This window comes from Vanessa cardui, chromosome 21 (genome assembly GCF_905220365.1).
Source record: "Vanessa cardui chromosome 21, ilVanCard2.1, whole genome shotgun sequence".
Lineage (NCBI taxonomy): Eukaryota > Metazoa > Arthropoda > Insecta > Lepidoptera > Nymphalidae > Vanessa > Vanessa cardui.
In genome coordinates, this window is record NC_061143.1 from 1,134,856 (window position 1) to 1,273,425 (window position 138,570).

At 33.0% G+C, this 138,570-nt stretch overlaps 5 protein-coding genes across 5 annotated transcripts; 2 read left to right on the plus strand and 3 right to left on the minus strand.

Moving 5' to 3' along the window:
* Positions 1-24,631: 24,631 nt before the first annotated feature.
* On the minus strand, positions 24,632-63,904 carry LOC124539077 (NGFI-A-binding protein homolog). The gene is made up of 8 exons (XM_047116400.1): positions 63,802-63,904; positions 32,296-32,397; positions 28,890-29,647; positions 27,521-27,648; positions 26,731-26,803; positions 25,875-25,936; positions 25,305-25,380; positions 24,632-24,832 (listed from the first exon to the last, which is right to left on the minus strand). Exons 1-8 carry the CDS (start codon positions 63,902-63,904, stop codon positions 24,722-24,724), a joined length of 1,413 nt encoding a protein of 470 aa, XP_046972356.1. The 3' UTR covers positions 24,632-24,721.
* A 15,857-nt stretch (positions 63,905-79,761) lies between these two features.
* LOC124538804 (small VCP/p97-interacting protein) lies at positions 79,762-85,319 on the minus strand. The gene is made up of 4 exons (XM_047116009.1): positions 85,182-85,319; positions 84,817-85,028; positions 80,704-80,868; positions 79,762-80,182 (listed from the first exon to the last, which is right to left on the minus strand). Exons 2-4 carry the CDS (start codon positions 84,874-84,876, stop codon positions 80,168-80,170), a joined length of 240 nt encoding a protein of 79 aa, XP_046971965.1. The 5' UTR covers positions 84,877-85,028; positions 85,182-85,319; the 3' UTR covers positions 79,762-80,167.
* A 204-nt stretch (positions 85,320-85,523) lies between these two features.
* LOC124538932 (ATP synthase subunit b, mitochondrial) lies at positions 85,524-90,132 on the plus strand. Its single transcript, XM_047116204.1, has 5 exons — positions 85,524-85,673; positions 86,273-86,417; positions 87,047-87,245; positions 88,681-88,869; positions 89,900-90,132. The coding sequence occupies exons 1-5, from the start codon at positions 85,646-85,648 to the stop codon at positions 90,071-90,073; spliced, it is 735 nt and encodes a 244-aa protein (XP_046972160.1). The 5' UTR covers positions 85,524-85,645; the 3' UTR covers positions 90,074-90,132.
* A 4,804-nt stretch (positions 90,133-94,936) lies between these two features.
* LOC124538897 (ras-like protein 2) lies at positions 94,937-100,885 on the minus strand. Its single transcript, XM_047116149.1, has 4 exons — positions 100,596-100,885; positions 97,938-98,025; positions 96,917-97,128; positions 94,937-95,590 (listed from the first exon to the last, which is right to left on the minus strand). The coding sequence occupies exons 1-4, from the start codon at positions 100,698-100,700 to the stop codon at positions 95,396-95,398; spliced, it is 600 nt and encodes a 199-aa protein (XP_046972105.1). The 5' UTR covers positions 100,701-100,885; the 3' UTR covers positions 94,937-95,395.
* Positions 100,886-101,132: 247 nt separating this feature from the next.
* Positions 101,133-102,294, plus strand: LOC124538973 (cyclin-H). The gene has a single exon (XM_047116265.1). It carries the CDS (start codon positions 101,254-101,256, stop codon positions 102,229-102,231), a length of 978 nt encoding a protein of 325 aa, XP_046972221.1. The 5' UTR covers positions 101,133-101,253; the 3' UTR covers positions 102,232-102,294.
* Positions 102,295-138,570: the final 36,276 nt, after the last annotated feature.

The following is a 138,570-nucleotide window of genomic DNA, read 5'->3' on the forward strand; positions in this document are numbered from 1 at the left end:
TGTTCATTTAAAATCTTACATTATTTTATTTCTCTGCAGACGGACCGCGTATTTGTATTCGCTTATTTTAATTTACATTTATACTTATAAAAAAGTTCGTCCTGATGTAATAAGATAACACCTCGTATATCTATATGTTTTATTCTACATAATAAAAGTATATAGTTCTTAAGAGTAACATATGGACTAAATAATAGTTATAGACTATACGAAAGAAAGAGGTCAAATATTACTAAATCTGACTTAATTTTATGGCATGTAATTAAAAAATATGTTTTAAATTTTGAGTTATTTTTTGTTACTACACTTTTTATCAGAACGTTTCGAAGTAACGTCATAAGTTAGTTAGGTTTTTGTATGTTTATAAGTCATTTTTAAAACGGTATATACTTGTTCCTGGAGTTTACCAGTACGTTTTTTGGCTATAGAAGGTACGTGAGTCACGTGAACAGTAATAGCTGTACATTTTACACCCGTTACACATTTTTTGTTATTTTTTAATTAAGGAACATGATATTTATCATGATCAAGTATGTGATCAAGGCCACATGAGTTCTCTAAAATTAATTATTACTAACCTTACGTAACCATAATTAATTTAACATATAATGTACTAGTTGTTACCCGCGGCTATTCTCGCGTAGAATATGATTATTACTAAACTAACCTAAAATATTACGTTGATGATTGGTAAACAAAGAGCCGAGATGGCACAGTGGTTAGAACGCGTGCATCTTAATCGATGATTTTGGGTTCAAACCCAGGCAAGCATCCCTATATATATATGTACCTCATCTCGTGCTCAGTGGAGAAGGAAAACATCGTAAGGGAAACTGCATGTATCTAATTTCGTCTACATTCTGCCACATGTGCATTCCACCAGCCCGCATTAGAAGAGCGTGGTGGAATATGTTACAAACCCTCTCTTTAATGGGAGAGGAGGCCTTAGGTCAGCAGTGGGAAATTTACAGGCTGTTACTTAACATTTTTTATACAAAGAGCTCTTACCTTTTTGCTTCCAAAAAAGTAGCCTATGTTTTACTCAGGATCTAGACTATTTGTGTACCTAATTTCATTTAAATCGGTCCTAAAGTTTTGGCGCGAAAGCAAGACAGACAGACAAAGTTACTTCCGCATATATAATATTTTTTGACGACCTCCGTGGTCGAGTGGTGCGTACACCGGTTTTCATGGGTACGCCACTCCGAGGTTCCGGGTTCGATTCCCGGTCGAGTCAATGTAGATTATCATTAGTTTTCTGTTGTCTTGGGTCTGGGTGTTTGTGGTACCGTCGTTACTTCTGATTATCCATAACACAAGTGCTTTAGCTCCTTACATTGGGATCAGAGTAATGTATGTGATAGTGTGTCTCAGATTTATATTTATTTATAATATTATACTACGGCTTTTTCCTTAAATTTACAAACAGGAACACATGTAATATCTCAGTCTCGCTTTGGCACGTGCAGCCTAGTGAAATTCGAGCATCTTCCCACAGATTACACATACATATCACACATATAAATATATTCATAAATGGAATAAAGATTATACACCAATATGGCCAGTTTTGTTTATATTTAATGATATTTCAATTGATTTTATTACTTAATATTATCTGAACTCAGGTCAGCTTGGATAAGTAATGTCGATATTATCAATCTAATAACTCAATAATGATAAATTACTTTAGAAAGTTTCAGTGATAAAGATGCCAATAATTTAGAGTAAAATTTAGATCACATTAAACGTTCTTGTGTCGTTAACCGAGCCCAGATGACTCAGTGGTTAGATCGCGTGCATCTTAACCGATTATTTCGGGTTCAAACCCAGACAAGCACCACTATATATATGTGCTTAATTTGTGTGTATAATTCATCTCGTGCTTAGCGATTAAGGAAAATATTGTGAGGAAATTTGTATGTGTCAAATTTCATAGAAATAATATGACTTCTATCCACCCGCATTAGAACAGTATGGTGGAATATGTTCCGAAACTTCTCCTCAAAGGTAGAGGAGGCTTTAGCCCAGCTGTGGGAAATTTACAGGCTATTTTTGTGTCGTCATCAATAATATTAACTGACCTTTAAGTAGCTCATTATACTTTAAGGCACATAACAGTTGAGTAAGTCAAAATAATTGTGTCTATTATAATTCTATTAGTAAGCGGCTCAATCAGATTACCCCAAAACCCATTGAGTTTTTTCCATGACATATCTTAAAGTGATCTCAATAATAATTAAAGCTTTTTAGGAAGCCTTAACATAAATAAAACGTGTACTTTAAAGTGTTTGCTGTACACTGAGGGGTTAAGGGCGCTTCGTAAAAGATATATCTGCAGCCATCAATGGATTACATCCAAAGTTTTGAATTGCGTGCTACCAAGACTGAATCTTTATGCTAGACTGATTGCCATGTACATAAATCCCGAAGAGGTCTTAATGTACAAGATTATTGGTCTCCACAGTATAACGTCCCACTGGTCTATGAGGGCGATATTACGCGCACTATGATACCGTTGCACAAATATATGGCACAAATGAAGCACCTACTTTTACGTCTTGGCTCCCATACAAATAAAAAATTAAAAAACATTATCTCTGGATTTCGTAAGCAACGCACTCTTCCAGGAACAATCATCCTTTAAAACATATCTATGGAAAATTAAATATTGACTTACGTGTTATTTTTTCTGATCTTCTTCTTCCCTTACTCTTCACAACCAATTTGTATCTGCGTCTGTGCACTTGTGTTGGAGCGTAATTCGTCTTATAAACATAACTCGTATTATTTAACCCGAATGATTTTTTCGAACCATAATTATAACCATGATTCTCATTCAACGGATACGGTATTTCGTATCCGTGGTGTGGATAGGATGCATAATTGTATCCGTCTGGGATGTGTCCGTAAACTGAGCTTGGATATTGAAAGTTATAGCACAGTTTTTTATGGCTAAGTTCATGAGGATATTTATGGCTGTATCCATGAGGTACGCCATATTGATAATCATGACAGCTGTCATGTAGCAATAGATTGAGGAGATTCTCGTAAGCTTCGTAATATTCAGGGGACTGGGTGGGGGTTGGGGGTTTGTAAATAAAAGGGGTATGAAGGCATTTGTTACTGTTTTGTACTAATATAAGTAATACCGGGAAAGCTTGGATGACGTTACAAATAGTTTTACCACTGACGGTCATTTTAATGTAAAATTAATTTAAGGTAATGTCATGAAAACGGTTAAAATGTTTTCAAACTATTAAATCGAATTAAAATGAAATTAATAATTTATGGCAATATTTTAATTTAATTATAAAAAAAGAATACGACGATCACTTATGCCTATCCAAATAAAACTACATATATTTACGTTTTTAGGTAATTGTGATGAAACTTTCTCTTTATTCCACTTATATTTGAAATCAGTAAAATCAGTAATGTATTTCATCAAATAATTTAATCCCATTGTTGTAGTGACGAAAGAATCATTATGTGATATTTAACCATTCATTGTGATTGCAATCAGAATAGTACGTTTTATAAATCAGTGGATATGCATTGTTCAATACATAATCAATTATAAGATTCTAGAAAGATGAACGATTTTTCAATAGGCCATTTGACTGGTTTTTAAAATCCATTTTGTAATAATTATTAGAGGTTAAAGAACCCAGTAAAAGTTGATTTCTTTTATTTCTAGTACATATTTGCTGAAGAATATCGTATTAAAAATTCCATATTTAAATAGCGCACAAAAACGCTACTAGGACAATATGGCGCTGCAATAGGGTCGGTGACGTCACTTTCCTGTATTTTAATCTGTGGTACATATAGCAGAAAAGCAAGGTTAATAAGTAAGTGACTTCATCATAAATTTTGTGTCACATGACAAACGTATGAAATTACATTTTTTGCAGTTTGAATTTGAAAATGAATTTTTATTTATGGATTTTTGAATAAATTAAGTATTATTTTCAATTTTCGTTACTAAATAACCATTTTTAAGCTCACAATTTACACTGTTTACAATAATTGACATTTTATTTTTCGAATTGTCAAATAGCCTATTGTAACGTAATCGGACGTACCGACATATAAGTATTAACAATATAGAAAAATAGGATTTGACGGCGCGTGGTGCGCCATCTTGTTTTTCGTCCTGGCTGGAAAAGAGTGTCAATGGAAGTCGAACGGCGCTCTCGTGAAGCGTCGCGGCGCTGGTAGCGAGGCAGCCATCTTGAATACAGTTACATTCAAATTTTCCCGCGCACCACGTGTGCGACGAATCGCTAATTTCCAATAGTTTCTGTATTATTTTGTAATAAACTCAGTGTTCTAAGTGTGTTTGTGTATGTGATATTTTAACGTAACGATATATATAACTACTGTGAAATTATCTGTGTCATTGATTTGCTTAATTAAAACTTTGTGAACAATACTTTGAATATACGCCCACTTATAATTAATTATTCTAATATTGGGTGGGCTGGGCTTTTGCAAGCACTTTTGAATCATCATTTAACAATTAAGTGAAGCTACCACCGGTTCGGAAAACAGATTATTCCGAGAAGAACCGGCAAGAAACTCATTAGTTAGTATTTTTCAACATTTAAAAAATACAATCATATTAGTAAAATACAATTATATATGTATGTAATGTACATAACATAGAAGGACTATAGATGTAGACTGAAAGCAGACGTAGAAGATAACATGACAATTAATGTGAACTCTTTCTCTTTTTCTCATATTAAAAGACGAGACACAGCAAATAACAACAACAACAGCAAACAACAACAGCCTGTAAATTCCCACTGCTGGGCTAAACGCCTCCTCTCCTTTTGAGGAGAAGATTTGGAACATATTCCACCACGCTGTTCCAATGCGGGTTGGTGGAATACACATGTGGCAGAATTTCTATGAAATTTGTCACATGCAGGTTTCCTCGCGATGTTTTCCTTCACCGCTGAGCACGAGATGAATTATAAAGACAAATTAAGCACGTCAATTAATATATTCCACCACGCTGTTCTATAGCGGATTGGTGGAATACACATGTAGCAGAATTTCCATGAAATTAGACACATACAGGTTTCCTCAGGATGTTTTCCTTCACCGCCGAGCACGAGATGAATTATAAACATAAATTAAGCACAAGAATATTCAGCGGTGCTTGCCTGGGTTTGAACCCGCAATCATCGGTTAAGATGCACACGTTCTAACCACTGAGCCATCTCGACTCTTCAGCAAATAAAAAAGTAAGAAATTGTGCCTAGTTACGCATTACTAAAATGCAAATCACAGGGTCACTAAAAGTCTGGACCTGCCTCGGTTTATTGTCGTATGTTTGTCAGTAATTTTAATACTTAGTAAGTAAGTCAGTAATTTTAATAATAAGACTTTTCCTCGGAACGATAAAATCAAAATATAGGTACTTTATTTGAGTAGGCTTTTACAATCACTTTTGCATTGTCATTGAACTAACTATATTTTAGAGTTTCGGAATGCTGATTCTACCTATAAGAACCGGCAAGAAACTCAGTAGTTACTCTTTTACATTAAAAATACAAAATTATGTTAGTAAATATAATTATATATATGAATCGGGCATGTTTGACTTTTAGGTACTCCAACCGGCGAATTTGATTTGATGTAACCACGAACACTGCAAAGTGCTCGAAACGTCGGGATGTTTAAAAATAATTAATATATGCGATTCATCCGTTATAATTAGTTTTATTTAAATATATATATGAATGTAATATATCCTGCCTGGAAGTCAACAGGTATTAGGTAGCTCCACGCTTTTTTATCCTTTGTGTAATCTTGTGTTGAATAATATGCCTTCTTTACCAATGATTGAAATTTTACAAATGATTTGAATTTATGAAACAAATACGCTAGAGATGTTCCAAATACCCTAAATTCTTTATGGAACGTTTTAATAATTAAGTTATAATTATTACTAATTTAATTTAACTAAACTCCGCTAGATGGCGTTACTTAGGTATGGTATTTTCGTCCGTCTTTCTTGAATTTCTTTGTTATTTAATTAGTATAGATCACATTTAATCATAATTTAGTTCACATCAAATTGTTTAGTAACCAGCAACCTTGGCTGATACATAAACTAATTCAGTGAACGCGTACCGGGATTCCCAAAGGACACCGAGCAGTTTGAACAAATTCCTCTGCATTTGTTTGATTTGTTTGTTTTAAATATTGTGAAAGTAATGAAGAATTTAGACTTAAGTTAAATTAATAATACGTTTTGAAACATATACGTATATACATAAACTTAAAAATGTTGTGTAGAGTGTGAATACTTAAAGGATTGTAAAAATAGACAACATTGGCTAGGTAAGATATGTTTATAACCCCTCACATCGTGAATGTAGGCTGGTTTCCTTGGCACGGAACTCTTTAAAAAATATTGATGATTCATCTTCACAGTGATTCAATTGCATAATGATTTCAAAAATAATCTAAGGTCATATGGTGCAATTATACTAACACTAATTACTAATGAAAGTAGTTAATATGATATACATTACCAATTAAAAAAAACCCTGCCTTGGATTTTATTAGCTAAGTTTTATTTCTCTTAATTGAAGGATTGAAGTCAACGACCATACAGTCCATAATGGTCATTGATTATTATAATTAGGTAAAATTTTAATGAAATAACAGTCATTCGGTTTTCCTACACCTTTATTAGTATAGTCAGAATGAAAATAACATATGCTACACTGTACTATGAAGATAACTTTTTATATGTAAAGTAAAGTAACAGCCTGTAAATTACCCACTGCTGGGCTAAGGCCTCCTCTTCCATTAAGGAGAGGGTTTGGAACATATTCCACCAGGCTGTTCCAATGGCGGCTGGTGGAATGCACAAGTGGCAGAATTTCGATGAAATTAGACGCATGCAGGTTTCCTAGCGATGTTTTCCTTCACCGCCGAGCACGAGATGAATTATAAACACAAATTAAGCACATATATAGCGGTGCTTCCCTGGGTTTGAACCCGAAATCATCGATTAAGATGCACGCGTTTTAACCACCCAGCTTATACAAATATTTGAAAAACACAATTTTGTCTATGTGTATGTATATTCCAATGGAACTTAAAAAAATATACATAAACCTCATATTTATGTATATCATGCGATTAGCTAATAACTCAACTATATTGTGTACTTCTAAGAGTTTATGAATAATATATTTTTCTTAATAATACTTTCATTTTACTTCTAAAATTCCGATACCAGTTCCGTCAAAGTTCGAAACAAAATGTGTTCTCGAATCCATAGTGAATATCAAAGATTAATAACTTCGCCAATAAAATCGCGTCAATTTGCTGTTCTATATTTGACTTTTCTCCTCTCCTCCTATATGTGATTTTAATCATAAGGATTAAAATCACAACCACTTTGTAGAACCAGCTTTCGCCGGCGGTTTTTCCGAACCGATACGACATGGGAACATTCAATAAAAGAGCGTACTCCTTCTTCAAAGGCCGGCAACGCACCTGCAAGCCCCCTGGTGTTGCAGATGTCCATGGGCGGTGGTAGTCACTTTCCATCAGGTGAGCCTCCTGATCGTTTGCCACCTATCACATAAAGAATTAAATAGAGTATAGAATTAAATAGGAAGTAACTTAATATTTCACATTTAAAATAATATCTTTAATATTGTTACATTAATAAACTATAATCTCACAAATACATAATAATTTACTATTAGAATATTACACCATACTTTACAACCAATCAGAGCAGAGCTTGCGTTGCGATGAGATGAGGCGCCATCTTAACATTTCGGCGGGAATCTCGTAGTCAAAGTCATTATGTAGTCTGTGGCGGGTATCGGGAATCGGGATACTACGAACGCTAAAATACTGGACCTAAGTGGAATAATTGACAGTTTTTAATTAAATAATAACTTTGTTAAGTCAGAGTGACACACAATTGTAATTAATTGACATTTAAATATGCTGTGTAGTGATTGGATATTGTAAAACTTAATTGTGAAAACAGTTAATACTTTGTTTTGTGCTTGTGTTCAATCCTGATGACGTCCGCAACTGTGTTTAGTCCATTTTGTTCTTTTCTATGTAAATATATTAAATGCAATAAAATTAAGTTGTAAATAGTCCAATTGAGTGTTATAACACTCAATTGGACTATTTACAACTTAATTAAAATATATTTAAGTATGTTATATAGTTTAGAGTACTAACAATTATTATTACTGTACCTTATTATGAACCCTTAATGTTTGTGTTGTTCTAGGTTAAGGATTAACAAGGAAATTACTACGACTATGCTAATCTTCAAAATTTAATTGAGTTTGTTTCCTCAACCGTACCAATCAATCTCTTTCGTGCCTTCTCCATCCTACGTGACATTGGCGAAATAATCTGTGCCCTGTCGGCACAACTAAAAGCCATTAAACCAAGATTTGAATTGACGTCCGCAACACCTGTCATGATATCAAGGAGGGTAATAGTTTTATTTCTCTGACATAATGAATACAAAATTGAAGATCGTATTTGAATGTTTATTGACATATAACTCAGCACAAATTTAACAGAATGCTAATTAGAAACAAACGCAACTAAAAATCCGTATTACACGGTAATTTAAAAGACACACACACAATATTAGTTAAGCCTGTTTTATATATGTATTATATAGATAGGAGGGTAAAACGCTTCGTTACGTAACGCGTTACAGCGCTAATCTGTTTGGATTCTCTTTCTCTTACTCATACGGCAGCGGTAGGCAGAATCGTTTTTCCTGTTAAACAATCACAATATTAAATATCTTAGATTAGTTTAAATTGTCACCTCTGTTGAGCGTCCCGAGATGCACATGTTTTTTTCAACTAAATGACATCCAAACCTAACTGCCGAATCGTCAGGTTACATAAATTCAAACACTACTGCTAGAATATACTCTGGAAAAAAAGCTTAGTAAATAGTGTTGGTAATCATGTATTAGGCAAAAGGTAGCCTATGTCCTTCCTTGGACTTTGAAATTTCATCAAAATCGCTTAATTAATTTGGTACTGAAATAGCAAGAGACAGACAGACAGAGCTACTTTCATATTTATAATATTAAATATAGATTAATGAGAAAAAATCTAACTATTAAGGTTCAGGATAAAGGCAATCTAAAAGTAGCGCCATCTATTGGCAGCGATCGGAACGATCCAAAAAATTAAAAAAACTTGTAGCTCAGGATTTTATGATAAGGGAGACATTTCATATTTTTGATTACATTTCATAACTCGGTATATTATTGTTTTAAATACATATAATATATATATTATAATTATAATAGCATATATATATATATATATATATATATATATATATATATACATAATAAAATTTGAGTGTCTATTTGTAATATTAAAATAGCCCGTTTTTACTAAATGCGTATGCATGCGCACACGGTACATATACCAAAATAAAAAATTTTAAATTTTTGTCTGTCTGTCTGTTTGTTCCGGCTAATCTCTGGAACGGCAGGGTCGATTTTGACGGGAGTTTCACTGGCAGAAAACTGATATAAAGTGTTACTTAGGCTACAATAATATTTTTTTTTATAAATTAATTATAATAATTATATTTTTTTATAAACTCATTTTAAATAAAAAATGTATTAATTTTGAGAGTGACTGTACAATACAATTAATTAATTTTGAAAAGTATCCACGTGTTACATCAGAGCGACCTCACGGCGACCTTGCTTAACGATTCTTGAAATTGCCTGCATTTTAATCGGAATACGTAGTGGACAGTATCCTACACATATTTTTCCTCAATGAATATAATTTTCTGTTGGTTTTAGTTATATGTTAGTATGACTAAATATACAGGAGTTAAGTCATTCAAGGCTTCTGCAGCTCTAATCGTATTTATATTATACTAGCGGCCTGTCCCAGCTTCGCACGGGTGGCTATAAGTTTCCTTCCGTTTTGTAAGGATTCCTTATCTTTTCTAGCAATAAATATAGCCTATTTTATTACTCTTAATTTAGTGTGACTTCAGTAGGGATGACCAATATAATATTATCGTTTTACAGCGATGCTCCAATCTCTCTATCTTTTGTTGCAATGCCACGCTATCGTCCAATTGTTTTTTAATGACAGCTCAATCATATTTAAAATAAGAAATAGTGTTACATGCCAGTATTAAATGCTATGCCATATAAAATAATATTAATTACAGTTTTACTAATTATTGATCAATTAATTACAATAACAATTGTATATAATAAAGTAAATTCAATAGGCCCTGCTTTATTCATAATATGCAATAATAATGTGATATAAATTATGATATAGAATCACATTGACGACCTCCGTGGTCGAGTGGTGTGTACACCGGTTTTCATGAGTACGCCACTCCCGAGGTCCCGGGTTCGATTACCGGCCGAGTCGATATAGATTATCATTAGTTATATATGTTGTCTGACATCTGGGTGTTTGTGGTACCGTCATTACTTTTGAATTTCCGGAACACAAATGCTTTAGCTACTTACACTGGGATGTTGATGATGTGATGATGTGATGTTGTCGCATATTTATAAAAAAAAAAAATATGTCATAACTCCGTATTGAAGGCTAAGGTTACTCTTGAAACAGTAGCTTTCGAATGATGATAGAAATTTTTAAATCGGTACATTTGTTTTTGAGCCCATTCATTACAAACAAACAAAATTTTCCTCTTTATAATATTAGTATCTATACTAAACCAAAGATATCTATATTTCTTTGTTTTTGTAGTTTGTGAATGACTGTGAATGACTGGGTTCTATAGAAATTGAGTTCTTCTGAAGATAAATTCGTAATAGCTGGGAGGCCAATATCATCTGTGCCTCGGAAAGCATTGAAGCCATGAGACACGTGTCCGATTTTCATTTCGGATTTAGAGTAATATTTTATCAACAAATGCCATATATTAATTCTTATATTCGTAGTCTAATTATTATTTAATTATAAAAAAAAAAAAACTTAAAAATACAATTAGCTACGGTCTATGTAGCATTATGCAAAAACAAAAATTAAAATAAATATATTTTTTTATCCATTTCGGCTACGGTCATGGTGCTCCATAATATCCCTGATATAAATGACAGAATCATAGTAAGCACACACACAAACACACACACACACACACATACACACACACACACCACAATGTTATATATACATATATTTAAATTTATTAAGGAATTATCATTCGTCTTTTAATATCATTGTAATAAATCTATCTATATTATATACAGCGAAGCGAGGCCGGATATCCGTACGTATTGGTTTTTTTAAACTTAATTTAGTATTTCCCACACTGCAGATTCACAAATGTAAATCTTATAATAATAAGTTGGGGAAAAAGTTTCTTCGTATTTTATATGAAAATTCAAAAAGTTTTTTTTATAGTTTATTTACATTTGACTAAAGTATGTAGGTGCCATTTTGTTCCATAACTTTTTGCCATCTTGTTGGTAGTGACATGATCCCATTGCTGTAAAAATTTTGGGGCTTCTGATCAAAAAACTGCGACAAGTGGTTTTGGCAGTCCTCTCGTGATGTTAACCTGACACTGCCTAAGGAATTCTGCAGAGACCGAAACAGATGAAAATCTGAAGGTGCAAGGTCAGGACTATACGGCGGATGCATTAATACCTCCCAGCCAAACTCTCGTAACTTTTTTTGAGTGGCTAAAGATGTTTGAGGTCTAGCGTTGTCATGGTGAAAAACCACACCCCTTCTGTTGATCAATTCTGGCCGCTTTCTCTCAATTTCTTGCTTCAATCTCATCAATTGTTCGCAATACAGTTCTGAATCGATGGTCCTGCCGGGCGGTAACAGCTCATAATGAATGATGCTCTTCCAATCCCACCATACACACAGCATTACCTTGTTGCGAGTTAATCCGGGTTTTGCCACAGTCTGTGAAGCTTGACCGGCCTTTGACCACGATCTTTTTCGCACGTTCTTGTCGTATGTGATCCACTTTTCATCACCAGTTATCAGCTTCTTCAAAAATGGTTCGGTTTCATTACGTCGTAATAAAGAATCACAAATGAGTACACGGTTCATTAGGTTCCTTTGAGTGAGTTCATGAGGCACCCATATATTGAGCTTTTTTGTGTACCCAGCTTTATTCAAATGAGTCAAAACCGTTTCGTGGTCAATTGCCAGTTCTTCAGCTACATCGTAACTACTAATATGCCGATCTTGCTCCACTTTTTCAAAAATGGCATCAATTTTGTCCGTAACAGGGCGACCAGAGCGAGATGCATCTTTGATATCAAAATTTCCGGCTTGAAAACGCTTAAACCAAACTTGCGCTACTCTCACAGATACTGCATTAGGTCCATAAACATCACAAATTTTTTTCGCGGCTTGAGTTGCATTTTTACCTTTTTTATAGTAAAATTTTAAAATGTATCGAATTTCTTCTTTAGATTCACTCATTTTAAAAACAAATGAAAATCACACAAATTCCTAATTTGAATTTGGAAGTGCCTTCTTTAAAATTAAAACTTTTTAATGATACCAAAACCAGCCAGATACAAATGGTATAGCCAAAGAGATTTTATTACAAGTTCATACATACTATATGCGAAAAGACTTTTTCCCCAACCTAATATTACGGTTTCGTTGATGTTGGTGAAGGTGGAATCATGAGGTCGAGGGCCTAAATTCCAGGTCGGAACAATAAAAACTATTTGGTTCTTCTGACGATAAATCAGTCTGGATGATAATTAATTGGCAATGTACTCCATACCTCTTTTTTATGGTATAGGTTGGCGGACGAGCATATAGCCAGCCTGATGGTAAGTGGTCACCATCATCCATAGACAATGACGCTGTGAGAAATATTACAATTCCTTACATCGTCAATGTGCCATAAACCTTTGGAACTAAGATGTTATGTCCCTTGTGCCTGTAGTTACACTGGCTCACTCACCCTTCAAACCGGAACACAACAATACTGAGTTATTTGGAGGGAGAATTACTGATGAGTAGGTGGTACTTCCCAGACGGGCTTGCACAAAGTCCTACCACCACGTGTAATATGTAACTATCGTATTCCTCTTTAAATATGTATCTATTATTTATTTAACCGTGTTTTTGTTTCAACACATCGTAAGGAAATTCGAGTGTATCAGCTGTAAATTTCCCACAGCTGGGCTAAGGCTGAGGAAAAGGTTAGGAACATATTTCCCAGCACTTCCCTAATACGGGTTGGATTTACGTGTGGCGGAATTTCGTTGAAATTAGAAACATGCAGGTTTCCTCACGTTGTTTTCTTTTGAGCTCGAGATGAATTATAAACACAAATTAAGCACGTGAGAATTCAAAGGCCGGCTTTGAACCAGTGATCATCGGTTACTTTGCGCTTTAACCACAGAACCATGTCGGCTCTAAATCTGCCTCATTTGATCCAACCCTTATGATAACAACGTGGAACTATCCATCAGGGGATCGAAGGCTAGTGTTTACATATTTTATGACATGATGGTTTTTACTTTTAGTTGATGTTGTTGCCTTTGAGTTTTGCATATTAAGCAAGCTTTATTCCTAAACTCAACAGCAGCGAAGCCTTACATGTGTGTACCTCCGTGGTCAAGTAGTATGTACACCGGTTATTATGGGTACGCCACTCCGAGGTCCCGACTATATTGAATAAAGTAATTTGAGTTTGATTTTGAGTGACCCATATTTATACTTCCTTCTTGTGTATCTTGTTGTGTTTAAATGGCTATTGTGAATAACTAATGCACATTGGTTGGTTATTCATTTTTACTATCAAGGACCCACGAATGCTGTGCCCAATAAGGATGTATTGATTATGCAAAGTCGGAAACTAGGTGTTTACCTTTTTGACGACCTCGGTGGTGGAGCAGTGTGTACACCGGTTTTCATGGGTACGCCACTACGAGTTCCGAGTTTGATCCCCGGCTGTGTCAATGTAGAAAAAGTTCATTAGTTTTCTATGTCGTCTTGGGTCTAGGTGATTGTGGTACCGTATTAGGTTTCATTTTCCATAACACAAGTGCTTTAGCTACTTACATTGGGACTAGAATAAATTATGTTATATTATCCAATATTCTTTTGATAATTGTCATGACTAGCGTCGTATCGATTAAGTGTAAGCTGCAATTAATATTATTAATTAATATGTACGCTTAACTCATGTAAGCCGATTTATAATTATTGTGTGGGAGACGGAAATGTACTGTGTGCCATTTGCAACAAATCTGATGTAAGTATCGCTTAACTCTGCGATTTATTTAATGTCTCAATTACATGTTTAAAAATAGGCTATTTGACAATGCGAAAAATAAATTGTGAATTATTGTAATCAGTGTATATTATGAGTTTAAAAATGGTTATTTAATAACGAATCTTGAAAATAATACTTAATTTATTTAAAAATTAATATGCATTTTTTCAAACGTTCTTTTCTAATATATGTACCACAGATTAAAATACAGCAAAGTGACGTCACCGACCCCATTACAGCGCCATATTGTCCAAGCTGCGTTTTCGCGCGTTATTTAAATATGGAATTTTTAATATGATATTTTTCGGCAAATATGTACTAGAAATAAAAAAAACAACTTTTAAAGGGTTCTAAATAATATAAAATGGATTTTAAAAACCAGTCAAATAGCCTATTGCCTTGACGAGATTCGACAATAGTTTTCTTAATCTATATTTCCATTTATTATTATTATACATAGTATAAAACAAAGTCGCTTACCGCTGTCTGTCCCTATGTATGCTTAGATCTTTAAAATTACGCAACGGATTTTGATGCGATCTTTTTTTAATACAGAGAATAATTCAAGAGGAAGGCTTTTTGATATAATACATGGACAATATATAAAGGAAACGCTGACAATTTTAGATGTTTCTAATGTGATTTCGACAAATCACAAATCCTGTTGTATATTTAGTATTAGTATTACACTAGTATGTATATAATTTGTTTAAGAAAGGTAAATATATAATGTTACCTAATCAGTTACCTTATCATTGTAAATGGTCATTGAGTGTGTAAGGCAATGAATGAATAATAACTAATATCCGTCAAACCGCGTCGACGATAAGTCAGATTTTGTATCCTTTATGCTGTAATTGCATTCATTCGTTCACCATTCAGACCGGAACAATGCGATCTCAAAAGTAAGAGATTTGAATAAAATAACAGAAGAGAACGCGTGCATCTTCCAGTGAGGCCACTGAACTTTCATGTTCAAGCTTAATTTGTGTTTATATTCATCTCGTACGAAAACGTCGTGAGGAAACCTGCATGTATTAAATTTCAACAAAACCACCAACCAGCATTGGAGCAGCGTTGTGCAATATGCTCCAAACCTTCTCCTTAAAGGGACAGGAGGTCTTAGCCCAGCAGTGGCAAATTCGCAGGCTGTTACTGTTGTTGATCGTATTCCAGAAATGGTATAGTACCAGGCCAGACTGCACAAGGTTTTACAACTTATTGACATTTACAAGAAATGAATATTCACGGGAGCTGGATGCGAGTGGCCGGAGAAGGACCACAGTGGCGTGCACATGGAGAGGCCTATGTCCAGCAGTGGACAAAATCAGGCTGATGATGATGGTGATGATGAATATTCACGTTGTACTACGCCTTTGGTATCACGTGTATATAGATTCATTAGCTACACCTGCGGCTTTACCCGCGCGTAATTTACAAACCTTTACCAATCACAAACCGTCACCCACCATTTTACCCTCTAGAAAGTAAATTGAAAAGTAGCCTTTGTTAGGAGATAACAGCTTTTTATTAACACATAAAATACATAAAACATTACTCTTTAGTAAGTTCGCAATTACATTGTTTGTATGTATCATTATCATTACATAGTATACCAAAGTCGCTTACCGCTGTCTGTCCCTATGTATGCTTAGATCTTTCAAATTACGCAACGGATTTTGATACGTTTTTTTAATAGATAGAGGGATTCGAGAGGATGGTATTTGTGTATACATATATATTTAAAATTAATTAGTAAATGTTATTTCTATATTTAAAATACAATTTAATGTTGCTAAAAATTATATTTTTACATTATTTTCTCATTGCTTTTTTCACAAAAACAAACTTTCTATATAAGTTATATGTATTCCTCGTTGTAAAGTGAACTATAAGGTTCTTTATGATTAATAAAGTTCCTTAACCTAATGTAATACATATATAGTAAAGAAACAAAGAAATTGTAGTATAACACTCATAGTGTTACACCCGTGCGAAGCTGGGCGGGTTAGTATACAACATACTATGATTAATAGCATTTCAAGTTATGGAATTGTGTTATAATTATAGGATGTGGGATTTGTTATTAATCAAAGCGGCGCCGTATGTAGGCGGTTTATTTATTACTGACTCAATTGGAACATTTCTATGAATTTGACCAATTGAGATCCTTCTAAAATGAGTCATGTCATTGAGGAATTTCAGGATCTAACCTCTGTTGACACACGAGTTTTCTGGTGGAATATTGTTTTACCGGAAATGTGTCACCGTTTCTTTCGCCGATTCTCCTCAGGGCGAGGTGTTTTCTTTTCCGAAACGGTGGTACTACGTAGTTTGAATTTGCATAGCCCATTTGGATATGTATACTGTGATATGTATACTGACATTGTGTGTTTATTTGTATAAATTTGTGTTTTTTTATTTCCTTTTAATTTTTTGTTTTTTTTTTTTTGTTTTCTTATAGTCATTAGTTAATGTTGTTAATTAGTTAGTTAATGTTAAATATTTCCTAGATTTTTTTTTGTGTTTTTATTTCTTTAATAATTATGTTTGCAATGTATGTTTGTCCTGAATTAACATTCTTATGTAAAAAACTAAAGCACAGGGCACATTATCATTATTCCAAGCATTGGTTGGTAATTAATTTTTACTATCAAGGACCCACGAATGCTGTGCCCAATAAGGATGTATTGATTATGTAAAGTCGGAAACTAGGTACCTTTGACAACTTCCGTGGTTGAGCAGTGTGTACACCGGTTTTCATGGGTACGCCACTCCGAGGTCCCGGGTTCGATCCGAGTCGATGTAGAAAAAGTTCATTAAATTTCTATGTTGTCTTGGGTCTGGGTGTTTGTGGTAGCGTCCTTACTTCTGATTTTCCATAACACAAGTGCTGTAGCTACTTACATTGGGATCAGAGTTATGTATGTGATTTTGTCCAATATTTATTTATTTATTTACTCCTTGTATCTTTACAATGATTGTAATCAATACTTTCCAAAAGATCTATATTATTTTAAATATATATAATACTCTTGTAAACGTTCCGTTAAACAACTATAAATACAAACTTTTTTAAACGAATCCTGAAGGGATTCTCAGTATAGTTTATTTCACACATGATAATGTAATCTAACGATGCCAAACAATGGTCGTTTTAAAACATACCCAACAACAACAGCAGCCTGTAAATTTCCCATTGATGGGCTAAGGCCTCGTCTCCCGTTGAGAAGGAGGTCTGGAACATTTTCCACCACGCTGTTCCAATGCGGGTTGGTGGAATACACGTGTGGCAGGATTTCAATGAAATTAGATACGTCCAGATTTCCTCGCCGCCCAGCACGAGATGAATTATAAACACAAATTAACTACATGAATATTCAATGGTGCTTGCCTGGGTTTGAACCCGCAATCACCGGATAAAAAGCACACGTTCTAACCACTGGCCCATCGCGACTTATACAACAACACACTCACGAACCCTGAAATCATGACACTCCTTTTTCGGGCGGTATACAATTCATATTTGCATTATTTATACAAAGTAACTTCTGAGTCAAACGCTTAACAAATTATATTTTAACCACTTACGACTTAGACCTTGAATTGTGTTGAGAATAATAAGAAAAACAATCGGAAGATTTATCATTATATCTCAACAACGTAAGCAACTACTTGCAATACTAATACTAATACTATAAAATGTATAGGTGAGGCTTCTAGAACGTATTATCAAAATCAAAATATACTTTATTCAAGTGGGCTTTTACAAGCACTTTTGAATCGTCATATAACAATTAAGTGAAGCTACCACCGGTTCGGAAAGTAGATTCTACCGAGAAGAACCGGTAAGAAACTCAGTAGTTACTCTTTTTCAACATTTAAAAAAAATACAGTCATGTTAGTAAATACAATTATTTAAATTAATATATCCTGCCTGGAGGTCAACAGGTATTCAATCTATGATATAAATTAGATGGATCTTAGGCTGTCTTGGAAGGAAGTGGCGGACAAACATCACCACCACCCACCACCGCCATAGACAATGGTGCAGTCAGAAACACTAACTTTTCCTTTCATCGCCAATGCGCCACCAACCTTGGGAACTAAGATGTTATGTCCCTTGTGCCTGTAGTTACACTGGCTCATTCAAACCGGAACACAACAATACCAAGTACTGTTGTTTGGCGGCAGAATATCAGATGAGTGGGTGGTCCCCAGACGAGCTTGCACAAAGCCCTAGAAAATATTCTTATTATGAAAAAAGCTTCTGCATTTCTTTTGTACATTAATAAAATTAAATTAAATTTTATTAAAAATTCTAAGAGAGAGGAAATGACAAGAAACTATTCATATTATTATTTATTCACACTTTTCTTCCATAATTACCATGTTAGTACCTGAGCCTAAATCGAGGCGTTTTATTTAAAAATGTACATATATTTTGTTATTATCTGTGCGATGGTAGAAACTGCATTTCTGGAATCTATCTCATCAATATTCCAACATGATCTGCACATTTTCAGGTCGCTGAAAGGTCATTTAAAATTTCTGTGGAAAATTTTAAAATTCCTTAACGCATTAGAATTATCTTATAGTTAAAGTTGTAAGGAAACAAAGTACAAAAAAATAGTTTATTTCGTACTGTTTAAAAGTAGATAACTGTTACATGTCTAGTGAACAAGACATTCGTAGACAATGTCAAAATATCGAGCTAATATCCCAAAATTAATAACTTTAATAAAAAAATAACCATGTTAATTTAAAATGTTATAACTGTTAACTGGCCAGTACATAATTTAATTTCCATTTACTTTTAAAAAAAAATTGCAACAGATAAAGACGCTCTTCGTTCGTATACTATGTTTACTATGGACATTCTACCTCTATACATACACAATGCATAATTCATTCAATTCATAGTTTTGTATACCCATAAATAAGGATAGGCGTGTTAGAGAAAATATCAGTAATTGCTCGAGGAAAATGCATCCTTCCTCAATGGATGGGCTATCTAACGCAAAAAAAATAATCAAAATATATTTTATATAAGAAGGCTTTTACAAGCACTTTTAAAATGTCATTTAACAACTATTTTAAGTGAAGCTACCACCGGTTTGGAAAGATTCTACCGAAAAGAAACGGCAAGAAGCTCAGTAGTTACTCTTTTTCAACATTTAAAAAATACAAAGTCAAGTTAGTTAATACAATTATTTACATTAATATATCCTGCCTGGAAGTCAACAGGTAATACCTGTTCATTGCACGCTTTTTTATCATCGACAAAATCTTGTATCCAATAATATGCCTTCTTTACCAATGAACTTACAATTTTATAACTGAAGTGTCTAGTTCCATGACATAACATCTACAAAAATAACAAAATGAGACATAAAACAGCAACATGAAAAGATGAACAAATGAAAAACGCCATTAGAAATAAGTAAACAACTTTAATATGTCTTTACACAATAGCACTTGACTCAGACACCATATAATGAGTCGTGTACTTAAAGATATTTACAAACAAACACATTTAAATACAACGTTTCTATGATTTCAAGACGTTATAAAATATTTAATATTGTACACTGTTATTTAAGTATAATCAGTGGCGGATTTACCAATAGGCTAAGTAGGCTCAGATTTAGAGGGGCGGCAAGTTTTACCCAAATTTGTTACTCTCTTACAGAAATAAAGAAAAATCATATCATTTCACGTAGTTTATCATCATACTAATAACGGGAAAAAACCGATGTAATGAGGACGATAGAACACAAATCATAAATGCAATTTCAGAATAAATGTAATCAATATGATTGTGAACTAACGTATCGAATTTCAAAAATCAGCAGGGACGGCAGAAATTGAATAGCCTATCCTAAATTAGTAAATCCACCACTGAGTATTATAATATAGACAAATTCAGATTCTTTAATGTACAACTTTGTCGCAATGCTATGGTTTTTTAAATAAATTATTAGTATTTATATTAGTGTGTTATTTATTTGGTGGTAGGGCTTTGTGCAAGCCCATCTGAGAATGTATCACTCAAGTATTCAACCGCTAAACTCCAATACTACTTTGAGCCAGTGTAACTAAAGGCACAAGATCCCAACATAGTTAAGAGATGCTTAATATTTTTTATAATTTATATTATATACCTTGTGGTAGTGAGTGGTAGTGACCACTTCATGAAATGGTACATTTGCCAATCCCTTACTGTGTGAAACAAATATAGCAATGCGATTTTCTAAAATTGTGTTATGAGTATAACTGATCAAGTTTAATTACACGATGAGTATGTTATAAATTATGCGCTATATGTATAACATATATGTGTACTACTTGTGTGTCTGCCATTACAGGAGGATCATTACTTGTGGGCAAGTACTCGGGAATACGAACTTCTTGGCAGAGCATATCTGAAGAGTGAATTGATGGAAACGGTAATTTTCAGTTTCACTTGTTGTTGTTTGGTGAAAAACTCAATCAATATTGACAAGGGATGCTACCAGCTCTTTCAGCGAGATAGGCTATTTTTTATGGCTATTTCATCTCATATTAAATTGTTTATTTATATAATACATGAGACAAACAAAAAAAAAACCCGCTGAGTTTCTTTCGCCGGTTCTTCTCAGGTCAGGGTATTTTCTTTTCCGAACCGGTGGTAGTGTCTCAATTGGCCATCAAAAAGAAAGTGTAATGCTTCTATATTGAATAAAGTTATTTGAGTTTGAGTTTGAGTTCAGTAAAATAGTTAGGTCTCCGTGAACGCCAATTCTTATGGCGATCGGTTACATAGTTCATAGTTAATGTACAACAACGCCATCTATTGACGAGTTGCAACAAAGTTTATAGTACAAAAACTTCCATGGAAAAATTGATAAATGTGCCAATATTTATGATTACTGGTGAAACCGCATTGAAGTACATTAATGTCAAACATATAACAATATAATCTTATTTCAGCAAATTAAAAACGCGAGTGTGCTTGCTGATAACAGCTAGTGACGAACGAATATAATTATCGTGTAAAATTAAAGTGTTTTAAAAAATAATCGTAATTAAAACGTTATTTGATTGCCTTGTCTAATCCGACACACGAACGATTCACCACAGTCAGACATTCAGCACACGTATTTTCACGGATACAGATCAGATGTTATCTGAGTCATCTCGATATAAATCTTTCAAGGCTTAACATATACATATATTTCAACGAAATGACTAAACTTTGCTGAGTATATTTATATTTCTAACTTATTGTACTCCATACTAATTCGGTTTCAAATAAACTAAGCCAAATATTGACTTTAAGGTAACACTACAAGCGATAACTGAGTTTAGTTGAATAGGCTATTTGACAATGCGAAAAATAAATTGTGAATTATTGATATCAGTGTGTTATGAGCTTAAAAATGGTTATCTACTAACGAAACTTGAAAATAATACTTAATTTATTCAAAAATCAATATGTTGTCTTGTGTCTAGGTGATTGTGGTACCTTCATTAGGTTTAATTTTCCATAACACAAGTACTTTAGCTACTAACATTGGGATCAGAGTAACGTATGTCATATTATCCAATATTCTTTTGATAATAGTCATGACTAGCGTTGTATCGATTAAGTGTAAGCTGCAATTAATATTATTAATTAATATGTACGTTTAACTCATGTAAGCCGGTTTATAATTATTGTGTGGGAGGCGGAAATGTACTGTGTGCCATTTGCGACAAATCTGATGTTAGTATCACTTAACTTAGCGATTTATTTAATGTCTCAATTACGTGTTTAAAAATAGGCTATTTGACAATGCGAAAAATAAATTGTGAATTATTGTAATCAGTGTATATTATGAGTTTAAAAAATGGTTATTTACTATCGAAACTTGAAAATAATACTTAATTTATTTAAAAATCAATAAGTAAAAATGCATTTTTTCAAAAGTTTGTCACGTGACACAAAACGCTCCTGATTGGCCGGGCTTATGATGAAGTCACTTTCTTGTTAACCTTGCTTTTCTACTATATGTACCACAGATTAAAATACAGCAAAGTGACGTCACCGACCCCATTGCAGCGCCATATTGTCCAAGTAGCGTTTTCGCGCGTTATTTAAATATGGAATTTTTAATATGATATTTTTCGGCAAATATGTACTAGAAATAAAAAAAACAACTTTTACTGGGTTCCTTAACCTCTACTAAATAATATAAAATGGATTTAAAAAACCAGTCAAATAGCCTATTATGTTTGAGTTGAGTTTGACATATAAAGGGCGAGTGTCAAGTGCTAGCTTAGGAAGTAACATATCAAATCCCCAGTAGTTACACTGGCTCACTTTTTAACCAAAACCCCAACATTTTTCAATAATTAATTTATTACAATTTGGCAGTGGAATATATGGATGTTGCCTACTCTGACCCACCAAGTAAATATACACCAAGATAAAAATGAATATGTTTAAAACAAACCGATATCCAAATAGTTTGATAGACTTTTATAACGGTCTAAAAATCATAAGTTGACTAAAGTTTATGCAAACCAGTTTGCGCAATTAAGCGCGATGTGCAAATATAACGCGCAAACCAAATCACGCAAGTTTGCGTATCGTTTCGATTCAAATATGTCATAATTTGCTGTCAAATTATTTTGACAAAACTATTATTATTTAACCAAGGATAAATTAATATTAATCTATAATTACATTTTTACGTATATTAAATTTTACATACAAATGAAATATAGGAGATTGTTAAGAATACCTTTATATTACCGAAGTTACATTTAAAACTATTTTTTAATTTTACATATATATTACAACTTACACTATATCTAATTATGACTTACATAAATAATGACTAAAAGGCATATATGGCTTTTTAAATAACTAAATTTATGTACATAATTAAATATTGCTTAATTATTTGGTGGAAAGATTTCCCTTGTTCAATTTTCTCGTATTATTTTAAACGTCAAATCATAATTATATTATGCAATGCCTAAAGTCGGTTCAGAAATAGTACTATGAGTATTCAAACCCGAACCCGCCATTGCTGTCTTAATTAGAGAGACGGTTAGGGAAAATAACTCAATAGTTATATGACTATGCAACGCAGTATCGGTGGACATGACGAAGGTGAAGTGAGAGTTGATGTACATTGCCTCTTTTACTTTACAATTTTGATAGTTTAATATAATAATATAATGAATTACAGCAATGAATATTGTTTTCATAATTATTTCGATGTTTCAATGTATAAAATAATCAAACACTGTTTACAATATGTTGAAGAGTTTAGCTACGCAAATGAATCAAAACTAAATTGGATCAGTCCGTTCGCATAGCAAAAAAAGAGTCTTCAGTATTGTTTGTGTATTTTTTAACACAAACAATACTGAAGACTACTTGTCAATAAACCGGGTGTACTAATCGTAGTTAGCAGTGTACCGAGAAGCTTCCCGATCAAAGTTTAGTGACATATAATATGTAGTGACCACTGCTTGTAATTGTCATTTCTTTTTCTTTTTAACATTACATACTTCCTACTTTGAGAAATAGATATACATAGTCAATTATGGAATTTAATAAAATAAAAAATATTTTTGCTCAGTTAAACGCAAATACATGTGCATACGTATCATGACATACCATAAAGTATATATACTTGAGTTTAGTCTTTTTTTAATAATATTTCATGAATTGGATAAATAAATGACGTTTTCTAATATATTTTGGTTTGAGTACATCAAAGAAACATAAATCATTTTTAATCACTTTTCCAAAAATATGTAAATTAACAGATTTTAATTGTAATTAAGAATTGATTGTAATGTATGTAGTCCAAGCTTGCCATTTTATCTTATATTTAATTCGACGATTATTATGTTTCCCTGGTCAGTACATTAAATGACAATTAGGTAGCGAAAGCATACTCGAGTGGGGACAGCTTCCTTTCACTATTGTGTCTCTTTTGCACCCTCGAGGATAAGTTAGTTTCTATTTGAAACTTATGAAATAGTCAAAGCTCCCTCGGTAGGATACAGGATCTAAGTACGCCGCCTAGTGCACTGTCTCAAACCATAAACATGCTATGATGTATTGGATACAAATACGATCCAGACGAGGACTACTGTTTCGACTGGAACATATCGTTTAAGCGGTTAAATATGCCCTAGAATCGTGTGTGCCTCGTACATGGTTCGCGATTATGTTATGCGAATGATTCAGTGGGCTTAGACTTATCCTTCTCAATATAAAGTTTTTTCTCCAGCCGGCATGAGTCGGTGTAGTGGACAGATCCCCTAAGTGGAACATTTATGTGCTGTACCATCATATATACGAGACAAGAATGTATGCCTGTTCCGCAAATCGAGCCTGAAAGCATTTGTGTGTCCGGGGCGGCGGTCAGTTGGAGTGGTTGCGCGCGGGGTGCGGCGGCTGCAGCGCGGGGTTGGCCACCGCGATGATGCTGTCGCCGCGCGCCGCCACCACGTGCGGCCGCGCCTCCTCGCCCTCCTGCGCAGCCCAGAGGGTAAGTAGTAGCAGTGGCTATAGGGCCAGGTGCTGTAGAGCACCAGGGCCCTCTAAACTAAACCTTAAGCTTCTGAAGCTAGAATATCACGATCCTGCGTACAAGATTTCTTATTTGGTATCTATAATTTTTAGAGAGATTGAAAAGAGGGGGTGAGGGCCCGATTCTTTGGGCACTGAGTAGTAGTATGCTTTTGGTGTCTCTTTTTATTTGTATCTATGTTATTTGAATGTGGCTGGAGGCTACAACCAACTTTGTCCAATATTGAAGCATTCTAATATACTGCTTTAGAGTATCTGAGTATTGCTCACTTATTAAGTCATTGTATGTGAGTTGTGGGATTAGTTCCATTAAGAATATAGCTCTTATAAGATTCTATCTGCATTATACTTTATAAAAATCGGTAGGATGGTATACGACGATAAGATTTTGTTTTTGGCAAATAGTATGACTTACAGGTGGTGGAGTGCTGGTGCTGGAGTATGAACACCGCGAGTCCGCGTCATCACTCTCAGTCTTCATCCCCCACCAGCTGGAATAATTGAACACGAATTAATTTATTATGATACTTATTGGATTTGGAATTTAGAAGTAGATTATTGTCGTTCTTATTGGAATCGTACAGAGCGAAGGCATTGTCATCCTCATTTCTAGTTGGATGGTCATATTATAGTACAACACAACATAGATTAGAGTACGCTATCCCAAATTATCAATATTTATTTCTTATGTGAATATGATCTTTATCCAAACGTAATAACTTGTAATATCATATGACCGTTAATTTGAAACGTTGATTTACATGCACTTGGATTATCGAGTTGAACTGACGCGGGAATCTATAGCGACGAATAGCGCGATAGGGAGCTGTTTCTATTGGTTGTGTGAATCGGCAGTAATAGGTTTTATTGAATTTACCAGCAGTAATAAGTTTTATTGCAACTTAGGCTACAATAATATTTTTTTGTTAAATTCAAACGCGTACACGCGGTCGCAGGCATAGTTTGTAATTAATAAAAAAATCACCTGTGATTCGAGCTCCGAGCGGTGTCTGGACTGGCCCTGACTCCATTTCCATCATCTCCTTCCTAATGATAGAAAAGTATTCATTCATTTAAAAGTATTCACTTGATAACTTCACATTTATTGTTAACGATTTGAGTGCTACTTCGAATGCATTATAAACACGAATACATATTATCATTCACTTGATACAAAGCAAGATAAGTTAAAAAGCAAAGTAAAAGTAAAAGATGCTAGTTACCATACAGTAAACAGTAATATAATTACATATATATGTGGAAGAGAAAGAATAGTATATATACTTACCGCAACTGAAAGAAATTAGTGAGTACCAATAAGTTATTAGTGAAATAAAAAAAAAGATTTTTCAGAAGCGTTCGACATAATCATGCTTACCTTTACCGAGAACAGATAAAAGCAAAATAATATAAAGTGTTTTTAATATGTTTTAAACTAATGATAGCTTAGTTATTTAATATTTTTTTATATGTAATAAAGAAATGGCTATATTAGTGCTGGAGTACCTCTAGGTGCGTTTATTGAGCCCGAATTATTTACGTAACTATCATTTTATTCTTCAACGTTTTATTATAATTAATTTAATAAAATTTATTTGAATTATTACTATGTATAGAATGCTAATAGGAAACTTTAATTATCGAATTCTTATTGAATTAGACACGACTATAAGATTATAAGATGACTTCGAAATTGACTTAGATGCTATATTTACATGCTAATCTTCCCCCTTATTATTAGTCCGATATAATTCTCCCAACTGTTAGTATTTATTATATTTGCTATATCTATTCTATGTTAGACTAGGTTATTTGGTGAGGTCAATCTTAGTGGTGACGACCTGCCGCGGTCGTTTACTGGGCGTCTCGTCCTCGTCGCGTTCCCGTTCCTCTGTCGCCGTGGTCGGTGGGAGACTGAAAGTTTAAAGATGTTAATTATTAAACTTATTTTTGTAAATATTTTCTTCTTAGGAAGAGCTTCATTATTAATGAATAATGAATTATTTCAACAACAACAACAACAGCCTGTAAATTCCCACTGCTGGGCTACAGAACTCCTCTTCCTTTGAGGAGAAGGTTTGGAACATATTCCACCACGCTGTTCCAATGCGGGTTGGTGGAATATACATGTGGCAGAATTTCTATGAAATTTGTCATACGCAGGTTTCCTCACGGTGTTTTCGTTCACCGCTGAGCACGAGATGAATTATAAAGGAAAAATTAAGCACATGAATCAGCGGTGCTTGCCTGGGTTCGAACCCGCAATGATCGGTTAAGATGCACGCGTTCTAACCACTGGGCCATCTCTACTCATGAAGTATTTATTATATTAATTTCACAAGACACTCTTAGTAATACGTATATATAGATGTAGAAAATAAAATAAATAAAAAAAACAATGATAATTTTAATAAAATAAAACCTAGGTAAACTAATTTGATTTTTTTTAAACTAAACTTTCTCTTCAGAGACCTCTTAACTATGTAAAAACTAATATAATACTACTACTCCTTACTATGTAAAAATTAATAAGTATAAGGATAAAATCTCTATTTCAATATAATCATCCACACTCTTGGCTTTATTTTCAATACTGTTGATTAATACATTTAAAAGACCTTATATCCTTACCCGTGCTTAGAGTAGTGCAGACCAGCTCGCCTCACCAGCTGCCTCGCCAGCGGGAACAATTCGTCGCGGCGCGTGAGCAGCGCGGGCACACATCTGCAGATCTGAGCTGCAGCCTCATTGACCATTACCTGGAAGATTCAGTTTGTAACATTAAATAAGCTTTAACGGTGACGGTATGGATTCACGGGATGATAAAACGAGTTAATTTAATTATTAATTGATTTGAAATCAATGAACACTACAATATATGATAAAGTTTTCACTACGAAGTTTTTCAGTCAATTATTCTGATGGAAAATGAGAGTTGGCAATTGACTAACTAATGTGAGATGGCTAAGTGTATTTGCATTTATTATAAAATAATAAACATTTTTTTTTAATTTAAGTTAAATTAGGTTTAGGTTTAAAGAAGTTTATTTCCAAAAAGAACAAAGTTCGCTTACAAAGGAAATTTTAAAATTATAACTACAATTAAGATATTACAAATAATAAACAATAGTGATATTAAACAAGATCAGTGGAATCATCTAATATATGGGTTCTTAATCGTTTTTAGGGTTCCGTACGTCTGAATACAAAAACGGAACCCTTATAGGATCACTCGTGTGTCTGTCCGTCCGTCGCTTACAGTCAATTATCTCCGAATTTATTAGACCGATTAAGTTGAAATTTGGTACACATATCAATTCCTGTAACCCAAATACAGAGGTGTGATGTGAGCAGATGAAATCTGTACATGGGGGGTCATTTTTGGGGGGGAAGGGGAAAATTAAAAAAAAAAATTCTGAAAACTGCATCGTGTGGCATATCAAATGAAAAGTCTTGTTGAGAAGATCTTAAATGTATTTTTTTGTAATTTTAAATTAAATAGTTTCCAAGTTATTCAAGAAAATAGACGAAAATTGACCATTCCCCCCCCCTTATCTCCGAAACTACTGAACCTAAAATTTTGAAAAAAATGCAGAAATTAGTTTTCTCCTTATAGATTATAGGAAAACCTATAAGAAGTCCATGATATTAAAATAACATGGTAAATCACTCAATATTGTGCGTACCAACTTACATTTGCAGGTCATTCCACCTGCAAATGTAAGTGGGATAACATATTTTTTAACTCCAATGTTAAGTTTTGTTGAATCGGTTTGTAGATGAATTATTTTTATTTAATGAAAAAAATTAGCCCATAATGACCACAAGGTCAGATTTAAAAAAACATGATAGGTAACATCGTACGGAACCCTCTTCACGCGAGTTCAACTCGCACTTATCCCCTTTTTTTTTAAATATATTTAGAGATTTAGAATTTACAACACTTTTTTTTAAATTACTTTTTTTACATGTAAATAAATACAACCTCAACTCCACTAACCTCATGAAGTGTAAGCGGTTTCTCTGGTTTCCGTTTGCAATCAAACCTCCCGTAAATCGCCGCGTACTTCCTTATTTCCTCCATCCTCCTCGGATCCGATTCCGGCATCATCATCACCAGCTCCAACTCCTTACACATCTTCTTCTTCGTATTCTGAGGCTTTGGTTCCAATTGGGGCAAATGTTTGCTCAATTTTTCCGCCGCAGCGGCCAACTTCTGTACATGAATATCTAAAAGTACTGGCGTTAGTTGCACGGGGGAAGTAACAGAGCTAGGACTAGAGCCAGATGACGCTGGCGGGCAGGCACTCTGAGGAGAGAATGATCTGGCAGTTGTGGTCACTGGCGCGGTGGGGGCTGGAGAGGGGGGAAGAACGATTTTCGTGAACGTTCCAGCATGACTATGTACAGGACTCGCGTTTGGGGCCGATGCATTGGATCCACAGCTGTTCTCTGGGGCACCTGGTGAGGGACTATACATCGGTCTGTTGTTATCGGGTGACGCAACAGTTCTAGGTAAATTAGGGATCGATGGCGGGATGTTTAAGAGTCTTTGGTTGCATTGCATAAAAGGGTTGTCGGTGGGGCATAGGTTCGGGACGATAGGTATCTGAAAAAGGGCCGGATTGTTGACCCATTCTTGTAGGGCTTTTTGGAGTCGTCTCACGTGGAGAGGCTTTGACGCCATCCCAACTAAAGCCATTATTTCTAAGAATTCCTCTTCACCAGCATCACACAGCTGCTGCACATCATCACCACCTGGAATAATACATATAATTGTTATAACTATCATATGTTAAAATTTAGGCGAATTTATTTTAATTTAATAGATACTGAAATATTTCAGTGGTACGTATATCATAAATATTGGACAACATCACATACATTACTCTAATCCCAATGTAAATAGCCATAGTACTTGTGTTATGGAAAATCAGAAGTAACGACGCTACCACAAAAACCCAGACCCAAGACAACATAGAAAACTAATAAATTTTCTACATTGACTCAGCCCCAGAACCAAGATATCATGAAAACTGGTGTACGCACTACGACCACAGAGGTCGTCATTATTTCCTAAAATATTTAATTTTAAATACAAACTCTTTAGTCGGAGCTGTTTTTTACTCAATAATGACTGGGAACGACAAACATCTTATCTGTTAAAAAAAAACGAAACGAGAACACATTAATTTGCATCTAGTAAGTCGAGTTCATTCCGCTATTATTGTTCGCCGCAAAAACGTGTGATTCTTAAAAAAAAGACCAGCACACAGTTTTAATTTAGGCGAATATGCAAATGCTTTACGTGACCATTTTGCGAAGGGGCTTCGAGGAAAAAAACAAAAGGGGCCAAGACACGGCCGAACCCTTCCTTGGAGTGTAATTGCCAGAATTAAAAAATAAAAATAGAAAAAAAAAATTAGCATAGGATGTCTGCGTTGCTTTTTTCGCGTATGGAAATATTGTTTTTTTGATGCCTCTCTGATCTGCGAGGATGAGAAAGGTTTTTTTTTTTTGAGTTCCTACCGATATTTTAAGTTGTATAGCAAGTTAATCGTTTACATTGATTTTCAGTTGAAGAACGTGTTCTATATTCAAATTTTTAACGGCTTAAAATTGAAATTGAAATCATTTTAAAATATTTTCTTATCTTTTACTTAAAACAAAAAGGATGATTTGTATCCGTTAACATGCTACTTCTTTTGATTGCCAATTAAACTACTTTTAATAAAATTAGCATTTTCAATTCCAACAATATTAACATTCTCCCAAAAGAAAATAGATAAGAATTTTAGGAATTAAGATTAGTAAAATTGCTGTTTTAACAAAGCAGATGGGGCGATACATCGAAATTCACATTATGAAATGACGCCTTTAACCTCTGTGTATATGTGCACAAATACAGTAATTAAAATTGTAATGGTTGTGTCTGTTACTGATGTTGTAAGATCGAAATAACTTAACGGATTAAAATTAAACTCAAGCAGGGTATTTGTTTTGAGAGAAGGTAAAATATCAACGTAGAGAAATAATGATAGATAATGACGATGTAAGAAATATTAACTATTCCTTACATCGTCAATGTGCCACCAACCTTAGGAACTAAGATGTTATGACCCTTGTGCCTGTAGTTACACTGGCTCACTCACCCTTCAAACCGGAACACAAGAATACAGAGTACTGTTATTTGGCGGTAGAATAACTGATGAGTGGGTGGTACCTACCCAGACGGTAGCCCGTCTGGGTAGGTACCACCCACGAAGCACGAAGCCCTACCACCAAGTGAATATAAATACTAAAACCTTCTTAATGAAAACAAAATTATGTTTACTATGGCAAACATAACATCCATTTAACCTTAATTAATTACATTAATTAAGCCACCCTTAAATCAACTTGCGTTAATTTGTACATTAATTTACATAAAACTTTGTACAACCAGTCGTTTATAAAAATCAAAAAATCAAAATCTATACATATAATATTGGAGTGTCAGTTTGTAATATTAAAATAAGCAGTTTTTAATAAAATAAGATTTTTTTAAATTTTAGACGGTTTGTCGGTCTGTCTGTCTGTTTGTTCCGCCTAATCTCTGGAACGGCTGATCCGATTTTGACGGAACGTTCACTAGCAGGTAACTGATGTAATAGGAAGTAACTTAGGCTACAATAATAATTTTTGATATATTCAAAGGCGTATGAGGTCGCGAGCACAGCTAGTGTTAATATGTTCAAGGAGGCTCGTAAAAGCACTTTTAAATCATAGTCAGGCTTGAATAACATATAAAGCTACCGATTTCGAACTTCAAGTAACTCAGTAGTTACTCATTATCCATCTTATATAAATATAATATAACTACCGGCCCGCCCAGGCTTCGCACGGCTTTAATACTGATACAAAATATACTACAGAATTTATTTATTTACGACATCAGATTATAAACATCTAAAATTATTTATCCGTGTTTCTTTACTATATTGTCAATGTATTATATACAAAAACCTTCCTCTCGAATTACTCTATCTATTAAAAACACCGCATCAAAATCTGTTGCATAGGTTTAAAGATTTAAGCGTACATAGCAATGGCGTAGTTATCGTAGGGCCAGGAGGTGCAAGGCACCAAGGCCCCGGTGTTCAGGGGGCCCTCTAAACTAAACCTTAAACTTCTGTAGCTAGAAAATCACAAACCTGCGCACAAGATTTCTTATTTGGTATGTATAATTTCAAAGGGTAATTATTAGTTAAAGAGGGATGGGGATGGGAAAGAGGGGATGAGGGTCCGATTCTTTTTCTACGCACCGGGGCCCTTCCTCATCTAGCTACGCCACTGATACATAAGGATATAGGGACAGAGAAAGCGACTTGGTTTTATACTGTATAGTACTGTATAGTGATAGTTACCCATTTCCAGTAGTGTGTCGTAGTATGCCAGGAGACTGGCACGCTGCATCACTCGGTAAAGCTGGAGTTCGGCTTCGTTGGCTGGTGCTGATGTTACCACCACTGGAAAAAAGAGGTTACATTTAAAAAAAAACACGTTTTTTTTATTTCAATAGTTTGATCAACAACATCAACAACAGCCTGTAAATTCCCACTGCTGGGCTAAAGGCCTCCTCTCCCTTTGAGAAGGCTTGGAACATATTCCACCACGCTGTTCCAATGCGGGTTGGTGGAATACACATGTGGCAGAATTTCTATGAAATTTGTCACATGCATGTTTCCTCACGATGTTTTTCTTCACCGCTGAGCACGAGATGAATTATAAAGACAAATTAAGCACATGAATCAGCGGTGCTTGCCTGGGTTTGAACCCGCAATCATCGGTTAAGATGCACGCGTTCTAACCACTGGGCCATCTCGACTCACTGGGCCATCTCGACTCAGTTTGATCATTTGTTATCATTTATATAATACTAGCGCCCCGCCCCGGTACTTCTATTATACTAACCGGTACTAATACTATATTTAGTAAAGAATATGTTTATTTACGACATCATATAAGAAACTTGTAAAATTAACAGAGTTTCCTTATTGTATAGTCCATGTAATATAGTGATTGTGTGACACATATAACAATATATTAATGTTGGTTCGCTTTGATTTTCAAAATAAATAAATCATGAAAATCAAAATATACTTTATTCAAGTAAGCTTTTACAAGCACTCTTGAATCATTTAACAAACTTTATACAATTATACCGAGAAGAAACAGCAGTAAAATCAGTATTTAATCTACATTTAAACATACAATGTTAGTTAAATATAATTGTATATGTATATATTACATATTAACTGTTTTGTAGTACGACACTCTAGATATAGTACATAAACTGTAATGTAAAGCAGGGCCCACTTCAAGTTGTTCTGAGCTACGTTAATGCCAAAATCTCCACGATACGGATTATTTCTGGTTTGGATTCAAAACCTAGTCATCATATCACTTCGTATTTTGAATTAAAAAAACTGACTCCAAAAATGTATCTATTTACAAACATTTTCGGAATCTGTGATTATATTTTAAAAATATTTACTTTGCCAGTCTCACCGACGCCCTAATACCTTAAAAAATATTAGTATTATAGTTTTAATATGGTAACTTTGTATTTAATAAACCTGATATAATGCAATGACTCCGTTAAAATGATTAAAAAATGCTTCTAAGAGCCTAATTAAATTAAATATTTATATATGATCATTTAAGTAACCAAACTATCAAATCATTATAAAACATTTTCTAAAACGAATAGAGTTATCAAATTGATCGGCAATCCAAAACATTTAGCAGTTCAACCAGACAGTGCGTGCTCTAAGTAATTTCGTTCCCAAATCGCGTGAGGAGACGTCCGCACAAAAAACAACCCTCTTTAAAACAACCCCTGCTATTACCAAAAGAATTGGTTCAACCGTCACCGGACGAAAAAATAGATGAATAAAATTTTTACATAAAGGACCCCTTTGTTGGGCAAACGGGTTGTGATCGACCCGCCAATGCTGTCGTTGCGCGGGAAAAATATCGATCCGTGTTGCCACATAGAAAAAAATTGTTGCCACCCTTAACGTGTTTGGCGTGCACTATTGGTTTTTGTAATAGAAAAAAAAACGTCGGGTCGATTTTAACTCCACCCCAGGCAGGTATAATGTTGAAAAAAATGACGACAATTCTGTCGGATTACATTATTTATTTACGACAGTTATATACTATATAAACCATTTTTGTGCGTAATGAAATAGTTTATATTAGTGATAATTATATTTTTTTTAAATAGGTTTTATATATTTATAAAAGTTTGTGACATGTTTAATCTGTATGCTTTACACAGGCATCTAAATGTGTATTTTAATTTTTAAGTAATATTAATGAATATATTGATATTGATTTCTTATTCTATATGCGATTTTGAAAAATAAACAATGAAATTTGGTCAAAAGCAAACCAAACTTGAATTTACCGCAAAGGCAATTGTGAAATTCCAGAAAGTAGTATGCGATATTACTATCATAATGATAAAATTTTAAGGACACACTAGAGGAAATAAGGCATGAGTTCTTATATATAATTTCTAAGTAAATATACGTTCTATTATAAATTAGTATGAATTTTATTACTAAAAAAAAATCTACATAAGTTAATCAAGTACTTATTATTAATAAAATTACATTAACCCTTTTCTTAAATACAGACGAAAGAAAAAGTAACTTAACATAAAGACAGAAAAAAAGCTAGCAGAAAGTTCACAGACCTAAAAAAAGTAATTGTTCATATTTTTTTACGTCGATACTCGTTCTTACAAACTTTCTTCGAAAAAAACGACACGGTGAGATCAGCGTAGTGTCCAAAAAACGCATTTGCATAATCTTTCTGCGCATAAAAAATCGCCACTATCGCGGTATGCAAATTTCAGACGGAGCCGATGGGGTTGGAACGGCCACATGGCTCACCTATTGTTTTTTTTTTAATCTTTTTTTTTTAATTTGGTCACGTAACACGTTCAGTAATGATAATTTAAATTATATTTATTAATTTTATTCAAGTCTCACGATGCTCTGGAGTTTTTTGGACGGTTTTTATCTTGAGAATATTTGTTTGAAGTAACTGTGTGATTATTCCATCTGGGAGTTTTTTTTTTATTAGATTTGAAGTTTTTTTTTCTATATTTGAATTTCTGAAAATTTTTAATTTTAGAACTATTGTCAAAAACATACGTAAAATATATTTGTTATTAAATTAAATTATAAATAGATATTAAAATAGAAGATGAACTTTTTTATGTATTGTAAATGTTTTATCTGATGTAATTGTTTATAATTTTCCCACAGTTGGGCAAAACCTCTTAAGGCTAAGCTTATTCTAACGTTCTTATCAATACTCCACGGTTAAGAGTTATGATTATGATATTAATCATGAACATAATAGGCTATCTGACTGTTTTTATAAATGCATTTTATATTATTTAGTACAAGTTAAGGAACCCAGTAAATGTTGTGTTTTCTATTTCTAGTACATATTTGCCGAAAAATATCATATTAAAAATCCCATATTTAAAAAGCGCTACTTGGACAATATGGCGCTGCAATGGGTCGGTGACGTCACATTCCTGTATTTTAATCTGTGGTACATATAGTAGAAAAGCAAAGTTTACAAGAAAGTGACTTCATCATAAGCCCGGCCAATCAAGAGCGTTTCGTATCACGTGACAAACGTTTGAAAAAATGCATTTTTATTTATGGATTTTTGAATAAATTAATTCTTGTTTAACTCTCGTTAGTAAATAACCATTTTTAAACTCATAATATACACTGATAACAAAAATTCACAATTTATTTTTCGCATTGTCAAATAGTCTATTGCTAAGATGATATTTGAACAAGTGAACCTCCCGATCCAAGTACACCACACAGCCACCGGCTTCATTACCAAATTGTAAACTTTACAAAAATTTTTATTGTATCATTGTTACTTGAAAATATTCATTAAGTTCATTTCGTAATGTAAATTAAAGTCAGGTGTGGTCATATTTTTCCACCATCTGTAAGTTTTTACCTCTGTACAGTTTTTACCGCTTAAATTATTTTCCATTGCAACGTTACACATAATAAATGAAGCGAATGCGTCTTGTTTTTGTTGCCAGTACAAAAAAATATATATGTAACTTTTATTTCTATAATTAAAAGATGCAGATTAAAGAACTCACTTCATGAATATTTATATTTTTTTAATTAAATATTCACAGACAGGGGAAACGCTACGTTTGACATTCGTCTGGTTATCCAGTCGTACTAGAAAAGTAATTTGTATATAGTATGTTTGTATATCGATCGTGTTAAAATATGTTTTGCTCAAAACATATGGAAATATAATGTCCATCGCGTAAGAAATTTTTGCATTTAATTATAAATAGTAATATTATAAATGCCATAATTCTTGGTAGTAGGGCTTTGTGCAAGCCTATCTGGGTAGGTACCATCCACTCATCAGTTATTCTACCGCCAAACAACAGTACTCAGTATTTTTGTGTTCCGGTTTGCAGGGTGAGTGAGCCAGTGTAACTACAGGCACAAGGGACATAACATCTTAGTTCCCAAGGTTGGTGGCACATTGACGATGTAAGGAATGGTTAATATTTCTTACAGCGTCATTGTCTATGGGTGATGGTGACCACTTACCAGCAGGTGGCCAATATGCTCGTCCGGCAACCTATACCATAAAAAAAATAACACATGACAATCAACATCCTAAAACACAACAAGAGCCGCGGGCGACTACATAAAATAAAACTTTATTTTAGTATTATATATGAAACTAGCCTTAGTTACTTTTTATTACATCAGCTATCTGTCAATAAAAGTCCAAATCGGTCCAGCCGTTCCAGAGATTAGCGGGAATAAACAGACGGACAAATAATTATTTTGGTATATGTACCGTGTATACATATGCATTTCGTAAAGAAACGGTTATTTTAATATAACAATCAGACACTCCAATGTTGTATGTATAATAATAATGTATAATAAAATTGAAGTGTCTGTTTGCAATATTATAGCCCTTTTTTACTCAATGCATATGTACGTATACACGGAACATATACAAAAAAAAAATTACAATTTTTGTCGGTCTGTCCGTCTGATTATTCCGGCTAATCTCTGGAACGGCTGGACCGATTTTGACGGGACTTTCACTGGCAGATAACTGATGTAATAGGGAATAACTTAGGCTACAATATTTTTTTTGTTAAATTTAAACGCGTGCAAGGTCGCGGGCACTGCCAGTTATTAAATATAGATAGAGGGTTCTCTCCGAGTTAAACAAAAAGCATCTGTTATATGAGATGTACTGACAGTCGGGGTAAGAAAAGGTTCGTCACCATAAGATCTATTTTTGCGTGCTCAGTATGAGCGATAATCTGCTTTACCGATCGAGAATGACATATTGCGTCGCAATGATTCGATGTTTAGGTACAAAAGGTATTAAGAGTTTAAGACTTGATAAAGGAATGAATTTGAAAACTGACGAAGGTTTTCTTACTCTGACCGTACTAATGATTCTGCAAGGAAATTACTTCCTGTAATTTAAATAACTATTTATTAAAAAGTTACACTTAACTGTTATTACATCAATGCTTGAATTTTATCTGCTATAAAACACTCTACATTTTTTCTCCAATTTGTAATCTTATATAAAAGCCCGCCAAAATTACTTTACCCAAATCTATCATACATTAATAAAAGTAAAGTAACAGTCTGTATACTGTCCACTACTTACTACAGTTTTTTTTAACGCGAAGTTTTTTTTTAATATTAATACATACATGTAAGTACTTTAGGATAAATTTTCTTTTATTATTTTTTACTATTTAAAGGTAGCTTATGTTTTTTGTGGCGGGGGTTTCTGAAATTTTTTAATTTAATTTTTTACTTAGTATTAAAACCCCTCGTATTAAAAAAAAGTAATTTCCTTTTTCGTACCGACATTTACTTATGAAGTAAAAAAATCAAAGAAATAATTACAAATGATGCATTAACACCAGTTTTATTAGCATATTACAAAGATATTAAAAGACATACTAAGCCATATAATTAGCTATCTCGTTACCACAGACCATAAACACGTGTAACATGATTTTAATCGTGCGAAATATACGCCTAATCCGAATACGTCTATAATTAGTACCCGAGACGACGTACAATACCCCTTACCTGCAATTTGAATAAATTCAACAGATAATAAAATTTCTCTGGAGGATAAACAAAAACAGACCATTGTCGCGTTCGAAATTTGAATAAGTTCGCTTACAGACAAAAAGAACGGTTCCCAGAGTAAAAAAGCGCTAATGACAGATAGACAAAGATGGCGGGATGTGCGCGCGCATCCGATTAGCTATTTTTTCGCGTTTGCGTTGTGATTGATATGCGCAATAGCATCTTTGGGTTTGAATATTAATAGAATGAATGTCACTAACGACTTTTTTTTTCTACTTTTATACTTGCCTTCCGTGCGAAAATCGTGTCTTGGAATTTTTGATGTTGATTTTTTTTTTCAGTAGGTCACAATACAAAGCATACATGTATTCGGTTGCAAAGAGTTTTATTAGTTATTAAATGTTGGTTTTTATCAGCCGAAATGAAAAAAAGCAAGTATCGATTTAATTTAATATTTTAAGAATTAGATTTGAATATTTTAGGTCTGGTCTAGACATTATAGTATTTTACCAGTGAGGCAGTTCAATTTTGCAATTGTGATATAGAACAAAGGTCCTTATTTTAATTATGATATAAAATCATTTAAAACCATACAAATATTCAGTAAGTGACTCGAAACTCACAGCAGAACACGAGTGTAATGCCAGAATGTCATATGCGACATTGATCATTATGGCGCTTATTACTATTCTACTATAAGTCGATAAATTGAATTATATATTGAATGTAGATCTGTCGCATAAATAAGAAGCTTTACTATATGATATCTTAGCCTCCTTATGATAACGAGCTAAAAAAACTGAAAATAAGGTCTGAGATATTTTTATTCTATTTTCAAATCATTCTTTTTAATTCTAAAATTAAAAAAAAAGTAGATTAATATAATCCGTCTATAAGTCGACTTCCGTCGTATTTTTTACCAAAGACAATGACTGGTCGATTTACATACGTAATTGGAAAAAAAACATCGGCGTTGTAGATAACAAAAAAAAAGAGTTTTTTTATCTATGGAAAGTGATCAGGCAGGTGAATACCTTTTCTAGTAATTAATCTGTGCTGCATCTGTTTTTAAATTACGAAACGTTCGTATTTGAAGGGTTAATCAAATATAATAAAGAAATTATAGCGTTTTGACGGCGTTTTGACGGACATATGCAGGGTTTTTATGCGCGCTGTAATTATAATTAAAAAACTTTCGTTCCGATTTCTTATTAACGACAATAATTATTAATTTACTTTAAGTAGTTTATTTGTTTGTTTCTAAATTTAAACTTTATTTATTATGCATATTCCAAGTCTCGGCAAAGAGTATTTCAATGCCTCAAACATTGAATCTATTGCCATAGTCGCATTTTATAATTAAAAAAAAAAATAACCTCGACGTTTATTATTATCTTTATCCAAGTATTCGCACCTAAACTCTGAACTAATTCACACATAGATTTACTATAACAGCTGAGCATTGATAGTAAAGTATTTTTAAATTAATGATATTTTTATACCATCAATCTACATATATTAATGTAATATACGTGAAAGTAACTCTATCTGTCTGTGCTCTGTCACGACCAAATTGACAAATCGTCAATTTGACAGATCGTCGTGACAATTAGTATTTAAACTTGCAGGAATAGATCTGCTAGGTTATTCTAGTTTTAATTATACCTTTAATAAATTACTTCATATATTAACTTTAATATTCAACAAATTGACTGCTAATGTCGGCGAATTCGGCAAAAACCGACGACCCATATTGGTACTTGCCCCCATTCACTTCCCGCTCCGGTCCTTAGGGCTGTCTCCTTTAGATTTATCATTTGGAATATTAAAAATTCATATTTATTTAAATTAATATATAGTTATTGCGTATTATAAGGTTTAAGTATACGTAACATATATCCACTTTAAAAATTTGTAGGTATATATATATTTTTATTTTTTTAATTATTAAAGGTTTTATATATAATATAATATTTTTTTAATCTGTATTATTGTGCTTGTTCTAACGGGTTCAAGTAATAATAAAATAATGAATATATTTTTTATTTTTGGATGATCACGTCAACCCTATATGAAAATCGTAAGTTCATCTCAAATCGCCGACAAAAAACCGGGGGTTTTTGTTAGCGGACCCTTTCGTGGGTCTCCTATTCTATCTATAATCAAACATCTCGATTAACATGACCTTACAGTGAATATTCCCTTGACCGAACGACAGACGATGTAATAGGCTATTTGACTGGTTTTTAAAATCCATTTTATATTATTTAGTAGAGGTTAAGGAACCCAGTAAAAGTAGATTTTTTATTTCTAGTACATATTTGCCGAAAAATATCATAATGTTGTCTTAAATTTTCGCGATTATTACACATTTAAATAAAACTAATTATAACGGATGAATCGCGTATATTAATTATTTTTAAACATCCCGACGTTTCGAGCACTTTGCAGTGTTCGTGGTCACGGGTAGACTGACCCTACCCGTGACCACGAACACTGCAAAGTAAATTAATATACGCGATTCATCCGTTATAATTAGTTTTATTTAAACGAAAAATATCATATTAAAAATTCCATATTTAAAAACGCGCGAAAACGCTACTTGGACAATATGGCGCTGCAATGGGTTCGGTAACGTCACTTTGCTGTATTTTAATCTGTGGTATATATCGTAGAAAGGCTAGGTTTACAACAAAGTGACTTTATCATAAGCCCGGACAATCAGGAGCGTTTTGTGTCACGTGACAAACGTCTGAAAAAAATGCATTTTTGAATAAATTAAGTATTATTTTCAAGTTTCGTTAGTAAATAACCATTTTTAAACTTATAATATACAATTACACTGATTACAATAATTCACAATTTTTTTTTCGCATTGTCAAATAGCCTATTGTAAGAAAGGTCTCTCAAATCAGAGACTCTTTTACTATATCTATGTTCTGGGTACAGATATGACTGCACTCCACCTGATGGTAAGTGTATACCAAACGGTCGGTGCAGCGGCACAGCAGGCCTGCAAGATACCTCTTCACATCTAGTTTGGAACCCAAGAAAGGAAGATTATAGAAAGGGGGACACGTGTGCTGGTAGGGATATTTTTTACGCGATAAAGATAAGATTAGCCAAATTTCTTCGTGGGAAATGGAATTTGTTACACAGTTGATCGGTCGTGAGCCAGTTCGCGTAGACTTGTGAATGAAAAGAAAAGCAGGAATAGGGAGAATTGTTTCTCAAAGCACTCACTATATATAACATCATCCTTGAGGCGTTTTCTGACAGGTTTGTTTGTCAGTACTTGAACCATTGCAGTATTGTCCATGTGCTGGCAAACAAAGCATGTCAGAAAGGTACTATAAAACTATAATTTTAAGTTATGTTGTTTTACTAACAATAAGTTAAGGAGTGCATTATACTAACAATTTTGTAAATATGATCAGACTGGTCGAAATAAAAGATTATACTATGTTACAGTCGATATTACGCGGTAAGCCGCCTTCTTATGTGGAACTTTGAATTATGTATTGGTGTTACACTACTGTCACAGAGAGCATTTAAAGCTGATCCTTTTTTACATACCTCTGATAGAGTTACATCGAGATTAATATGATAAAGAGTGTTATGTGTGCAATAGGGCTTTCGATTTTAGATGATTTTTAGTTTTAAGTTTAGTCCTACTTTATGGCACTTTAACGAACTCATTATAACGTATGCATATTAACTATCATGCTTTAAACATGATAGTTAATATGCATACTAACAGATACCAGCGATTCCATATAAGTTTTTTTTATTTATAACAGATAGGTGACGGGTAAATAGGCTGCCTGTTGTGTAGTAATAGGAACAGCTTGTCTGCACTGTTATTCAATGCCCTCCTTTTAAGATGAACTATTTGCTTTCGAGCTCATTCCATCACGCTGGATACCCAAGTATTTGACATATTTTGATCATCTATATTTTAATATTATAAATGTAAAACTCTGTTTGTCCGTCGCTCTTTCACAACCAAACCGCTAAATCGAATTTGTTGAAATTTGGTATGAAACAAATTTGAAATTTAAGAAAGGACATAGGCTACTTTTTTGCCTGACATACAATCAACACCCTAAAACGCGTGGGTGACTAGTTAATAATTATCAAAAGAATATTAGATAATATGACATACGTTACTCTGATCCCAATGTAAGTAGCTGAAGCACTTGTGTTATGGAAATCAGAAGTAACGACGGTACCACAAACACCCAGACGCAAGACAACATAGAAAACTAATGTTAATCTACATCGACTCGGCCGGGAATCGACCTCAGAGTGGCGGAACCCATAAAAACCGATGTACACACCACTTGACCACGGAGGTCGTCAAAGTTGTAATTGTAAATATTGCATATGGAATATTTTGATTACAAATACAAAGTAAGCGCTCTGAAGCTCAGCCTTATTTTAACCATTTCTATATTTTCTGCTAACATTTATCAAATTAGTCAATTTTTTTAAACGCACTAACAAAAAAGCTAAAATTCCAACATACATGCAACTATGGCTACCATTTATAAGTTATTTAACATTATATATATTTTTTACGGCATTCCGTGAGCGCGCTTTTAATTGCATTTAGTTAGACCGGTCAATTTCAATACACGTCTCTCCTTAAAACGAAATTCTATGTCTTTAGTTAGACCGACCGTGTTTTAGAAAAAAAAAGTGAATAATTTAAGAGTACTTTTTTACAAAACTGTGAAATTCTAGACGGATTACGCAGTTTTGTAAACAAAAACATAAATTATAAAAATTCTACATAACATGAGGTTATATTTAATGTTTTTTTCTTATGAAATTCTCTTTTTGTTAAAACTAGCGATCCGCTCCGGCTTCGCACGGCTGATACTACAGAATTTGTTTAATTACGACATCACATTAGAAACTTCTAAAATTATCAATGTTTCTTTACTATATTGTCTATACACATACAAAAACCTACCTCTCGTATCACTCTCTATTAAAACGGCATCAGACTGACAGTCTACCCGTGACCACGAACGCTGTAAAGTGCTCGAAACGTCGGGATGTTAAAAATAATTAATATACGCGATTCAAAACCGTTATAGCTAGTTTTATGTCAATGTGTAATCGCGAAAATTTAAGACAACATTTAAAGAGTACTTTTTAGAAAGAAACGCCTGGAGTTAGGCTCGAGTTTCATCATAGGACACTAAATACTGTAAATTGCACATTTGCATTGTAAATGTGTTTATTTAAAAAGAGCAACTATGCGAGTTTCTTGCCGTTTCTTCTCGCTAGAAGCTGCTTCCGAAACGGTGCTAGTATTTAATTGTTGACGATTCAAAAACGGTTAATTGTGAAGTTTACTTGAATAAAATTGATTTGATTTGATTTGATTAAAATTGTTATGAAGCAAATTTGAACTCCAAGAGTGTACCTTTTCTATCTAACTTCTAAAACTAAAATATATATTATTTTTGATAGTAATCGAATATTTAATTTCACTTTCTGTTACTAAATGTTTTTTTTTTTTTTCAAACGTAATTAATAACAAAGACCTTTTCCCCGAGGCGCCACTTCATTTTACACATGTTTCCATTTTAAAACCATTCTAATTGATACCCTGGAGCCGCAGGGCATCGTAGTTAGCACCTCACCTAACTAACACTTTTTTTTTTAAACTAGTGAAAAAAACACATCGATATTATTTATACGGAACCCTGACCACCCCTCAGCGGTGAGGTAATTGTGTCAAGATGACAGGGCTGTGGGTATCCCACTTTTTTTTAATTACTGGTATATTATTTTCATATGAATATTGTGATGCATTCGAATAACTTACTCGAATAAGTTATATTAATGAACTAAGCTCCAATTACGAATCCAAATTGATGTATTTCAAAGCTGATATTTATTAATTAAATAAAATAAACCTTGATAAAACATATCTTATTCTATTTAAAATATCAACATAATTTATTTTGGTTCAAATATATATTTTTACTTTTCATATGGCATATTTTAAATTTGACAGCAATGATACTAAAAATGATTACAATATAATTAAAAATACATTAACTGATAGAACATAGAAGAGTAAGAAATTATTAAAATCGATTATAAAATAAAATGAGAATCGGCAAAAAGTTGTTTATGATATGGCAACCCTAGCTACTATTACCCAGCCATCTGTCATAGGACGCAGGAGGAAGGGTTAGCGTCGTGAACTGTTTAACCAAATGTTTGCCTTCCATCCGCACTCGACACACTGACATTATAAACATGCCCTATTTAAAGTTTCCTTTTATATTTTCAATTATTCAACCTAATATTACGCGTCCAATTTACGTAGACTAAGTATTTGTGTAGTAAGCGTTACATAAATCCGTTGCATTTAAATTCGACCTTGAATTTTGATAGTAAAATCCTCACTTATAATATTCTGTGTTAGTAAGTTAGAAAAGTTAATGACCAATCATTTTTATTTATTTAAATACTTTATTGTACACCACAAATTAAACAGATTAGCCTTATAGTAAGAACACATAAAAAATTTATGGTACAACCGGCGGTCATATCGCTTTAAAGCGATTCCTTCCAGACAACCGAGGTGATATGAAGTAGTAGCCAACAGAGAAATGGTAGGTGGTGTAAAATAGACTACATACATAGATACAAATAATATAATACATAAATCATGAGTGTCTTTAGACCATAAATGTTCCATCAGTTATTTTACCACATATTTTTAAGAGTGAGTGAGTCATTTTCTACAAGACCAAAGGTTTTACATTTTAGTTTCCAAGTTCGATGGAGCATTGGCTATGTAAGGAATGCTTAATATGTCTTACTTGCTTTTGTCTAAGGGCGGTAGAGGCCTCTTCCGATCAGGTGCCCCATTTGCCCATCCACGTAATTATACATAAAAAAATATGCGCGGAAAAAAGTACACCCAGTACGGTTGCCATTTTGTGTTTATAATCAAATGTTTGAGTTAAATACATTTTAAATTAAAAAGTCGCAAATAAAACTTTAATAAATTCTATTCATTAATATTTAGCTTCTAACCATAGCGATTAATTGCTTTGCATACGTCAAATAAATGGCCAGTGTGTTCAAATATAATGGGTCTCATTAAATGAGCTGTAATCTGTATCTGAGCACAGTCCAGTCCATGTGGATACTTATCATCTGTCCACATCCTCTCATTAAAACCGCTTAAACATCTTCCCGGATGTTAAAAAATCATAAATAAACAGGGGTCACTTATTCCCACAGACTGCACCTTATAAACAAACTAATAATTTCACTACTGGCAACCCTTCCGCGTTTTTTATTCTTAAAGTCATGTGATAGTCCATTCAGCCCACATTCATCCTCCTCCGTGAGAACATTAAATATGACCATAGAGAAAAAGAGGAACATAGGGAGGTTGCGTAAAAAACATTAAAATGGGGTCGCGAGTGGACATTTGTCTTGATAAAAAGAGTTATTGCTTGAGGAATGAATAATAAATGGGGGCCGATAAAAAATATTATCTGATTCAAACGCTGAAGGTGCGTTGTGCTAACGACTCGATGGTATGTTTTAAATGTTTTTATGGAAATAAAAAGATTCGAGTCGGAGAATTTCGCAAGTAATTATTAACATTAATAAGAAATTGTAATTACGCGAAATGGTTAGTTTCCGTTTATATCTTAAAGTGCTCGTAATGTAAACTATCGTCGTGAATTAAGTATTAATAACATCCTTTTTAGTTCAGTGGTAAACGTGCATGGCTGCTGATCTCAAGGTTCTGAGTTCGTCTCTTGACGAACTTGACGCCCTAACTCTTGCACCTGATTGCAAAACCTGCCAGGATGTCGTTCCTTTGGACGATAGAACTGGGGTCACAAATTTCACTAGCTAACTGAGAGCATATCTTTGTCGTAAATGGTTAATTTGCCACCATGGCCAAAAATAGGGGAATTTGATCAAAATAGCATTTATTTTGTGAGGTGTATTCTGGATGCATCGATTGAAACCTTTTTTGTAATCCAGGTGTTTCAATGGCTGTATCAAATAATACTCATTACAAGTAATAACAAATGTTGCTTTTCCCAGCGCACACTATTAGCGCTTGAAGATATAAAAACTACTTAGCTCCACACCAACTTATTCCCACGTTTGGATCATTAGAACGCTTTTTTTTTTCTTTTTTTTCCATGAACCCTCACGGTGCCTCTTCCTCTGTTACAGGTGACGAATTAAAAAAAAAAATACGAAAAGGGTAAGGTCGACGTTTTGAAAAAACATTTCGAATTTGGAATAAATTCTAAAACTAAAAAAATTTCATACTTTATATTTAAAATAAAAAACGTTGGTAACTTACATTTTTTTATTATAACAATTGGACACCAGATTAAATAGTCACGTTCGTCTATAGACGATAGCGTTGAAAGAAACATTAACCATTCATTAAAACACCACTACGGGACCACAACGACTCTTATTAGTATTAAATATATTTACAGTAATATACACACATTGAAAAGTGATTTTATAAAAAAAAAAAAAACTTTAAAGTTAGTCATCGATAAAAATCAAATATGACCATATAGCTATCGGCTACTTTAAACTCTTCATCGGAAGATTGTATTACCAATTTAAAACGCATTACAAATCTATAAAAACCAACATTAAAACAAAACCCTTTTAAAAAAATCGGAAATAAAATAGTAAAAACAGATTATACAGCACAATAAAATCGGAATGATTGAACTTAGACACATGCTGTTTCCGATACGTTGCCCACTAAAATCAGTTAACGTTTGTAAAAACACTCGCATCCTGACCAAAAAATTTAGATGACAATTAAAAAGAAATAAAACAAACTTCTGTGGTCGTCAACGTCAAAAAAAGGCGGGAAGATGAACAACTGACGCTTAAAAGTATTTTTAGTCTGTCTATGAATTCGTTTTTTTTTAGTTACTTTTTTATTGTTTTTACAACGAAGGCGAGATGGCCTAATGGTTAGAATGCCTGCATCTTAACCGATGATTGCGGGTTCAAACTGCAAGCACCACTGAATATTCATGTACTTAATTTGTGTTAATAATTCATTTCGTGCTCGGGCGTGAAGGAAACCTGCATGTGTCAAATTTCATTGAAATTCTGACACATTTTTCACCAGCTCGCAATGGAACAGTGCTGTGCAGCTGTGAGAAATTTCCAGGCTGCTGCTGTTGTTGTTTACAACGACGCTTTAAATAACTTTAAAACTATTTTTTTAACGTACGTAAATTGTTTCTAAATTATTTATTTAATTATTAATTCTAACCTAACACATATGAATCGCCCGACCCATATTGGTGAAATACGCCACAAAATTTGGGGAAGGCATCCAAGGTTACATCACCAGATCGTCCCCGAGATTGCGTTTTTATTTATAATAATAATTCCAATTCCGACAAGCAAATACATTGAAAAACGTTTGTAGATATAATATACAAGTATAAATCTTGTATATTATATCTACAAACTCTATATATTCACATCGCAATTAATTATTGAAATGCGGTACTAAAATATTTTTTCAAGTTCAAGTTCAATTTCCCACAAATTTGATGCCTTCAGTCTTAATCCGGCCTTATCGACAACTATTACACTATACACTTATGAATCTTCAATTGTAAAATTTTTATCTTAAGAAATCAAACTTTATTATATATACAAATTTAAATATTTTCATGGTCTTGTAATATTATAATATGACTAGGCAAGTACATATTTCGTATTAACGTAAATGGATTCAACACTGAGATAGTTTTTTCAATCGACAGGTGGCAAAGGGTTGAGGAATACTTCTAATTTTAAAGTTCATTGGTTATAGAAAGCGTGACAAACAGACAGTCCAAACATGTGTTAAGATCGTTAATTAAAACAAGAAAATGAAAGTTTACCCTTTCTCTAGTTTTGACGGATTATTAATCACTTGTATTACTATGAAAAGAAAAGTAATAAAAAGTAAAATATCATATAAGTTTAACTCACTAAAATCTATATAAATAAATGTGAAAGTTTCTCTGTCTGTCTGCCTGTCGTTCTTTCATTTTCAAACAAATAAACCGAAATTGATGAAATTTTCTGGGAATCAAACTTGAACTCTTACTCTTTTTAAACAGCTACAGGGCGACAGCTACTATAATATATATTTATAATAAAAACATTGCTACCGTTAAAGTTTTAACTATATTCTTTTCATTTGCAAAAATGCGAGGCTATTAAAAAAATCACCAACAACCAGCTAATTACGCAACACAAAATAAGTCCAAAATTCGCAACCCATCAAACGAAACGTTTCCACCTGTCAGAAGTCAAGCAATCTGTCAATTTATCAATATTTACTCTGTGGTAGGGTCAACGACCTCGTCGCTCACATGTCAACGTGATTTGAATCTTTCACCAATTACGAAGAGTTCTTTTTTGTTTGTACCATTTCATTCGTAACAAAGGTACTATTATCTGTTTTTAAATATCGTAACAAGGTAAATTGGATTCTAAGTTATTGTAATAAAGTGTATATTTCATTGAGTGATCGTGTTTTTCATTCAGTCGTCCGTCAAAACGCGGGAACATCTGCCCGACAGCTGCCAAATTGAGATTAGATCGGACTTGGCCATTCCTTCAAATCAGGGTGGACGTTAGAAGGGGTTAATGGTTTTTTATGGCGTTTTGAATAAGTATTGGTTTTATTATAGAGCCGAGTTGGTCCAGTGGGTAAGATGTCTGCTGTGTCGTAAGACAAATGTTCAGATCCAAATGCAACTACTAGGAAATTACCATCAATTGTTTATTGAAAACTACGTCATTATAGTAATCAATCTATATTAATATTATAAATGCGAAAGTAACTCTGTCTGTTTGTAGTTCATTCACGACCAAACCGCTGAACTAAATTACATGAAATTTCATATGAAGCAAACATGCTCCAAGAAAGGACATAGGACTTTTTTGCCTAACACATGACAACCAACACTCTTAAACCCGAACGAAGCCGCGTGCAACTAATAGTAGTTTTATTATTTACAAGAAATGACAGATGACGACAGTCACTGTTAGTGTCAACCAATGATGTTCTAGTAAACAGATATGTCATTAACGCGCAAAAAGTGAAGACTAGAAAACGTCCTAATTGGGACGTTTGCCTTTAGTCGTTTTACGTAGTAATATGTTATAATACATCATAATTACGTAGTAATACGTTTTGCGTAATTAAAACATCTAGTTATCCCTTTCACTTATTGTTTTTATCAAGTTATCCTTTTTACTTGTAACGAAATTTAAAATAAACGGTCCCCGGCGCGGCACACTTTTTTCTGTTGTTTAGTATGGGTATAACATATCTGTTTATTAGAATATCATTAGTGTCAATACATTTATTAAAAAGAATAATTGTCAGAAATAAATTTAATATAAAAAAATTAATAATAATAAAAATAATACGTACTACCTTACACAATCTCCTGGTTTTTTATCGTCATTATCACAAGGTGACGCTGTAACGACAATGTAAGGGAGACATACGGCCTCATTAAATACATACTTAATATAATTTCATACATTTTATTGCCAGCCGTAAAAAAAATTAAGTGATTTTAAAATCGATATAATCGTTAACGCAAAAAATCGATGTTTCCGAACGAGCTTTACTGGTTTTGCAAAACTACATATGGGAGCTCAGTAAAAAGTTGAAGTTATATGATCATAATCTGTGTCCCCGTTAAAAGTTTACACCAAGCTCGATATATTTTATCCCAATCGTTTTGTTTTTAAACTGCAATAAACTTCATTAATGACATATAGTAAGAAACTCGATAAATCAAATTAAACTAAATAAAAGTCGGAGTAACGATCATTTTTTCCTAACATCATCCTCCTGCCCTTATCCCAATATTATTTGGGGTCGGCGCAGCATGTCTTCTCCTTCCATACTTCTCTGTCAGACGTCATCTCACAAGTAACATTATTTCTAACCATATCCTCTTTCACACAATCCATCCATCGTTTCCTTGGTCGTCCCCTCTATATCCGTCCACATCCATGCTCAAGGCTTTTCTCACAATATGTTCCTCACTTTTTTCTAACATAGGTAAGCAAATGAGCCACTTGATGGTGAGTGGTCACATTGGCACCGTCAGATATATTAATATCTAGCGATCCAACGCGGCTTCTCACGGGTGCAATACTGATACGACATCACATTAGAAACTTCTAAAATTATCAGTGTTTCTTTACATACACATCAGTCTCTCTATTAAAGAAAAGCATCACAATCCGTTGCATTATTTTAAAGATCTAAGCATACATAGGGACAGACAGCGGTAAGCGACTTTGTTTTATACTGTGTAATGATTAGTTAGCCAGTGCCCAACCAATGTTTTGTTAAATATGTTATGTCATATTTTATAAAGCACTCAAGTTGTATTTCAAGTTTAATGCGTCACCTATCTTACGAACTAAGGTGTTATGTTCCTGTATACCAGCTCCATCACCCTTCACACCGGGACACAACTATAGACATGATACCATAAATATTGACGATGGAACATCTGATGAGTGTGACTACCCAGACGGGCTTGCACAAACCTCCAATTGATTACATTTTTGAACTTCATTTACAAGTTTCTGTATTGGAATAATAAGAATAATATAGTATCCAATAAAACGTACAATCAGTTAACTAAATCACTGAACTAATTTAAGAATACTGAAATCCTTGCTCTTTCTAACGTTTCATTACATATAGTTAACATATTTCAAATTTTCAGACTCCAAGCTGCTACTGAGACTTTCGGCTGAAAAACCTGAACATTTTTCATCGGCCTGATCTGCTTTGACCTTGTAATCTACGTCATTATATCAAATACTTAGACTAACGAGGCAGACATAAACATTGTATGCAAATTTTAATGAATGTTTTATATAATTCTGACTTCTTGATTTTTACCTGTATGTACATAAAAAGTGTCTTAGAAAAAATCTTTATTACTGTCTCAGGATTTTATTCAAATCAATCGATTAGCTTCCGTATGATTCATTAATTTTATCTTAACAGATTAAATAAGCATACAAAACCTAATCCTTGTATTTTGTGTCATTTTAATAACGCTTTATTATAATAGAAGTTTAAATGATAGTTCGCTTCATAAGGATCAGTAGTTAGTTAGTTAAATTAATTGTGTACAATAATTATGTATATAATACACCAGTTTTAAACCTTTATTTTTTATCGATTGCATGCTGGCAACACCGTTTCATTTTAAACTATATCGTTTACCCTAAATTCATAATTTAAAATTATAACGTTACACACATTTACAATTTACTAAAACATGACTCAAACCGATATTATATAATGTTATTTATTATATTCTCATTATGATTGACGCGACCCAGTTTCAGAACGTTCACAAACTGGCTTTGACTGGCAAGAACTAAAAAGTAAACATTCTGTTCCTAGACGTAAAAAAAATTCTAAAATGACAGCGCGCGAAAATGTCGTCGGGGAAAAATTGGCGATGCGACCGACGAAATTAACATGACGTTCGCGATTCGGCGCTAGCCGCCTATTATAAATAATTAATGATTCCGCCCGCTCTTATGCACGATAAAATGCCATTACGGTTTTCATCGGGGTTTTGCAAAAAACATCGAAAACCGCCGTCGTCCGAACCCGTCCCGGCAAAAAACGCGCTTAAAAGACTGCGCGGGCATCGCTAAAATTCTCGCGATTTCTTATTGCCGCCCGGTCATTTGACTCCGACCATTATGTGTGGAATTAACAACGGTAAAAAAAAAATACCGATTCGATAAAGGTATATTTGTGCTGTCGGCGACAGTTTTTGTATTATTATCAATGAGGAGTATATGGCGAGGGCGCAAAGCCAGACATAATTGTGACTATAAATATTGCGCTCATGAAAATTCAGCCATGCATTATCGATGGCGAATATCTGAAAAACTTGAAATCGTTCCCTGATATAACATTACGCATTCACGATAGACCGTTTAAAACCTATCGTTGAATCTTCACTTGCTTTCATAAAAAGCCAGTCGCTTTGAATCATTTCTGTTTTTTTCGAACGCGTCAAATGGAACGTTTTAATATTTGAAATGACAGATGCGTCACTCAGACGAGCCTGATCCGAACGGACTGTGGAACAGACAATAAAAAGCGGCTACCGCAAGACAATTAAATACGATTTGCATATTCACACAACGGCAAACGGCATTGTTAAATAAGCAAACTCGAGAAGTACAAAAGACTTGAAAAAATATTCAACAAAAACTCGGACTACCTATGTTGCACTGTTTACTGATGCATCTTTGCTTATCCGTTCGCTTTTAAAATCTTATGGCGTTTCGAAAAAACTTTATTATCATTGAAATAAAGGAAATCATAACAATGGCGACTAGACAAACCTTATAATATAATGTTAAATTAATTGATTTAAGATTTATGTTCGCCTAATCACATATAGTAAAATAATATCTTAATTAAATATAATCACTGTAAATATTAGTTCCAAATTATATTCAGAATTTATGGTCGTAGTCAACATTGCATATTTTATCTTTAAACACGTAAACAAGCTTATCGTCGAGAATGGTGTATAGTTACTTCGTATTAGTCCACTATACATACTTTTTTGTATTTTAATTAAACTAATATACATATTTTACTATTACAATGTCGAGTGACGCCAGGGATTTTAAGTCTGTAGAACCAAGACATCATAGATCTCATTGTGTGACAGTATTTTTAAAATGATTATAATCTTTTATTACTTATTGTTAATTTACTAATCAATTTATTGTAAAGATAGTTTTGTAAGCAGTTTTCGCTACTTCTGAAGAACAGAGGTGGGATGCTGTTTATCAAGTCTATCTGTTTATCCAGACTTGACTTACACTAGCATCCCATCCCAGGTGATGTTCGCGTGTAATCCGCTGCAGATCAACTAACATATTATCAGTTCATCTCAATCGAATCGTACCGTAAACGCTGTTCAATCATAAACATATTCTACAAAAGCAACCATTGTCAAATCCTATGTTTTAATTATGAAAACTTAAATATGTAGTGTAGTTTACAGAGATCTGTAATAATATAATAATTATTATTGGACTTATATTGTATATGGATATATATATTATCTGTGTATTTATTTATCTGTCCCCTCGAGTGACACACATCGCGAAAAGCGCGGGAATATAAAATATATGATTTGGGAGCGGGTGCAGACGGTGTGTGTGTGTGTGTGTGATATTTATGTATAATATATATTTATATGTAACTTGTAAACCGATCTTACAATCATATATGTGAACATTACATGTAGTATTATAATTATTTGTGACCACTCTTTTGAATTTAGACAAGAGTTGAAAATATCCATTTTAAAATTATAAATGTGAATGTAATTCTCTCCGTCTGTCTGTCGCCCTTTCACGATCAAATCGCTAAACCGAATTTGATGAAATTTGGTATGAAGCAAACTTGAAATCCAAAAAAACAACATAGACTACTTATTTTAACATATGACAACCTCCACCCTTATATGTGTCCGAAGCCACGGGCTACTACTAGTTCGTATATAAATCGAATTGTTTTTTTTTTTATTTATAAAAATTAAAAGTAACAGCTTGTAACTTCCCACTGCTGGCATAAGACCTCCTCTTCCATTAAGGAGAGGATTTGTTCACGCTATTCCAATGCGGGTTGGTGGAATACACATGTGGCGGAATTTCTATGAAATAGACACATGCAAGTTTCCTCACGATTATTTCCTTCACCGCCGAGCACGAGATGAATTATAAACACAAATTAAGCACATATATAAAATGGTGCTTGCCTGGGTTCGAACATGCAATCATCGGTTAAGATGCACGCGTTCTAACCACTGGGGCATCTCGGCTCGTACCATAAAAATGATGAGATGACAATTACAGTAAGGCAACTATCGACAGACGTTAGGTCTGTAAAAAGAATTAATTACCATTCACGTTACCAATGCGCCTACAACCTTAGGAACTAAGGTTACAAAATAGTTATTATATTGATCTTTAAGACTTAAGAAAATAGCCTAAAAAATGAGTAAGACATATTTTTTAAGACTGTCGTGCGAAATGGCGTAAAATTTTAAAAGCAATCTACATAATATGCAGATTATTCCATCCTTCTATTAAGGGTGAGGTGAGTTTCGGATCGAATTAAAAACCATTTTTTTAGTTTAACTATTTTCCGCTCATTAGGGTATCTCTATAACAGATAAAACTAGCGACCCGCCCTGTCTTCGCAAGGGTCCAATGCTGATACTAAATATACTACAGAATTTTGTTATTTACGACATCACATTACAAACTTATCTATCAACTTATCTAAAATTATCAGAGCTTCTTAACTGTATCGTCCGTGTATTATATAGATAATCCTTCTTCATGAATCACTGTTACAAAAAACCGCATCAAAATCCGTTGAGTAATTTTTTTTTAGATCTTTATCTAGACATACATAGCGACAAACAGCGCTGCGTTAATCGACTTTGTTTAATGCTATGTAATGATAATTAAATTATAATTTTCTGTAATGTTTATCTATGATTTTTAACCAACACCAAAGATTATGTTAAATTTTCCAGGGATTGTAGTTTATAGAATGCAATATCAATTAAATACTGAAGAGTAACTAGTGAGTTTCTTGCCGGTTCTTCTCGGTAGAATTTACTTCCCGAACCGGTGGTTCACTTAATTGTAAAATGTCGATTCAAAAGTGCTTGTAAAAGCCTACTTTAATAAAATTTATTTTGATTTGATTTTTGATTTTAATATGTATAATATAGTCGATAAACATCGTACCGGAAAGTCCTTTGCCCAGCGCTGGGACATAACCCCACAATAAGTTGACCACACACATAAAATTGTCATGAATATTTCTATAAAAACAATCAATACAAAGTTACCGGCGACTCCTTAACCCATTCTTGAAGAGGCTCCGAGCCGTCTGTCCGCAAAAAACTTATACACGAGTAAAGCACTGGAGCTTAATAGAAGTCCGCACGCTTTTAAAATGGGTTCTTTTTTACTAATAAATAAATTTAAAACTTATTAAAACATTTGTTAATAATTAAACTATATCGTATAACATATATATAGGTACATGATTATGTGGTATCCGCAGTTTTGTTCACGTTTGGAGATCAAGCTTGATTCATACAAAATTTAATAAAAATCGATTTAGCATTTATAATATGTATTAATATTGATAAATGAGCTTGAAATTAATAGATTTTCATTATATATTATGTTTTTGTACATTATTATTTAATGTTTATGTGTGATATCTATACAATACGAGGTTTTATTGCCTTAATTTCAATCTTTTAAATAAATAGAACTAAATGACTTTCTATCCTTGTCTAAGTCACACAGAAGATAGAAATTTGTTTGATGGGGTTTCATTGTATGTACGTAAATAAAAATTTAGTACTTTTTGTTATTCAACTTAAAAATTATAATATAATGAATTTGCGTAATAAAAACAGTTACAGAAATAATTTGTTTCTTTAAATTTTGCATTATTTAAATACTTTTGACAGACGTAGCGAATATAATTACTAAAAATATCATAGATTATATTAAAAACAACATAGTATCAATACTTTTTTTTTTAATTTATTGCCGTCGTAATTATTCTGCCAGCACAAACAAAAACTTATTTGCTTATAAACATATACAATAGACTATCACTTATCGAAATATATATTTTTTAAATATTTCAAATATCATAAATAAATAAATTTAAATTAATTCCTTGCATCATGGTTTTATAAAACCAACATTGGTATAATGTTATGCAATTTATATTTATAAGGCAACACAGAGCAGACAATCGCATCGATGCGAACATTTTTTTGCAATAATACAGTATATTTTAAATTAATATCATTGATACTAAAATATCATTTTAATTAATTATACTTTATATATTTGCGTACTTATTTGCCATTTTTAAATGGCGAAAAAGAGTAACTACTAAGTTTCTTGTCGGTTCTTCTCGGTAGAACTTTCCGAACCGATAGTAGCATTATTAGAATAGTTGTTAAATGACGATTTAAAAGTGCTTGTAAAAGCCTACTTGAATAAAGTATAATTTAATTTGATTTGATTTGACGTTAATACGTACAAATTTTATAATTCAACTTGGCATTGAAATGTCATATTACTTTTTAAATTTTAACCACAGATAAATAATGAAATGCCAATATCAAAATTAAATCATACTTTTGTATCTATTTAACCTTTTAAACGAAATCCATTAAAATATCTCAAATAACATACGGAACACTGCGTAGACGCTTCGCTCTTTATGGTTTTTTTTATCGTCCGCCATTTTGTTTCGTGTTTTTCAGGCATAGGTTTATAAAGCGAGGCATGATTTGTTTTTGTCGGTTGCATTTTATAAAATATTTACATAACATTTCTTTTCCCCGTTCGTACGAAGTCGAGAAAAAAGTTACATTCGCCTTAAATAAATATTATTAAACGCAAAAAAATATAATTATCGTAACTAAATAGCGAGGTTATTATATAAAACTTGTTTTTTCTATGGTTATTGGAAAAAAATGACTATTAAATAACATAATTTATTTCTATGAAATCCAATCAAAATAAATGAATGTGAAAAACTTACACGAAATATAAGTCCAAAAAGTTATTTTTAATTGTTATTCTTTTAGTGTGTTTATGTCATAATTTTTGAGGTTTTCATACAAATAGCTGACTCCATATTTAAAATAAAAAAACTGTTTCCTATGCAAAGATAACACACTTTTATGCCAAAGTCAATTTACCGTGCTTGATCAGCAAACGGTTTAACACGCAAACTATTGCATTTTTTTAAATATAATTATAACTTAATAAAAAAATTATGAAGTCATTTCATTTGTAAATGTAAACAATGTGAATACGTTCTATGTAATGATGATATTATTATTTAAATATAAATATCAATTTTATTGAATCTTCTATAACTGAAAAAAAGATCCTTTTAAATAGGTTTTATATATTTAAAAAAAAATGAAATAAAGCCACGCGGCGGCCATTGTACAGAACCACCGCTACACTTGTGAGTGCATCTTTTTTGCTCTGCAGCATGTGAGCGTTGTTTTTCCCACATTTCCACGGTTTTTCCGATCTCCATACAGACTCCGGTTTTTGCGACGACTATTTGTACATCGACTAACCAGTTTTGATACTTTACGTTCAGCTCTAGGATACGCGAATCGCTCTATTACAGTGATCGAACTATGGTTGATATTTATTGATCAAAAGTCATACTGTGTATTAATAGAACTTTATTATCTAAAATATGTTTAATTTACTTTATTCCAATTCATTTGTACCAACTCTATACCCTAAATTTTTTTTGTGTAACAATATAAATGTATTTTAGTTTTTAATTATATAGATTAATAATATCTGTTCGAGATTAATAAACTTAAGCAAATAGACTGATTACAGTATGAATACTCTCACATTCACGAAATAAACTTTATTAAAGTAGGCTTTCACAAGCACTTTTGAATCGTAGTTTTACAATTAAGTGAAGCTACCACCGTGAAGTAAACAATATACTTAATAATCTTAAACTGAAAACAATTCCCAAGCTTTTAAATATGGGATATTTGTTTAATAAAACTACTAGCTTATTAAGTATTATAATTATAATGTACTACTATAGGAAATTTATATTAAAAAAATGTATGTTACATATTATTAATATGAACTCAATATATACTTAAGAAAAATAACACAATAAATAACTGCTGCTACAGATTATATCTTACTATCTTTGTAAATAAATCAATTAACGACAACAATCAAGTATCAAGACGGTCTGATCCAGGCGTAGAAACATTAAGAAGCAGAGTGCCATACAAAAAGTCATCCTAAGACAAAGCGGCGGCCCCGATGGCGCAGAAAAACACAAATTACCTCGCAACGGCTTCGAATCCCATCGCATGTGATGGGAATTCTCTTTGTAACGTACCACGGAACTGTACAGTTCCATGGAAATGGCATTAATCTACGGACATACATACAAACTACAGTTAATTATAACAACGGATTTAATTGACGTTTTATCATTGATTGATTACAAAAAAAATGTTGGAAGTCAGTTTTAGTCGAAATTTTGGTAGTGAAATTAATTTATATATAATTAGTTAAGTTGATTAGTGTTGTATAATAAATAAAGATATATTAATCAAGATATATAATTCAAGATATATAATTCATATTAATCACGAACTGTCTGTCGTGTAAGTACATAGAAGAACTATTAGAAAATCTCATGTTAATCTAAAGTGCGTTTATATGGGCTCGAGTGGAATAATGGTCTATATCTATCGGTCTACGCGATACAAACCAATAAAGCCCTTAAGGGGCATAATTTCGTCGTCAAGAATCATCATCACATTTTAGTCAGTTTACACCAAACCTAAATGAATTAGACAACTAAACCTTCCTCTTGAATCAGTCCATACATTAGTGAAAATCGTATAAAAATCCTTTTGTTAATTGTTAAGTGTGTCGCGTTCGAACAGACAGACGCAGCGTAGAATCGTTTCTATAGTGTGACAATTAGTTATCGCCCGCGGTTTTGCTCGCGTTTTTGAGTGTTGGTTGTTATTTTTTTGGGAAAAAAATAGTCTATATCCTTTTTTTGGTGTTTCGAAAATCTAAGATTTATATAAACTGTCATCCTCTTAAAATTCCACCCCTAATTGGATAAATCCCCTTCGGAGTCGAATTTATCAAAATCCTTTCTTAGTGGATTCCTACGTTATTACATCTACTGCTGCAAATTTGAGCCCTACCCGTCCAATTTAGGCTGTGATAGATTAGGTCAGTCAGTCACCTTTGAGTTTGTATATAGATGTATCGATGGTATCCAAGCGTCGTGGCACTTCCATCGATCACTGCTCCGTGGCTAGTTCTATGTTTTTGTTTAATGTTTATCATTCGGAATTATGTCTCGTAAAAAACAGCCTGATTGTTGTAGGAAATGCAATGCGAACAAAAACATGCCTTTTCATTGGTTGCAATCGAGACTGTGTTTGCTAACTGCAGAATGTGACTTCGTCTGTTATTTATGGTTAGATTTTTTTTTTTTAATTTCAGCTATGACAAGCAGTTTGCCTCATTAAGCCTATGGTATTTAGTCATATTTAATTTGTGTTAGTCGCGACTTTTAGATAGATAGCTAGGTGGTAGAAGCGATCTCGAAAGAGATTAAGTATAGGAGGTCGGTCGGACCCTCAAGGCGTCACGGTAGCGTGCGTAAGCGATCCTGTGGCGCCCGCCGAAAGACGGAGAAGGTACCGCTGGTTTTTTAGTGGATATTCCAGTGTACCGGGGCGCACTACAGGGCACCGAGGACTCCCACATATACCTCCCCCCCCCCCACACATACATCCATCACGTGGGGGAAGAGCGTAGCGCGTTTTTCCAGCCAGAAAAACAAATGGTGGTCGATTGGAAAAGTATGACAGATTTTTTTACAGTGAAACTTCAAACCCCAATAACCAATAAAAGCAGGGAATGATGAATGAAGTGTTTAACCAAATTGGCGTCGTTTGACCTAATTGACACTTAGTGTCAAAATGTTCATTCAAAATACAGGCATTACAGACGGCGACGCAAGTTGCGGTAGGCGGTTCGTAATTGCCTTTGCGTTTATAAGGCAGGCTACATACACGCGACAAACCGGACACATTGGCGTAGTACTAATTCCACTAATATTTAAAATTCGTTGATGAGGATGCGTGAGAATGTAGAAAAATACTGAGTAACTTTTAATGAAACTTTAGAATAATATAGCTCATACATCAGAATACCCTATACAATAAGTAGGTATTAAGTAAGTGTAATAAAGAAACTTATTTACAAGCTAGTTTGCTTTGCTCTAAGAAATCGTAAGAGTTACACGAATATGTACTAATATTATAAAGAGGTAATTTATTTGTTTGTGTACAGAAGGTAATCTCCTGAACTAATGATGCAATTATATTTTTTTCCACAGGTAATAATATACGTTATGCCCAAGTGATATAGGCTGTTAATTATATTTACTTTATTCATATATAAACGTGTGAAGTCAAAGTGTCTAAGTCGCTAGTACGACATATTTGAGTTTAGTTCATTAATTTACAATCTGAGTCGACCAACGAAATTTCCCACTGTTGGTCTAAGGCCTCCTCCACCGCCGCGCACAAGATGAATTATAAACACAAATTAAGCACATATATATAGTGGTGCTTGCCTGGGTTTGAACCCGCAATCATCGCCTTTTATAGCGTTGTGTGTAAACGGCCTTACGCTTAATTGATTGTCAAACATACGGATCGAAAATAAGAAAAGAAATAAGTTCTAAAAAGAAACGACACAAGAAAAAAGGCGGGATATGTCTCCGTAGACAAGATATTAATCTATGCTAATATTATTTTAAGTAACTCTGTTATCTATGCTCGTATAAACAGCTGAAGTCTGAACCGATTTAGATGTATTTTGTTATAGTGATAGTTTGAGTCTCAGGGAAGATATAGGATACGAGTCTTTATTTAATTAACTCCTCAAGGGAATAAAATACTATGTGATAATGGTTAATAAGTTTGACGCACGTAAAGCCGCAGGTTTAGATAGTTTTGTATAAAAAAATCTGGATCATTTCGTATTCACTTGATGGTTTAATAGTAACATCGCGATTAAACAAATGCTTTCAAAGTATGAAGTATATGCTTTCGGCAATTATTTTTACATACCAAAAATTTCCTGTTGAAAAGTAAACAATCTAAAACTGTTTTGAATTACATTACTTAAACAACTGTGAACAGCAGGAAATTAGTTCGCCTAATACCATAAGGGATAAAGTAACAGTCTGTAGATTTCCCACTGCTGAGATAAGGCCTCCTCTTCCATTAAGGAGAGGGTTTGGAACATATTCCAATGCGGTTTGGTGGAATGCACATGTGGCAGAATTTCGATGAAATTAGACACATGCAGGTTTCCTGACGTTTTCCTTCACCGCCGAGCAGGAGAAGAATTATAAACACAAATTAAGCACATATATATAATGGTGCTTGCCTGGTTTTGAACCCGAAGTCACCGGTTAAGATGCACGAGTTCTTACGGGCCATGAGCTCTTATACTAGGTATAATCAATTGTATTTTTTTTGCGTGCCAGCGGTATACGTCACAAGACAAATATTACTCACATATTTGATAAAAATATAATCAAAACGTAACAAATGAATTACATTGTAAATTAAAAAGAAACTGATTAAAATAGAATCGTGTATGAACATTTTAGAGGCTATATATATGCCCCATATCATTAAACCATATAAAATATGAATAAATTTAACAATGACCGCATCGCGTTCAAGATATTATAAACAAAAGTATATAAGTCAATGAAACAGAACGCAAATACTGTCATTGCCTTTTTTTCTACATATGAACAAAAGCTAGAGTCCACAGTTATTCTGCCAAACTGTATATCTATATTTATTCATTTTAATAAGTATAAATTATGATAGCTTGAGTAGGTTTGAACAAGTTTGAGCAAAAATGTTTTAATAGTTAAAAAATATGTATTTTCAATGTTGTTTTTTGTCTGATATGTTTAATGAAGTCATTATGAAATGATAACGTTATTGTTTAGTAATATTTAAAAACAATGTCAACAATAAAATTATAAACATTTTTAATAATTCTTACAGCGTTAATGTCTATGGGCGATGGTGACCACTTACCATCAGGTGGCCCATATGCTCGTCCGCCAACCTATACCATAAAAAAAAAAAAAAAAAAAATCTTCAAAATCAATAATACTACTTGTAAATTATTGTAAAATATTATGTCAACATCAAATATACACATAACACAAGATAAGAAATAAATCAGTTTAAATTTGGAATCTTTTAGTATTGGATTTGAAATGTTTGGATTATATTTGCAATAATAATGCTAAAAAACGTAACGATAACATTTTACTTTAACTTTTTTTTCTTAATTTGACATTATGCTTTTGACATTTGATAAATAAAAAACTATACAAATTTGAATTGTCATTTTTTTTCGTCACTTAACGTTTTAAATGCGAGCACTTCAATTCTCCTTTATTAACATTAGTATTGACAATTCGACAAAAAATAAATTACACTCCTTGATGGAATTCATTAATTGATCATTCCATGGCACACAATTAATTTGCAAAGGTGCTAAATACCAAAGTAAATTTCTTTATTTATTCCAATGTCTAAAAATACAACTAGTTCGAACGAGTTCATTTTTTGATCCGAATTTGGTATTCGCCTTATATATAAATGATAGAATTTATAAATTATGTTTTAATCTATTATAGAATGGGGCGAAGAAAAATATATTATGACCTTTATTTATCTTTGGGAATATATTGTTTCTATAATATTATGTTATTAGTATTGTTCAGACCCATCTGCGGAAACACCCTTATTCAACCATCAAAAAGCAATAAAAATATTTTACATTAGCTGTAGTTACAGGCACAGTGGTCTCTTACATACCGTAGCAGTCTGTTTAGGAATTAGGGTATACATTCTATATTAAACTTCAGACCTTTGTTTTAGATTAAAAAAAAAAAGTCTCGACTCGACGAATACGTAACATTCGAATATGGAACATCGATATCGCTAGTATACTCATTGAGTTATTTAATTACGCATGCTTATGATATTCAAAAAAAAAAAAACATTTTATATTTATAATCTGCATTTTTAAGTCCAAATTTAAACGAAACTATAATAAAGATATACGATTAAATTTCAATTCAAATTGAGATCATATCTTGAGTTTTAGAATTCGAATTTCCGATTATCTTGTAACTAATTAATATTCATCGCATAGAACAAATTAAACATACCATAATGTTTAATTTACAAAGGTGAGAAATACTTCGATAATATCTTATTTATTCAATTCAAACTTGATCAATAGTAAAACTTATATCGTGTTTCCTTGGACAATATTTTTTTGTTATCTATAGCGTGTACTTTTTTTAATTGTATTCAGACTACGCAAAGAATTTTATGACACATGACAGATGTATATTGAATTAAAAAGTATAATAATTAATGTTGCAATGTCCAATAATCGGACCTTTTTTGTGAATGGGTAACCCATTATTTTTAAGTGTCACGTGTTTAATTATGAAAAGAAACAATTAAATACGTTCGAAGTGTAATTATTATTTAACCAAAGTTAGTTACTTTGGTGGAATACATGAAGAGATGTAATTAATTATACACAGTTACCTTACCAAAAGTATACTTGTATTTTGTTAACTTTATTACTATTTATTTTTCTTCAAATAGTTATTATAGAATAAGTATATCTATATATTAATTTAAGTCTTTTATTTTTATCTTTTGTACATTAGTTTTATTAGTTTGACTTAAAAAATAATTTGCATAATTAAGAAGAAGAAATAAGATAGTTATTGTAATATTCAAAAAGGTAAGATCAGTAAGACGAGTTCTTGCTCATTACCAGTTATTTAAAATGACTCTATTTTTTGGTTTTAATTAACTTTAAATAATAACTTGTTTTAACAATATTGTGACTTACTGGTCCCATTCACGTTACGACCGATGATCTTATTGGACCCGTTCGGTTGCGCGGGGGTGTGCGGGGGAGCACCCCGTCCCGTATCCTCGCCTGGACTCTCCATATCTCCCTTCTCACTCGCACACATTAACCCGCCAATTACAAACTTCACTATTACTCAATAATATATCATTATCATAAGTAAAATAGATAACACTGGCTAGAAAAGAAAAAAAATTAAATAAAAAAAAAAAAATGAGAACTGTCAAGCGCGTTCCGATTGGAATTCCCGCGCTCTCGTGTTCGGTGTTTCGGATAGTCGCAGTGACGTGTACGTAATGAAGTGCGCGTCGCGACTGAACGCATCGGGCCGCGGTGGAGCCCTAGCTGTCATGCCGGTGCAGCTGCATCGCCCCGCCCAGCACCCCACAGCCCCTCCATGTGGCCCCACAATTTCCTTGCCCTCACTTACATAAAAAAGAACATAAAGGACCGAATTTTTGCTAATGTATGCCTTTGAGTCTTTATGTGAAGGGATCGAAAGGGTACGGGACGACGGCTCGAGTTTACAACTTTTTAAATTACTGTTGCGATATTTTCTAACTCAAATACTGTATCGAATAGAAATAACAAACATTCTTTAACAATATAAAAAAATATTATTTTGTAATTAAAAAACTCGATGGCATTATCCTGTAAGGTCTTGAACACATAATTTAATGTTTGTATTATTAAAAAAGTTACTTTAGTGTCTTTGTAGCTGAAAATTGCTTCGGCAATTACTGTATTTTTTTTTTCACAAAATGAAAGCAGGTAGACTCAAAATGCTTGTAACCTATATTTCAGTCTTAATACGCGTTTTTTGTAAACTCGCGGTACCGTTGGCGGCCGCCATTTTATAGGTTTTTTATAGTTTCCACGAACCCGTCGGTTTTGAGGCAGTGGAGAATTAAGCTTTTGCAAGCTGATTATCATTTTTAATTTATTTCGGCACGAACGATGTAAGGCGGCGTTTTAGTTTGCTGTTTTTATTTTTTATTTTATGATTAATTTTTATTTGAGGACCTATTATTACTTCGATCTTTGCGTGAAGATTTAAAACACGTATTAAAAAATAAAGAATAATTATAATGGAATATAAAACGGCTAACAGTGAAAGTAACGTTCCGATTACGTCATAAGATAAAAGAGTAAGCGTCTAGTTTCCCTCTTTTCGTAATGAAAATATTGAAAATGCTTGGTTACGTGTGAGGATTTTCATATGTCAAGAAGTTTTCCTTCTCCGAAGATCACGTGATAAATTATAAATACAAAATCATAAACCGACGTAGTATTTGTCCGAATAAAATTTATCATATGATTTAATTCGATTTAATACTCATCGTCGCACGTCTGTTGCAACCTTTGATTTGATTCTTTCTGGAGGTATCAGCTTATATCATATCTATTTCATAAATTAATTAGGGTATTGCTATTACTATTAAAAAAACTTAAAAAAACATTTGCAGTTGATTGGAATTCATAAAAAACTACATATTTTACATTACGAATTTGGGAGTTGAGTCGAAGACTTTATTACTCCGTTGGAATTATTCTATCCTCATAAGCATGAAACTAAATTTCAATTAAAAAAAAAAAACAAAAGAAATATTAATATTTCTTTATTCAAATTTCCACCAAAGATATTCCTTTAGGAATCACAGATTTTGTCCTCATAAAAATAATTAAAAAAAAAACTCTCTTCATGAACTAGATAGAGAATTATTTAACAAAAAGATAAATAATAGATTAATATAACTGTAACAGTGTACCGGTTCAATTGACATTTTTGTTTCTTTAATTGCTTTTGTTACATTGGCTACAGCCCACAGTTATTCAGCCAATGTTAATAAGTATTACCAAAAAGTATTTTTAAAAAAATGTTTAATTTATTGTCTATTACTGCGGTATATAATCGTAGATGGGTTTTAAGTTAGGCGAGCGTTAAACAAAATTTCCATAGCGTTGTCTATGACGTAATCTAATAATACTCACCCTTTCAAACGATTAAAACAGACATACCTATCTATAAACATAGGGATGAAATATTAAGTGGGGTTGTATACAGATGAAACTAGAAGAAACACTACTGTGTTAACTTTTATAGTTTCAATAATTTGAAACAAACATTAAAATATTAACATTTTTTATATTTTTTTAATTTTATATTTACTAAGCCATCAAATAATTTAGCAATTAAAATTTATAAATTAGTGGGTAATTGTCATTTCTCTCAAACTAATTTAGTGTTACTCTTTGAACCATTTTTGATTTAATTTATCGAGTAAAGATGCTGCCGACATATAGGCTGCCCATAAAAGCCCCTTAAAAATACTAGAATAAAAAAATAAAAAAGTTTCAATAACTGTCAAAAATATTCTCTTAAACATTCTACCTCGCTACTAATTAACTTAGGGTTTACTTAGAAGAATTTCGATCATTTCAAAACTTCAGAAATCACACACATTAAAATTACAAATACAAGTATATGCATATTTCTCTAATTTTATATAATCTTGTTTGTATTAAAGTAACAGCTTGTAGAGTACGGCTGGGCTAAGACCTCTCTATTTAAGCAGTTTTCGAGCTTATTCCACTGTATGTATATATTGGACAATGAATCACACAAAATTACAATAGTGTTTGTCTGTGTCAATTTGTCAACAGTATTTATTTGTCTGGGTTTGAACCCGCAATCTTCGGTTAATATAAATGCAATCCAACCACTGGTCATTAGCACACTGAACTCTCCTAAGATTCCTTCATTTGCGTTAATAATATAAAACAATTAGCTGGGACATTTTGTTTATAGTAATATTAATTTAATTTCTTAGCGGGAGGGCTCTGTGCAAGCCCGTCTGGGTAGGTACCCACTCACCAGTTATTCTACCGCCAAATAACAGTACTCAGTATTGTTGTGTTCCGGTTTGAAGGGTGAGTGAGCCAGTGTGACTACAGGCACAAGGGACATAACATCTTAGTTCCTAAGGTTGGTGGCACATTGACGATGTAAGGAATAGTTAATATTTCTTACAGCGTCATTGTCTATGGGTGATGGTGACCACTTACCATCAGGTGGCCCATATGCTCGTCCGCTAACCAATTCCATAAAAACAAACAATAGTAAAAACCGACGGACAATATCCTTATGTTGATATAATTAACAGAAACGAATTCACATGACAACAGTACGTGTTGTAGCGCCATCTAGCGGCGATTTTCAAAGTTTATTCTAGAAATTGACGACCTCCGTGGTCGAGTAGTGTGTGTGTGGTTTTCACGTACGACACTCTGAAGTCACGGTTTCGATTCCCGGCCGAGTCGTTCTAGAGTTTACTAGTTTTCTATGTTATCTTAGGTTTGGCTGTTTGTAGTACTGACTTTACTTCTGATTTTCAATGACACAAGTGCTTTAGCTACTTAAATTGGGATCAGAATAATCATTTTTATCGGTTTCATTTTTCAGAGCAGACATTTTTAACTTTGCCGTTTCGTAAATTCCAATCGTTTATAAAAAAAAAACATTGGTAAAAAAAGGCATATTATTCGATACAAGATTTTGTAGATGATAAAAAAGCTTGGAATTAATACTTGTTGAATTTCAATCAGGATACATTACATACATATATAATTGTATTTAACTAATATGATTGTATTTTTTAAATGTTGAAAAAGAGTAACTACTGAGTTTCTTGGCGGTTCTTCTCGGTAGAATCTACTTTCCGAACCGGTGGTAGCTTCACTTAATTGTTAAATGACGATTCAAAAGTGCTTGTAAAAGCCTACTTGAATATAGTTTATTTTGATTTTGATTTCTTTGTCATGTAATGTATGTGATGTTGTCCTAAATTTCCATGCAAAAATACTTTTCCGAACATTTCTATGTCAAACGATGACGATTTTTTTAAAATCTCAAACAGATCTCAATTTTATGTATATTTATAGTCATGTATATATTTAAGTGAAAGTGAAAATCTATAAATTTTCTGTATATTTCTTGAATAGTCATATTAATCTTGAGAATAGTTTGATTCAAGATAATGGCCACTACCTAGCCTCCTCCTACTCCAGGATGAAAAACTGGACGAGTCATCACTCGTTTCATCGAAACGATTCTATCCCATTTGATCAGCGAGATAAGAAAAACTATCCATATTAAAATACAAAGAAATTCTCGTATTTACCGATCGCCATTTATTTTTTTATTTGAGGCTGCGGACGAGCGAATGGGCCACCTGATGGTAAGTAATTGGCAATAAAAGAAATATTTACCATTCTTTACATCGCCAATGCGCCACCTTTGGCAGCCAACATGTTATCCCTTGTGTTTGTAGTTAACTGAGTGCCGTATATGCCCTTCAAACCGGAACACAACAATACTGAAAACTACTGCTAGGCGATTGAATATGTATATATAGGTGGTACCTATCCAAACACACTTGCACAAAGTTATCATTAAATGAAATAAAATAAAATTTCTTATTAATAAAATAGCCGTGATATTTTATAAATAATCATAATGTCTTCTTTTGCTAAGGTATTTAAGTTACGGTTTATGTTAAGTAGAATCATATGTTTATAATATAAATAAATAAATATTGGATAACATCACATACATTAATCTGATCCCAATGTAAACAGCTAAAGCACTTGTGTTAGGGAAAATCAGAAGTAACGACGGTACCATTTACACCCAGACCCAAGGCAATATAGAAAACAAAGGAATTTTCTACATCGAATTGTACGGGAATCAAACCCGGGACCTCGGAGTGAAAACCGGTGTACATGTTACTCGACCACGGAGGTCGTCAATATGCATTAGAACTATCAAATAATGATTATATGATTTATTTATTTGGGTCTCGATTTCTATTATGTAAAATACCTAAAATATGATATGATTTGTGAGATTATGATGATATAGCCCTAATAGATTTTGGCGATTTCGACATTCTAAACCTTGAATCAAATTATTCTCGAGATTAATCTATGATAAGACAATTCAAAAAACATACAGAAAAATGATAGATTTTCACTTTCACTAAAATATAACAATATATTTACATGACTATTTACTATAAATATACATAAAATTGATGTCTGTTTGAAATTAAAAAGGAAATTTCGTCATCGTAGAAATGCTCGACTACATGTAAGACATATTAAATTCAATATCTATTCACACATTCAGCAAAAATCAAATCACTAACCAACTGTTTCACGAGCCTTCTGACAGTTGTGCGTTTTCCCGCGCGGAAACATTGTTACTGCGATTTTTCGAATGATAAAACCAAATACATGCATCCAATATAATATCTTACTGACCCAAATTTTGACGGTGTTTGACCCTTGGACCTCGGGATCTGCGACCATATAAGACGCTACGATAGCAATGAAGCAGCATTTTGTACCTTGGAAAAATTACAAAAACCTATAATTAAAATTGCTACTGTTAGACCAACAACAACAGCCGAGATGACCTAGTGCATCTTAACCGGTGATTGCGGGTTCAAACCCAGGCAAATTTATATTTATATTAATAATTCAGTGTGGAAACCTGCATGTGAGGAAACTTTCCTGTGTTTAATTTCAAAGAAATTCTGCCACGTATGAATCCACATACCCGCAATAGCGTGGTGGAATATGTTCCAAATCTTCTCTTCAAAGGGAGAGGAAGCCTTAGCTCAACAGTGTGAAATTTACGAGTTGTTGATGACCAACAACATAGGCCTGGGTAAACTAGCTGATAATATCTTGCTGAAATAAGTATATTTAAAGTCAGTGCTCACCCAAATATGAACCCATGATCTTCCAACAAGATATTTATACACTGAGCTGAGCCAAGTCTTATTAGTATTAAAGTTTATGTTTTTTAAAGGAATTGGATATTTTACATTTTTTTATTTAAATCCTTTCATTCTTCGTTCATTAATCATTTAGGGCTGTGTATGTAAATATTAATTATAATACTTACACTGAAAAATTTTTTCTTGAATTGAAAACTAAACAAACTACACTTAGGTACAATTTGGTCTTACAAATATACACATTAACAATATAAGATCGAACCATAAAACAGAAAACAATATTTTTATAACTCAGCATAGACAACACGTTTTTTTTTTTCATCATTAACTCCGAACGTAAAGTTTTTCCCGCGGTTTCCACAAAAAGCTATGTTCCCACAGTACGAGTGGCCGTTAGTTGATCATCATATCGACATATTTCCAGCTAACAGCTAGCCTCAGACAACCTTTCACCGGCTCAAGGAAAAACCAAACCTACCTTAACTGTCTTTCATATTATTTACAGAAAAACTTCGGCCATTAAACGCGCTAGTCTGGGAGCTGCATTATTTAAAATAAACCAATATTACCTATGTACTTGGTTAGAACGCGTGCATCTTAACCGTTGATTTCGGATTCAAACCCAGGCAAGCACTTCTATATATACGTGTTTAATTGTGTTTATAATTCATCTCGTGCTCGGCGTTGAAGGAAAACATCGTGAGGAAACCTGCATGTGACAAATTTCATCGATTATTAATTCTGCCACATGTCCATTCCACCAACGCGAAATAATTCGAATTGCAAAAAAATACATAATTAACATATTTATATAATGGCGTTAACTATTCCACAATAAGCTAGATTTATAAAACTTATAGCTTTATAAATCCACTATATAAACGATAGACGACTCCTGATAGACGACAGTGGCCTTTATGTGTTAGTAGGGGTAATCTCCGAAACTAATAAATATTTTTAATTGTAGGAAGTTTCTTTGTGTCTGATTGCTCTTGGTACATGTGTTGTTTTAATACTGCATCTCTACGATGCTCAGAAAGAGCTACAGACAGACAGAGTTACTTTCGCGTTTATAATATTATTATAGATAGCGATATATGTTGAAAAATTACAGAAATTTCTCGATAAATAAATTATGAGGTATAATTAGGTAAGTATAAATAATTGTCATATTACGTTTTCATTTTTAAATAAATAAATGATCATTATATTCCAAAGCTAAGAAACGCGGTTCTCATAGCCCGTAACTAATAGTAACACACTCTCGAATGAGTATTTTCTCACGATCGGCCTCGCCTATGCGCAGGCGCAAGCATCGTATTTTCAATACTAATCGAAGATAACCTGTACAGGGCGTGTGGCACTTTGTCTTCATAACCTAAACCCTTTCACCTGTGCCAATCCGGATTTAGTGTTCCGTGTAAAAATATTTCTTATTGGAAAGTGGTTTGACGTTTCAATTTTTAATCAGAACTGTTTCCGCTATTTGCTTAGAGCGCGCGTGTAGCAGTTAGCCCTGAAATTTATACGGAATTTCATGACGATATCCGGACGTGAAAGCTTAATAAAGAAATAAAGTCACTTACATATTTAATATTCATCAGGATTAATCTAATTAGCATTTAAAAGAATTATACTTGAATTAAGAATGCATTCTAATTGTTATTTTTAACATAGTTTGAATAAGGAAATCGAATTGGACTACAGATTTTTTTTTTATTGATAGGGCAAAGATTTAATTTTACTCTTTCGTTACATTTACATAATTCCCATTAAATGTACATTTTGAAAGTTTTTGTTAATTATAATTTAGCTCGAAACGAAAAAAGAACTTTTACTTGTAATCTCATCTTAAACATCGCGTTTTTAAATTTCTATTCTTAGTATTGCACATATAAAAACAGAATTCGTTTTTCTTCATTTTGTTTCTCTGATAATATCTTATAGCACTATTATTAAATTGACAATGACATTGGCGAAAAAATATGTGCCCTCTTGGCACGAGAAAAAGCCAAAATAAAAATAAAAAAATAAATTGTCAATGGTTATACCTAGCGGTTGGTACGCTTGAACTTTCCCAGTATCGGATTTACACTCCATCGAATTACGAGGGTATTTTCATACACAAATGAGCAATATGAAACAACTAAAAATTGTGTCTTTATAACTGTTTATATATGATCTTGGCAATTGTAGCCGCTTGTCTACTGTGTATAAACACATATTATGAGCCGAGATGGGCCAGTGGTTTGAGCGCGTGCATTTTAACCGATGATCGCGGGTTCAAACCCAGGCAAGCACCACTGAACATTCATGTGCTTAATTTGTGTTTATAATTCATCTCGTGAAGGAAAATATCGTGAGGAAACCTGCATGTGTATTACGCATGTGTATTAACCAACCCGCATTGGAACAGTGTGATACTCCAAGCCATCTCCGCAAAGGGAGAAGAGTCAGTTTAATGTGTACATAGTATCTTGGCAATTGTAGCCGCGCTTGTACATACAGCAAATCTGACGTTACATGTGGATTGTGTGACGTCACGGCGATGACGTAGCTAAGCTATTCTGTATGACACTGGAACTCACCGCATAACAGGATCGAGTAATGACATGTGACAATGCATCTCAATGTTGAATCATTACAACAGTTGCGGCGTAGCCAGGGGCACCCAGAAACTGAAATTTTAGAGGAGCACTTTGTAAGCCCACATTATGCAAGCTCGGATACAAGAACATGCATTTGAAACATTATGATAATTCCTTTATATATATTCCTTTCCTATAATATATGAATCTACAACGGACACAAGATAAGTCCTTGTATCTGTAATAATCGAAAAACAAATATAAAATGTTTTAATTAAATATTCTATCAACTTAACCATCTAAGCATATTTAATTGATGTTTATTTAATTGAACACGTGTAAAGGATTAATAACATTCTTCAATGATTAAGAAATTTACTATTTTTATTCGTTAAATCGTTTTATTAATTATAAACAAGTCTAATTAGTGAGAAAATGACAATAATAATTGAGGAGGAGACATTTTTGTTTCGACCGCGTCAAAGTGTCAGAGCCGTTAAAAAATTCCATCGCTAATAAATCGCCATTCCGAGAAAGACTTTCAATATTATCTTTCTTACCGGACAGTTTTCGGAACGCGTTATCATTTCGAAATTCGAATGTGGAAAAACTAAATATGGCGGAGGCGGCCGATGCAAATCGCGCTTGAAACTCGTAAAAAATAACAAAAGGAACTCTTAGTATTTCATCGACGTCTCCAGTTATCGTGCGGTGTTATGTTTTTGCGTAGATTCCCGCGTTCGCGGCACGATCGCTTTTTGCGCGACCGGAGTCTGGGAAGCGGCGAGCGACGTCGCAACTCAGTCCGCGGCAAAAACGGAACGATCCCGCCATAACGCCGGCTAACCGACGCAAAAACATTGCGACATACGGATAGAATTAATGCGGCAACTCTTTAATTTTCTTCAAGAAAGCGCGGGAGGAAATGGTGTAATGAGTGTTGCCAGACGCAAAAACTATCTGTATAATGACGTAGCTCATTTATCCAGTTTAATTCTGTTCTTGTTGGTAGATGTTAAAAAAAACACCAATCTTGGTATCTTAAATGTGCGTGCCAGCACATAGCTCGGACGCTTTTCGAATAGTTCGGCTAATTACGGCGTTTATATCGAATATACGTCTAAATTATCTCGTGCGCGACAAATATTCGCTTCCAAATATGTAATGCGAAATTGTTATCGAATGCCGACGTGTAAAATCAGTAAAAATTTAACATGCTTATAGATTATGCCGTCTCAAAGTAATTACTGGTATAGTTTACATCAATTAAGCTTAATAATAGTAGCACATTGTCATTAATTGCTAATATTTTGTATCGTATTCTTGACAATAAGCATTATTGATTGAGTATTGAAATACATATAATTGTAATACATAAATATAGTGTAATATATAAATATTTTCAAATCACATTATATAAAATTTCTTTATTCAATATAGAAGAATTACACTTACTTATTGATGGTCAAATTAAACTCTACCACCGTTTCGGAAAAGAAAATACTCTGAGAAGAACGGGCGAAATAAACGGTTTTTTTTTTTGTTTTTCTATATTCAATATCATAAAGATATTTAACCATATTTATGACATGCCTTCAATAATGTCTCACCACGGATATATACGACCTCCGTGGTCGTGAAGTGTGTACATCGGTTTACATGGGTACGCCGCTCTAGAGTCCCCGGTTCGATTCCCGATGTATACCTATGTAAGTATTCAAAACGCATCTAAAGTAGTCTTGGGTCTTTGAGTTTATGGTACTTACTTTTAATATTCCATAACACAAGTGCTTTAGCTACTTACATTGGGATCAGAGTAATGTATGTGATGTTGTCTAATATTTATTTATATATAATAGCGAAGTATTCTACCACGCTAGTTTATTGCGGCTTCGCCTGTCACAATTTCATCCAAAATCCAAGTTTCCTCACGATGTTCATGCTATCGAATACCCTAATTAACACAAATCATTAATTACTAGCCACTCGACCGGTATTGTACTACAATTAAGGCATTAATTATACAAATTGATATTTCAGAACGAAATGAAAAGTGAAAATATGTTTTTTTCTAGCTACGATGAAATTGTTAGCTGTATTATAATATCCATGCATTATACATGTAAAGCTTCCTATTAAATCGTCGTTTATTGATGAAAACCGCAATTAAATCCGTTTCATAGTTTACAAGATCTAAGCATACAGAGCAAGAAGCAACTTTGTTTGACGACCTCCATGGTCGAGTGATGTGTACACCGGTTTTCATGGATACGCCACTCTGAGGTCCCGGGTTCGATTCCCGGCCGAGTCGATGTAGATTACCATTAGTTTTCTATGTTGTCTTGGGTCTGGGTGTTTGTGGTACCGTCGTTACTTCTGATTTCCATAACACAAGTGCTCCAGCTACTTACATTGGGATCAGAGTAATGTATGTGATGTTGTCTCATATTTATTTATTATACAATGTAGAAAAGTACTTGAAATGTAATTAACGAATGCGAATCTGCTATTATTTAGATCCACTTGACTCATCCACTGAACTTATTGATAAATTAACATACTTTACGGATGTTGTAATATATTTATTTATATGTATTTTACGTTACGCTTTATTTACGCTTTATTACGTTCAATAAAAACTAGCAGTCGCCAACGGATTCATTCAATAGTAAACCACGGATATACATACCCAAATTACATTAAAAATATAAAAGGTCTCCTTCATACAACAAAAACAACAACAAAAATAGTTTTTTTGCAAATTTTGCAATAATATAAAATTGTATGTGTATCCTAAACAACAAAGTCCAAATCGGTTGATAAATATCGGAGTTTTGAAGTAACAAAGACGAGAATTAGTAAAACCGAAAGAATATTCGCTTTCTTTTCAAATCGATTAAAATGTTTAACCCGCTTAGGAATAGACATTACGAGAATTATTTAATTGCATCTCAAAACTTTCCAGATAGAGCCTCCGTGTCTCATTATGACGGATAATTACAAATATTTAATTACAGTTTAATCGAGATATTAATTAGGTCGAGACATCGTCATAATCGAATGATTGCTTATAATCGTCGTAAAAAAATAAAAGTGTTTCTTTATGTATTTGCTTTTTTATTAATATAAACATCTTTACATAGTACAAAACACGCCGTCTGCCCCTATGTATGCTTAGATCTTTAAAATTACGCAACGGATTTTGATGCAATTTCTTTTAATACATAGATTGATTCGAGGGGAAGGTTTATATGTATAATACACGCACAATATTTATTTAATATATTGTAAGACAATCTGCAGTATATTTAATATCAGCATTGCAACTGTGCGAAGCCAGGGCAGGTCGTTAGTATACTAACAATATTTAAAAAATAATAATAATCACATTATATGATAAACGTCCGTGGCCTTTAATTAGTTATAGGCACCGTGCGTAGCGATGACTCTGCCATCTCGTGACTCATATTCAAAACTTTTACCCTCAATTTCAGAAATTCTACTGTCAAACAACGGAAAATATTTCTGAATTATCGTGTTAATTTTTGATAATTTTAACTATCGAAATGTATTGTTGTATTTCTGGATGCCGTAATACATCCAAAAACAACTGCAAGGGTGTAAAATTTTACTATTTCCCTACTAATAGTACTCACATGCCATGGCTTAGGGATAAAAGAGTGAAATGGATAAATGCAGTTATAAAACATACGTAAGCATACCTTCAAGTATTTAAAAAGTACTATTTGATTTTATTTATATAAAAATCACCAATTTTGTGGGTGACTGTTATGGAAGACAGTTTAATTTTCGTCGATCGTTGAATCTAACCTATAACCGTTGTTTCTTTTAGTAGACATCCAAATAACTGGTTCCCATCTAAAAATACCACCATCTGCAGCGCCCACTTAATTGGCAACAGAAAATCCGAAAATCCTCAACACCCCTCGTATGTACCTACAATTTAATATTATTTAATATTGACGATCTTTGTTAATTGGTAAAAAACCATGTTTTATAATTTTGATCATTGTAAAATCATATTTACAGACTTGACAGCTGCCAGCCTGCCACCAATGTGTCTGGAAAGTTTCTTTTTTTACTCGCACGGTGTCTCTACTGTCGGGATTATAACGCCCTCTATTGTTTCTGCACGGTGTTTATACGCTTAAAAATAACAAATATATATATTATTTGTAAAAGTTTCGTTGTAATTAAATATGGTTCTAAAGTTGTTAAGCCATAATATCTTAGTTCCTACTTTATTAGTACGTAGTTATAGATGTAAGAACAGCTGATATTTATTACAGTACCAAGGTCTAAGGCGTGGAGCCGCCTAAAGCATTACAAGCGCCCATGTGTAAGCAGTCTTCTACATATTCCACCAAAACATTTTTAGGGCTTTCTAGGGTGCAGTGTCGGTGTGATGGCCCTCAGCCTCGCGATGTAAAGGGCCCCGTGGCTCACACCCGAAAATTAATTTGAAAAAGTAGAGCACATCCAAAAAATTACATTGGGAACAGAGTAATGTACGTGCCTTTGTCGTCGAAAAAAAAGGGCCTCGCAAAATATACATCGACGTATGTATGCAGCCTTGACTATGGTCCGTGATTTTCTCTAAGTTAAGACGGACCTGGCTGTGTAACCAGTTACCATAAGGAAACCATTTGCTCAATATAAAAAAAAAACACATTACACACCAAATAACATTTTATTTATAATTCATTTAAACATCTACTATATATGATCTACAATAATATTTGTGTAATAAAATATAGCTTATAATACACATTTACCAAATATACAGTATAGAACAGTCAATGAGTTTTATAGTTAGGCAAGTCTTAAGAAGTTGGTCGATTTCTTTATAAAACAAATTGTACGGCTAAGAAAATAACACAGAATAAATTATTCAAACTTTAAATTCGAACGTGTTCTAATTTCAAAAAATACACAAATTAATAACGGTTTAAGTGCTTAGGCCACACTTTTTTTTTTATTTAACACAAGAAGGTCCAATATTGAGGGAAATACAGAAACAGTGTGTAACAAGCCTAATACATTAGTTTAAATATCTTAATTAAAAATCTCTATACATTTCAAGACACCGAATAATATATCTTATTTCAATAAACATCAATAACATATGACATTAAAAACGTGTAACATACTATATATATATTTTATAATGAATAATTTATTTATATATTATTATAACAGACAAAACAATCATATCTAAAAAAATCCTATATTTAATAATCAAATTACTGTAAAACAAATATTCTTACAATTATAAATGTGCCAGTCTATAAGTCATTGATACGCGATTTTTTAATCTGTATTTTTTTTTATATAATATGCCTTTTTTTAAAGTAGAATACAATATTTAATACTGGCAATTTTCAATAATACACTTTTAAATTTAGAACAACGACATAGGTCGTTTAATAAAACATTTATATGCAATAGTGTAATATTAATTAAGAAAACATCCATAATTCTGGTTAACAAATGTAAGCAAGATTTGTTAATAAGTAAATACCAAAAAGAACTTTGACATCTTTTTTTTTTAATATTTGTTGGTGGCATTGATACACAATACAAGTACATTAAAAAAATTATATATTTAATTTTTTCTCAAGATAAATCTTTCAAAGATTGCCAGTGATTTTACATATATCATTGGGTTTATTACAAAAAATAAAACCCAATACATTTATTTTAGCTTTAGCAAAAATATTTTTTATGTTAAAAAAGTTTTTATGTATTAAGTGACTGAAATGAATATTTATACTTAAATATACATTTAATTACTTAGAAGATATAGAATGCATCATAAGGAGTACCTTGTTCAATCGAATTCGGTATAGTTGGCCCTGTTTTTGTTTATTTTGAAATCCAATACCTTGTGAAGGCGTTAAAATGATCTAAATTCTTGATTATATCAAACAATCCCTGTATTTAATAATACTACAGTAGGCATGGGCGATATCCAGTGGCGGATTTACAAATCTACCACTAGTAGGCTATTAATTTTTTCCCGCCCCTACTTTTTTTAGCAACATTTATGATTTGTGTTCTATCGTCCTCATTACATCGGTTTTTTCCCGTTACTAGTATGATTAAAAAACTAGGTGATATTTCTGTCAGTTACTAGATTATTTTTCGAACCCGCTATGTAGTGACGAGTATACGGATTACGGACGTAATGTGTATATATATAATTACAAGTTCTTTTTTTTTAAATTCCTGTAAGATAATAACAAATTTGGGCTAAATTTTCCGCCCCTCTAAATCTGCTGTCCTAGGCTCCAGCCTACTTAGCCGATTGGTAAATCCGCCACTGGCGTTATCCAATTATTGTGACATCAGATGTGTAACGGATATTTGGATCACATATCATTATTGACATCCAATTCCAGATGTCGCCCTGTCCTTGTCTAACTTAACGTACAACGTTACGATATGCGAGAAAAATATGAAACAAATGTGACATCGAAATCGATTTAACATTCGCTTCATCTCTTTCTCGCAGATGGGTAAAATCAAAGAGAGATAGGGCGAATATATCATGAGTTATCGTACTTTGGATACTTTGACGTATTTTAAAACGATATTCATAGTTTTTAGATGTTGTGATAAAGGTTACTCGGTGACATCTGACGACGATATCCGATGTTAGATGTGTTTCGATGTATCGAACACATGCCTATACTACAGAACATTTAATGACGTACAGTAGATATTAATGTCGCCGCTCTGATGTTGAAGAAAATAGTATAATGTATTAACTATATATTAGTTAATTATTTCGAGTAAGGCAAATGCCATCACAATATGTAATTTTTGATATGAGGATATCGAAAGTTACAGCAGCTATACAGCTGAGTGGGTGTGTATAATATATATTTCAATATTATAAGTAAGAATTTATTTGAAATTTGTTTTAGTTTCTGAACTGTTTACTTAAAGTTTATTATTGTTTTATTAATAAGTTTTATTGACGCGTAAAAATGCGCGTCGGATAAGACTGACTTCAGAGCGGCAAACATATAATATTCCGTTCCGAAACGATTATTTAATACGAAGGAATATAAATTGTCGAAATTCTAACGATGTAAGCTTTCGACGTTACAATTTCAAAACACAACATTGACACACATAAAAATATAAATGTTAAACACAAATTATTGTTTAACATTTATAACGTGATTTAGACACCGTTTTATTTTAACGGAAAATTTTTGACAATTTGTACAAATCGTAAACAGAAATGTCAACATAACCTCACTTTTAAATTAAAAAAATATATGTTTCATGTATTGAAAATAGTTTCAATTATGAATTTTTGTTTACTCTTTGTACAAAATCTTTATAATTCGAATCACGATTTAGGCGTGTTTTACTTGAAAATTGAATAGTACATTTTAAAAACACACGCTACTGAAGTTCGATCGTTGAGTTAATGCGTTTTTGACATATGTCAACTGTCACAACAAACAAACATAATAGCTTAAAAAAATATATATTATTATTTCAATATTATAATCATAAATTTACTTGTAGGTTAGTATAGTGCCACAGCTTTTAACTATCATATATTGCTGCTAATTGCAAGTGACATCGTCTGAAACGCATTTTCTCAGAGATCGGAAATAACTTTCGCATTTACACATTTACAACTAAAATAACGTAACTAATTTAAATACGCACCAAACATATCAAGTATGAATTAAAACAACGACAATATAAATAAAACAGATTATAAATAGCACAATAAAGAGACTACTATAGCTGCTTTGAGAATAAAGAGTGCGCACTTAAGACAAAAATTGAGACCTTATTATGTAAGATGTAAAGCAACGTAAAAAGAATCGAGTGTGTTCTAAGAAATCAATTCTTGTACTTGTATTTGTTGGCGGGAGCATCGCTGCTTCCACCTTGCTCCTTTTCTCAGTCGGCTGTCCACTGAAATAAAAAAAAAATCAACTAATTATCAACTATTATTATTTTTTTAATATACAAGTGTTCATAGTTCATCAGTCTATTGTATTTCCGACAGCCTCGGTATGTATCAGCATTTTAGAACATTCATCAAATACAATAAAGCCTAGTACAGTAATGAACAACAACAACAGCCTGTAAATTCCCACTGCTGGGCTAAAGGCCTCCTCTCCCTTTGAGGAGAAGGTTTGGAACATATTCCACCACGCTGTTCTAATGCGGGTTGGTGGAATGCACATGTGGCAGAATTTCGATGAAATTAGACACATGCAAGTTTCCTCACGATGTTTTCCTTCACCGCTGAGCACGAGATGAATTATAAAGACAAATTAAGCACATGAATCAGCGGTGCTTGCCTGGGTTTGAACCCGCCATCATCGGTTAAGATGCACGCGTTCTAACCACTGGGCCATCTCGACTCACAGTAATGAAGCCAAACATAAATTTAAATCAAGTTACTAATAAAAAAAAATAATTAAATTTACCTTTAAATTCGCTCCCCCCTCTTTACGGAGCTCCTGCTCCCTCCTCTCCATCTCCTCAGCTCGAAGCTGCATGCGTCTCACCTTCTCTGGATCCTTGACCCCACGGGCCGCCTCCTCGGCGCGGCGCTTCTCAGCCGCTTCCATCTGCTGCCTGCGCCTGGTCTCCTGAAAGCAAACGGAAAATGGAATTGAAACTAAAAACAAACTGGACCTATCCATAAAGCATGGAATATAATATCTACCACCTCGGTTCATAAATAAAGGTTTTACTGCACCACCATATTACCGTCTTTCATACGCATTATCCTTCTAACCCGAAGGTTGTCTGGAAGAAATGGCTTATAAGCCATAAGACCGCCTTTTACTTGGCCAATTTCGTTTGTATGAAAATATATTTTATGTATTTATGTATATTTGGTGTGCAATAAAGAGTTAAATAAATAAATAACAAATAAAGTTAAGTACCACTTACTGTTTGGAGGCACTTTTTATATTATTTTTATATACCACCTGGTAACTGGTCACCAAAACCCATAAATTCTCAGTGTGCAAAATATTACCAAATAAACCTTGTACACTAAAGTATATACTAATTTTCTTGGAGGTAGCGTTTTCTGTGCACTTGATTTTATAAAATACAAATTCGAAATTTAAATAACAAAACTATCCAAACAATGAATAACAACCAATTATAGTAGGTCATGGAATAAAATAAATAAACTAGGAGATATAATATACAACCATTTTAGTCGGGTTATTATGGTTTCGTAGGGCTGTTTGCAAAACAGGCTTGGTTGAAACTAACAACTAATCACCTATTCTAGAGTCAATTGCATTTAAATGAGTGATCCAGTGTTGCCTGATGTCCCAATCACCTACAATGCTGTAAATATTCTACACCTAATGTTGTCTTAAATTTTCGCGATTATTACACATTTAAATAAAACTAGTTATTACGGATTTTAATCGCATATATTTATTATTTTGGACATCCCGACGTTTCGAGCACTTTACAGCATTCGTGGTCACGGGTAGACTGTAGACTGTCTGCCCGTTTAGATTAAAATCCGTAATAACTAGTTTTATTTAAATATTCTACACCTATTTAGAAATAATCATATTCTACAAGAGTCTGTGGTAGTATTAAAAACAAATAATATTTTGGAAGTGTACTAGATTGTATTGTCAACGCTCAACACATTTGCAAAATCATTACTCAGGTGATTAGTAGGAAATCATCAAATTAAGTTGTTAAACTCACACATACAATGGGTAAATTTAAATAAAAGCTCGCAATTAAATGGTATCATTTAAAGTAAGTATAAAACATAATATGTTAATGTAAACATTCTGACTCCAAAGAATTGATCATTATTGTTTTGAATCATGGAATGCTGCTCGTAAATACTCAATAGGATATTGTTGTTGAGTTTTTTTGTTAGTATATAGGTAGGCAGATGAGCAAATGGGTCTTATGGTAAATGTTCAACACTGCCCATAGACACCGGCACTGAGTATTGTATCTATTTGGTGGTAGATGGTACCTACACAAATATGCATGCATATAACTACCAAGAAAAATTAATTACTATTAAGATTAAATTTTAATTTCTCAAAAATATCAATTTTAAAGATTTTTAGATTCATTGGATTTCCAAGTTAAATTAATGATTATTAGTAATTAACAAGTATAAGAAAAGTACAAGGATTCAAAGCAATTAAATTTATAAATAAGAATAAAAACAACTGCCTCATTGATTCATTAGATAGATATGAAATAAATGAGGTATATAGATATATTATTCAGTTTTTCTGACAAAAAATACTTATTGCTGATGGAATCTGAAAGTTCAAAAAACATCCCTGTTGGATTACAAGAGTATTTTTGGGGATGCATTTGTGCAGTAATATGTCCTGCATAGTAGGCTGGTCTTCATAAAATTAGCCGCTGCGGCTGAAATCTGTCAGATTGGACTTTATCATCATAATTTAGAACCAACAGGATTATTTAATCATCATAACATCCTCACACAATCACCTACTTAATAATTAAAATACTTATACACACACACATGCAAAAATATTATACAGTACAGTAAAGCAGTGTGCAAAGTCTGAAGCAGCTTTTGTACATAGAGTTAAAATGAAAAATGACAAATAATAACAACAGTTATATTGTTTATGGATTGGTGATATTAAGTAAAATATTTTTTCGATTAAATGTGGTTTAGAAAAAAGTTCTTATGATCTTCTGATGATTACTATTACAATTCACTCCATCTTCAAATATAGTGTATTGTGGTAATACTCATAAGATCACATATAATGATGTTCAAATATATCTAATAAGACATAAAGACAGTGTCATGTTATATGAAAATACACTTTATCTCCAAGTGCATTGTGTTTTGATTTGACTAAAAACGGCATTGTGTTATGCTCAGATCTCTTGTTTTTGTCATATCTGTATAAGTGCAGTGCATATAACAAACCAGAAGAAGCTGAGAGCAATGCTAACTTTTTAGATTACGATCATCGTTATGATCAAATAATGTACTATACTACAGCCACATTCGATCTGGAATTTTAGTAAACAAACCATGTGTCATCATAATTAGGGTTGATACACTCTTAATAAAAAATAATTATTATTATAATTACAACTATATTCATTATAACACAATTTCCTGTTTAAACACAAAAAAAATAATTTAATACAGAATCCAAAAATTTTATTTAGCCGGTCAATACATAATTCATATGAAAATTAGCTTAAAATTAAAGTTTAAAAATCTTTAATTACCACAATAATATTACTACAAAACTAACAACCCTATATTTTAATACTGACGTAAAGAAATCGCAGGTTTGTAACATTTGGAGTGTTATTTAAGCAATTGGCAGATTTAGGAAGGTATATAATAGCGATACAGCCTCTTTATAATTGGTGGTGTATATTTTAGGTCATATTATAATGGTAGTGTAACCACATCAGGTTAAGAATGTTAACATTGCACACAACGTTTCATTACACACAGATTAATAAAAAGACATCTTGTTTTGGCTAGCATAAATATAGCACTATAATCTCTGTTTCAACCACATATATTTAGAATTTCTTCTAATATATATATCACATAAAATTTATGAAATTTTATTGCGGTTACATTTTAATTAATTCAAAAAAATATTTTTTTAACGCAAATAAAGTTAAACGAAACGTAACTACGTAATGTTGTTGCATTATACGCCCGCCATTACGTTTGTTTTGTTGGTAGCTTTGCTTACAATTCGCGACTGATATCATTTTAAAATTGGAGGTATTATTTTTGAGATCTACATTATTCCAGATGATCATAAGTATTATAACCAAGAATGCTCTTAGTCCTTTGTCTTAAATATTTTATTATTAATCATCAATTTTTATTTTTATTTACATCAAAAATAATTGTTGTACATATTTCTAAAAATGTTTTGAGCATCTGCCTGATGTTGGTTACTAAGCAACGCTTTGTTATTAAACATTCCACATCGAATTTGGCTGGAGTATAGATTACTTATTAATCAAACTCAAAAAGTGAATGTACAATGTCATTGTGTAAATTTATTGGTGATATCTGGCAATTTAAATAGTTCCATTATTAGAGAAACCTGTGTATCATTATTATTAACACTATTATTGGTTTTCAGTTTATAAAAGGTTTTTTTCTGTGGAATGTTTTAAATTCTTGATATTGTGTTTTTTTTTAATTAATAAGCATTGCTAGTGGGTATTTTGAGATAAATTTTAACATAATATGAAATCAATTCAGTAATTTAAGAATTTTACATCATACTTCAAAAAAAACCTGATTTTATAGATTCCTTCAATTGCCAAACACGTTATTTAAATAAGGCACTTGTTAAAACCATCAAACTATTCATAAGTCTAATTCATACTCCGAAAATCAAATTTAATTTTGAATATATTTATGTAACTATTACTGTCAATTGTTATACGAAATATAGTTTTTTGTTTGTGTACTACCCCGTCTCTATTATTGAAAAAAACAGGCAATCATTATTGATTTTCTGTAAATAATTATTGGATTATAATCCAAACATTCAACTTACTGCATCTGGAGTCAATAAGTCCGTTGCTGAGGGTCTACAGCAGGATGTGAATATTCCCATTTTAAGGAAAACTTAATTATAACTTGATTTCGCCAAAAAAATTGCACATTCCAGTCTTATCAACTAACACAGTATTTTATTGACAATAACATTGACATTCAATAAAACGTTCAACATTTTTTTTTATTTAAGCTTTGATTTAATTTAAAATCCTGAAAAAAAAATCGCAATTTTATTTATATGGGAAATGCACGAGTGAATTTATTTAAATAAACAGCAAAATAAATCTTAAAAGATAATTATGTAATTCACTATAACTACAGACTGCACTACGCCACATTCAGTCATACAATTGTTAAACTAACCATTCTCATCCAAATTGTATTAATGTTTGCCATTATTGCTGATATAGTATAAAATACTTCAAAATTTAAGAATCGAGTAATATAAATTCTTTGATCAAAGTATCAGCCGTACAACAACGTACGATGAAAAAGTTCAACTTATCGATCAATACTAAAATATTACCAACCAAGAAATATTAACTAGGTCAGGAAATTAAAGCTATAAAATATTTTTAAAATTATTTGTTGTGGATGTCATTTAAGCTCCAGGTTTATTATGTTTCTGATTAAAGTTTATTTTGAGAAAGTTTGGGTCACATTCTCATACATTTTTTTTTTTATTAAAACATAGTACGGGTAACATCGGTAGCATCGATTTTTCGATAGTCGATAAAATAAATTACATATGTCACATCACTAACGCAAAGTACTTTACTGCGGGACTGTCGAAAATTTTTGGATTTGGTAAAAATTACGTTTTAAAAATGTTTTCACGCTTAGCTTTGCGTTCAGGTATGTTTAATTATCTAAGAATACTTAGTTGTATTAATTACTTTTATCGAAACAAAATGATAACCTTGTGTTAGGGTGGTTTATGTAATCGTTTTTGACAAGCGCCGAATGAAATGTATTTTTTTTTTAATTAATTGATACATCTTAATGTAAGGGTATGTGGCCCAAAAATTAGAATAAAAGTAAATTTTAAGTTGTTGGTCTGTAACATCGAATGTAGTTTTATCAATCAAAAATTAACCTAACATTAATTTGATCAGCTGATACTTCTGGTATTCATTGAATTAAATTGTAATAAATAGGATTTAAATCTCCATGAAGTGAAATTTAGTAATATTTACATCATAACATTAAATATTTTGAATATTAGGATGTTAAAATATAAGCCTTTATCATGTACATTAGTGCAATCAGCAATCAGTCAGTGATTTTTTAAAATATTTTTTATACGAATAGAGAACGTAAGCTTTTTAAATATGGAATTCTATTTAAATCTAAAAAACTTTAATTAATTTAAGTAACAGATTAACTAATAAAGGAAATAAGATAGTTTTTCTCAAAATTATGATAAGTAATTTTTTTTAAATATTATTCCTCAGTCGCGGCCCGTCAGTCCACTCCTACAGCGCTTGTCGCTCGTGGATCAGCCACTGAGGTTAGTGGTGTGCGGGATGAGAAGAACTTCCCCCGGCCTGTAAGAGGCGAGCCCGGTAAAGTGCGACTTGGCTTCATTCCAGAAGAATGGTGAGAATGTTTAAAATTCATCAAATTATGAAATTTTCATTAAATTCAATTTACCATCTATTAGCTATGTAAAGTTAGTTACTAAAAAATATTAACATTAAGTTAAATATACACAAATATGAATTAAAAATAGTTACTGTTTAAATCTTGACCTCATAAATCTACTTAAATCATACCGTATAGTATTTTTTAAGAATTAAATAGTTACTCTGAAAGAAGTCAGTACTGTAGAAATAAACAGCTTTATACATAAAAGTATTACATATGTAGATTTCCATAAAGTTTTAGTCCTTATTCCACTGTCCTGTTCTGAAGCAAATTAGTGGATATACAAGTAGCAGTTATATATCAGAGTTAAGCTAGTTTCATCACAATGTTTTATTGTCAACTTAAAAATAAATATGCCAACCCAAATTAAAAGAATAACATGTTAATAATGATTTTTGAATGAGTTACACTAAGGCCCTGTTGCATAACATTATGTTCTTGTTTTGAGGACATTTCAAACATACTATTTTGTCTTTTAAATTTTATTATTCTATGTACAATTTGGTTAGGAACACTGTATATGAAGTGTTTCAGTAACATAATCGTAATTTTTATTAATAAGGAAAAATTGATCGTTCCAGGTTCCAATTCTTCCACGCAAAGACCGGTGTGACTGGTCCCTACACATTTGGTGTTGGTCTCATAACATACTTGTGTAGCAAGGAAATATATGTCATGGAACACGAGTACTACACCGGTCTCTCCATCTTGGTGATGATCTATTACGCTAGCACCAAGATGGGACCCAAGCTTGCTGAGTTCCTCGACAAAGAAGTTGAGGTAAGTGATACTGATTACTGATATATTTTTTTTATTTTTTAATAATTATAAGACAAAATCACATACATTATGGAAAATTAAAAGTAACGACTGTACCACAAACGCCCAGACCCAAGACAACATAGAAAACGAATTAACTTTTTCTACATTAACTTGGTCGGGAATCGAATCAAGCACGTCGAAGTGGTGTAGCCATGAACAGGTGCACACCTTACTCGACCACAGAGGTTGTCAAAAATTATACATAACTGTTTATTAATTAAATTTAAGCTATATCTTAAGAGTATATAGCCTAGCAATATTAATGTAATTTCATCATGACTTGGGTTAATATTGTCGTTCCATGAGCCAAAAGGTGTCTATTGTGGTCTAATACCATAACCAGGCATTTGTCAGACAAAGAAAAAAGAAGAATTGAACAGTTAAACATTGTTGCACATATGTTCTATCTATATGTTACATAATACACCTCAATGTAACAGCAGTACCATAAAAATGGTACTATTGCTCTTTCTCTCTCTGCTTCTCTGTATCTGTAAAATTGAGAGAAATTTCAACAAAAACATTATTAAATTCTTATTAGAATCATATCTCTGTATTATTCATTCTTATTATACATTGCAACAACTTTGTTGCACTTTGTAACTTCTCACACTTATGGAAATAATGAACTTCTGTGAAGCAAAAAGTGAATTTTTATGAAATTTAGCATTGACCCATTTGAGGATACTTAGAAAGGGTAAAGTTTCAAATATTTTTATTGACTCGCAATATTCTATCAGGAATCAAACTTTGAAAGTCATTATCTTATAGTCAAAATAAGCTCCTAAGCCAAAATTCTACAAGTTGTTCAGTTTCTGCAATGATTTTACTAAAACAAAGTATAATAACTAGGCTTTTAGTGGCCAATTTTAGATTATCTATTGATTTTTGTTCTAGGCTGAATGTGAGAGATTATTGTGGCTATAATGGTTATTTTACACATGTTTAAGTTTGGTATGTGTATTTACGAGAACTACAAAATTTTTGATATAAAGTGAAATTTTTAAGATATATTTTTTAAATATTATTTTGCATTTTACTCAGACTAAGAATTCTTGTTTTCTTTTTCTGGCCTGTTATAATTAAATTATTATATAATATATATGGGATATAATTTAATCATTAGATTAATTAGTCTTTGTTAAAATATTAATTAAATAAACAGGTAAATACAAAAAATAAATATTCGAAATACAAGTCAAATGATTTTCTTAAACATAGTATATGACAATAATCATTATATAATAATGATTATCATAATAAGCAGTAATCGGTCTCCTCTCTACCATGCTAATATTCTGCTAACATCAGTGAGCAGAATATTTTGCACCAATTTTTTTTCTAAATCCAATTATATTTACTTTTCATTAATTGTATATTTATATTTTTCCAGAATGTAGAAAGCAGCTGGAACGCGGGTCGTCTCAGTACTATAAAGTCTCTTGAAGATGCCATCGCTGCAGAGAAGGAGGCTCAGTGGAGGGCTCAGGGACAGGAACTGCTCATCCAAGCCAAGAAGGAGAATGTTCTGTTGCAACTCGAGGCCGCTTACAGAGAACGAGCTCTCACCGCGTACCAGGAGGTCTGTTCCCAAAGATATAACATATATATGTCATATATATTAAGCATTAACTATTTAACTTGCTCTTGATACAGTCACCAAGTAATGTATTGTAAAATTATCTGCCAAATTGTTAAAACAATAATAAATAATAATAATAAATAAATACGAGACAACATCACATACATGTAACCCAATGTAAGTAGCTGAAGCACTTGCGTTATGGAAATCAGAAGTAACGACGGTACCACAAACACCCAGACCCAAGACAACATAGAAAACTAATGGTAATCTACATCGACTCGGCCGGGAATCGAACCCGGGACCTCAGAGTGGCGTACCCATGAAAACCGGTGTACACACCACTCGACCATGGAGGTCGTCAAAATATAATATTTTGTCTATTTTTATGTAAATCTATATCGTGAAACTTTGCCACTATGTAGTGACTCATGAGGCAGAATTAATTGCAAAACATGCATATAACATATGATAATGATACTTAACATTTTAAATGTAGCATTTACATATACAATACACTTGTTATTGCCCATGGCTTTGCTCACTATTTAAGGGTTGATTGTCAGGTGGTAAATGTGAAAAATCTGTGTCCTTTTTAAGAATTCAATATTAATCTTTTCATATTAAATCCCTTCCGAGGTTTACTGATAAAAGCTTAACAAACATTAAATATTACTATAAGCTGATAAATGAAGCTGTATTGGTTCTATCTTATATATATATATATATTTTTGGGTATTAAATATTTTTCTATTTCTTATATATATGCTGTATTATTATATAATTAGATATGGGATCGTAGAATATAGTCCGAGCTCCTGTTAATAACTTGAAATTGTAACTACATGGTACCTGTAAGACAGGCTTGCCTAGTGCGGGACCACTGGATGTTTTGCGACTATGTTAACATTTCATGTCAATACATTTATTTATTTTATTTTATTTTTTTATTTTATTTTTTTTATCAATAAGAATGCAAGTTCAAATATCTATGTATTTGTCTCTTATTAATGAAGATATTTGTGAACAGGTCAAGCGTCGCTTGGACTTCCAACTTGAGAAGACCCTGCTGGAACGCCGTATCGCTCAAAAGAACATGGTTGACTGGATCGTAGCCAACGTGACCAAGGCCATCACCCCGGACCAGGAGAAGCAAGCCATGGACCGCTGCATCGCAGACCTGGCGGCGCTCGCCAAGAACTAAAATATAGTTATTTATTATCTGTATATTGTTAATAAACTGAAATCAAACGTACCATAGTTTATGGGTGTTTTATTTAAAAGAACTATACGCATTGATATTCTATGTCTGGTAACAGCATTATTTATAATGCAAGTTAGATCTTTAATTATAACTATTATATTATAAGTAACTAATTGAGTAATTTTCTGTGTATGAAAAATTATTTTTTCTGATAAAAACCTACAACAATATAATTCGGCTGAATGAATACGTTTTCTTGCCATAAAATTAAATTAAAGTTTAAACCTTTTTCATCCCCGCAAAAACGCTATCAGTCAATTTTGTGACGTCATATTGATAAAAATAGTTACGTATGTACGACTGGCATTCATTCAACGTTAACAGCTATAAATATTTGGTGGAAAAATTAATTATAATCACTACTGTCAAAGTGCCAGATGATAGTGAAATATCAGTTTTTGCCTATCTGACGCCACACTATGGCGGCTCGTGTTTTAAGTCACGCGACATACAGATTACAGACTGAAAACCTTTAAAATTTCACAAGACGCTTTCGAAATCAAAATAAACTTTATTCAAGTAGGCTTTTATAAGCACTTTTGAATCGTAATTTTACGATTAAGTGAAGCTACCACCGGTTCGGAAAGTAGATTCTTCCGAGAAGAACCGGCAAGAAACTCAGTAGTCACTCTTTTTTAACATTTAAAAAATACAACGTCATGTTAATTAAATACAATTATTTAAATTAATGTATCCTGCTTGGAAGTCAACAGGTATTAACTTCACGCTTTTTTATCATCTATAAAATCTTGTATCGAATAATATGCTTTTTCGCATGACACAAAACCCAAAAAAGTATATTTCTACGTATATTTTTATTTTAATCAAATTTGATAAATTTTCTAAGTGAAAATTGCTACTTTGTATGTGAAAATATCCGTTTTTTGGTCTAAGCTTGTAGACGTAAAAGATATTACTTTCTAATATATAATGCCAGTGGGGTTAGAAGAAAAAACATATTTGTTATATATTTTTTATTACAATAAGATATTACTTGACAACAGTATGGTTATTCAGTTAAGGGCGTATAGCCCACAGTTAAAGCTCTTTGAAACTTATCGTCACCCTTGGTTACTCTATCGTTTATACAAAACGCCTACTCAGTACTCACCAACCAGCTCTAGACACGACTCGATCCTAAGGGCGAAACTACATCATTAATTTCATACTTGGTTTAACGTAATCGGCATTGTAGTACAGGAAAAATACTTTTACAAAAGAATAATGCCTGACGACAAACATTAAAATGACTGTTAACTGTGTTTTGCGAGGGTAATTCGCGAATATTAAATATCAGCACTTTACCATTACAAGATTGTATAGTTAATGCGACAACTTTCTTTGGTAAAGAAATAACTATGATGAACGCAAATGCCGAATAGATTAGTGAAACGATAAGTCGTACCTCAGCGATGGCCGAACCAGGTGTTCGAACACTAACCTATCAATGAGGTGACAGGACCGCAGTCCTTAGTTCAAGGCCGCGATTACAATAGCCAAGCCAAGATATACAAAGAAAACAAAAACAAATATATTTTATGAAAAAAGAAATGTAGTTTCGCCCGAGACTGAAATCGATAACCACTCTTCACATTACATTCTTTACCGATTGAGCTTATTCTAAAAAAAAAATCAACAAAAATTGCACAATGTATAGATGTACACGGAAAAATTCTCATTATATATAACATTATGGGACAAATATATATTTCCAAATCACCTTACATCTAAAGTCCGTCATTGAAAGAATGCGTTTCTGACATCTGTCAGTTGCTTATGACAAGTGAAACTTCAAATATTGACAGCTGACAGCTCAAAAAAATTCTGCCGCTCATTGCAACTTCAAATAATGATATAGTTTATAATTGTATGTTTCGTTTAATGACGAATAAATCATTTATAATGTATTCCTTTGTCTATTCGATCAGGGAATTATCACAAGCGCATTTTCCCAGCAACCGGACATTACGACAATCCAATAAGATACATACAAATAGAATTATATGTGAATTAATTTTACATAACATTGGTAGCTCAACCAGTTAGGTAGCTGTTATTTCATCTTGATATGTACAGTAATGACATTTAAAAATGAATCGCAGCCGTATTTACGCTAAGTTATAATATTACAAGCTATATTAAATTATAAATATCGTATCAAAAACTGTGCACCTAAAGTAAAGTTACATTTAGCAAAAAATGCATAAAAACAAATAATACGATATAAAAAATATATAGTATGTATATCTTTGTTACAAAATACCTAACACTGATGGGATTAATTGGGTATTTAAATTATTTCTGGCATAAATAGAACGATAATTTTACTAAGTTTTACATTTTTTTATACTTATAGAAGTGTCACGGACATCGTCGAATTCAGCCGGCTAAAGTACTTCGATTATGATATAATAAACAATAAACGATTCGTTTTGCCTAGGGATGGTAAATTCTATGAGGTTTAAATATCGAACGTCCCGTATCGTATAAAAGCACACGAATAATTAAGTTATATAATTAACAGTCTAAAGTGGCAGTGGGCTATTCATGTATATCGAAGCACCGTTGCCTGTGGAAGGTGACGAGTTATATACAAATAAAAAAAAACAACGTTTCTAGTTGACAGTGACATATTCCGAACGATCGTGACGTCACAACGTCGTAAACATTGCTTTCACATAACTTTCACTTTGGAGGTTCCACGTTTCATCTATTGATTTTGTTATTTTTATTTAAATACCCAATTCTCAAGAATTACTTATTGGAAGACCCATCTACTAATAATACAAAATAATTTGTAAGACCATCGACAGCGAGGTCACAACCGACCTTTGTGCATTATATTATTATTATTAAATATTCCGATTTCACTTGCGTTATTCATCGAGAAATCAAATCATGATTTTATCGAGCATTTCTCGATAAAAAATCTATATGTCATCGAAACATTTAATAAAGCGATTACTTTATGAACATTTAAAGCTCATTTAGTAATAAAATCGTGCACAATATCTCTTAAACGATCCGTATGCTGACAAATGTTACACATAGACAAACTAAACAAAAATACAATATTAATTAGTATTTGGTTTCAAGACGTCGATGTGAACGCTACTTTAAATCCGTTCCCTCAAGGAATGCGTTCCTGACCTGACAAAAAGTTGTCACAACTTTGTAACAGAAAATATTGACAAGAAATACTGCTTTAACATAAAAAAAAATAACATAGTAAACCATTTATAGTACTACATAATGTTGTATGATAGAAGTGATGAATGAAAGATACTGATATAATTATTTTAAAGTAAAGTAAAGTAATAGCCTGTAAACTTCCCACTGCTGGGATAAGGATAATAATGGAAGCATTAAGGAGAGAGTTTGGAACATATTCCACCACGCTGTTCCAATGCGGGTTGGTGGAATGTGGCAGAATTTCGATGAAATTAGACACATGCAGGTTTCCTCACTATGTTTTCATGCAATCATCGGTTAAGATACACGCGTTTTAACCACTGGGCCATCTGAGCTCCTATAATTATTTTATTAGTTATATAATATTTTGCCGTTTCAAAGTTGGGAACGCTTCCTTTGAACGAGATATTAGTTTTCAAAATTACATTTAAAATCAATTGTCACGCGGTTAATACCAATCCAAATTAAACAAGTAAAAAACAATTATAACATGATCTTGATTAACTTTTACGACCAGTGATATTCAGTTCTTTTCCATAGACAAATAATTATTTTATAATGATTACTATAAAATTCTGCAGTTTTGTGCGAAACAATCGGCTCTTAAAATGTATGGGGTCATTTTCAATAGAAATTGTACTAAAATAAAAAACAAAACAATTCAACTTAAATAAAACTGGAGAGTTACAGGTACAGTTTGCAGAACAAATTCTGTTTAAATTTAACGGGTGTTGTGTCTGTCACCGTAACATATAATTTTATTATATAAATTGTAAAGTTAACTGTCCTTAGTTTAAAATAAATATTAATAATGCTTGATATTTAACATTACAAAAAAAAAAATATTTTTTTTAAACCAATTCTAATTCTGTTAAATCAAGTTTGTTAAACACATTCTCTACAGTAATCTTTCTGAAGTAATAAAAAAAAACTCTCTCTTACGTTGATACTTTAAAAGCAAAACGTCATATTTCCAAATTAAGATACAGTTTAAAACTGATAAGATATGTATGTAATTATAAGGAAATATTATTTCAAGTTACGAAGTAAAAGGTCTGAACATTGGCTATAGATATGTATACACTGATTATAAAGTAACATATAACTTCTGCTGAATAAGGTAGATGGAAGTCCTTTATGGCAAATTTGGTTATGTTTAAATATTACCTACAAAACCCCTGCTAAGACTTCAGAAAATAACAAATGCTACAGCATTGTTTCAATATATATCTGGGGCCATCCTGAAGGGGTGAAGCTTTCCTTTGAAAGCAACTATCCCACTGTGGGGCTATTAGGTCTTGTCTTTTTTAAGGAGTTTATCAAAACTTTAACTTAATCAAATTGATAAATATGAATTAATTTCTTATTAAAATCAACTGATATATTTCCTCTTTACTGTTTTCATACTTTGGAGTTCTATTGGTTTTACATATTTTGGCCCTTATAGCAGCAATATATGACATTGAAAAGAATATCTTATCTATGCCTTGTATACATTCAAGAATAAAACCGTTTATACCGATAATGAAGACTAGAAATAACCGATGCTAGGTTATAAATATAAATAATAATATGTATAGTTAATTACACAATTCAATGGGTAAGAAAAAGAAGTAATTTTTTTAAATATGGAACTTGTCTTTAGTCAAATTAGTGTAAAGATTATGTTTAACGTATTCAGCCAAAGATGACAAGGAATTTCACTCAAAAAGTATTATTGTAATAATTTCTTCCAATGCCAACAGTGTTGCTACATTGCTTTAAATAATATTTCAAAGCTAATTCCAGTACACTTTAAATATAAATAGCTTAAACGCTAAAAACGAGGTTGTATATATTTAAGAATTATATTAGCACTTAAAAATAAATAAAAGTAGGGTGCTACTTAAACAAAACGCTTTTCAAAACAAAAAAAAAAAAACAACAAATGTGAATTTTGCAAAAAACATCAGATTAGAAGCACCATATTTATGTTCGAACAACAGACACCGATTATTTAAATTCTGACATCTGTCATTTGAATTTGACGTTCGATTTTTTTTTTATAAAGCTCACCTCACACCGGTGCTGTTACAAGATAGTGCACTTTTTCTTCTTGATCCTGTTATCTGACTTGATGTGGATCCTCTCCGCTTCCTGGAAGCGACGGACTAGTCTGACGAGTTCGTGGAAGGCCTGGTCGACGTTCATTCGCGCTTTAGCGCTGCATTCAATGTATGGCACTTTCAGCTGTCTGGAGAGTGCCTGCGCCTCGTCTAATGTTACCTGGAAATTAAGTCATACGAGATTAACATTACGATTGAATTTTTTTTGACAAATTTAATTGGACATCCTGCGCTTGAACATGAGCACGAATGGATAGAAGATTGTTTATTTTTTTAACAATTAATTCCATCGTAATTGATTTTGTTCATGATTCAAGATTTTTCGCATGATTTACATGCAAAATGTCGGAAAAATTATCAAATTATTAGTCTTTGTCGAATTATAAATTGACATATTTGTTAGTCCATTGTCGATATTTTGTAAAACAAATTGCCTACGGTAAGAATACGAAAAATATGTCTGTTACAAATGTAATTTATACTGTTAAGATAATGTGCCGTGTTGTGTTGTCAACGTGTAACAAAATAAACAAGGTCTAGAAGAGGCGAAACGCGTGGGTAATGTGTGTCGCGGCCTAATACTAGGCCAGGGTCTGAGGGGCACCCATAAAGTTTTGGGTAAAGCTACTTTTTTCTTTTAATAATTTCAGCACATTATAGCCGTTTGGAAAATATTATGACCGAACTTTATGTCGTTCTTGAAAATCCTACCACATTATAATTTCTTTTTCCTGAGTAATGAGTTTCAGTAGCAACTGTCTCCAATAGCATTGTATGTAATCCAGATTTAATCAACTAAAACGATTTATGAAAAAAATCCCCTTGAAAAGCCGAGTTTTATCAAATTCTCGATATATTCACTTTAATTTTCGCGCCAAATTATCGATTACTAGTTGCGTCATTTAAATCGTTAATTTTCACGAATCCATAATTAATGCCATAGATTATTTTAGATCTTCAATGACGTCATGTAGATTATAGGTCAAAGTTATTTATTTCGCTTTAGTTATCCTGCCACTCGAATATACCTAGCTTAGCTTGTTAAACTTCTTTTTAGGTATTTTCATAACAATTTAGGTATTTTCTTTAAGGTTTTAATTTTTCTAATTTTATATTCAATAAATTTAATATATATGTATAATTGTTCCGTGTCGAGTTTTTAGTGAAAGTCATGTACGCTATTTATTGATGTATATATTAAGAACATAATTGTCTACTACTGAAATTATGTAACTGTGTTAAATATATATATTGTAAGCGTGCTCAAATAAATAAATAAATACCTAGCTGTTCTACCCTCAAGCTGAACCAGCCAGCGTATATATTTACAATTTGATGATAAAATTCACATAAACCAACGACTGCGCCCGCTGCTTTTAAAATCATATCACAAGTATGTTTCACTAATATTCATTTATCAATACTTCCAAAAAAAAAAAAACTCCAAAAATATAATTATTTCTAGAGTGAGACATTATGGACTTACCACTCTCTGGTGTTCCAAGTCAGCCTTGTTGCCCACCATCAGCATTGGGAACTCATCACGATCCTTGACGCGAAGGATCTGCTTGTGGAACTTGAAAAGCTCGTCGAAGCTGGCGTGGTCCGCTACCGAGAACACCAGGAGGAAACCCTCACCGGAACGCATGTACTGCTCCCGCATCGCGCTGAACTCCTCTTGGCCCGCTGTGTCCAGAACTGGAGGAAGAAGCGAATAAAAAACATCTTTAACAATACAGTTAAATAAATATTGGACAACATCACATATATTTAAATAAAACTATTACACATATTACACATTTAAATAAAACTAGTTATAACGGATTCTACCCGTGACCACGAACGCTGTAAAGTGCTCGAAACGTCGGGATGTCCAAAATAATTAATATACGCGATTAAAATCCGTTATAACTAGTTTTATTTAAATGTGTAATAATCGCGAAAAATTTAAGACAACATTATCACATATATTACTTTGACCCCAATGTAGCTTAAGCACGTGTGTTATGGAAAATCCGAAGTAACGACGGTACCACAAACACCCACACCCAAGATAACATAGAAAAGTAACGAACTTTTCCTACATCAGTTCGGCCGAGAATCGAACCCGGGACCTCGGAGTGGCTTACCCATCTAAGCCTGTGTACACACTACTCGGTAACGGATATTTATTTGTATTAAGACTTTATTCACCACCACAACGTAAATGGAACAAAAGGCGGACGTAATGCCTGAAGGCATTTTCTGCCAGTCAGCCTTTTGATCCAACCGAAAACCAAAAGGCCTTAATAATTAAAACTTATAATGGAGTTTGTGGGTTCTAACGCAGACAAGTATTAATTGTTTTTATAATATGTCTCGTTTTTGGTGAAGGTTCACAAAATGATGAACCTGGCATGTGTCAAAAGAAAATCTGCTAATGTGTATTCGAGAACCCTCCCTGGACCTTGTATTAACACAATTTTGTTTTATAATATAGTTTAATAAGAAAATGACCAATGACTCACTGTCCAACTTAGCTGGAATGTCATCAATGACGCACTGCTTCGTGTAGCTGTCCTCAATGGTGGGGTCATAATCCGTTACAAAGTAACTCTGAAACAAATTAATTCAAATCTTAATAACTTACATGTCTTTTTATTCATACAGGCTCAATTTTATACTAAATTAATTAATGATATAATTCACAAGGTTGTTGGCACATTGACGATGTAAGGAATTGTAATATTTCGTACAGCCTCATTGTCTATGGGTGATGGTGACCACTTACCATTAGGTGGCCCATATGCTCGTCTGCCAAACTATATCATTAGAAAAATATTAAAAATAAAATTGAATAAAAAATATAATCTTCTTTGTTTTTTGCTATCCCTACTCTAAATCATTTCAAAGAGAAGACTCTCAGTTCTAGCTGAGCCTGAGATTCTAGGTTCTTACCCCAAGTTAATACATTGAGAAATTCTTGGAAAGTAACTAAAGCCATTTTTCCTATGAAAACATTTTCTGTTCTATTTGATTATGAGTCATAATTGATTATGAGTAAAACTCTTTGGTATGATTTTTACTAATTCGTCAAAAGAGTTTTTATATATAAAACTGAGATGTAAGTTTAGTACTTAGTTATCGTGACATATACCATCTCATACATACATTATTTATCATCACTAAACAATTAAAAAAGTTTGATTATAACACTATGTATTACAGTCTCTCTGATATAAGGAGATACTATTGATTAGCTATTGTGTTTATTATTAGTTTACAGTGAAACTAGATTCGAAGAACTTAACATCTTAGTTCCCAAGATTATAGGGCTTGCAATGATTAATATTACTTACAGCGTCAATGTTTATGGTAAACACTAATAAATGGTAACATTAGGCTCCTTAGTCAGACCTACGGGGACTGAACAACGGTAAACTCTGTCAAGGCCCCCCTCCCACTTGTTTGAGTCAGTGAAGGAATGCTGTAATGGGGTAAACCTTTGCATGGCTAATCTTTACTAATAATATAAATGCAAAAGTAACTCTTTCTGCCTGTTATTCTTTCACGACCAAACTACTGAATTAATTCAATGAAAATAGGTATGAAGCAAGTTTGAACTCTAAGAAAAGACGTATGCTATTTATTTATGGCTAAAACGTGATGAGCAACACCATAAAACACGAGCAACGACACGGGCTACAGTGAGTATTTCATATGTTTGGTCCAGTGGTTAGAACGCGTACATCTTAACCGATGATTTCGGGTTCAAACCCAGGCATGCACCGCTGATTCATGTGCTTAATTTGTCTTTATAATTCATCTCATACTCAGCGGTGAAGGAAAACATCGTGGGGAAACCTGCATGTGACAAATTTCATAGAAATTCTGCCACATGTGTATTCCACCAACCCGCATTGGAACAGCGTGGTGGAATATGTTCCCAACCTTCTCCTCAAAGGTAGAGGAGGCCTTTAGCCCAGCAGTGGGAATTTACAGGCTGTTACTGATACTGACTACTGATACTTGATTATGAGTACAGATAGTAGTACTTTGCTTACAGATTAATAAAATCATTATAGTTAAAAATAATAGTATTGTCAACAGTGATATTTCAATTTAGCATTTAGTTTGATATACTTTATTTTATGTTATAGCTTAACTTAGATATATGCTCATGGATTATACTTTTTTATTATTAATTTATTTAAAGTATTTTTTTTACAATCACTAATAAATTTAACCAATGTGTACAAATTATATAATATTTTTAAAATGACTAGAATCAAATCATCTGTAGCTAAGAAAAGAAATGTTTGTATATGATTTTTACTGACTTCTAATTGTTGTATTAAAATGAAACTATGCATGCATATAAAGGACTTAGATAGAATGACCATAATATAGTATCACATCTGATGATAGACTGAAATGCCAAGTAATAAACCAATGGACTTTTGATGTTCTATTAATGAATAAACAAAACAAATAGCAACATAATGTATATCAGTCATTAATTATTCATTTTTATAAGATTAACTTCTTATATTTATGATCATATTATAATGTTTGCCTTTACATTTACAAAAATGATGAAACAGCTGTTTCATCATTTGAGATAAGTGAAATCAAGGTGTCTTTTTAATTAAGAAATGCAATAATTGGTATTTACCTTGTTTAATGACAAATTTCAATAAACATTAATTTCTTGAAATTATAAGTGATTAATTTAAATAATTAGTCATGCTGGTACACAACTATGTGTTATGAATGACCTTCAATAATTAGGAATGTTCATTCATCTAAATTAGCACTTTAATAGGAAAACATTTTAATATTATTGAGATACAAAAAGTATGAAAAATTTGAATGTAGTTTAAGAAGACAATTTATGAATTAATATCAATGAGATGGCTTCTCAAATTAGTTGCTGTATAAGAAAAAGAACACATGTTAGTTTTCCTGGTCAATAAGTAGATATGATGATGACACCGGTGGGCGGCGTCGCCTTCTAGATATTTGGACCTTGGCTAATACTTAAGACACTATTTATAAATATGACTCTTTTCACAATTATATACAAAACAAGCTATAATTATATTTCAGTTAGAGAGTAGATGTGGCTAAAAATAGAGTAATATACGTCTCGTAGGCGTATCAATAGCCAAATACGGCAAAAATACCTGTATAAATTGAATTGTAATGGCACTCTTTCCTACACCTCCGCCGCCGACAACAACAAGCTTGTACGTTTGAGCTTGACTTGGTCTATCTCCGGGTCTCGACATTTCGAATAACAACAATTATAACTACTAAATTGAAAATAAAACACTTTATCTACTACAGTATTTTCTAATTTCAGTGACGGTCACGGATGATTCAATTGTTACGATTTGTTACACGCAGTATTTTACAATATCACAGACTATAAAAAACAGTTAAGCTAAAAAATACTATGAGAAAAAAACAGCTGAATACTAGACTGAGTAAATTGAAACGTTAATATCAGCTGAATATCAATATTGCAATCTAAAAAAAAAACAATATTACTCAAAATAATAACCTATATCAAGTAATCATTAAAAATAACAATTACTGACTTGTTTATATCAAAAATTAATTAAAGAAATCAATATCGAATAATCATAAAACAATTGTATCGCCATATAAAAAAATGTTTAAATTGTCGTAACCGATCACTGTAAATGTCAGATTTTCGATTTTAAGTTTTGACACTAGACGGACCGTTTTATTTTGCTATTGCTACTGCTTACAAATACAAAATAGAAGACTGAAATTGGGTGATTGTGATTAGACGATTATAAATAAATATTGATTAAAATGTTCTCTACCAGCTCTCAACGAAAGTTTTGGACCTTCAGTGACGAAAGCGAGTTAGCTCGTCACCGGGAAAAACACAACTTGGAATACATATCAAAACACGGTCAACATATTGATGAATATCAAAGGTACAACTTCTTTCTTTCGCCAGAAGAAGAGAGACTGCTACTAAAACAATACGAGCTTCACTTGAAAGAATTCTGCAAAAGATTTATGCCTCCGATGCCGAAAGGAGTAGTCGGCACTGCGTTTCATTATTTCAAAAGGTTTTATTTATACAATTCATCAATGGATTATCACCCTAAGGAGATTCTAGCAACCTGCGTGTATTTAGCTTGTAAAGTTGAAGAGTTTAATGTTTCAATCGGTCAATTTGTTGCCAACATCAAGGGTGATAGGGAAAAGGCATCAGACATCATATTAAATAATGAATTGCTTTTAATGCAACAATTAAACTATCACTTAACGATTCATAATCCTTTCCGCCCTGTTGAGGGGTTTTTAATAGATATTAAGACGAGATGCACTCTAGCAAACCCGGAGCGCTTAAGAAGTGGCATTGACGAGTTTCTTGAAAAAGTATTTTTGACCGAGGCATGTTTACTTTATGCGCCGTCTCAGATAGCTTTAGCTGCGGTTCTTCATGCAGCTAGCAAGGAACAAGAAAATTTGGACAGCTATGTTACGGATATGCTGTTCCGTGATGCTGGACAGGATAAGTTAGCCATACTCATCGAAGCAGTACGCAAGATACGATCAATGGTTAAAATGGTTGAAAGTCCGGCACGCGAGCGTGTAAGAATAATTGAGAAGAAGTTAGACAGATGTCGTAACCAAGAGAATAATCCGGATAGTGAGATATATAAGAGGCGTATGAGAGAAGCACTTGATGAAGATGACTTACCCCACACTGGTTCAAGTAGGATGTCACTCGATACCAGTGGCATTTCACAAGTTCTGTCTCCATCTGCATCATAGATAATAATTAATATAACAAATTTTGACATATATATTTAAAATAAAGATATGACTTATTAAAAATGTCTTTTATTTTATAATGATCCTTAGATCCCTTTAGATCTATAAAATTATATATAAAAAAAAATTCAGCAATGAGACAGCATAGAGATTGTTATTATAAATTTCAATATCCATTTTTTTCTCATTGGAAATCATAGTAATTTTATTATTTCAGAATGACTTCTTGATTATTTTTTTTTTTTTTTATGAGACAACATCACACATTACTCTGATCTCTAAGTAAGTAGCTAAAGCACTTGTGTTATGGAAAATCAGAAGTAACAAAGGTACCACAAACACCCAGACCCAAGACAACATAGAAAACTAATGATAATCTACATTGACTCGGCCGGTAATCGAATCCGGGACCTCGGAGTGGCGTACCCTTAAAAACCGGTGTACACACCACTATACCACGGTTATTTTGTATAAATAGTACAATACTTACATTTAATTGGAAATTTTGATATAACAAGCAATTTTAATTTTGGAAACTCAATGAAGATAATCTGAACATGACGATTTTAGCAGCTTAGGCTGAGGTGTTTCTATAAGGACCAGTAATAGTTTTTTGATATTGACCAGAGATTTAAGTGATTATAGTAGACATCTGTAATTGATTTATTGACGACCTCCGTGGTCGAGTGGTGTGTACACCGGTTTTCATGGGTACGCCACTCCGAGGTCCCGGGTTCGATTCCCGGCCGAGTCTAAGTGTTTGTGGTACCGTCGTTACTTCTGATTATCCATAACAAAAGTGCTTTAGCTACTTACATTGGGATCAAAAAAAAAAGTGTAGTTAGTGTATTATCACTGTTATACGTTACTTGTCTTAATTGGCTACTAATTTCACTATGTATATATATCTATTTAATTATTATAACCGAATTCTCTAGCATAAACCTTACTCATTCAAGGCTTTATGGCGTACGGTTAAATAAACTAAAGACCATGACAATATAGATTAATTAATCAACTTTTTAATAATCTTTAGCAAATACATAATATTAAAATAACTATCTGTGTATCTGTATTCACTGCCAGATAAGTGATATTACATCACTTCTTACTAAGGACTATCTTAGCTATTTTGCATAAATATATCAAAATTTTACATAATTTATAGAATTTTATTTAAAAGACAACCGACGACTTTTTTTATAGGGGGCAAACGAGCAGGAGGGTCACCTGATGGAAAGTGATTACCTATATTATATACATCTTCAAGAACGGGGGGCTTGCAGGTGCATTGCCGGCCTTTATGGCCTAAAAGGCTTAAAACGAGCGTACTCCTTGTACGCTCGTTTTTTTAAGATTTCGAAGTTATATTATAAGCTGGTTCCATGGAATGGTAGAGCGATTTGAAGCGAAAATGTCTTAAAAATCGCGCTGTTGTGGATTTTCGGACAACAATGTGGTGGGGGCACACTGGCACTTTGACTTTTAAAGAGATGTCTGAAGGTAAAATTCGGTAGAAGATGCAGAGTGATCCAACATCTCTACGCAAAACGAAAGGATCATGATCGTCGTCGATGATCGTCGATAATTCGAGCTGCTCTGCATTCTATACAGTCAAATGAAAGGAGGTGGTTCTGAGGAGCACCCACATAAGCGTGAGAGCAGTATTCCATTTGGGGCAGAATTTGCGTCTTAGGCGATGGGCCGACGTGAAAAACTGTCTTGCCTTGTTGTTGGAACGAGGCTCGAAATATCCACGCATAGTACTCCGATACTATATAGATATATAAAAATATTACCCCGACCGGTGTATGAGGTATCTACGGTGCTCTCGTCTATATAGCAGTGAATATTACAGTTTTAAAATCAGAGTGTGCGATAGATGAAGTCGCAGACACAGCTAGTATACTAAACATATGTATGCAGCAAGTTCAAACCTGAGTTATTACAAATATTGAAACATTTATGTTTATTGAGATTGATTCAAAAGTGGTTATACCATTTTGTGACACACACACACACACACACACACACAAACACACACGCACACACACTCTAACACACACAAACAATCTCTCCAACATACATACAACAATTTAATGTAATGAGCACATAGCAATAAGGCGGTGTGGGGACCTGGAGACCTGTAATACAGGTATTCTTATACCCATCACGGGTTCCAGTCTCTCACAAATGTCTTCTTATGTAAGATGTCTATTATGTATGTCTATTATGTATGTAAGATGTCTATAGTATTTTTGTGAAGAGAGAAAATAAATGACTTAAATGACTTTATCATAAAACTGCCTCTTTGGTGTTGTAACTGAAATATAAGCATGCAGATCATGAGGCCTCGAGTTCTTATCTCAAGACAGTTTCAAAGTTTCTTTTAATTACATAAATAGTTGAACGGGCAAATTTGCCTGAGTCACCACTGACAAAAGACATATCCTCCTTGAAGAAAAACTCCTTAACGCGAAACCGTCTTTATATTGTATCCCTTATCATTCAAATCTAAACAAAACAATACTACGAATTGTTGCTTGGTGATAGAATGGTGATTGGTGGTACTCAGACGGGCTTACAATTACATAAAGCCCCTATAGCTAGTACAGTTTTCTTAAGAGGTTATTTACCGTGGCAAAAAATTGCCACCTCAAAAAGTGCTTAATACCTAGTATCAAAAGCGACATAATATGTATATACACATGTACGTAGCAAAGAGCAATTCATTTTCTTCTCATAATTGACTGAACAAATTAGAGTTCGAAGGGCTTCGCTCTCGTCTCTGGGGTATAAAAGGACAATCTCCGGACACTGGAGCATCACAAGCAGCTGAGCTTGCAACGAATACATTTGCAACAGTCTCAAAGCACACACGAGATGCACAAGGCTCTGTTTTACGTCTTCCTCGTGGCGTGCTTCTGCGCGGCGACCCAGGCGCAGCTGACCTTCACGTCCAGCTGGGGCGGCAAGAGATCCTCGGGGCCCATGATGTGCAGGAGCGATGAGGCGGTCGCCGCCATATTCAGAATGATACAGGTATATGTTTTTTAAAGCTTATCATACTGTCCACAATTTGTACTTAAAATGTTTTATTGGCATAATTATTAAATATAAAATATGATAATGTAACAGATATTCATATTTAATATGAAAAATACATATGATTTTTTTTTAAAACTTCAATGAATTTAACGATATGATTTTTCTTTGAGATTGATAAGATGAATTAAAACAAATATTTCTTTTTCAGAACGAAGCCGAGAGATTGATCCTCTGCCAAAAATCTTGAAGTATGCAACATGTATAACATTTGTAGACTACGGCAAGACTACGGCATTCATTATCGTTTTTATACGGACAAATACATATTTCATGTAACGCATTTAGTCAAATTGTAATTATTGTTATTGGTTCAAAGAACATCTATTATATTAATAAATATTGTTAAGAAAAAATATCTTTTTATATTTATCCCTGACACCCGATCTCACTGTATGTATGGTTACATATAAAGAAACTATTGAAGTCACTTTTCCAGTTTAGCTAGAACTTTTAATAATTGAAACACACTGGTTTACACTTTTACAATTTTATTTTCTCTCTCTACAATTTCGACGCGTCCGTATAACTTTTCGAGAACATTCTACATGCTTCTACCCACATTCCATCATCCGCTTTTTTTTAATTCGTATATTTGTCTAGTGTTGCTATTTTAAATATATTTATTAGTAATTATTTTAAATTAATAATAAGTGTTATTTTACACAATAACACTCTATAATTAGATAATTATGACTTAATATTTAGCTTATATTATACACAATTTACCTAATGATCCTTTAAAAATATATATCTATTTTATATATATAAATAGGTAGGCTTACAGCTCGGCCTTCCTGTTCTTAGCGAGCCCCTTCGCGTTGAGGGGTAAATTATGTTTTTTTTTTTTTTTTTTTTTTTTTTAGTTCCGTTTTGTTACATAAAATGTACTATAGTTATTTTAACATGTAAATATTCGTTTTACTACATTTTATCTTTTTACGAATATATCAATTAATTTCATTACAATGAATTAACTTAATATTACAATTAATTACAATTAACGTATAACAATATTATATTATATTATTTAACTATTTTACAACTATCCAATTATTAACTAAAATTATTAACTTATGAACTTAAATTAAATTTGAATAACTATTTATTTATGCGTATACTTAGAATTATGTAAAAAAAAAAATTACATTACATGTATTAAATTGTACTATTAATATTTTTATATAATACTTATTACCATAAATAAAACATCAATCAATAATCATGTAAAATAAGTGTCTATTAAAAGTACTTTATAAGATAATTATTATTATTTCAATCTTTATTATTATTTACAATTATTATAATTATATCATTTTAATTATTCATTATTATCAGAATCATTTTCGTCGGAACTACTATCTAAATCTCTAGTAAAATGTAGCCACGGCTGTATTTTGTCTACTGAAATTACCGCTTCATAGCGGCGATTATTTTTACGCGATAACGGAGTGTCCTCAATGACATACCTATCGTTAGGAAGAACTTTTATGATACGGTACGGACCTTGGTACTTAACAACCAATTTTTGCGACTGGCCATCATGAGGTACCTGTCGCTCTACTCTAACTAGATCACCTTCGGAATATTGTTTTGGAGCTTTTCTATGGCTATCATATTTTTCTTTGTCCTTGATTTGCTTTTCTATTATCTTTTCTCTTGCTTCCTCCCTATTTCGTACCAATTCCTCCTCAGAAGATACATTAATAGTGTCATTTAAAACAGCGCTTAGTATCCCTTCGCTTCTACATTTAATATTGAAACCAAAAAGTAACTCTGATGGTGTTTTTTGAGTTGTTTTATGTGTTGTAGTATTTAGTCCTAACTGAATGTCTAGAATATTCTCATCCCACGATCTTTCGTCTTTGCCGTGATTTAAAGTAGAGAGGGCATTTAGAATGGTTCTGTTGAACCTCTCCACTTGACCATTGGCTCGCGGAGTTGCCACTGCATTAATGATATGTTTGATGCTAAATTTGTTTGTAAAGTCCTTAAAGACGCTGCTTGTAAAGCTTGTACCTCTATCTGTGATTAGACGAGTAGAAACACCAAAATTACTGATATGATCTTTAAGAACCCTAATCGTAGTTGCAGACTTTGTGTCTTTAACGGGTCTTATACTGGCAAATTTTGTAAATCCATCAATTAGAACTAAAAGGTAACAGTTGCCTTTCTTGCTTTTTACAAAGGGGCCAAGATGATCCACGTGAATCGTATGAAAAGGCACGCTGGGTTTATCTATGGGATGAAGCTCTCCTTCACGCTTTCCTCCTGGTGTCTTATGATGCAAGCATTCAAGGCAAGAGGAGACGTATTTTTTTACAAACTTCCGCATCTTTGAAAACCAATAATTTTTACGGATGCGTTGCAACGTTTTGTCGAAACCGCAATGACCAACATCGTCGTGGTTCATTTTAAGTATTTGCCAACGCACTCCTTTTGGCACAAGCCACTTTATTTCCTCTCCTACGACTCTGTATACGCGGTTATTCTTTAATTTATAATTCTTATGAATGTCCAATATCTGTTCTGTATCAGAAGTGGACAGAATTTCTTTTATCTTTTTTATCTCCTCATCACCAGATTGTACAGTTGCGATCCAATCTTCTTCAGACTTTTCAGTGATCATGAATGTGTCGAGAAAAATTGGGGTTTCTGTCTCAGCAATTCCAACTGGATTTCGGCTTAATGCGTCCACGTGTGCCATACGTGATCCTGGCCTGTATTCGATGGTGCAATCAAATTCCTGAAGTTGAATCCACCATCGGGCAATTCGTGGTATTAAATCTCGTTTAACCAGAGTTGCGCGCAATGCATTGCAGTCTGTAAAGATTTTAAACGAGATACCGATAAGATAGATTCTAAACCGATTTAAGGATGCAACCACTGCCAATGTCTCAAGATCATACGAATGTAGTTTCCGCTCCTCTGGGTTGGTTTTTCTGCTAAAATACGAAACAGGCTGGAAAACCCCGTCACAATTAGCCTGGAGTAAGATACCAGCTAAACCTTCCTTACTGGCATCCGTATGAACTTGAGTTTCGGCTTTCGGATTATAAAGCGCTAGTAAAGGTCTGTCTACCAACATATCTTTTATTTTATTGAATGCCTCATCTTGATTACCGGTCCAACACCATTTAACATCTTTTTTTAAAAGATCAGTTAGTGGAGCAGCCAACGACGCATAATTTCTAATAAATCTCCTAAAATATCCTCACAGCCCCAAAAACTGTCTCAACTCATGCTGATTTCCAGGTTTAGGGAAATTAGCTACAGCCTCAATTTTACGCAGCCCTGGCCGAATACCATCGGATTTCACTTCATAACCAAGGAAATCGATGGTCTCAAGGAAGAAATGGCATTTACTTAGTTTTAAGGTTAGACCACCCCTTTTGAGTAACACCAGAACCTCTTCTAATCGCTTAAGGCCTTCTTCTATGTCTTTAGAAGGAATGAGAATATCGTCCATATAGACGATAGCGTACTTGATTTTTGCCTCGAGCAATATTTTATTTATGGTACGTTGAAAAACCGAGGGTGCGTTTACCAAGCCAAAGGGCATCCGATTGTATTCATACTGGCCATCGGGCGTCACAAAAGCCGTTTTGTGTCGTGACTCTTCCGCTATCGATATTTGATAGTAACCCGAGGCCAGGTCTAGGGATGTGAAAACCTTGTTGCCGGCTAATTGATCGAGTTGATCCTCGATACGAGGGAGTGGGTAATGTTCTTTTTTAGTTTTCCGATTTAACGCTCGGTAATCGACGCATAGACGCTTATCACCAGTTTTCTTTTGGACTAGTAAAATCGGACTAGCATATGGTGAGTTTGATTCCCTAATAATGCCATGATCGACCATTTCCTGAATCATATTTCTAACTAAAGTACGATCAGCATAGGACATTCGATAAGGTCGATAGACGACTGGCTCTGCATCATCAAGTTCGATCGTCATTTCCGTCAAGTTTGTGAAACCTAAATCATGAAGTCCGGTTGAGAAACAATTGCCATATTTTTGTATTAATTTTTGTAATTTATGTTGTTCGTCCTTATTTAATTTATCACTACAGTTTAAATTTTCGGTTTTCTGACTTTCTGAAAATGTAACATTACACGAATCTAAAACGTTGTTTGATAATTTCGACTCTTTAGGAGTCACACGTGACAAAAGTGAACCCTTTTTTATTGTAAAAGTATCTGTAGAAACATTGTATATTAATAGGGCGCCTTGACCATTCCTAACCTCATATTCACCTGGAAGGAGAAAATATTCTTTACCTTCTGGACCCCTGATAGATCCATTCACGAAAACTTGACTACAAAGACTTGGTTCAGCTGTGATCTGAACAGCACATAACGTATTGGGAAATATTTCCGTATCTTTACTTGCCACTAAACGCGTCTTAATAGTGGGGGTCTGTTGGAATATAATTTCAGTAGGAGTCTTTGTAATAATAATATCTGGTTGCTCGGTAAAAGAATGACCTAGTAAGGTTGATTGGGTTATTACGTAATCATCGACAATATACATATTTATGACCTTTTTGATATTTTGTACTTCAACGGTGACAATCGTCATACCTACTGGTGCGATAAGGTTAGCACCAATACCCCTGAGTACAGGCAAATCATCTGGTACAACTATTTCCAAATTAAGTTCCTTAGCTTTAAAAGCAAGCTTTAAAAGTAAGCCTAATAAGGGAGCATTGACTTCCTAAATCTAAATGACAATCAACAAAGTTATTGTTTATTTTAATAGTAATTATATATTTGGCAGTTGGATCATCTGTATGACTTAATTGAGCTACGCGTTTTTCAGTTTTATCGTTGGTAGTATTAGAGTCTTTCTCACGATCTTTGTTAAATTTATTTTTAAAACAATGAATGGACAGGTGGCCTAATTTTTCGCAAGTAGAACATTTTGCATGAGGTTTGTTACATCTAAAACTTGGGTGGCCTACTTCATCACAATTGTAGCAAACCATTTTTGTATCAGGTTTTGAACCACCTGATCTAGAAGTTGATTTTTCATTTCCGGCATTTCTACGCTCATTCCGAAATTTAGAATACGATTCATGGTTTTCGCGGCTTGGTCCGACTTTAACAGTCCTAAAATATTTTAAGACCTTTTCCGGTTCTGAGAACTGCGCAGCTTGCGCACCGACTTTTACGGCCCTATCTTCTACCCCGTACAGTAGACAATCTACAGCCTGGCGTCCATATATCTTACATCTATTTAACAAATTAATTTTAGCGTAATAATATTGCTCAAGAGACTCTCCATATTTTACGCGCTTAGCTAGCATTTCAGTTAAGAGTTCAGCGTAATCTTCACGAACGGGAAATGATTCAATTAGTTTATTTTTCCACTCGACCCATGTAAATTTCATACTAGGTAAGCTTTGATACCACGACTTGGCTACACCAGTTAGTTTTGGAAGGGCATAATGAATGATTTCCTTATCATCCCAACCGTATATTTCAGAACACTCTTCCACTTTTGTAAGCCACGTTAAAATTGTTTGCTCTTTAGACATAGGGTCGAACTCAGGGATAATGTTAGTATTAAAAGTTAACTTTGACTTATCTGAACTCTTGACTGACTGCAATATTGACAAAAATTTATCTATTATATTATCCTCATTAGAACTATCTCGACGTCGGCGTCGCCTAGAGGTACATGGTTGCTCACCTGGATCACTTGGACTTCTATTCCTCTTACTTCCGGCTCTGAATGAGGAATTTACATCATCATCGTGCGCTCTTTCGATTCTAGTCCTGCTTCTTTCTCGCATAACACGTCTCGAAGAACCGGCACCAGGTGATCGATCCCGTGCGACTGAGGGCGTGCGAAGAGATCTTTCCATATTTCTTTGCTCCCGAAAATCATTTAGTTGCTGACGCTCTCCGTCAGGCCGGCGAATACTCTCACCCTCGGTATCACGCTCCCGCGATACCCTGGGTTGCTCGGAATTATAATGTCCAGCTCTCCTGACCTGACCCTCATACCTGGGTTCTCCTGGCCAGCTTGCACGACTAGTATGTTGCCTTAGGTCTAGTGCGTCCTGACCCTGACCCTCGAACCTGGGTACACCTGGGTCTGCACTAGTCCTATCATAGGCTGCTCTTTTTCGTCGATCATTGCCTTGATCCATAGCAAAAAGCTGAAACTGACAAATCTCAGTTTTAGATAACAATTAATATTCTCTTTCATAATAACCTGTTTTAATATTATGAAACCAGTCTAGGTTTGTAAGTTCACGTGTATTATTTCTTAGTCAACATAAAACACATCACTTTGTCATTATGCTAAGATTAAGCGTTTTATAATAATAAAACGATTAGGTGATCATAATTAAATAAAAAAAAATATATATACATATATATCACTAGTCAATGAAAGAAAAATCATTACGACACAAAATTAGTAGTACACTTTTGTCGCATAATATTTGTATTTATTACTTTTATTCAATTTAATGTGTTAAGTTATGCCTTCGTTATTATAAATCACAATAATTTTATCGATTTAGTATTATTACTTCTTACTTCTATTTATAATAAAATAAATTTTAATTTTTAATCACACTCAGATGTAGGTAGAAGAAGAGAAAAAAAAAAATCTTTATGCAATTAGATATCAAATTTAAAATATTAACGGTCAGTAAGTGACTTATAGTTTAGCTTTAAAGTACGTTTCTTTGGATGAAAAGAAAAAACAATTATCAAAATAATTATAAAATTAAAAACCTACACAAAGTTCTAAAAAAATAAAAATAATGTACTATATGTACCTCCACGTTACTTACAGTTTCACGGTGGCGTGGAAAGGAAAATGATATTATCTTCCTTCGATCCCACTTATGAAGTTGAAGTCACTTTTCCAGTTTAGCTAGAACTTTTAATAATTGAAACACACTGGTTTACACTTTTACAATTTTATTTTCTCTCTCTACAATTTCGACGCGTCCGTATAACTTTTCGAGAACATTCTACATGCTTCTACCCACATTCCATCATCCGCTTTTTTTTAATTCGTATATTTGTCTAGTGTTGCTATTTTAAATATATTTATTAGTAATTATTTTAAATTAATAATAAGTGTTATTTTACACAATAACACTCTATAATTAGATAATTATGACTTAATATTTAGCTTATATTATACACAATTTACCTAATGATCCTTTAAAAATATATATCTATTTTATATATATAAATAGGTAGGCCTACACTATGCAATACTTGTCTTATAAAATTAGGGTTGATAAACAACGTAGAATATCGAGAACGCGATATGATAAAATATATTGGATATAACGTGTTAATATATTTTTTTTATGGAATAGGTTGGGCCACCTGATGGTAAGAGGTCACCATCACTCATAGACAATGACGCTGTAAGAAATATTAACTATTACCTTAGGAACTAAGATGCTATGTCCCTTGTGCCTGTAATTACACTGGCTCACTCACCCTTCAAACCGGAACACAACAATATTGCGTATCGTTGTTTAGCGGTAAAATATCTGAGGAGTGGGTGGTACCTACACAGGTGGGCCTGCACAAAGCCCTACAACCAAGTAAAATAATATAAAACATATAATATTTTACTTGGTAGGGCTTTAATAATAAAATAATATAAAACAAAATAGTTTAAAAAATCTAATAAGGAAATAACACAATTGATAAAGATTAGGTTTGGCAAGGGATTCGAAAGCCCATTCTTGTTGGGAACAAACATGAAATAGTATCGTTTACTGATTATGCCTCTTTGGTTTTTAAAGTTAATAGAAAACAGGTACAGTATGACTATGTAAATAATGCTATTTCTGATATAGTACACTGGTTTAGCGTAAATAATCTTATGTATCAATGTTTTATAAGTCCAGTGCAATAAATAATTTCACTCATATACCACCATCAGACCATCTCGTCACAGTTACAAGTATTTTAAAACATTATTTTTTAAACTATTAGATATTATCTGTTTCCCATCTTCTGTCAAAAAGCTCAAGATAACTTGTACAGGGTTATAGACAGCTTATTTTTTTTAAAGAAATCAATAAAAACTTACGTTTTGTTTGTTTTATAAGCATAAAATATTTTTTTGATAGTACGATAAGATCGACTTTTCTTGACTAATCGAAAAAATTTTGGGGCTTTAAACGCTCTTCCTGCGTACTGCTAAGGCTAGCAGTAAAAATGCTGAATGCTGTCCACTCAATGCGCCGACTCGAATTATGACGATGAAGCTGCTGAGAGCGCAATGTTTAAGTAACACTTTAAAACGGCTTTCGAGTCGAGATGGCCCAGTGATTAGAACGCGTGCATCTTAACCGATGATTGCGGGTTCAAATCCAGGCAAGCACCGCTGATTCATGTGCTTAATTTGTCTTTATAATTCATCTCGTGCTCGGCGGTGAAGGAAAACATCGTGAGGAAACCTGCATTTGACATATTTCATAGAAGTTCTGCCACATGTGTATTCCACCAATCCGCATTGGAACAGCGTGGTGGAATATGTTTCAAACCTTCTCCTCAAAGGGAGAGGAGGCCTTTAGCCCAGCAGTGGGAATTTACAGGCTGTTGTTGTAAAACGGCTTTTAACGGCACATAAAGGAGAACGATAAAACACAAAGCCCTACTTACAATCCAATCGATAGATTTTCCCATATTTTTTCCGTTTTAACACTTGCCGAATAATAAACATGGAACGAACCCCAATGAACTTTTATTAGTTTAGGATGCAAGTGATATATACTCGAAGCCTCATCTGTTATTTAATAATGTGTAGATTATTTATTAGATAATATGGACAACTATAAATCTCAAGTTGCCTTGTTAACACGTTCAATGCGGAGCGAGGTTTAATAAGCCACGTATGTGTCTCCCTTGCAAAGCTGCTAAGAAAAATATAGATTTCTTTGTCGTGCGGAGGCCGCAACGCAGGGCTGCCAATGCCTATTTACCTAATTCCCCAAAAATCTAAACGAAATTCCCCAAATTGGGGAAATAAAATGTCCCAATTCCCCACAAATAAATGCACCTGCACAGAAATAAAGGAAAAAAATCATGTTATTGTATGTTTTTTTTTCATTTCCTAAAAATAAAATCTAATTTTTGAAAATATTTTTTTTTCGTCAAATCAGACTGGTCATGGTTACTGACGACCTTTTTTTGTTACTGTCTATATATAGTGTGTTTTTGCTACCATGCTAACTAATAATCGACTACAATTTAAATTTTAAATTTTCGGGTAAACAATCAATTAGTGATCGTTTTGGTATTAAAACGCATAAGTATAACTTCCCCTCATTTTCTCCACATACGACAATCCCCACACCAATCCCCGATCGACTTGCGATTCCCCGCAATTTGGGGAATTCCCCACACATTGGCAACGCTGCCGTAACGTCTCTTTTAATATATTGTAGGTGTGATAAATGTCTATTGAAAACAGAATGCCGCACTGAAGAAAAAAAACGATCAAATCACATCGATATTTAGTTTCTTAAACGTTTCGGGATCTGATAAACTGTACCGGTATTATGGTCGTTTTTATACAAGGTCTTAAACGTCCCTCTACCGCAGGACTGGAAATAATAAAAAAATGATACCACAGCCAACGTGTTAAATCGAACTAAAACTATTAAATATGAACCTAATCGAACTTTTTTGATAAACTTCCTCGATTTATTATTGATAAAAGTCGAGCATTTGTCGAGAGTCGAGATGGCCCAGTGGTTAGAACGCGTGCATCTTAACCGATGATTGCGGGTTCAAACCCAGGCAAGCACCGCTGTTTCATGTGCTTAATTTGTCTTTATAATTCATCTCGTGCTCTGCGGTGAAGGAAAACATCGTGAGGAAACCTGCATGTGACAAATTTCATAGAAATTCTGCCACATGTGAATTCCACCAACCCGCACTGGAACAGCGTGGTGGAATATGTTCCAAACCTTCTCCTCAAAGGGAGAGGAGGCCTTAAGCCCAGCAGTGGGAATTTACAGGCTGTTGTTGTTGTTGTTGTTGTTGAGCATTTGTCGAGATTTTTTTTTATGGTATAGGTTGGCCGACTAGCATATGGGCCACATGATGGTAAGTGGTCACCATCACCGATAGACAATGACTATTGACAATAAATATTAACTATTCCTTACATCGTCAATGTGCCACCAACCTTGGGATCTAAGATGTTACGTCCCTTGTGCCTGTAGTTACAGTGGCTCACTCATATAACACTAATATAGCCTTATTAGTATTTATTATTATCATTTAGTCAGCTGACGAAACACTTGGCCCTTGGAGTAGTAGTGCAAAAAGCTTCATTAAAAGTAGAATAACTTTTTACCTCCAATGGTGATGGGAGGGCTGGTTTGTTTTTTGCCCAGAGGTCCGGAATTACGATTCAACGAGGAAATACTAGCATTCGTGCCACCATTCCACGAGGTTAAGATTTATACAGTATTTGTTATTCATATTTGTATATATTTAAAGACTTAAAGTGAATTCTCATGTAAATATATACTGATGTTATAAATGTGAATGTTACTCTGTCTATTTGTCGTTTTGTCACGACCAAACCAATTAACAGAATTTGATGAAATTTTGTGTGAAGCAAACTTGCTACTTCTTTACCTAATACATAACCAACCGCTAAAACGCGAGAAAAGCCGGGGGCAACAACTTGTTTAATACAAGACATGAAATCTACATACCCTACCCAATAGATTTGATAAACCACGTACATTCTACTAAAAAATCATCAGGTTGTCTGTTGCCTTTGAATCAAGAGTATCGTTGCAGGTATGGCGTTTCTGTATACTACTAACACAGTGCAGTTGCGCTTCATTCAATGTTGTACGATCTGGAATCAGAAGCGCATCATAAATTATAATCGATGGAAATAAGTAGATTTACTTATTCCAGAAGTAACTGCCCTGGGGCCTCCACAGAAGGGCTCAAAATTCTGACAGGATATTTAGATATAGTCAAATTATAGTAATATTAGTACTATAACATTGCTGATATTAAAGTTACTGATACAAAGAGTAAATATATAAACAAACCTTACTGATTGAAATTATTAATTAGCCTCAAGTTCTTTGTTGCACCAGGGACTTCAGAGCTCCAAATTCGGTCCTGACTTATTTCTGTGTGGAATAGTCGAAGTTAGATTACAATAGCTTAGCACGTGTTAGAATGGATGGGAATGGCCCATACTACCTACCACTACTACCAAGTACAACTGGAGCATATCAATGACAAGTTTTTGAGTTTTAGATATGGACAACATTACTACTTTTTACTGCTTGTGATATTCCTAGCAATTTGACTGTACTATGGAGACTGCTAACTATACGCTTTTTTATCATATACAAAACTTTGACCGATTAATAAGCCTTATTTAACAGTGTTCTTTTAAAAGTAAAAAAAAAATAAACAGCTTTTAAAAGTCCCGCTTTGATTAAGGCGTTTGGAGTTATTCCAACACGTTGCTCAGCTCTTACAAATATGAACTGTATTTCCTCAAAGGCTTTTTTCCGTAGCAACCATTATAAATTGTCCGTTCAAACATATCCCTCTACCAGTAACACATATACAACATTAACATATACGTAACAAGTAGCAATTCATTTTCTTCTCATAATTGACTGAACAAATTAAAGTTCGAAGGGCTTCGCTCTCGTCTCTGGGGTATAAAAGGACAATCTCCGGACACTGGAGCATCACAAGCAGCTGAGCTTGCAACGAATACATTTGCAACAGTCTCAAAGCACACACGAGATGCACAAGGCTCTGTTTTACGTCTTCCTCGTGGCGTGCTTCTGCGCGGCGACCCAGGCGCAGCTGACCTTCACGTCCAGCTGGGGCGGCAAGAGATCCTCGGGGCCCATGATGTGCAGGAGCGATGAGGCGGTCGCCGCCATATTCAGAATGATACAGGTACATGTTTTTTAAAGCTTATCATACTGTCCACAATTTGTGCTTAAAACGTTTTATTAGCATAATTATTAAATATAAAATATGATAATGTAACAGATATTCATATTTAATATGAAAAATACATATGATTTTTTTTTTAAAAACTTCAATGAATTTAACGATATGTTTTTTCTTTGAGATTGATAAGATGAATTAAAACAAATATTTCTTTTTCAGAACGAAGCCGAGAGATTGATCCTCTGCCAAAAATCTTGAAGTATACAAAATGTATAAAATTTGTATAAGACTACGGCATTCATTATCGTTTTTATACGGACAAAAACATATTTCATGTAACGCATTTAGTCAAAATGTAATTATTGTTATTGGTTTAAAAAAATCTATTACATGAATAAATATTGTTAAGAAAAAATATCGTTTTATATTTATCCCTGACACCCTAACTCACTGTATGTATGGTTATATATAAAGAAACTATGCTATACTTATCTTATAAAATTAGTGTTGATAAACAACGTAGAATATCCTTAGAAAAAAATTTCAATCGTTAAAGTGTTTATTCCTTCAACAGTAAAACTTAAAATTTATAAAATTAACAAAATATCGAATACTTAAATATAATAATAACGACGAAATTTCAAACTGAACACATAAATGTCTTTGTGTGTCAAAGCCAGAAAAAAAAGTATAATTGGGTACTATTTATTCACATAAACTAGAATTTGGTGAGAGACTGGAAGGTCTGTTGTCCTTTCGAAGGTATCTATTTCATTATTATATTATTCCACTGATCGAGGAGCTCAGTACAAAGCTTGTTGATTGTCTTTTAAATAATGTTTGTTACGTTGACGATATGATGTTGAGCTCTTCCATCAGCGGCTTAATGAAATTGTTCAGACTACAATACAACGTAGGTAATAAGGTTATATCCATATAAGACTATTTTATTTGTACGGAGTGCCTTTAAAACGCGAGTTTAAGTACCTAGGGTACATATAGACGACGATCGAGGAGGACGAGCGTGATATGATCAAATATATTGGATATTATGTGATAATACATTTTTTATGGAATAGGTTGGCGGACGAGCATATGGGCCACATGATGGTAAGTGGTCTCCATTACCCATAGACAATGACGTAACAAATATTAACTATTCCTTACATCCTCAATGCGCCACTAATATTGGAAACTAAGGTGCTATGTCCCTTGTGCCTGTAGTTACGCTGGCTCACTCACCCTTCAAACCGGAACACAACAATACTGCGTGCTGTTGTTTAGCGGTAAAATATCTGATGAGTGGGTGGTACCTACCCAGGTGGGCTTGCACAAAGCCCTACAACCAAGTAAAATAATAATATAATTATTTAATAATAATATAATGTAAAACCAAATAGTTTAAAAAATCTAATTAGGAAATAACACAATTGATAAAGATTAGGTTAAGCAAAGGATACTAAAGCCCATTCTTGTTGGGATGACGCCTCTTTGGTTTTTGAAGTTAATAGAAAACAGGTACAGTATGACGATGTAAATATTGCTATCTCTGATATAGTACACTGGTTTATCGAAAACAATCTTAGGGAATCGATGGCTCCAGATGAATCAACTGAATTTCTTGGCCTTACTGTTGAGGCCAAGTTACAATGGGTTCCCCATAAACTGATTGGCGGGTAGACAGAGTTCTGCGGCTCTTGCAGTAAAAAAAATTAGATTATTTAAGGCTCGATTAGTATATTTCAGTTACTTTCACAGTATAATGTCCTACGGTTCTATGCTTTGAGGTAACGCAGCCGCTCTCCATACTATATTTGTGCTGCAGGAACGGACTATTCACGCAATTTATGACCTAGGAGCCAAAGAATCATTAAGATATAAATTAAAGAAATCAAGATATTAACTATAGCTTATCAATATATATTCTGTAATTTATTGTATGTACGGGGAAATTAATGATTTTATAACAGTGACAAATGTGATTCTCATAACATTGGTACAAGGAACAAACACTTTTTCCGAACTAGTAGTAGTATTTTAATTTGACCATCAATAATTAAATGAAATGCTTCTATATTGAATAAAGGAATTTGAGTTGAGTTGAGTTAATATGACAGTCTATTCCCATGTCAAAAGAAGTAAAGTTAAACAAATCGTAGAATCACATACATATGCTATGATATAGCCTCACTCTACAATTGACAAAACAAAAAACCTGTTGATTTTCTTTTGCCGGTTCTTCTCAGGTCAGAGTATTATCCTTTCCGAACTTATCAATAAGTAAGTATAATGCTTCTATATATAATAAAGAAATTTAATCATGTAAGCGCATCGAACATATACAATTATACATATAAAATATTAACACGGTTTGCTGTGAAAAATGCTAGGTTATATCCTCTCAATATATACCCGAAACCTCATCTATTATTTGATACTGGCAAAGATTATTTATTACATAATGTGTACATTGATAAATCGTAAGTTGCCTAGTTGGATCAAACTAAAACTATTTTATATGAATCTAACTTTTTTTGATCAATTTTCTGGTATTGTTAATGATGAAAATCGAGCATTAATCAAAATAACGTTAATATAACCTCATTAGTTATTATTTTATCATTCAGTCAGCTGTCGAAACATTTGGCCCTCGGGGTAGTGGTGCAAAAAGCTTCATTAAAAGTATAATAACTTATTGCCTCCACTCGTGACAGGAGCACTGTTTTGTTTTTTGTCCAGAGGATCGGATTCAACGGAGAAATGCTAGCATTATTTCCTCCATTCAAGGTCAACATCTATTTAGTAACTATTTGTAATTCATATCTATATATATTTAAGGACGTTATGTTAATTTTTATGTAAATAAATAATCTTTTGATAACCAACCCCTGAAACGTGAGAAAAGCCGAGGGCAACAACTAGTTTAATACAAGACAAGAAATCTACATACGCCTATCCAACAGATTTGATTAACCACGAACATTCTACTAACAAATGATCAGGTTTTCGCCTTCGAACCAAGAGTATCGTTGCAGGTACGGCGTTTCGGTATACTACTAACACAGTGCAGATGCGCTTCATTCGATTTTGCATCGATCTGGAATCCGAAGCGTATCATAAATTATAATCGATGGAAATAAGTAGACTTATTTATTCCAGAAGTAACTGGGGACTCCACAAGAGAGGGGGGCCCTAAAGTTCCGACAAGGTATTTCGATATAGTCAAAAAAATTACAGTAATATTAATACTATAACATAATATATAAAAGTGTATTAAATATATAAAAGTAAATAAAATATAAACAAACCTTACTAATTGAAATTATTAATTGGCCGTTCTCTGTTGCCCCAGGGACTTCAGATCTCCAAATTCGGTCCTGACTTATTTCTGTGTGGAATAATCAAAGTTAGATTAGAATAGCTTAGCACGTGTTAGAATGGATGGGAATGGCCCATAAGACCTACCACCAAGTAAAACTGGATTTATCAAAAACATGTACTTGAGTTTTAGATATGGACAACATTCCTACTTTTTACTACTTGTGATATTCTTAGCAATGTAGCTTACTTTACTATGGAAACTTCGGCGGCTGTTAACTCTACACTTTTTAATCGTATACATAGCTTTAACCGATTAATAAATATTATTTGACAAAGCTCTTTTAAAAGTAAAAAAATTCAACAGCCTTTAACAGTCTCACTTTGGCTTAACGTCTAAGACCTTTGGAGTGATTCCACCACGTTTCTCAGCTGTAAGAAATATGACTTGTCAAAGGCTATTTTCCGTAGTAACCATTACAAATTGTCCGTTCAAACATATCCCTCTACCAGTAACATATATACAATAATAACATATACGTAACAAGTAGCAATTCATTTTCTTCTCATAATTGACTGAACAAATTAAAGTTCGAAGGGCTTCGCTCTCGTCTCTGGGGTATAAAAGGGCAATCTTCGGACACTGGAGCATCACAAGCAGCTGAGCTGGCAACGAATACATTTGCAACAGTCTCGGAGCACACACGAGATGCACAAGGTTCTGTTTTACGTCTTCCTCGTAGCGTGCTTCTGCGCGGCGACCCAGGCGCAGCTGACCTTCACGTCCAGCTGGGGCGGCAAGAGATCCTCGGGGCCCATGATGTGCAGGAGCGATGAGGCGGTCGCCGCCATATTCAGAATGATACAGGTATATGATTTTTATCTGGCACTGTCCACAATTAACCACAAAACTAACAATGTTAACAGATTAAAATACAATTTATAATATCTAACTAACTTCCCAGAGATTGGAGAATTATAAACGATGTTTGTTTTTCAGAACGAAGCCGAGAGATTGATCCTCTGTCAAAAACCTTGAAGCATTAAATGTATAACATGTATCGAACACTACGGCAATCATTATAGTTGTTTAACGGACAAATATTTCATGTAACGCATTTAGTCAAATTGTAATTATTGTTATTGGTTCAATGAGAATCTATTATATTAATAAATATTGTTAAGAAAAATATTGTTCTATATTTATCCCTAACAAAATTTGGTGTATACAGTAATTTATTTGGTTTCCAAAGTTAACTAACACAAGAATACACAAAGATATACAAATTATATACAAAAAAAATAGTATTTGTAAGAAATACCTGACCTTATTTTACAAAATTATTTTTTATACGGTATTTGTAATAATTTAATATTGAGCATCCTCTGTCATCATACGATTTTATTGTGATTGTTTCACAATTATTATTATTTTTCCACGTTTGTATTTACAGTGGAAAATACTTTACATGAATTAAACATAAAGGTACCATCGGCTCGCAAATAAGATCTCCAGAAGAACCGGCTTTTTTCTTGCCACCATCGAAGGTCCAGATGTCCGACATGTCCGTGGACTTAGTTATGATGATGCAAGAGATCTGATGGTCTGCGAGTGGTTTCCTTAGAACGAGGTCGGGTTTAGTTTGGGACACATGAGATGACATGTTGGTCGTCTTATTTCACGAAAATAGTTTTAAGAGCCAAAGATCACTCGGACAAAACAAAACCGAACGAGTAATTCCAATGTTTGTCTCTTAATACAAATTATCAATTTGCCCCATATTTAGTTTCATTTTGATCGTGGAATATTGCTTCAAAAACCTTCATTAAATATTAAATTATTAAATATTAAAGCAGCTCGCCTTAATACCTCCACTGGTGACAGAAGGGCTGGTTCGTTTTTCCGCCCAGAGGAAAGTAATAACGATTGATTTATTATGGCTTCAAATAAAATGCCATTGTGATAATTACTAATCCCATCTTGATCGATTTTACCTTCAAATAGTCCAGGTTTTTTCCAAACTGCTTTAAGCATGAATCTACATAAAATAACTCTTCTTTTTGGGATCTTCAGGGATTCGTGAATAATTTGCGCAGGAAGTTAATGGTAATTATGATCCTGCATTGTATAGTGTAGACCATGCTATGCGTGCTGTGCTCTGTTACACGGATTGTCCTGAAATTGCTTATTAAAAACTGATAGATTGGGTAGCCGGTGATTAGGAAACCGACGTGAAAAATCTTGCATTTGCTAAGCCGGAATCGCTTATTAAAAACTGATACGTCGGGTAACGAAAACGACGTCGTCGCAATTATGTATTATAGCAATTTGTGAGACATTCAAGGAGAGAATTTAAATTTTGTTCGTATACGAATTTCCACCAGAGTCCTTTCTGATCATTTAATTTTGGTAGCTTTAAAATATATCCTACATGTTATACATTTTTGAATACCTAAGAAAACGGTTATGTTTTTAAAATTGTCGCAAATTAGTTAGGATAGGGGTTACCCCTTTAACTCCTAACAGGAATTTAAAATATATAAATACGTCGATTTACCAATAACCCTGTATATATACGATGAGTTGTGAAAAAGTGTAAAAATTTAAATTATATTTAATACTTAAAAACTGAGATACCATAAATGATGTAGGTAAATGTTTCTTGAACCGTGATTTTGTTCACTAGTTAGCCATTTGTAAGTGAACTTATTGCATCAAACCTAAACAAGTATTAATTTTATAAATTAAAGTCGTTTTCTTGTGGTATGATCTTCGTTTCGTTAAAATTCCGCAAACTTTTTTTTTCACTATAATTAGTCTCTAGTAGGAGTTTAGTTAGTAATAGAAGTACTCCTCAGAGATTCCACCACATGAATGTAAAACCTTATATAATGTTATCTATAAAATCCGAGAACACACGGAACTAACTTATAAATAATAATAATAAATAAATATGAGACAACATCACATAAATTACTCTGATCCCAATGTAAGTAGCTAAAGCACTTGTGTTATGGAAAATCAGAAGTAACGACGGTACCACAAACACCCAGACCCAAGACAACATAGAAAACTAGTGATAATCTACATCGACTCAGCCAGGAATCGAACTCGGGACCTCGGAGTGGCGTACCCATGAAAACCGTCAAATTTGTGAAGTAAGTAAGCTTTATATTTTGTAAAACCAATCAATTTAATTTTGTTTTTGTGGCCATTGTAAAATTATAGATGACTTGATAAGTCATAATCCTGAATTTTTGAATGACGTAGGTCATTCAAAAATTGTCAGGTCGTTAGAAAAAATATATTAAATCATAAATAAAATATTATTACCTAACACTGCATTGGAAAATGTAAAAAAAAATCTTAAATTGCAGATATATGAAGCAACCAGAAATTTAATTGGATATTGAAAAATAACCTAATTGTTCTTATTAGGTTGCGCTATACATATGTATATGTAAGAGTCGAGATGGCCCAGTGGTTAGAGCGCGTGCATCTTAACCGATGATTGCGGATTCAAACCCAGGAAAGCACCACTATATATATATATATATATATGTGCTTAATTTGTGTTTATAATTCATCTCGTGCTCGGCGGCGAAGGAAAACATCGTGAGGAAACCTGCATGTGTCTAATTTCATCGAAATTCTGTGCATGTGCATTCCACCAACGCGCATTGGAACAGCGTGGTGGAATATGTTCCAAGCCCTCTCCTCAATGGAAGAGGAGGCCTTATCCCAGCAGTGGGAAATTTACAAGCTGTTACTTTACTTTTACTTTACTCTGTATATGTATGTATATAATGTGATTTTTTCTTTGTGTGTCAATCGTGTGAAATCTAGGTACTTTGGGTATGTATCGGTACAAGACTTTCACCAATCGACGAGAAATCATATGTTAATGAAACATATAAGTTATTTTTTTATTCCCATTGTTTATTCACCCCTTTTTTATTTGAAGTTAAGACTACAAAACATGCAAATAATTTAACTTAATAATTATTATACTTAATATGCAAAAAGCTTCATCAAAAGTATAACACCTCGCCTCATTGCCTCCACTATTGACAGAAGGGCTTGTTTCCTTTTTTGCCCAGAGGATCGGAATTGCGATTCAACGGGGAAATGCTGCTAGCATTCTTGCCACCATTCCACGCGGTCAAGATTTATACAGTAACTAGTTTTAGTTCATATTTATATATAATTATTAATTAATATATCATTATTTGACTTCGAAAGTCCATGCGTAAAATTTAATACTTATAAACAATATTCATAATAGGCATAGTATTTTATTACCATTATATTTTTTTATCATTATATATAAAAGTTAAAGTTAAATTTTAATTTTTATATTAAAAATTAAACGACGATGTTTCTTAAAAATATTTATTTGTATAATACATTTTATTTGATCGAATAACAATTAAAATTTGATAAATGCGTTAAATGAAATAATATTTGTCCGTATAAAAACGATAATGAATGCCGTAGTCTTACATAAATGTTATACATGTTGCATACTTCAAGGTTTTTGGCAGAGGATCAATCTCTCGGCTTCGTTCTGAAAAAGAAATATCTCTTTTAATTCTTGTTATCAATCTCCAAGAAAATATAATACCTATATTTAAATAAATTGAAGCTCGATTTAAATAAATATATATGTTTCATATTTAATATATTGTAATATCTATTTTATTATTATAATTTATGTTTAGATCTGTTAATATTTTAATAAAACATTGATAGTTTTAATGGTCAATTTGTTCAAAATGGTCGTAAGTGGTAAATAAGTGTCACATAAAAAACATATACCTGTATCATTCTGAAGATGGCGGCGACCGCCTCATCGCTCCTGCACATCATGGGCCCCGAGGATCTCTTGCCGCCCCAGCTGGACGTGAAGGTCAGCTGCGCCTGGGTCGCCGCGCAGAAGCACGCCACGAGGAACACGTAAAACAGAGCCTTGTGCATCTCGTGTGTGCTTCGAGACTGTTGCGAATGTATTCGTTGCAAGCTCAGCTGCTTGTGATGCTCCAGTGTCCGGAGATTGTCCTTTTATACCCCAGAGACGAGAGGGAAGCCCTTCGAACTTTAATTTGTTCAGTCAATTATGAAAAGAAAATGAATTGTTTTGTATATGGCCTCTTTGGTTTTTCACAAACAAATGACAGGACAGATAAATTACGCGTTTAAGTAATATTTTAATTTTGTTTTCTTATTTATGTTAACGACCAAATGTAAAACATCTACGCATCAACGAGTCTTTAAATTGGACATTTTATCCTTAATCCGTTCGGTTGTGTTGTTCAATGGTTTTATATATTTCGTTATCTTAAAAGCTTGGATTACTATGTCCATTACTTTTACGTACATTCGAGGAAATGTCATATTATTATTGTGTGTACGACGTCTGATGATAATGGTTTTGGTTAAACGGCTCCATAGTTTTATATCCTTGGACAAACCCTGGACTTACATTACTTACTTTTTCTTAACTTCTAATTTAATAATATTTGTCAATGTTTATTCTGTAAACATTATTAAAATCTTTTAGATAAAATTTCTTACAGTCCAAAGTTGCCAGATTAAGGCATCCGTAATTCTTGCAAATTATAATTTCTTTGCAAATGACTAATGCAGCAGAATTCATTTCGCATTTTCATCAGACTTTACCCAATTGCGTAAATGTAAAAGTACATTTAAAAAATATAATATTAATTACAAAAAATACTTAATACATGAACGTATATCACGATTTTCGTAAATTCTAGTATTGTATATATGCCCGACAATTTGAACTAAACATATCTAGAACATTATGCGTAGAGAATTGATTTTCTCGATGGATCATCTACCTAGGTACCAAACATACCATAAAAATTGGACAAGTTGTCTTACAAAAGTAGTGGTATAATGAATGTTCTTGTTGGTATAAGTTAGAGAGCCTATTGGCTCCACCTTTATAGTTATAAAAAAACCCTATTAATTTGTAGATGAACACAACTTTTCATATATACCTGAAGATAGTGACAAAAAACACCAAATAATTCGTAAATCTAATCCTCACTAATATTCATTACTAAAAAGAAAAGGTAAGGTCGTAACGCTGATCTGGCACTCCAGGTCTAGGTGAATCTGTATACAAACAATAAGCGATCCTACTAATGATTGCATGAAATGAACAGAGAGAAAGAATAAGACAATTAATTTTCTCCAACAAGTAAGACTTCACTTGACATTTGCGTTGAAATTAAAAACAGACAATGCAAATACAAGGCACTATGACTCTTATTGCAATGCCATATAGGACAATGTCGTTTGAGTCCAAAATTTTTAAAAACAAATTGGACTTTGATATAAAAGAAGGGCATTTTTTCCTAATTGATCATTCTGAAATCAACTATCAGAAGCAATGGCTGACTTAAGACGTTTTATCAAGCGTGCAGCGCTGTGCCTGCTCTTCGTTGCTGCTAATCTGTTTGCAGTATCTGAGGGACAGCTGACGTTCTCATCTGGATGGGGCAAGAGGTCCAGAGATGATGAGATCACCATCAACCTAGATGACCAGCTGCAGTGAATATTTGAAGCGATGTTCTCTCTCGGTAAGTTAGTATTTATAAAATAGCAAGATTAATTAAATCTTATTTTTATCATCGACAACTAATGACTTTATTAATTAACTTCATATCTTTAATAGGCTAATAGCTAACTTGTTAGGATGCGGATATCGTATTAGATTAAGAAGTTTTGAATCGGAAATCGGATTGAGATATTTTATCTAGTAACATTATCCTGGAAATAAGAAGTTCCTTGTTCTATTCGCATCATCTTTCTTCTATTATATTGACATTAGTTTGAACCTTGAGGGTAGGGAAAAGGGAATGATTCTGTGTTTGTGCACATATCCAAGCACTATTCAGCATAATAGACTCCGATACAATTCACCTCACCGCGGTCAATTGTATCGGATATTGATTTACAAGGCATAATCAATTTATTCTTCGGTCATTTTGGGTGCAGTATGTACGAACCAGTACCTAACAACCCGTAAATTCCCCACTGCTGGGCCAAGACCTCCTCTCCCTTTGAAGGTTTTGGAACATATTCCACCACGCTGTTCCAATGCGGGTTGTACCAGTACTTGCCCCATAACAACTCTGGCTTGTTATCATGACATCATAAGTGTAATAGTGGCGCTGATATACTCACTACAACATAAAACCCCACAGATTTAGATGATTTATTCTATTCTTCTGGAATTTAACGCAAATAGTTCTTGAACTTTTAAAATTTGGAGAACATTCGTCTTTCAGATTTTGTTGCGAGGTACACTTGTGGTACTTTTGATTAAAATAATAAGTGCATTTTTTCAAATTAGATACAGATAATGTATTACAGTTAAATTAGCTTTTTTCTATTTTCTTCTGTCAATTTTCTTAACATTAATATATACGTAGTCTTTTCCTTAATTAATATTGATTTACAAACTAAGCGTTAAATTTTTATTTACACAAGTAATCCTAAAATTGTATTAAAAATAGTACAGTAACAAGCGCCGAAAAGTAAACTATTATTTCTAATTTATAGGAGTATATTTTGTGTATTAAAGTACTTAAGGTATATTACATGATTTATTGAAACATAAATTAGAAGATACACTTGTAATTCTTTATTTTACTCACGTACGTTTATCTTTCAAACTACGAAACGGAATTTAATGCGGTTCTCATCAAGAGTCCGATTGATTCAAAGGGTAGGTTTATATGTGTAATGCATGCATATATAAAATAGGAAAAAGCTGAGGATTACAACTTTCCTAGCCTGAATCCTTTCATTTCATATTTGTTCTTCGGGTAGGTAGTTATTGATAATAATGAACTTGGAATAGCATTGTCTTTATTTTATTTATTTATTTTATTTTAATGCTTTATTGTACAATACAAAAGTATTAACAAAAGGCGGGCTTAATGCTACTGCATTCTCTACCAGCCAACCTTAGGATGTACAAGAAAGAATGATATAGGTGTACAAAAAACATAAGATAGTCTTAAAAAATTAAACGATAATATAATATAATATAATATAATATAATATAATATGATATTATATGATATGATATGATATGATATGATATGATATTTATTTATTTATTTATTTATTTAATATTTGGGAAACAAACAGATATAACATATAATCAAATTACATAATAAAGTTTAGATATCACATTATCCAGCGAAGTTTCCACCGATTGATAAAACATATAATGCACTCAAATATTTTAACACAATAAGAAAAATATTTGACAATATTAAAAGTATATAGTTAAGTTAATTTAAGAAGGTTACAAATTTTATCTTTAAATTTAATAAAAGATAAATGAAATATATCAATGTTCCCAAAATGCTTATTATATTCGCGACAAGCTCTGATTAGAAAACAGTTAGCATTATGTGATGAATGACAAGTGGGAGTATAAAAACATAGCAGTTGACGAGCGTTGGATCGTGGGCAGTTCAGAGACAGCTTGCTTAGTAGAAAAGGGGAATCAATAATATTATTAATAATTTTATATAAGAAAACTTGGTCTCTCATAGATCGGCGTTTTGAGAGAGATAATAAAGGTTCATGGGTACAATCGCTAGATTTAAAAGACAAATATTTTAAAAAATTGTTTTGGATCTTCTCAATTTCATTTATATGAATATTGTAGTGAGGATTCCATACCGTAGATGCATACTCGAGTATAGAACGGACGTAAGCGTTATAAAGCAGGTTAATAGTAGAAGTATTTTTAAATTCAGATCCTGTTCTCATTATAAATCCTAGCATGCGATAGGCTTTTGATGAAATACTTCTAATATGAGAACCAAAAGAAAGCTTGCTATCCAGAGTCACGCCTAAGTCTCTCACCTCGATCTTCCTTGATATGTCGTTATTATTGATAGTATATTTATAAAGCAAAGTTTTACGCTTACGAGAAAAAGAAATTATAGCACATTTGTTTATGTTAAGGTGAAGAGAATTTAATTTGCAGTATGTCTCTAACCTATTTAAGTCAGATTGTAGATCATGACAATCATCTAAAGATTTAATAGATTTGAAAATTTTTGTGTCATCAGCATATAGAAGAAAATCTGAAGACACAAATACATTATTTATGTCATTTATAAATATATTGAACAGTAAAGGACCGAGGTGAGAGCCCTGAGGAACACCTGAACTTATCGGTATAAAAGATGACAGATAACCCCTAATAGAGACAGCCTGACTACGGTTGCGAAGATATGAATCCAACCATCTGAGCAGGTCGCCGTGTATACCGAAACCTTCAAGTTTGTAAATAAGTATATTGTGAGACACTTTATCGAAGGCTTTACAGTAATCGGTATACACGACATCCACCTGATGTCCTTGATCCATGGAATTAGAAACCCGGTGCAAAAATTCACATAAGTTTGTTTCCGTCGACCTTTTATTGATGAAACCATGTTGCTCATTTATTAAGTAGGGACGTATAATGGGGAATATTGTGTCATAAATTATTTTCTCAAACAACTTCGCAATGCAGCAAAGTTTGGATATTGGCCTATAATTTTTTATATCATGTTTGTTACCGGATTTTAAAATAGGTACAATGTAAGATTTTTTCCATAAAGTTGGTAAACATCCGGTATGGAGAGACATGTTAAATAATAAAAATATCGGTAACGCTAATGCATTTCGAAATTGTTTAAGAAAACAGGAAGGTAAAGCATCGGGGCCGGTACCCTTACGTGTATCGAGGTTTTTAAGATATTTCTTGACAATTGGTATTGAGAGTTCAATAGAGTGTAGATCCACGAAAGATCGACCCTTTGGCGCCAATGAAACTGAACTTCCATCCGGTTCAAACACAGATTGAAAATAACTATTAAACATGTTGCTTATCTCCCCACCATCAGATGACGATGTGTCTCCAAGAGTCATAATATTTGGTAAATCGTTAGGACCTTCCCTTTTTGATTTTAAGAAGGACCAGAAATATTTGCTGTTACGCCTAATTTGACATTCTGCGCGATCAATGTAAGCATTATAACAGTCTAATTCAACAACTCTCTGTCTATCTCTCAGAAGCAAAAATGTGTCATAATCCTTAAATCTAGAATAAATTTTCCATTTTCTATGATATTTTAATTTTTCATTAATTATTTTTATTAAAGGTTTGGTGTACCAAACAGGATATTTATGTGAGACATTGATTATTCTGGATGGTATATGTTGATCGATAATACTATAAACAATATTATAAAAAGTAGCTGTAGCAGTTTCAATATCAAGATTTGAAAAACGAAATTCCCAATCAATTTCATTAAGAGACTTGTTAATTCCCTCATTATTGGCTTTATGAAAAAGACGGATTGAATGGGGAGAGTAACGCATTAATTTGGTATGTACTTTCAATGAAGTTATTTCTAGAGCCGGGTGGAATTTGTCTTCATCGAGTAGGGGAAATGGACATTTAGAAACATTACAATTTCGATTACAAAAAACTAAGTCTAATAAACGATCAGTACAGTTCCGAGTGACATTATACTGCTTTAAATTTGAAAAAGACAGAAAATTGTGTAATGTTGTTACTAATGAGTCTCCGAGAGAATCGAACAACTCCATATAATCTCCTACCTGTATCCATTGCCCATTGCTTACATTAAAATCGCCCAGGATTAAATAAATATCGTTAGGTTTATCCAAAAGTAATTTAGAGATTAAATCAAAAAAGTAATTTTCGGACTCTACTTGCTGCGGGCAGTGAGGAAAGTAACAACAGTAAATGTTTAGCAAGCGTGATTGTTGAAGACGAATAGTGACAACTATGGCTTCAGCTGCAAATTTATCAAAATTGATCTTTTCAAAACTGTGTACTTCAAATTCACGACGTAATGCAACTAGCACTCCGCCACCCATTTTATCACCACGACCCTCATAGTTGCGGTCGCATCGATATACAATATAACGATAGTCAAAAAGTTCAGAACTGAGCACCGAATCCAATAGCCAGGTTTCACTTAAACAGATAATGTCAAAATCGTTAAGAAGCAAACTTTTATAGAATAAGTTAGTTTTGGTGCGCAAACCACGAACATTTTGATAATAAATTTTTAAATTGTTATGATCCAACACGGTGACCGAAGATTATAAGCATAATTAATATATACAAATATAAAAATAATAATAAACATGTTCATACACTTGTCAAGAAAATAAAGTTTGGTAATCGTCAGTTTGTAAAATAGTCGCAGTATTAAAGCATTTAGGGAAATTGATTTTAAATAAGATAAATTAATTAAGATTGAACATACAAAAATTGAATTGAATTGAAACATAATAACGCCTATTTGATTTTTTTTAAATCATTGACATTCGCAATATGAATAACAGGGCTGGTGTCACCTTTTCTAACCATAATTGAGCAATTTTTTACCCAAACATATTTGAATTTTTGCTCTTTAGATATAGTTTTAGCACGCTGTAGGAGCATTTTATTAAATTTAGTTAAATGGTCGTTAAAATAAATACGAGAGTCATTTTTAGCAAAGCCCAGATCACTACATATTAACTTCAACTTTTTTAGGCAAGCCAAAAAATCGTCTTTTCTATAGCGCGCTTGCAAACGGATAACAATGGGTTTGGGTTTATTGACTTGACTATTAGTTGCGACACGTGTTACAAAATCAATATCCGAGGGCTTCAAGTCGAAACCAGCCTTAACAGCTATTTCCTCTGTGAGGCGAAGAAGGTTCTCGCCCTTCTTTTCAGGAATACCACAGATTTCGATGTTAGAGCGTCTCGCCCACTGATCCTTTGTATTTATATCCATTTCTATTTTTTCGGATACAGATTTCAAGTGTTCAACGCTGGTAACTAAAGCATCAAAGGCCTTAAACTTTGTCTCCATTTGAAATATTTTATCATTAATTTTATTGTGTTCGTCGTTGATAAAACCCATAGCTAATTTGATATCCTGTATTTCTTGTCTCAGTGAGGTAATTTCATTAGAGATGCTGCTCAAATCCAGTTTCATTGCACTAAATTGATATAATATAATATAATATAATATAATATAATATAATATAATATAATATAATATAATATAATATAATATAATATAATATAATATAGTATGAGTACATACATATAATGAAGATTCCAAAAATCAACCATTATTGCTTTGGTTTATGTAGTATTTTTTCAGAGCAATTTTAAAAGTGTTTCGCGAAGGAGATTTCCTTATTTTTTCTGGTAAGCTGTTCCATAGACGAATAGCAGTCACAGTAAACGACTTCGACATAAAGCCTGAATGGTGCGGTGGAAATGACAACAACAGGTTTTCCGTGGAGCGAAGCGATCTGTCATGTGCGTCAGCCCTTAGCACGAATTTGGATACCAAATACTGGGGATAATTTGGGTCATTCAGAATTGAGTATAGCGTGCAAAGAATTCTGCATGACCTACGATCACGTATCGAGAGCCAATTTAATTGCGAGCGGTAGGAAGAAACGTGGTCATACTTCCGCAAATTAAATATAAATCGAATGGCAGTATTAAGGAGTCGCTCGAGTTTATTTACTAAATCTTCATTTGCATCCAGATAACATATGTCACCATAGTCAATTATTGGTAGTAACAGTGTATTGACAAGTTGTATTTTCGTTTTAGTTGGTAACATATGTTTTAAGCGCATCATATTATGCATTGTACAGTAAAACTTTCGCGACACCTCCCCCACCTGGTCAGACCAGCTTAAGTGTTTATCCAAAGTCACTCCAAGATCTTTAACGGAATCGGAAAACGGAATTAGACAATTATTGTAAAATAGTTTATAATTCGAAGTGTCAATTTTAGCGTGCTGTTTACGACTACCAATGATTATAGCCTGACACTTTGCCGGATTCACCGAGATACCATAGCGAGCAGACCACAGAGATATCTGTGATAGGTCCGTATTAAGCGCAGCAATAGCATCAGACAAACAATCAGAAGTAGCGTGTCTATAAAGCTGCAAGTCATCTGCATAAAGATGGTAGCTTGACGAGATACAGGAAGTAACGGAGTTTATAAACAAAGAGAAAAGCAGAGGAGAAAGTATACCGCCTTGAGGAACGCCTGCATTCAAGCAGCACCAGTCAGAATAGTCCTGACCTATGCGGATTGCCTGCTGCTTTAACGCTTTTCGTTTACGTAAACGTAATTGTTTACGTTAAACTTAACTCATACCAACAATCAAAGTCATTGAAACAGATTAAAAAATACAATCTATATTAATATTATAAGTATGAAAGTAAGTCTATATGTTAGTCACTCTTTCACGACCAAGCTTCAGCGAATTTGATGAAATTTGGTATGAAGTAAACATGAGCTCCAAGAAAAGACAAAGGATTTCTTTGCCAAGAACACTAAGAAGCGAGCGAAGTCACGAGCAACAACAAGTAATTTTATACATTATACAAAATTAAATCAATCAAGAGCCGAGATGGCCCAGTGGTTAGAACGCGTGCATTTTAACCGATGATTTCGGGTTCAAACCCAGGCAAGCACCTCTATATATATGTGCTTAATTTGTGTTTATATTCATCTCGTGCTCGGCGGTGAAGGAAAACATCGTGAGGAAACCTGCATGTGTCGAATTTCATTGAAATTCTGCCACATGTGCATTCCACCAACCCGCATTGGAACAGCGTGGTGGAATATGTTCCATGCCCTTTAATGGGAAAGGAGGCCATTAGCCCAGCAGTGGGAAAATTTACAGGCTGTTATTTTACTTTACTTTACAAAATCAAAGTTTGAAATAAAACGTGTTCAAAGATGGGTATAATTTTAATAAAGTCCTTCCATTATCGTTTTCATTACAGCATTCCTTTAAAATTAATTAAATGAATACAGTGAATTACATTAAAAACTCCGGTAGAAAGTTACAACGGCAACATTACATAAAAAAAGTTATGTAATTCCCTTCCCTATGAATAAAATAAAATATTACACAGATGTTTATCGTTATTTCTAGATTTATTTCGATCATACAATGCCATTAGTGGTGACAGATTTATCGATATTAAATATAATGAATTTATCGATATGTTAACGATGTTTTTACAAATGATTTAATTGACCTAATTGTTGTTTTTTTTTTATTTCAGATTAATGTTACCAGACGATGTATCCGGAAGCTTAGATAATTATGTTGCCAGTGTCATTAATATGCTTTCGAGAAATAAAATGTTGATTTTTTTTTAACTATTCATCACAGCCCAAGAATATCGAACATGAACATATCTAAATAAATATATGTGGCACATTTAACTACAGGATTCGACTAAAATGGGCTACTTTTTAACATCGCCATTTTGTTGTTAATATTGCACTCAAAATTAACTACAATATCTATTACATTTGATGTTACATATAATTAATAACATTTAGACACCGATTTTAATATGTGTATAATTTTATAATATTATATTTTTATATATTACGTCTATAATCGCCATAGTTTCGACCTTATTTTTTTGGCTTCATCTATATATCAAAAATGAAATTAGAATTATATAACAAAGGAGTTTTTAGTGTTTTGCCCCCCAACAGACAACCTAACTCATAATGCAGAAATAAAGGGACGGAAAGAGTGAAATGAGCAAATACGTAAAAAAAAAATCAAAATGGCTTCCGAAATTTGATAACCGCGTCTTACATTTTATTTATTATTATAACGGAACACAGCAATAGTGATATAATACATTGATTTCGTACTTAAATATATTATTCATCACAACATGATTGTTTTATTTTAATAAATGCATTTTTAATTTATTTTGTATGTGTTCAGGACGTATGCTTGTGACAGTAACACACACACTCACACACAAACATACACACATGTGTAATTTTTCAGCCGCTTATCACGGCTTACAATTGAATGTGTTAATAAGAAAGTGTAAATAATAATTATGTAAGATCATATACATATATGTGTCCAGTGGGCCGGCGAACAACTGCACACATTCGTTATCATCGTGTATACTTTTCATAGTATACATGTTATACGGATTATATTAATCCTTTACATTATTTTTTACACTTTTCTATTAACTAATTGTATTAATAATGCTATTTACGAGGTATTATGTAAATCCAATAAAAAATTATATGTAATATTTTATTGGAGTGCTGCGTGTCAGGCGTACGCGAACACCCGTTAAAAATTGCCCATGTCAAGATCGAAAGCGATTTAGTTAAACATTATCACTGCTATGAATCTCAATTACAAATTAAAACATACATAATTACTGGCCAAATACAAATTGAACAAAAAAAAATTCTAAAAGTATCATTCAGCTGGTCCCCACGTGTGGTTACGACTTAAGCGCAAGAAACTGTCGCACACAAAATCGTAACAAATTAAAAAAAAAACACAAAAGAGGTTCCTTAACTATTTACAGATAATCTTTTGGGAATCAGCTGATAATAAATTTAGAGAAATCAATGTCAAATGTAATAAAGATGTTTAAAATGATTTTGTCTATAGATAAACAGCGACAGGCGGACCTAACATACTCGGACCTGTCAGAATCCTAATCGCTGAACCTTTGCGGGAATTCTAATTACTAGGTTTAAACTAGTAAAAAGAATCAGAGCACTATGTAAAAATTATAATCATTCAATTTACGAAATGAATAAACAAATATAGAAGGTGATTATTACAATATAAATCTAGAAATATAATTAAGTTTGTGCGTTCCCACTGTTACATACTAGATATTAAATAATGTAAGATTCATAGAGGTGATTCCGTAGATTTTTTCGGCGTAAAATCTATTTTAACTAAGCAACTTCCTTTGTCAACATGAATCATTTTTAACAATTGGTAATTTCAAGGTTCGACCAAATTTAATCTCTTTGTAAGAAAATTTATATTTACAATTATACTAACTTACACTAGAACTTACAACTAATTTGTCATTCTCAACGTTATCCACTGAACATTATCGATTGACAAGCTATGCGAATACTTCGAAAAGATTTTCAAATTATTTAAAATAATAATATAGTAATAAAACAAGCACGTAAGTAATGGTGATGATATGAATATGGTGAAGATGGAGAAGTAAAATGAAAAAGTAAGAGAAAGAGAAAAAAGAAGATAAAGAAAGAGAGATAGAAAAAAAAGAAAAGTAAAAACAAAGACAGAAAGAAGAACAAAAACAAAACGAAAGATAAAATAGATTAAAATCTTTAAAAAGTAAAGCGTAACCCTTGTCAGTCAATACAGCCCGCGTATTACAATCACACCGTGTGCTGGCACTCCTGGTTTCAGTCGAACTTTGGCTCAGGTCAGCTGAGTCTATCGTTTAAGAGTCCACGATAGAAACAGTCAATTTGAGCTAAATTCGAGCAGACTTTCACAGGAGGGTGGTATCTCGCCAGGCAGGCCCCGCGGCCCTACCACCTGTCGGGTTCTGTCGCCTCTTACGACACCCTGGTCTCCCGACGTGGGATTGGGGAATGTATTCTACTCCGCCCCAATACGGAGCGATGGCATAGAAGTTTGAAAATTTCAAAAGTGGATTTATATATATATAATGAAGCCCATTTAAATTGAACAAGTAAACGATAGTTTAATGAAAATTGATCATGGTTTACTCATTTCAACTACCTGATTAATTGTGTCTACCTAATCATAAAAGAAATAACTTAATGCAACATAGGGCTCGACCTCGAACATAGGGACCAAAAACAATATTCGATGTTACAAAAACAATGGAACTTTGTTTAATCTCATTAAAAGAGTGACTTAACTGCTTTTTGAATAATTCTAATATAAATATTTTTAAATATTGTTGGTTGTTGAAAAAATGTCTTCACTGTAGTTCAATCCCAATTGCGAAATATAGATTAGTTAATCTATTCGAACAAAAACTTCATTTAAAATGTTCGTTTGATCTGTAACGAATCTTAAGAGCATACTGGTGTTGCTAATTCAAATGATACTAACTTCGAGACATATTTTGCATTTCGAGATATATTTAGTGCAATTATCTGATTTTCTGACACCATAGACTACAGCAGTTTTAAGAGGTCATCAGCTAATAGCATAACAGATGTTTTTAAACCTATGAGAGCTGCTGGGAATAGGAGCACTAATGACCTAACACAAAGAAATAAAAAAAATAGTATTATTTATAATTAAAAACAATAATATTTCTTATAATATAAAATCAATACTCAGTGATTCTAGAATTGAGTTTGTAAATTTTTTTTAAATATAGTGATCGTAAAATACATAATATTATATAAAACCTTCATGCTGTGATGTTCTTTAAATATATTTAATATTTACAGTGTGACGAATAGTGAGTACAGAGGTGAACATAGATACATAGATAGTCTTAGTAATATAATACTAAAGTATAGTTTACTGTACAGTGAGCGACACAGGTGTGGAGTAGGCTGTATATACATTTTCATCACCTACTTTCACAGTACACGAACTGTAACTTTTTCAGCACAGTAAACGCAACCTCCGACTGTTATTTAAAAAAAAAACAGTCATAATTTGAAAGTGACAAATAAACACTTCGAAACGGATATCAATTCAAAATCTTCACGGGTATGATTTAAAATGTATCATATCTTAAAATCGCTATGATTCATAATTACCCTGTAGATGTTCCGCGGATTGAATTTTTAATTTCGAAGGTAGAACATTATACAATTAAATTATGTGCTGAAAAAGATACAATATTACGCATTCATTACCTACAACTAGTCTACGTTACATGATCATTTTTAGGTTATGTATTTCCCTTAAAACATGCCATAAGACATAATGACACCTATATAACTAGGATCTACAATAATTGTGAACATTATGGACTAAGGACACTAAATATGCTAAGAGAATATGAACTCTATTTCCATATGGTAAAAGT

Excerpts from the sequence above, each read along its gene's own strand:
- LOC124538932 (XM_047116204.1), top strand. The coding sequence starts at position 85,646 with ATGTTTTCACGCTTAGCTTTGCGTTCAG. Across the intron at positions 85,674-86,272 it reads ACGCTTAGCTTTGCGTTCAG|TCGCGGCCCGTCAGTCCACT; the intron begins GTATGTTTAATT and ends ATTATTCCTCAG. Across the intron at positions 86,418-87,046 it reads GGCTTCATTCCAGAAGAATG|GTTCCAATTCTTCCACGCAA; the intron begins GTGAGAATGTTT and ends TGATCGTTCCAG.
- LOC124539077 (XM_047116400.1), bottom strand. The coding sequence starts at position 63,904 with ATGGAGAGTCCAGGCGAGGATACGGGACGGGGTGCTCCCCCGCACACC. Across the intron at positions 32,398-63,801 it reads TCGTAACGTGAATGGGACCA|TGGTGGTAACATCAGCACCA; the intron begins GTAAGTCACAAT and ends TCTTTTTTCCAG. Across the intron at positions 27,649-28,889 it reads AACCGCTTACACTTCATGAG|GTAATGGTCAATGAGGCTGC; the intron begins GTTAGTGGAGTT and ends TGAATCTTCCAG.
- LOC124538897 (XM_047116149.1), bottom strand. The coding sequence starts at position 100,700 with ATGTCGAGACCCGGAGATAGACCAAGTCAAGCTCAAACGTACAAGCTT. Across the intron at positions 98,026-100,595 it reads TTACAATTCAATTTATACAG|AGTTACTTTGTAACGGATTA; the intron begins GTATTTTTGCCG and ends AATTTGTTTCAG. Across the intron at positions 95,591-96,916 it reads ACTTGGAACACCAGAGAGTG|GTAACATTAGACGAGGCGCA; the intron begins GTAAGTCCATAA and ends CTTAATTTCCAG.
- LOC124538804 (XM_047116009.1), bottom strand. The coding sequence starts at position 84,876 with ATGGGAATATTCACATCCTGCTGTAGACCCTCAGCAACGGACTTATTG. Across the intron at positions 80,869-84,816 it reads ACTTATTGACTCCAGATGCA|GAGACCAGGCGCAGGCAGCA; the intron begins GTAAGTTGAATG and ends GTTTGCTTTCAG.
- LOC124538973 (XM_047116265.1), top strand. The coding sequence starts at position 101,254 with ATGTTCTCTACCAGCTCTCAACGAAAGTTTTGGACCTTCAGTGACGAA.